The sequence below is a fragment of the Lithobates pipiens genome, unplaced genomic scaffold (assembly GCF_037356315.1).
Source record: "Lithobates pipiens isolate NorthernLeopardFrog02 unplaced genomic scaffold, aLitPip1_a1.2 Scaffold_16, whole genome shotgun sequence".
Classification (NCBI taxonomy): Eukaryota; Metazoa; Chordata; class Amphibia; order Anura; family Ranidae; genus Lithobates; species Lithobates pipiens.
This window is the reverse complement of record NW_027507748.1, coordinates 159,793,823-159,938,001: the sequence shown is the minus strand read 5'-3', so window position 1 is coordinate 159,938,001 and position 144,179 is coordinate 159,793,823.

The following is a 144,179-nucleotide window of genomic DNA, read 5'->3' as shown; positions in this document are numbered from 1 at the left end:
AATTGTCTCTAGTGGTAAGGAGGATGGAGGAAATTATGATAATGAGGTCACTGACTTGACTTGGGTGCCGGATAGAACAGAGGAGGAAAGTGAGGGTGAGACACAATCCCAATGAGGCAGCCATCATGGAAGAGTAGAGAGCAGCCATCCTATTCCATAACATTGTGGAGCTGTTATCTCCCGGCCCACTTCCCAAAGCTGGGCCTTTTTTAAGCACCTGTGCAGCCGATAGCACTGTTGCAATTTGTCTCAAGCACATCAAGCGTGACAAAAACACCAGCTATTTGAGTACCACATGCTTTGAAAGGCATTTAACCTCCCATCACTCCCAAGATTGGCAAGAGCACCTGAAAGCCACACAAAAGAGGCACAATTCTGTTCCTCCTCCTTACTCACCTCAGTCTGCCCCACTATACCTCATGACCTCTTAGAAGCCTCCCCTGACAGGGATTATGGTATAGGACAGGGTGTCCCAGGTCCTTGCAACACATCTGCCAATAGCACAGCACCAGCTGTAGACTATAGCCGGAAAATTTCTCTGCCCCATCTGCTGCAGCATCTAAATGCAAGCTTGTCAAAGCTGATGGCTCTACAACTTCTGCCTTTACATCTGTGGATTTTGCAGCTCTGCAGGGTTCAGGCCACGCTAGCTGGAGCCAGGAATGGTGGTGTGCGATAATTACACAAACCTCCTATCCGCCCTTAGACAAGGAAATTTGACATATGTGACATGCCTGGCACATGTCCTCAAGTTGGTGGTGCAGTGTTTCCTAAATAAGTACCAAAGGTTGGAATATCTGCTAAAGCAGGCCAGAAGAGTCTGTAGCCCTTTTATGCAGTCATACACAGCCAGTGCTTGGCTGGCTGAAATTCAGCGGGAATTCCACCTGCCCACAAACCGCCTGATTTGTGACATGCTTACCAGGTAGAACTTGACTTTAGCAATGCTGCAGTGGCTGCATATGTAGCAGAGGGCCGCCAATGAGTACCCGTGTGAGTATGGCACATGACAGGCTCAGGTAGGCATGTTTTTCTTTCCCACCCTAATAGCTGCTCATACTGTACTGTCACCATTTGAGCAGGCCATGAGGATGACGAGCCATGATAATGCATCAGTGACACAATTCCTGTTGTGTTCCTGCTGGAGCAGACTCTTCATGGCATTATGGACAGGGCACTCGAGTCAGAGCAGCAGGGGAGGAGGAGGACTTCCTTTCCTCTCAAGGCCCAATTTATTCAGACATAGGGATGAGCCCGATGTTCCAGTCGAACATAAGTTTGATTCAAACATCGGGTGTTCACCTGTTCATCGAATAGCTTACAATTTGGGGTGTTCGCGGCAAATTCGAAAGCCGTGGAACACCCTTTAAAAGTCTGTGGGAGAAATCAAAAATGCTAATTTTAAAGGCTTGCATGGTATTGTCATAAAAAGTGTTTGTGGGCCGAGTGGCCCCGCCCCCTCCCCTCTACGGGGAAGCCATAAGGATGTCCTTGTGCGTCGGGGGGTGGGGTCACCTGGTAACGTCATTGTGTGGCCCTGCCCTCAGTTATAAAAGAGCTGTCACCTGAGAGGCGGGTGCCTCCCATGGAGGCAGATCGTAGGCGGCGTGCGACTTTTTTTTCCTTTTCGGTCCATCGGAGCGAGAGAAGAAGAGGACTTTGTGGGACAGTTTTATTATTTTTTTAATTATTTTAATAAAGGGCTTGTCCAAAGGCATGTATTGTCAAATTTTTTGTGAAATGGAAAGGGTACATTACCCCAAAGCACCCTCCCAATGTTGAGGGCATTATTGATAAGGGCAGGGTGCCTTTGGCCAATCATGGCTCAGGGGGCTAAGTCCATGCCCCACACTATATAAGGCTAGTTACACGCTGGCCGTATATAGTGTAACAATAACGTGGACGTATATATATACATACAGTGCCGTCAGTGTACAGTATATAATATAGTGTATTGAAGTGATTAAGGGGAACCATATGACAGAATTAAGGGGTCTGGCTGGGTCTCCACACCAAAATCTAAAAAAAAAACAGTGTGGGGTCCCCCCACCAAAATCCATACCAGACTCTTTTCTGAGCAAGCAGCCTGGCAGGACAGGATAGGGGAGGGCAAGGTTCCCCTACGAGCGAGGTCCCCCCTGAACCATACCAGGCCGCTTGCCCTCAACATGGGGAGGGTTATTCGGGGTCCCCTAAAACACATTGTCCTCTTGGGTCTTTTTTGACAATTCCTTTATTAAAAAATAAAAAAAGTGCCCCGAGATGTCCATCCATCTTCAACCATGCAGTCCAATGGACCCGAAAAACAGAAATAAAAAAAGCTCTGCCTCGATAGGAGGCGTCCTGCCGACTGCTGTCTCTTGGCTGCAACAGCTGTTATATAGGCAAGGGCGAGGGCCACCCAGTGATTTAACCGAATGACCCCTCCTTTTATGATGTCATGAGCCATCAGAGGGGGCGGGGTCATCCGGGTCACATCAGCGGGTGGCCCCACCCACCCATCTAACAGCTGTCACAATGAAAAGACAGCAGTCACCGGGAGGCCTCCCAAGGAGACAGAATATTTTTGTTTCTTATTTTCTATTTTTCAGGTCCAGCAGGCGACGTGATTGACAATGGATGTACATCGCGGGACAGTTTTTTTTTGTTTTTAATAAAGGAATTGTCAAAAATTGTCAATTGTGAGTTTTACTTTTTTTGGTGAATGGGTAAGGGTACAATGTACCCGATACCCATTTACATAGGGGGGGCGGGATCTGGAGGCCATCTTGTTAAAGGGTGCTTCCAGATTCCAATAAGCCGCCCACCCACAGACCCTCACAACATCCAAGCCCTATCCTGGCCTGCCAGGCTGCTGGCTCGGATAAGGGTCTGGTATGGATTTTGGGGGGGGGCTATGACATTTTTTTGTGGAGTTCCCCTTAAAATCTATGCCAGACCCTAAGGGCCTGGTATGGATTTTGGGGGGACCCCATGCTGTTTTTTTTTAAATTTTGGCATGGGGCTCCCCTTAAAATTCATACCAGAACCAAAGGGACTGAGGGGGACCCAAGCCAACTTTTTTCTTGATTTTTATCTATATTGCCGGGAGTTGGCAATACAGTACAACCGCAAGCAATTTTAAATTACATTTTTTGCTTTAGAAATGTCCTTTTGCTGCGGCACTGTAAAACACATCACGCAGATGCGCCAATTTATAGGCAGATTGAGGAGATCCCACAGGCATGATATTTAAAGAAATATTTCATTTTTAATGTTTCATTATTAAAATCACTGCTCCTGAAAAAACAGTTGCTTTAAAAACTTTGCATTGATACATGTCCCCTGGGGCAGTACCCGGGTCCCCATGCACTTTTTATAGTAATAACTTGCATATAAGCCTTTAAAATGATGCACATTTGATTTTTCATGTTTGTGTCCCATAGACTTTAATAGGATTTGCATGTTCGCATACATTTTTTGCCTGTTTGCATGTTCTGGTGGGAACCGAACCGGGGGTTGTTCGGCCCATCCCTACTGCTAATAGAACACATCTGTCTGTGGACTGATGTCGCTGAATAAGTATTTTTGGGATATGGAATCTCTGCAGGACTTCTAGGCTGCCTAGCACTGTGGATGTTGATTTAATCTAGAAGATTTTTTTTTGGTGTAGGTTTAATGGGCACAATTAACACCCAGAGCCCAATCTTTCCACACTTGTTTGACAGGTGCATATAATAAAAATTTTGGACAGCAAGGCCAATTGTTGCTTTCATCAAGACTACCTCTATAGGATTACAGTGTGAAGGTGCCATGACACCCACCAATTTTTCCACAGCTGTTTGACAGGTGCATATTATTTTAATTTTTGACAGTAAGGCCAATTCTTGCTTTCATCAAGACTACCTCTATAGGGTTATGGTGTGAAAGTACCACTGACACACAAAGATTCATTTTTCCATCCCTTTTTGACAGGTGCATGGCATTGCAATTTTAGACAGCAAAGCCAATTCTTGCTTTCATCAAGAGTACCTCAATAGGGATACAGTGTGAAGGTGCAACCAACACCCAAAGACCAATTTTTCTGCACCTGTTACTTTTATGCAAAGTCTGTGAAAGAGGCACCAGAATTTTTCCAAAAAATCTCTAATCTTGTTCCAAGTGCACTAAATTATGGTCTCATCATACAGACTGGCTCCGCAAGCCATTTCTTACAAAATAAAGAAAGTTTGCAGGAAAAATGTCCTTTCATGGCTTTATAAATGCAATTATTGCTGCAGCAGCTTCTCTATATACAGTACAGAATTGCCACTTCACAGGTAGACACCCCAGGCACTATAATGAAATTCATTTTTCATTTTATGCTTTCACTTTAAGCATCAATAAATCACTGCTCATTTAAAAATTCAATTTTTTACAAACTTTTTTTTATTGATACATGTCCCCCAGGGCAGTACCCAGACCCCTATAATTCTCATACTTCAATGGGGTTAATTATTAGATTCCAAACTTTTGAGATGTTCTAAAGTTCTGGTGTGAACCAGGGATCATTCAGCCCATCCCTATTGGCAGATCATGATAACTTAGGAGATAAAAGTGCATTAAAGTCAGGCAAATGTATATTACCCTCTAACATAGGGGAATATAAGAGTGGTAGCAGTGGCAATAAACAGCAGACAATGAGCAGAATAGAATTTGACAAGAAGACTGAATTCCCCTTCGAGCCTCTGGAGAGGCAGATAATTTGCAACATAACATTTATTTTGAAGGAACATCAGTAAAACGGCATGCATTTACATCAGTTTTTCATATTCATTAGGCTGGTTCTAACTTCACTTGCCTATCAAACCAGCAATACAAGAAAAAAAAATATTGTTAGCATAACTTTGGTTACACTACATTTGTTTAAGAAGTGCCCTTTGCTACTGTGGCCCTTGGAAACCAGTCACTTTAAAAACTTTTTTGACCTCCTCTATTAAAATCAATAAAATAATGATTAATAATAATATTAATAATAGTGAATAATGAATAGTAAAAGTAATGATGGTGCTAATGAACACAAAATATTCTGATATCTGGCATTTCGCTCATTCAGGGCATATTAAAGTGGTTGTAAACCCTTACAAACCACTTTTGACCTACAGGTAAGCCTAGAGTAAGGCTTACCTGTAGGTCCAAGAAATATCTCCTAAACCTATACGGTTTAGGAGATATTTACCTGAAGACAGCCACCGCCGTAGACAGCGGCACGCAGGCGCACTGGGTAAGCCGCAGATCGCGGCGATATGCTGCGAGTGTCGGCTCCCGTGCGCATGCGGCTCCGGCAAATCACAGCGCCGGAGCAGCGAGACCCACGGAGACCCACCAAGAGGATGGATGCTTGGAACTACAGGGGACAGCAGTGACTTTGCTGGCTCCTGTGTCAGGTAAGTGGCACATTATGGACTACTGCATAGTAGTCCGTTATGCTTTACCTTTGCAGGGAATCAAAGAGGAAGTAAACCCATCAGGGTTTACTTCCTCTTTAACTGGTTCTCTTGAACTGCCAACCAACCAGTCATTTGCATTTAACTTTTCCAAATACCCATGTCTTCCCTGTTCTTCTCTATTCCATGGGGTTAATGACCTGCTCTCATACCCAGTGTGACAGAGTTTGCCCTTGGGGTTTTCCCACTCAGATGCTCCCATGTGCCAGGAGATATGGAATATATATGATGAAGAGAGCAGTGGGAGAACATGGCAAAGGAGATTATCAGCAGGAAGGGAATGTTATTAAGAGAACCTGTCACTTTGCCTTGAATATGAAATGTTTCTTTTAGCCATCAATCCATGGGTTGTAATCTGGCAAGACTGGCACTGGCCAGAAGGTGATTGTTATGCATTGATATGATCTTTTGTTGACTAATAAACATTGGCCAGTACCAGCTGATAACAACTTTATCCTTATAATCTCATTAAACGTCAATACACTAAGCAAAATCTTTGAGTATACTCAAATATAGACTGGTGCTTTAAACTCTGCTCATTAAAAAATATTTTAGCTATACAGAGACCTAAAGTAAATGTTTCTTGGAAAATATAAAATGTCAACCTGAGAATTCAAGCTTTAAAGGATTTTTTTTTTTTGTTTTAGATGCCTAGATACAATACATCTGCTTTAGCAGTTTCTCAGCTTACTGTATAAAAACATCTTCTGCCATTAGAACTCAGTTACTATAAAGTGACATTCAAAATAGCATTTATAGAGAATTTGCTTTTCATGCTACCCAAGAGGCTCATACATATTTATTGTGGTAAGCAGAAAAGGTTAAACTGCCATCATAAAAACATAAATCTACTTTGAAAGGGTCATCACAAAGCACAGAATCCCATAGGGCAAAATAAAATTATATGTGTACATGAAAAAAAAAACACAATTGAAAATGTTATGTGTTTAAACTTACAGCAGCTGGCTGCTATGTTGGTTGAATCTACTTGGATTCTACATTTCTATTGCCCATTACGAATTTCTTTTGCTACCTCTCATTCATTCGGTCACCAGTGGTTGATAAACAATTTCCTTTTGCAGGGGAGTATTGCCTCTTCATATTACAGTTATGCCGTTGGTTAAGCAAATCCTTAAATTAGACTTTTCCAAGGTTATGGACACTAAATTATGTGATATACTTACAGCATCTCACAAAAGTGAGTACACCCCTCACATTTTTGCAAAAATGTTGTCATATTTTGTCATGTGACAACACTGAAGAAATTACACTTTGCTACAATGTAAAGTAGTGAGTGTACAGCTTATATAATTCCCCTCAAAATAACTCAACACACAGCCATTATGTTTGAATTGCTGGCAACAAAAGTGGGTACACCCCTAAATGAAAATGTCCAAATTGGACCCAAAGTGTCAATATTTTGTGTGGCCACCATTATTTTCCAGCACTGCCTTAACCCTCTTGGGCATGGAGTTCACCAGAGCTTCACAGGTTGCCACTGAAGTCCTCTTCCACTCCTCCATGATGACATTTGTGAGATACTGTAACAAGCAGTAGAAAGCTTTAAAAGAAGTACTTGGTGAGCTCTAGACGTGTTATTAGTTTAGTTATTTTCTGACAAAATTTGGTATGTTCGTTCATTTGGAAGCATCCAAATGAAAGAAAGACTCTTTTGATAAATGCATACGAAAGCAAATTGTCAGACAGAATGAAAATCTGAAAGAATGAAAATACAGAAATACAAAAATCCGAAAGAACGAACAACTATTTAAACCACAAGTTTAACGATTACATTCAGATAATTTTGTTTTTCGTATTTTCAATTATAATTAAATTATTAGCTATTATTATAGTTTTTAATAGTATTATTATTATTACTTCTTATTTATTATTGTAAACTATTAAATTATAGGTAAAATAGCCGAAGTTCTATTCAGGTCTCTTCATCGTAATAGTTAATTTGGGATAGATTGGATTTACATTTTTATTGCAATTTCCTTTCAAATTTGGCTAAAATAACTGTTATTCAACCTGATGAATACAAATGCATCCAAAGTTATGAATCAACTGGAGTAACGAATGCCACACCTAAACGAATGGAATGGAACAAATACGCATGTATGCGAAGTTGTTAATTATCTGACATAACTAATGTCACATATAAACGAATGGAACGGCATGAATACGAATGCATCCAAAGCTACGAATGATCAGCGGCGGCCCGTCCATGCGGGGTGCACAGACGCCGCACCCCTATCAAAGCTAGTCACAAAAAAAATAAACAAACACAAAAGGGTCCTTTAAGTGTGTGTACGGGCGCGGAACAAAGCTGAGCAGTGTGACCTCTATGCAATCACATGATTGTAGGTGAGACGCTTCATCTGCTTGCTTTGGTGAGCCCTTGTGGTGCAGAGCAATGCGCCCGAACACTCCTGCTCTAAAATTAAATCCTTGTTGTGGGGTTTGTGATTGGGACTGCCATAGGATATGGGTGGTACTTTCCACAGAGCTGCAGCGTAATTTCCGATTTATGTGCCAGTGGGAAACCGGAAGTGACGCTACGGCTCCGTTGAATGCACGGCCTGAGCAGCATCTGAGTTAGGAATAAAATGAAAATTAAATGAGTAGATGATGGCAGAGTTTCATCTCCTTCTAGGAACATGTCCTTGCAAACTTAACAGCCTTTTTGGAATATCATCAACTCTGCTACTGATGTTACTGTATGTGTTGCCCCTGCTTGCATCACACTGAAAAGTCTTTTAAATAATAGATACTGTAATGTGCCAAAATTATTCTGCCATCAGCCCTTTCAACCAGCAAAATAAACCTAATAAAAACCTGCTTCTAATCTATCAGCATTAGCAGATACAACATAGTATACTGTATATACAGTTATGTGTCCTGACCACAGGAGATGCTGTACAAGTGGTGTAATTGGTAAATGGTGTACAACAAGGGTTTCTAAACTGTCTAAACAAAAGGCCAGTTTATCGTCCTTCAGACTTTAGGGGGGCAAAGCTGTGGCCAACGGGAGTGTAAATTTTCCTGCCATCGGTGGGAGTAAACATTGCCACATTCGGTATAAGGTGCAGGAATAGCGCCTCTTCATTGGTTATCATTAGGAGCAATAGTAGCCCATTGTTGGTGTCAATGGGAGAAATGGTGCCTAATTGTTGATGTCAGTTAGCAGAATAGTGTCTCGTATCAGTGGAAGGAATAGTGCCCCAAGGGCTGAATAAAAGCAAGCAAAGGGCTGCATCCGGCCCTCGGCCCACAGTTTGGAGACCACTGGTGTACAACTACCATTTACAATGAACAATTCATCAGCTGTTTCTGATTTGATTAAATTAAGTAATCACTTCATTATTATATCAGATTTTTATACTTATTTTAGTTTTAATATATTCATTTTGATTACCAAGCATGAAAATAACCCTATTATGTCTACCAGTCCCTGTGTGTTGCTGTTTCTGGCTGTGCTACATCACTGGGAACCCCCCATAATGGGCTTAGCAGGTCGTACAGACCTGGGAACTCAGCACAAGAATGATGTGAACCCCTCATAATGTGCACAGCAGGTGTACAGACCCGGGAACTCAGCACAGGGATGGTGGGGACCCCTCATAATGGACTCAGCAGGTGCACAGACTCAGGAACCCAGCACAGGGATGGTGAAAAAAGAAGGAGAAAATTCCCCAGGGACTATACAGGTGGGGGTATATATACGTGCATCAAGTACAGCAATAATATGAAAGTAATACATTTTATTAGAATAATATAAAAATAGACATATTAAAAACAATATGTTAAACAATTCATACAGATAAATCTTTAGATCATGATGTAAGGGACTCTAGAGTGAGACACCACAATCAAACATGATGTATGGAATACCCAACATGTTTTGGGAACTTTGTTTATTGGTATAGTTCCTTCTTCAGGGTTTTTTTTTTTGGAGATATACTGTATAATCTAATATGGAAATGCATAAATATCAATTAATCAACGTCAAATATATAGAATAAATGCATAGTGTGGGGACAGCACCATACATGGTGAACATTCGAAAGCAACAAGAAACACTTACAGTATAAACAAATTGTTGTACAATCTCTTTATCACAGACGGATCTTAGATGACCAAAATGCAATAAAAACTATTTTTTTTTATATATAAAGACCAGCCAAGCGTCATGGGTCAAGGAATCCTCAAGAAACAGTAAATGGGAGGAGCGGGAACCATAAAAAAAATAATATAGAGTATGGTATAAATCTCCCAGAGAAAAGTCAATAGAAAGTAAAACCTTTACCTTTTACTTTTTATTGACTTTTCTCTGGGAGATTTATACCATACTTTTTTTTTAGGGTTCCCGCTCCTCCCATTTACTGTTTCTTGAGGATTCCTTGACCCATGATGCGTGGTTGGTGTTTATATATATATATATATATATATATATATACAATTTTATTTTTATTTTTTTATTATGGGTTATAATGATCGATATTTATGTATATATATATATATATATATATATATATATATATATATATATATATATATGTGTTTTTATTTATTTTTTCTTCCCAGTCCTCAGTCTTTTGTATTGGAGTGACTTACAACCTACTATTTATTATTCATCTGCTTACAATAATGGAGACTGGACCGATGGAGTGACACCTATTGCATTTTGGTCATCTAAGATCCGTCTGTGATACAGAGATTGTAGAACAATTTGTTTATACTGTAAGGGTTTCTTGTCAGGGCCGGATTAACATAGGGGCTATTTGAGCTGCAGCTCCAGGCCCCTTTCTCAAGATAGGCCCATTTGCCAAAAAAAAAAAAAAAAAAAAGATCGACTTCGAGGATTATAGATCGGCGATCAGGAGTCACAGAGACCCCACATTTGGGGGGTAGGTAGCTAAAGACCCACTCCAGCACTGGTTAAAATATGGGGCTGCTATCATCTATGGTTGCGGAGATACGGGTCTCCTTGCGCAGCCTGTCAGAAGCTACATACAGAGCGGCCAGTTTAAATACAAGCTGGCACACTGCAGCAGACTGAGAGGATGAACTCACAGTGCTTATAATAATTATTTGTATATTACTTATGATAATTAACCCCTTGCCACCCTACATGTAAAAATCATCATTTTTTTATGCTAGAAAATTACTCAGAACCCTCAAGCATTATATATTGTTTTAGCAGACACTCGATGGAATAAAATGGTGGTCTTTGCAACTTTTTATGTTAAACGATATTTGCACAGCAATTGTTTAAACGTTTTTTTTGGAAATAAACTGTTTCATTCAGAAAAAAAAACACTAAAGTTAGCACAATTTTTTGTTGTGTACTAAGCGATGTTTTACATTTTTTTACAGGTTACATGCTTAGAGTTACAGAGGAGGTCTAGTGCTAGAAGTATTGCTCTCGCTCTAACGATCGTGGCGTATGTAACCTGTGTGTATCTGGCTTTGATACTAACCAGTGCCTACCCAGGGACTGACCAATATCTCTCCCCAGCCTGTCCCCACACACCCTCTCACCTGCTGACCTGTGAATGGGGAAATCACTCCCGCAGTGTTATTGTGTTCTGCCAGTGAATACAATGATTAGTGTTGCTAACTATAGCTGGCAGCACTGATTGTTTTGGGGAAAACCTGACAGGCTGGTTGTAATCTAGTCGGTTAATAGGTTGACTTGTGTAAAACCAGCTAGCCCATACATAGATTGACTATGGCTGGTCTCTGCTTAATTGGTGTAATTTCAATCCATGTCTGGCCCGCTTAACCACTACACAGTCCCTAAACATCCTTCCACAAACCTTTCCATTTTTCCTTCCCAGATTACTTCATCCTCTTCTCCTATACATATTGCTCACTGTCATACCCTCCACACTTCTCTCCTATACATAAGGCCCGCTGTCATATCCTACATACTCCTCTCTTCTATATAGTGCCCGCTGTCATACACTTCTCTCCTGTACATAGTGCCCACTGTCGTACCCTCCACACTCCTCTCCTATACATAGTGCCCACTGTCATACCCTCCACACTCCTCTCCTGTACATACCGCTCACTGTCATACCCTCCATACTCTTCTCCTATACATAGTGCCCACCGTCATACCCTCCCTCCACACTCCTCTCCTGTAATTACTTCTTACTGTCCTACTCTCCACACTTCTCTCCTGTACATAATGCCCACTGTCATACCCTCCACACTCCTGTACATATTGATCCCTGTCACACCCTCCACACTCTTCTCTTATACATAGTGCCCAATGTAAATATAGCACTTGTAAAAAAAAGTGTTCCTGAAATTATTTGACAACTATGCACTTAGGCACTGCCCAAGGGCCACAGGATCAGTAGGGGACCCCATGAGAGGCCCCTGTGATATTAAAGCGGTAGTAAACTTTTCTAACATTACTACTTTTTAGAGGCCCTGGGGTAGGTTATGCCATAATGTACAAGTATGCCCAGCATATTAGCACATTAGGGCACACTTAAATTGTCAGGCTGAGCCATCCAGTGCTGTGCTGTGATCAATCCGGCGGGGCCCGGGCACTTCCATCTTCACCCGGTCTTCCTTCTGGGTTCTGTGCCTTCGGTCACTTGCCTTGGTCAAGCTGCGTTGATGCCATTCCCACACATGCTCATGTGCATCCTCTTTCTCTCATCTGCCCCTTTCTCTCTCATCCTCCCTCCCTTACCCCTCACACCAATTTCATTCCCTTTCTCTCTCTCTCTTCCTCTCTCGCTTTAATTTAATTTGTTATAACAAAAAATAGTTTGCATTTTTATTTAGTTATTGTTTGTAAAAGGCCCCACCAAAATCCTCAGCACCAGGCCCATGATGTTCTTAATCTGGCCCTGTTTCTTGTTGCTTTTGAATGTTCGCCATGTATGGTACTGTCCCCACATTATGCATTTATTCTATATATTTGACGTTGATTAATTGATATTTATGCATTTCCATATTAGATTATACAGTATATCTCCAAAAAAAAACCCTGAAGAAGGAACTATACGAATAAACAATAAAAAGTTCCAAAACATGTTGGGTATTCCATACATCACGTTTCATTGTGGTCTCTCACTCTAGAGTCCCTTACATCATGATCTAAAGATTTATCTGTATTAATTGTTTAACATATTGTTTTTAATGTGTCTATTTTTATATTATTCTGATAAAATGTATTACTTTCATATTATTGCTGCACTTGATGCACGTATATAGACCCCCACCTGTATAGTCCCTGGGGAATTGTCTCTTTCTTTTTTCTTGATTTTATGGGATGATGTGGGGAGTCATGGGTGCTATATGTTATTGCTATATAGATTCTTTTCTCTTTCTAAATCAGCACAGGGATGGTGATAAAAACACAGCAAAAAATGCATTAGCATGAAATCAGTCTAAATTTGCCTCTTTTTTTTATAAATATTATATATATATTATATATATAGTAAATAATTTCTATATAACAAAACCAAAATCCCTTTAAACCCTATGGGACTCTTCATACGACAGCACTGCAGGCTCAGTGTGTTTTCAAAAGCCCTGCATTTTTAATGCAGTCTTCAAAACCACCCAATAAACACAGGTCCCATTGAAATGAATATCAAAAATATACAAAACCGGGGTGGGGGGGTCAGGTCCCGCACCGGGTGCCGTCTGTGACCCCCAAAAAAAAAAAAGAAAGAAACACCAGCCACCACTCGAATGATCTAAAGTAATAAATGCCAATGCACATGTCTAGTGAGCTCTGTAGCTGCAGGCACTGTGAGTAAATTCAACCTAATAATTGACAAGAGAAGTGCTGTTGTTCAAACTGGGTCTAAGAACTCTGTTCTCCCTTCTTCCTGTGTGCCTGTTCTGTTTTTGCATTAAAAATTTGAAGATTAAAAGACTGCAAAATTATTCCTGAGAGATGAGAACAGGGTGAGTTGAGCTGTTTTAATGAAGGTGTAAGTCATTACTGCCAGCAGACACAGAGGTCATTAAGGGTCTGCTTTAAAGCTTATATACTATTTTGTCTAAAATTAGCAAACATTAAAACTCAAATATAGCCCTACCATAGTTCTATTCGTAATTTTTACATACATTTTTCATGAGATGAATTTTTGTTTAGGGGGTACTTTTTGTCCCTAATGGGGAGATTCACTGCTTTATTGATCCTAATGACCACTGAGATAGAAAGGAAGAGGAAATTCTAATTAGATCTTTTATGAAAGTAAGAGGTGAGGAGAAACCTTCCAATGAGGACAAATGTTGTGATGATGACTGTCTGAGATGGGAGTTTTCCTCACTTTGGGGCGTTTCCTCTCCAAGACAGGACAGAAAATTGAGGAAAATCTCCCCAGCAGGACACAGACAAAAAATAACCTAGTTTGGCTATATATACCCTTTAGGGAAACTTTTACTGAAACAATATGGAAGCTACCATTGCTACTATTAGACCAGTTGTCTTAGTCATGGTCATCCTTTTTTTTATTTTTTCACAAGAAAAAGTGCTGATTTAGGAGTACTGCACTTGAAAGTTCTAAAGATAACTGATATAGCTATTTAAAGTGATTCTAAAAGTTGGCATTGTTAAACACAAATAACAAACATGTTATACTTACCTGCTTTGTGTAATGGTCTTACACAAAGCAGCCTCGGTCCTCTTCTTTTTGGGTCCCTAGCGGTAGTCCTAGCTCCCCCCCTGCCTAGTGCCCCCAGTAGCAGGCTCCCTCCCGAGCAGTGCTCCTGATTGGCAGAAGCCAATGGCTCCCACTGCTATGTGAGCCAATGGATAAAAAGAAACCGGGAGAGCCACTGTGCTTATGCACATCTCTGGATCAAGATATGGCTCAGGTAACTATAAGGAGGACTGGGGGGGGAGCCACACCCAAAAGGTTCTTTACCTTAGTGGCGAATGCCCCAGCTGAAGGTCCGGCAGCATTGCTGGGAAGAAAACTCCTGCATGCGTGCGCGAGAGTGACGTCATCGTGGCTCCGGCCACTCACAGCGCCAGAGCCGCGAACCCGGAAGACACACCGAGGGCAAGATGTTAGCTCCCTCGGCGTGGACCGGGCACAGATGCAGGGGCTTTGTTCTGCTTACTAGCTCATTATACCTTTGCCTTGCAGGGTTTTTTTTTTCCTTTTTTTTTTTAATGTTCGGGTTTACTACCGCTTTAAGGGAAACATAAAACAGATGGATGAATAGACATGTTCTAAATCAGTGGTTCTCAACCGGGGTTCCATGAAACCCTAGGGTTCCGCGAGAGGTCCCCAGGGGTTCTGCGGCGATCTGACTGTCAGTTGCAGGTAGCTGACAGAAGGATTGCAGACACAGGCAGAGATAGGCAGGAAAGCGGCTGTCATACTATTGGCTGTATCGTGCTGTTCCCCCTCGGTCCCTCCTCCTTCTCCCCTCCTGTCCTTTCTGAGTGCTTGTAAGTGACATCATCTGGAGTGGACAGGATAGGAGGAGGAGAAGGAGCCGAGGGCGAACAGCGTGCCACTGGAGAAGATATGAAGCCAGAAGAAGAAAGCAAGTAATGAAGTGTTCCCCCCCCACAATGTGCCCAACAGTCTGCCCCCTACCCCATATAATGTGCCATGTCCCCTGTCCCATGTAATGTCCTGTCGTGTGCCCTGTCCCATGTCATGTCCCCTGTCATGTGCTGTCATGTCCCCTGTCCCATGTCCTGTGCTCTGACCCATGTCATGTGACCTGTTCCATGTAATGTGACAAGTCATGTGCTCTGCCCCATGTAATGTCCCCTGTCATGTGCCCTGTCCCATGTCATGTCCTGTCATGTGCTCTGCCCCATGTAATGTGCCCTGTCCCAAGTTATGTCCCCTGTCCCATGTAATGTCCTGTCATGTGCACTGACCCATGTAATGTGCCCTGTCATGTGCTCTGCTCCATGTAATGTGCACTGTCCCATGTAATGTCCCCTGTCATGTCCTCTGTCCATGTCCCCTGTCATGTGCCCTGTCCCATGTAATGTCCCCTGTCATGTGCCCTACCCCCTCCCAATATGACTAACTAGGAACCTCTCCACCACCAGGCTAGGTACGCTTTCAGAAAAAATAAAACAAATATGCGGTGTTGCTGTCACTTGTCTTTTGGGCTATCAAGTAATGTCCCCTGTCATGTGCTCTACCCCAAGTATTGTGCTCTGCCCCATGTAAGGTCCCCTGTCATGTGCTCTGCCCCAAGTAATGCCCCTGTCATGTGCTCTGCCCCATGTAATGTCCCCTGTCCCATGTAATGTCCCCTGTAATGTGCTCTGCCCCATGCAATGCCCCCTGTCCAATGTAATGTCCCCTGTCCCATGTAATGTCCCCTGTAATGTGCTCTGCCCCATGTAATGTCCCCTGTCCCATGTAATGTCCCCTGTCCCATGCCCTGCCCCATGTAATGTCATCTGAATGGATCAGCTCTGCAGGAAAAGAAAGCACATGTTTCACATTAAATAGGTACATTTTAATATGTATTCTTTTATTTATTGCTATTTCTACAAATAATTTTTGTTCCTTGAGATCTCAAACTTTTTGCCAGGGGTTATTGTATTGTACAACTTATTGTAATGTAAATGGAAAATGCTGATACAATAGCTTTAGTTATTTTGGAGTTCCTCGGACATCCTTCTGATTTTTCTGATCTGTATGCTTGCTCCAGGTCAGTGACCTAAAGTAAACCAATAGTCATGAATGACAACCAGGCAATTATCTTTATCTTCAGGAAAGATCATCAATGGCAATCTCTGTATTTTTCTGTGTACAGGTTTCTTGTAAACAGTAAGCTCATATGAAGGCTATAGGCTATAGACACACAAATATGGACTTGTTTTCATTATAGGGCAAAATGGTCACAGAAATTCCAGGGGACATAGGTATTTTAAAATGTGCTGTATTTACCACTGAATGACTCTAAAGCACATTTGCTTGCCAAACATTTCCAAATGTTCATAAAGTAGCTGTAGTGAGAGCTACTGAACACCTACAATGTATTTAATGTACTGCATTTGTTTTTGTTTTTTAGCAGATATTGTTAGGGCTGTGTTGAAGGTCTTGTATTGATTTGTACCTGTTTCTCCCCCCCCCCCCCCCCCCCCCCCATACAAGTCTGTGGGATTGCAAAGGCAGCTGAATCAGGAGGGATGCAGGGCACTGCACCTGCAAAGGATTCTGAATCATCTCAAAGGCATTGCATACTTATGTCAAAAGTGTGCTTCATTTGCCTGTTTAAGCCTGATGACACAGGCCCCAAAGCTGCTGAAAGCAGCAGCTGGCGCTCTCCAGAGTGCTGAAGCTGTGTTTTGACACATATTTAGAGCATATAGGTTAACTACAGCTCTTTTAAAACAGAAGGTGTTCACATGTCTCATTTCATCATACCAAGGCAGTTGGCGGAGCCATGAAAATGATTGTTTTATGCCCCATTGGCCCAATGCACCTCCAGAACCGCTGGTGTATACAGTAAAGATAGCCTAATATTATATAGCCATGCAAACTTCATACAGCTGTTTCAAGTGTTTTAATCATTCATTAGTGCAGTGTCGCAGTGGAAAACACGGCTTCTATGGAGTACTGTTCCAATGTGGATCACCAAGTGCTCTCTCAGTTCCTCCACACATATGAGCTTACCAGGAACAGTGGGATTTTCAATATGTAGGAAGTCAAACAGTGCTAAACATATAAATCCATCTGTTAGCAGTATATGAGGAATCACTGCCACTTCTCTAGTCTAATTCCCTGTACACAAGGTCGGACATTCCGAACACAAAATCCATCAGATTTTTTTCGACGGATTTTGGCCCAAACTTGTCTTGCATACACACGGTCGCACTAAGGTGTTAGAAAATCCGATCATTCTGAATGCGGTGAAGTAGAACACGTACGATGAGACTATAAACGGGCCAGTAGCCAATAGCTTTTGTCTCGTAATTTATTCTGAGCATGCGTGCCACTTTGTCCGTCGGAATTGTCTACACACACAAATTTAAAATCCGATTTTGTTGTCGGAAAATTTTAGATCCTGCTTTCAAACTTTGTGTGTCCGAGGGAGCCCACACATGATCGGATTTTCCGACAACAAGATCCGATCGCACATTTTCTGTTGGAAAGTCCGACCGTGTGTACAGGGCATAAGAAGTCATCTTTGAACTGAGGCTCCAAAAAAAAAAAGGAAGGCGCACCAGGCTCACATAGTATATATTTCATCAATGTAAAGTTTATTGGAATGGTTAAAAGCACTTAGAAGTGTGTGGACAACCATTGTCATCCAGCAAACCACAATTTCCACAATGCTAATGGTGGGCATGCATGTGTGGGGATTTATGGCTCCGTTCTACGTACATTTCTGAAGTCTTTAGGGGCAGGGGTTTGAGTAGTTCCGTCCCCTTTGAGTAGATTTTTGAGTTTGATTTTAAATGTTTTGTCTTCATAGAGAAGATTGTTCTTCTTTTCCTGTAAAGCTTGACCCCTGTCATGTGAAGAGTACAACTTAAGTTGGGGCAAACTTCCAGCATTAGAATACAGACTACAATAAATTCAAACAAATATGTTCATTCTGGAATGCATCTTCATTCTAATACCTTTTCAATGCAATAGAAAGGAAGGGAGAAAATGTTCTACTCACTTTCTGTTCTCTCTGACATGTCAAATCGACAAAGAGTAATGAGGGGGCCCATTAGTAGTGTCACAGATAGAAAAAAAATAGGTTTTAATCCTTCTTAATTCCAAAATAAATTAAATTTTATCAGAAGTTGGGAATATTAGTTAGGGTATATCTAAATTGTAATGTTGAAAAGTGAAATATTTTTTCATACTTGCTTTCAGTTAAAATAATTCCTTGTAATCCTACCATGTATCCCCAGGCACTTTTTTCCTAGGGTATATTGGTTTCCTAGTAGACATGTCGAAAAATTTGTTTGTTTTCGTTTCAGTTTAATTAGTTTTTTGTTTTTTAATTTTTCACGTCATTCGTTATGATTGCAATTCATAAATTTGTAAATCTGAAAATAAGAAAGAAAATCCTAAAATCTGAAAGAAAGAAAATTCAAAAATGTGAAATAATGACTAACTAACTAATAATAACTATTAAATTATAGGAAACAAAAAAACTCTGGACATCCGCACTCCGGGAGGAAATCTTTTCTTGTGCCTTTTATTGCAAATTGAAGATCACATAATACAGTCCACAGCAAAAGTGATACAGAAAACAATACTGATGCGTTTCACACTATAATAAGTGCAAATAAAAGTCAAATATATACCCAAGAATATACATCATGTGACTAGGTAGTTAATCAAGAAAACTCCTAACAGCTGAAGAGCTGCTAATATGAGGTCTCCACACATGTTGCCGAGCAATCCACCTCAAAAAATTCTTTGATGGCATGATTATTGAGCAAAACCCCAAAAACACAAACACGAAAGTGAAAAAAAGTGAATAGGATAAAATGATGTTAAAATAATTGCACAAATAGAAATGTATATAATTGTGTAATCAAATAAGTATATGAAATGTGTAAAATATATGAATGTGAAACGAAAACACAAACAAACATCATGAATATACAAGTGTCTGGAGAATAAAAATCTATATGGCTGTCCAGAGTTTTTTCGTTTCCTTTCAACTGCATATGTATTTGCCAGCACCTGGGGCTCCTTATCTGAAAGATAAGCATTTGTCTTGGCGGATTGGCCTGGAGCGGTGGCCTTTAGTGAACGTAACGAATACAAATGTATCCAAAGTTCCAAATGATCCAAAATAACGAATGCCACATCTAAACAATAGGAATGGAACAAATTAATAATAAATAATAATAATAAAAAGTTTTTATTATTAGTATTGTTATTTATTATTATTAATGTGTTACATTCCATTTTTTTAGATACAGCATTTGTTATTTTAGATCATTCGGAACTTTGGATAAATTTGTATTTGTTACATTCACTACCAGCCAAATTTGAAAGGAAATTCCAGTACCTATAATTTATTAGTTAGTTATTATTTCAGATTTTCAGGTATTTGGATTTTCAAATTTTCAATTTACAAATTTTCTAATTTACGAATTTTTCTAATTCATGAATATTCTGACAAATGTGTTAAACAGGTTTTCGTTAATTTGGATGTTTCTGAATTAACAAATTTGTTAAAAAAAATTAATTACAAACAAAACAAATTGCACATGTCTATTTCCTAGTTCAGTTGAAACATTCTCAGCCTTTGCTGCATGAACCTAACTTGACAACAAGCAGTTAATGCTGGGATGTTTTGCTGTGATCTCTGTAGTAAAAGTGTAACGTTCCGCCATCACTGGAGCATACACATTTCCAAAGAAATTTCAAATATAAATAAGTCCTACAGTATGGGGTCTATTTATAAAACATCTGCTGGACGAATGCCACACACAATCATGGGAAGTTAGGAAAAATTTATTCTTGGGGTTTTGATATTTTTTCTCATATTTCCTGTAATATAATTTTTCCTTTAATAGTCAGCTCCAACTAGTGGCCAAAATGCAGTATATTTTCTCGTGACTACTAGATGGAGCTGGAAATCATATGTTAATCTGTTACAGAAAATATGAGGAAAATCCATTCACCCTGCAGAAATGTGTGTGACATTAATCCAACAAATATTATATAAATAGACTCCTTTGTGTGTAGCAGCAGGATGAGAAAAAATTAGCAAACTAAGGCAAAAACTGTAATGCAATCGTTTTTTTTTTTTTTTATTTCGATTGTTCTATAAAACTAAATATGCTTTGTGACAGCTTAGCTCTACTTGCCTCATAAATATGGTTAGGTGATGTCCATAGTGCTGAAGTTTTTTTATTCAACCTGAACTCTGTGTAAAATATAAAGTTGCTCTTGCAGTGAGTCTCCCCATATACTGCAAGGGTTAAATGCAAGGGCACTGCAGGGGTTACACTTTCACATTACCTTATCCTTCACTTTCTCAACAATTGGCACTCTTCTCCTCTCACTGATGGTCTGTGGGCAGGTCTTCAGAATCCTTACAATGCAGGAGCACTGGTGCCTGTGACTGATGGAGTTATGATGAGAAGCATCTTCAGGGGGACCTGTTGTGCAGCTGGGTGGAAGTCTGTTGGAGCGAGGCTTAGTCCATAGTACTCCTAGAAAAAAATTAGCATTTAACCTTTACAGTGTGTGTGTGGGGTGGGGGAGCCATGATACAAGAGCAAACTTTGTATTTTACCCCAAGTTAAGCTTTAAATGTAAAAGTGTCATAACTACAGTTGTATAATGTATAGTTTGATGTAGGGGGAAAGTTTACAAGCAAAGAAAAATAAGGCAGGTGCAACCTAATACTGTTACCAGATGGGAAAGCTAAAGAAGAAAAAAGACCACAGCTTTATCAACACATCAGCAACAGGAACTCCATGTCAGAAACCATGAAACCAGACCGAGACAGAAGTACAGTTAAATCACACTTGTTCAATAATAAAAGTAAAAAGAACAAAAGTAGTCAAAACGTAGCCAAAGCGGAGCAGATAGTCAGCCAAGCCAGAAGTCAGGGATCAAAGTAGTGGAACAGCAAGCCGGATCTGGAGCCAGAAGGGATGTCAGCAAAGCCAGTCTTTAAACAGGAAGCGTAGATAGTTTCTTCTTTTTTGTGATGTGACCAAGGCAAAGGCAGAGCTCCTCTGGACTGGACAGCTTAAGTAGGTAGGACTGATGAGCAGGATCATCAACGGCTGAGTAACTGTGGAGAGAGATGGGATCTGGCAATTAACCGACAGCTGAGTGGCCAGCTCAGAGAAGGAAGAGCTGAGCCCAGCCCTGACACTCCACACATGCTAAATAATGTTCTTAAAAAAAAAGTCATCAGGAACAAGTTCTATACTGACACATTTTGCACTAGGTAAAGTATTTTCCCAAAGAAAGTTCTAATCTTAATTCTTGCACATTAATATAGTTCAACCATGGAAACCGAAACTTCCCAGAAAATGTGCCCCATATTATAGTGCATAAAGAATACAAGTTGTCTCACATAGCATGCACGATTAATGTTATCTATAAAGGCTTCAAAAGATAGCATTATTTTACTACAGTTATCAGCAGTATCGATGGTCATGGTAACATGCTCTGTCTGTATATCAGTAAATTAATTATCAAGGGTTGGTCATAACATTAAGGGGTTCTTTGATATTACTCTACTAAATACTGTAGATAGTATGGTAACTAATTCTGACCATAACCATGATATTAATATAACCCTTCAATTTAATACCCTTTAAAATAGTACCACGTCCCATTAAGAGCGATAACCATAAAAATAAAGGAAACACGATAAACTTTACCACTCTCACTATATGACTTGATATGTGTGAGATGTTTGCGTCATAGCACACTTTTTGGTTTTTAGTAACATGTGGGAGTTGGTACATTGAGGCAATGATGTATATCTTGATATATTAATGTGATACTATGTAGTTGGTCTGTATTTTATGTTTGTTCAACATTTTATACTAATAAAAATCATAAACATTTTCATAACAAAGTTGTGAATATAAAAATGATGAACATTTTCATAACAAATTGAATTTAAATGTGAATTTATTAGAAAACTGTGATCAATGGCTGCAGCTGGCTAATAGACAAAAGTTTTCTTAGATTTCCATTTGAAGAAAAAGTCAATCTAAACATTGTCTTCTTTTGAACAGGGATGTCTACAAATGGATCGAAAATCTCTGTCTTTCTATGGCCAGATTGACAGTGTCATCAGATATAAGCACCCTCAGCTTCCCCACCCAAAAAGTTTGGGATATACAATGGGGTAGTAAGATGTAGACCACAAGGAACAATTTAGATCTTATTTAACTACTTTCTGGCTGCCCTATAGCAGTTTTACTGCTATAGGGTGGCAGCTGTGCACAGGATCATGTATATACACATGATCCCACACTTTTGGGTAGAGGCACCTGCCGGCAGTGACACAGAATGGAGATCTGCCTATGTAAACAAGGCAGATTGCCGTTCTGACAGGGGGCAAGGGATAGAGTTTGTGTCCCTGCAAAGCAGGGAATAAATTACATCTCTTCCCCTAGTGAAAGCATCTCACACAGTTCACATAAACACTGGCTAGGCACAGATAACCTTTTAATTGCCACCCTGATGTTAACTCTTTTCCAGCCAGTGTCATTAGTACTGTGCATATTTTTAGCACTGATCACTGTATTAGTGTCACTGGTTCCCAAAAAGTGTCAAAAGTGTCAGTTAGTGTCAGAATGTCTGTTGCAATATTGCAGTCCCACTATAAGTCACCAATCACCGCTGTTACTAGTAAAACATTTTAAACATAAATAAATTAAAATAAATAGAAATCTCATCGTTTTCAGACGCTATAACTTTTGTGCAAACCAATAAATCTATGCTTATTGGGATTTTCTTTACCAAAAAATATGTAGCAGAATACATATTGGCCTAAATGTTTGAAGAAATTAGATTTTTTCAATTTTTGTTATTGGATATGTTCTTCCAGGAGGTTTTTTATCATTGTAGTTTGAACAAATTCACGTTTTCCTATTCAGAGCATAGTAATTAATTGACCCTGCCATGCAAGCTGATCCTGTTTTTTTCTAAAACGAGGCCTGATGACAAATGTGATTCTGTGCAGCAGGTTTGGAAAACCATATATGGGGTAGGAAAGCAACAAGATAGCATGAGGAAGTTCTCTAGGTTTCACTCTAACACTACTCTAACAGGGCCTACGTCTTTGGGTGTTGAATGATTGGTCTTCCATCGGGATTCATGTCTATCCACAGGCTGTTACATTAATATTGGGCCCTGTGCTGACATAGCTGCTGGTGGAAGAAACCACAGCATAGAGATGAGAAGCAGACATCTGACATAGCTAGAAGTGTGTCAGATGATGAGAATTTTTTGGACTGCATAGCTCTTCAAGACAGGAAATATTTGTGGTATGGATTATGGAGAAGGAAAGTTATAACCGTTTTCTTTACAGGCTAGCCCTACTAAAAAAAAAAGTTATCCTAGTGAAAGAGTTGCTTGATATGTAACAAATCATTTGGAGGGGGGGATTTACTAAAACTGGAACACTCAGAATCTGGTGCAGTTGTGCATGGTAGCGTCTAACTTCAGCTGGTTCAGTTAAGCTTTGGCAATAAAACCTGGAAGATGATTGAATTATGTGCAAAGCTGCACCAGATTTTGCACTCTCCAATTTTAGTAAATCCCTCCCCATTGAGAGCCCACCGCCTGAAATCGATTCTTTGCTTTGGGTGATCTGCATTAGAACATGCCCTTTATTTCTTGCTGCCTAGGCTTGCCCTCTAATCAATACTTATGTTGTTAGCAAACATAAATTAAATATAATTTATGATAAATGTAAACGAATACAAAATGTATAATAATGTAAATGAATAAGGGAAGTCAGTATACTGTATGTTTAAAAGAGGAAAGTAGAACAAATTGCTTTTCAGCATAATAAAAATTCATGAATCCACTTATCATGGTTTTCCCTTTCTAAGTCTTTCCAATGTCATTAATACTGCATCAAGTACACAGCTAAAAATGCTGACTGGACGTTTGTCACCAGATAAGATTGATCATGTGGTAGGAATGAACTGTGTGATAGATTATATCACTTTATTTTTCTTCAGTCTGGTAATTAAAATAGACTTTTTAATACATGATATAGCTTTGGGACTTGTTTTAATTGTCATCAACATTATTTGGGTTACATTGATGTCCAGTTACTGTAGTAAATATACTGTACAGTTACATGACACATTATATTGTTGTAAATATTATAAATCTAAGACTTGCAGATGTACATGTTTTACAATATGTTGTCTAATTACTGTTGTTCATTGTTTGGTGGTAAAAATATATAGAGAGTGGTATGTAACCAATCTCACAAAAACAAATACTGATGAAAGACAGTCATTTCAGAATTAAAGGAGAAGTTTGGGGTACATAAAAAAAAATCTTATACTCACCTCTATGCTGTAGCATTGATTTAAGCTGTCCCATGCTGGCTTTAAACCAGAGAAATGAGGGATCACATGACCACTGAATGCTCAGTTCTTGGTCAGCTTGGAGTTGAGGGCAATGACTGTCAGAGCTGAAGCCAGCTGTCAATCAGGTAGCTGGGTGGATCCAGACAATATGGCATGGATCCTTCCAGAGCCTGATATGTGATGTTAGCTGACAGTGGGCAATAGCAGTAGACAAAAAGTAGGTGCACTCCCGTGACTTACAAGTGGCCCAAGTGCACTCCTGTGACCCAAAAAGCTTTGGTCATACTTCTATTTTGAGAAAGTAACATATACTGTGTTAACACTGAGGGATGGTATACACCAAAAAAACGCAGTCCAGATCCATTCTGGATGCGTTTCTGCATGCACATTTGTAACTTGATTTTGATGCATTCAGGTGTGTTTTTGTTGCATGTTTTCAGTGTTTTACAGCATTCCAATACAGTCCATGAATCTTCAGAAATAAAGTGGCAGCATTTGTGCAGCACAACTTTAAAATATAGGTATATACCTGAATTTTAAGAGGTAAAACATGAACTCAGTGTAAAAGAGATCTTAATCTTTGAATCAATATTAAGTTAGAACTCTATCAATAACATTTTTTTAGCCTAATGCCCCATACACACTGTCGGAAATTCCGATGGAAAAAGATCGATCGGATTATGTTGTTGGAAAATTCGATCGTGTGTGTGCTCTATCTACAGACTTTTTCTGTCTGAATTTCTGTCGGAGAGCTGGATCTAAAATTTTCTGCCAACAAAATCCAATCAAACTTTTTCCGATCATGTGTAGAGAATTCCGACGCACAAAGTCCCACGCATGCTCAGAAAAAAATTGGAGACGAAAGCTATTGGCTACTGGCCTCTACGTAGTCCCGTCGTACTTGTTTTACGTCACCTCATTCTGAATTATCAGGTTTTCCAACAACTTTGTGCGACCGTTTGTATGCAAGACAAGTTCCGGCCAAAATCCGTCGTAAAAATCCTGACGGATTTTGTGGTCGGAATGTCTGACCGTGTGCATGGGGCATTAGATGGAGTGTTCTTTATTGCTATCTTGCACTATAATTATGTGTAGGCTCTTTCATCTTTTATATTTCTCCCTTAAACAATTATGAACTTTAATCTCTTTAAAAGGAACTTTTAATTTAGCTAAATACAATCCAGTTTCATTAAAACAAAAGGTGTTCTATTTCTTACAATTTGCTTTCTGTTGAGGACATCTGCAGTCTAAGTAAAAAAGCATGGCCCAAGTCAACATGCTGTAGAGAAGGACCTGGCTCTCTGTTTGGAAGAAGTGGCCTTTCTGTAAATATCTGACATACCCTCTGCATTCTCTTCACCTGGAAAAATCTGAATACCCCACTCTGGGCCTGTGGTTCACTAAAGTTAATGCTATTAGGTGTCCTTTTATGAAACTGCGGTAAAATACAGATATTCAGTTCTCAGGCATTCTCAGAGGAGATCGCTCTCCTCTGAGTGCCTGTTTATGATGATCTATAGATCGCTTCTCATGTTGAGTTGAGAAGCGAGCTACAAACGCTGGGAACTCCTGAGAACGGCTCCTCTCATTGTAAACTCGCGTGATGTAGCGACATGTGTGATGTGTGACATGATCTAGGGGTGTCATCAACTTTACATTGACACCAGCAGTGGTGCGCAGGTGTCAATGCAGGTGCAATGTGGAAAACCACACCCACATACATATATATATATACACTATAGATTAGGGATGGCCGAACTGTTCGCCCGTCGGTCGGTTCACGGTGAATTTGACGTGTTCTCGATTTGCCCGATCGGCAGACTATTGCCGCTGTTTCGCCCGGCGGACATATGTGTTTACAGTGTGAAAGAACTTTGACCCATGATGACACATCCATCATGGGGTAAAGGACAGCCAATTGAGACATTTCAGCACATGGACAATTGGACATTCCCCCTACCTTATAAATAGACCTGATCCAGCGGCCATTTTACATTCTGTCTTATGTCAGTTTAGGGACAGGACACTGTGTGGAGCAGGGAGAGACTGTAGTGACACAAATCGCTAGCTATTAGGTCCACAAAAGTCCTTTTAAGGACTGGTATAGGTGTAGTACAGTATATAGGGTTCAGTGCACTGCTGTGCTAGTGATTGCAGCAGCCTGTCTTTTGTCAGTGTATGGACAGGACGCTGTGTGCAGCAGGGAGAGACTGCAGTGACACAAATCACTAGCTATTAGATCCACAAAAGTCCTTTTAAGGACTGGTATAGGTGTACAGTATATAGGGTTCTGGTGCACTGCTGTTCTGGTGATTGCTGAGTGCACTGCTGACTGATTGTGCAGCTGTCTTTTGTCAGTGTAGGGACAGGACGCTGTGTGGAGCAGGGACAGTCAGTTTAATCACTAGCTATTATTATTAGGTCCACAAAGATCCTTTTAAGGACTGGTATAGGTGTACAGTATATAGGGTTGTACACGTATAATATACTTTCTTCCAAATATAGAAAGAATATTATACTTGACTGCTGCCCGATTCTGCAGCTGTCTTTTATCAGTGTTGGGACTGAGGGACAGTCTACAAATCACTAGCTACTAGGTCCACAAAGGCCCTTGTAAGGACTGGTATAGGTGTACAATATATAGGGTGCTGGTGCAGGGTTGTGCTGCAGATTACTGCCCTATTCTGCAGCAGTCTTTTATCAGTGTAGTAACTGAGAGACAGTCTGCAAATCACTAGCTACTAGGTCCACAAAGGTCCTTGTAAGGACTAGTATAGGTGTACAATATATAGGGTTGTGGTGCACTGCTGCTGACTGCTGCCCTATTCTGCAGCAGTCTTTTATCAGTGTAGGGACTGAGGGACAGTCTGCAAATAACTAGCTACTAGGTCCACAAAGGTCCTTGTAAGGACTGGTATAGGTGTACAATATATAGGGTTGTGGTGCACTGCTGATGACTGCTGCCCTATTCTGCAGCAGTCTTTTATCAGTGTAGGGACTGAGGGATAGTCTGCAAATCACTAGCTACTAGGTCCACAAAGGTCCTTTTAAGGATTGGTATAGGTGTACAATATATAGGGTGCTGGTGCAGGGCTGTGCTGCAGATTACTGCCCTATTCTGCAGCAGTCCTTTATCAGTGTAGGGACTGAGGGACAGTCTGCAAATCACTAGCTACTAGGTCCACAAAGGTCCTTTTAAGGATTGGTATAGGTGTGCTATTTGGTGTGCAGTATATAGTTGTGTAATACACGTATAAAATACTTGCACATATTGAAAGCATAGTATAGTGCGTTTCCACTGTGCAGCATTAGGACTGCTGAGCGGTTCTGCAGCGATACTACAAAGAGTGACAACCACAATAAAATAAAAAGTATTATATACTGCCTACGATCATTCCCCCCCGACCAGACAGGTTTCACGAAGAATAGACAAGCCTCAGATGCGACCCGTAGACTTGTTAATTTAATACATCTGGCCGAGGCGAGGGGGAGGCCTTCTCTGCTTCTATCATTGGATGCAGAGAAGGCCTTTAACCGCATTCACTTGCAGTACCTCAGTGAGGTTCTGAGAGCATTTGGATTTGAGGGGGGCATTGACTCAGCAATTAAGGCGTTATATTCCGAATCCTCGGCCAGGGTATTTATCTCAGGGGTTATGTCCTCCCCGTTTCCTATTTAGAATGGTGCCCTCTATCACCCTTGATATTTAATCTACTGATGGAACCCCTAGCCATTCACATTCGAACTCATCCACGTATAACAGGATTCGGGGTGGAGACGGGGAGTCATAGTATCAGCCTGTTTGCTGATGATGTGATATTGATGTTGACTAATGTGGAGACTTCCCTGGCTGAGGCACATGAATCTCTATCACTGTTCAATCGTGTTTCTTACTACAAGGTAAACGAGGGTAAATCCCAGATATTAGGACTGGGGATAGATGGTGGAACGCAATCCAGGCTACAACGTATCTTCCCTTATGCTTGGAGCTCCACTGGTATCAAATATTTGGGCATAGTATTATCTGATACAATAAATAAATTGTGTAATGACAATTATGTGCCATTCTTGGAGGGACTAGAATCCAAACTGCTATCTATTTCTAAGAAAGAACTGTCATGGTCAGGAAGATTATTCCGCTTTTAAGATGATGGTCTTACCTCAATTCCTCTATCTATTTAGGACCCTCCCTATTCCAGTCACAAATGTTTTTTTTTCTAAGGCACAATCCATGATCAATACTTTTTTATGGCACGGAAAGAAAGCCAGGTGCGCTTTCAAGAAACTGATCCAGACAAAAAGAGCGGGAGGGGTGGGACATGTTCTTTTATGGGATTACTACCTGGCCGCTATCTTGGCCCAGGCGAGACATTGGTTTGTGCAGGGCAAGGGTCCTAGATGGATGGAACTAGAACAAGCACAATGTTCTCAGCATCATCTTGGAGATCTATTGTTGACGTGTTCACTCATCCCACGGGTAGTAGGTATTTTGTCTCCCCCTATGTGGGCCACGCTGGCAGCCTGGAAGACACTACTAGGTAGTGTTAGCCCGGACCAACCCACCAAGTCAATCCCTTTAACATTATTGAGCCTGCGGCTCCTCATTCCTCAACTGTCCGTTAGAAACTGGCTGAGGAGGGGGATTTCTTCAGTACAGGACATTATGATAGGTCCATCTATTAAAACATTTAGGGCGCCACAGTTGGAGTTTGGGCTGGAACCTAGGGACTAGGGATGAGCCGAACACCCCCCTGTTCGGTTCGCACCAGAACCCGCGAACAGACCTAAACTTCGTGTGAACTTTAGAACCCTATTAAAGTCTATGGGACTCGAACGCTCACAATCTAAAGTTCTCATTTTAAAGGGTAATATGCAGGTTACTGTCCTAAAAAGTGTTTGGGGACCCGGGTCCTGCCCCAGGGGACATGGATCAATGCAAAAAAAGTTTTAAAAACGGCCGTTTTTTCAGGAGCAGTGATTTTAATAATGATTAAAGTGAAACAATAAAAGTGTAATATTCCTTTAAATTTCGTAGCTGGGGGGTATCTATAGTATGCCTGTGAAGGGGCGCATGTTTCTGCTGCTTAGAACTGTCCCTGCACAAAGTGTCATTTGTGCAGGAAAAAAAGTCTTTTAAAATCACTTGCGGCTATTGTCGGCTCCCGTAATACAGAGAACGCTCAATGAGTGTTCTCTGCATTAGCCGACAATTCATTCATTCATTGATAAAAAAAAAAAGAAAATAAAAAAAAAAGCGTGGGGGTTCCCCTAAATTCAATTACCAGGCCCTTCAGGTCTGACATGGATATTAAGGGCAACCCCTTGTTAAATTTTTTAAAAAAATTGACGTGGGGGTCCCCCTAAAAATCCATATCAGACCCTTTATCCGAGCACACAACCTGGCAGGCCGCAGGAAAAGAGGGGGACGAGAGAGCGGCCCCCCCTCCCTCCTGAACTGTACCAGGCCACATACCCTCAACATTGGGAGGATGCTTTGGGGGTCTGTGACCCCTCAAAGCACCTTGTCCCCATGTTGATGAGGACAAGGGCCTCATCCTCACAACCCTGGCCGTTGGTTGTGAGGGTCTGCGGGCGGGGGGCTTATCAGAATCTGGAAGCCCCCTTTAACAAGGGGACCCCCAGATCCCGCCCCCCCCCTGTTTGAAATGGTAAGGGGGTACAAAAGTACCCCTACCATTTCACAAAGAAAGTGTCAAAATGGTTAAATAAGACAAACACACTTTTGAAAAATTCCTTTATTAAAAATAAAAAAAATAAAAAAAAGATTCCAGCGGTGCTAATCCACTCTTGCGATCCAGCGACAGGTCTCCGGGGTCCAGCGATGGATGATCATATCCAGCGACGGGGGATCTCTCAGTCCAGCGCTGTCCATACATCCTTCTTCTGTCTCCACTCCGGAGACACTGCAGAGATCCCAGCGCTGACGTTTCTTATATTAGGAGGGCGGGGCCACCCGTCACCTGACCCCGCCCCTCTGACGCTGGAGAGGGAAGCCAGGGGTTCCCCAGTGACGTGTGGGTGACCCCGCCCCCTCTGATGTAACGCTGGTTTCCGTTACATCAGAGGGGGCGGGGTCACCCACACGTCACTGGGGAACCCCTGGCTTCCCTCTCCAGCGTCAGAGGGGCGGGGTCAGGTGACGGGTGGCCCCGCCCTCCTAATATAAGAAACGTCAGCGCTGGGATCTCTGCAGTGTCTCCGGAGTGGAGACAGAAGAAGGATGTATGGACAGCGCTGGACTGAGAGATCCCCCATCGCTGGATATGATCATCCATCGCTGGACCCCGGAGACCCGTCGCTGGATAGCAAGAGTGGATTAGCACCGCTGGAATCTTTTTTTTATTTTTTTTATTTTTAATAAAGGAATTTTTCAAAAGTGTGTTTGTCTTATTTAACCATTTTGACACTTTCTTTGTGAAATGGTAGGGGTACTTTTGTACCCCCTTACCATTTCAAACAGGGGGGGGCGGGATCTGGGGGTCCCCTTGTTAAAGTGGGCTTCCAGATCCTGATAGGCCCCGCCCGCAGACCCTCACAACCAACGGCCAGGGTTGTGAGGATGAGGCCCTTGTCTTCATCAACATGGGGACAAGGTGCTTTGAGGGGTCACAGACCCCCAAAGCATCCTCCCAATGTTGAGGGTATGTGGCCTGGTACGGTTCAGGAGGGAGGGGGGGCCGCTCTCTCGTCCCCCCCTCTTTTCCTGCGGCCTGCCGGGTTGCGTGCTCGGATAAAGGGTCTGATATGGATTTTTAGGGGGACCCCCACATCAATTTTTTTTTAAATTTGATGCGGGGTTCCCCTTAATATCCATATCAGACCTGAAGGGCCTGGTAATTGAATTTAGGGGAACCCCCACGCTTTTTTTTTTTTTTATCAATGAATGAATGAATTGTCGGCTAATGCAGAGAACACTCATTGAGTGTTCTCTGTATTACGGGAGCCGACAATAGCCGCAAGTGATTTTAAAAGACTTTTTTTCCTGCACAAATGACACTTTGTGCAGGGACAGTTCTAAGCACCAGAAACATGCGCCCCTTCACAGGCATACTATAGATACCCCCCAGCTACGAAATTTAAAGGAATATTACACTTTTATTGTTTCACTTTAATCATTATTAAAATCACTGCTCCTGAAAAAACGTCCGTTTTTAAAACTTTTTTTTGCATTGATCCATGTCCCCTGGGGCAGGACCCGGGTCCCCAAACACTTTTTAGGACAGTAACCTGCATATTACCCTTTAAAATTAGCACTTTAGATTTCGCCCATAGACTTGTATAGGGTGTTCCGGCTTTTCGAATTTGCTGCAAACAGCCCAAATTGTTCACTGTTCGCTGAACAGGCGAACAGGCAATGTTCATCTGGTTCCTGATCCTGCTTGTTGTTCCACTATGCTGATTCTCCAGTCCTGATTTCCTGGCCTGTCCCCAAGTACGCTGATCTCTGACTCCCTGATGTCCTGGCTTGTCTGACTATCTGTTTCCAGGTGCCGAACTCTGGCTATGATTTGACTAAGTTGCTCTGTTTACCTTTTACTATTATTAAACAATTGTGATTTTAACTGCACTTCTGTTTCAGTCTGATCTATGGTTTCTGACAGTAGGCGAAGGCCATAAATTCAGAAGATGCAGTCAATCCACTTGTTGGTAATATTTTTTACAAGGTTGGATGAGCAGGATCACCATATGGATCAGTTTGCCATAGCTTTACAGACGCTCCTGAATCGCCAGGAATCTCCCTCTGGCTGGTCCTGTACAGCCTGTGTTGCAGGCCATCCGTGCTGCTGCTCCAGTCTCTGTGCAAGCACCTACCTTGAATATTACCTCTATAAGAGGTATGTCTGGTTCTGCTCCACTTCCCCAGTGATTTGGGGGTGATCCAGTTCAATGCAAAGGGTTTCTCAATCAGGTTGAGATATACTTTGAGATGCTGCCCCAGGCATTTCCCGCAGACACAGGCAAAGTAGGTTTCATGAGAGAGCCTTGGCCTGGACAAACCCTCTATGGGAGACGCAAAAACCCACTGTCCTGAGTTGCTCAGAGTTTGTGGCTTCCTTTAAAAGGGTATAAGACATTCCTGCACGCTCCACTTCTGCTGCCAGGTGCCTCATGTCCATCAAACAGAGTACGAGAACTGTTGCTGAATATGCAATTGAATTCCATACTTTGGCAGCAGAGGTTGCATGGAACAATGAAGCCTTTGTGGCTGCTTTTTCATCTTCTCTCAGATATCAAAGATGAGATAGCAGCCCAAGATATACCCACTGAGCTGGAGAAGTTGATCACATTTGCCATGCTCATTGACTCCAGACTCAGAGAAAGACTCTCTTTTAAGGAGCACTTGCAGAAGCCTCCTGAATGTTTTCCTCTCTCACCTCTCACTCCCCCTTGGACCGAGTCGGTCAGTGAAGGGGAACCCATGCACTTGGGCTTCACAGGCAGGTCACTTTTTGAAGTCTTGTCCTACCTGTCCAGGGAACGTCCGAACTTTGAGGTCCTGTAACAGACAGACCTTAGGTGGCATGTTTTTGTCCCCAGTTATCCAGAAGGATAAGCCCCTGGTTCCAGTTACCCTTTCATGGTCTGAGTCCGTTGAGATACATTCTCTAATTGACTCTGGGGCTGCAGGCCTGTTCATTGATGCTGCCTTTGTATCTAAGCACTCGATTCCGCTGCAGCTGCATGACTAAAGATGAGCCGAACACCCCCCTCTTCGGTTCGCACCAGAACCTGCGAACAGACCTAAACTTCGTGTGAACTTTAGAACCCTATTAAAGTTTATGGGACTCGAACGTTCACAATCTAAAGTGCTAATTTTAAAGGCTAATATGCAAGTTACTGTCCTAAAAAGTGTTTGGGGACTAGGGTCCTGCCCCAGGGGACATGGATCAATGCAAAAAAAGTTTTAAAAACGAACGTTTTTTTCAGGAGCAGTGATTTCAATAATGATTAAAGTAAAACAATAAAAGTGTAATATTCCTTTAAATTTCGTACCTGGGGGTGTCTATAGTAGGCCTGTGAAGGGGCGCATGTTTCCCGTGCTTAGAACTGTCCCTGCACAAAGTCTCATTTTGCAAGGAAAAAAAGTATTTTAAAATCACTTTCAATTGTCGGCTCCCGTAATACAGAGAACACTCAATGAGTGTTCTCTGTATTACGGAGCGGACAATTCATTCATTGATAAAAAAAAAGGGTGCTGTTCACCTAAATTCAATTACCAGGCCCTTCAGGTCTGGTATGGATATTAAGGGGAACCTCGTGTCAAATTTTTAAAAAAAATTGATGTGGGGGTCCCCCTAAATATCCATACCAGACCCTTTATCCGAGCACGCAACCTGGCAGGCCGCAGGAAAAGAGGGGGGGCAAGAGAACACCCCCCCTCCTGAACCGTACCAGGCCACATGCCCTCAACATTGGGAGGGTGCTTTGGGGGTCTGTGACCCCTCAAATCACCATATCCCCATGTTGATGGAGACAAGGGCCTCATCCGCACAACTCTGGCCAGTGTTTGTGGGGGTCTGCGGGCGGGGGGCTTATCAGAATCTGGAAGCCCCCTTTAACAAGGGGACCCCCAGATCCCAGCCCCCCCTGTTTGAAATGGTAAGGGGGTACAAAAGTACCCCTACCATTTCACAAAGAAAGTGTAAAAAATGGTTAAATAAGACAAACACACTTTTGAAAAATTCCTTTATTAAAAAAGAAAATAATAATAAAAAAAAGATTCCAGCAGTGGTAATCCACTCTTGCTATCCAGCAATGGATGATCATCCGGGGTCCAGTGATGGCTGATCTGATCCAGCGACGGGTGATTTTCAGTCCAACGCTGTCCATGTATGCATCCGTCTTCTGTGTCTACTGCGGAGACACTGCAGGGATCCCAGCGCTGACGTTTCTTATATTAGGAGGGCAGGGCCACCCGTCACCTGGCCCCGCCCCCTTTGACGCTGGTGAGGGGGCTTGTTAAAGGGGGCTTCCAGATTCTGATAAGCCCCCCACCCGCAGACCCCCACAACCACCGGCCAGGGTTGTGGGGATGAGGCCCTTGTCCCCATCAACATGGGCACATGGTGCTTTGAGGGGTCACAGACCCCCAAAGCATCCTCCCAATGTTGAGGGCATGTGGCCTGGTACGGTTCAGGAGGGGGGGCGCTCTCTCCCCCCCTCTTTTCTTGCAGCCTGCCAGGTTGCATGCTCGGATAAAGATTCTGGTATGGATATTTAGGGGGACCCCCACGTCAATTTTTTTTAAAAATTTGACGCAGGGTTCCCCTTAATATCCATACCAGACCTTAAGGACCTGGTAATTGAATTTAGACCACTCTGGAATATTCATTCGCTTTTCTAACACAGCTGAGGGACCTGTGAGCGCCCAGCATGGGCTCGCAGGTTACCTTTTTTGATGCTTATTAGAGCCTATGGCTCTAATCAGGGGCTTCAAAAATGCCCCCTGTAATTCAGGCGCCTGGAAGGCCCAAAAAGGCCCAAAAAGGGGCTGGGTGCCTGAATAGGGGGTGGCAGCGGCAGCCATAGATAGATTCATGCAATGCATTGGTGCTATTTTTGCTAGAGGGGGTGGCTGGAGAAAGGGGGTGGTGCCTGTGGGCCCTTATGGACGCACCGCCACTGGTATACATCCTCTGCAGCGTTTTCTTGGCTTTGCCAATTATTATCGAAAGTTGATTTATAACTTCTGGTCTCTGGTCAAGCCCCTGACTGATATGACCAGAAAGGACAGTAACACACAGAGTTGATCTCGGGAGTCCATTATGGCCTTTGAGGGTCTCAAGACTGCCTTTGCTTCTGCTCCTGTGTTGGCACATCCTGATCCTATGTTACCCTTTATCCTTGAGGTTGATGCTTCTGAGAGTTGGCCCCCTTCTGTCTCAACGTCCCCTACTCACCATCAGAATCTCACATTCTTGTCTGAGGCTAAATGCTTCTCTCCCAGAAGCGCATGATGGGCTTTTTTCTTGTCAAGTTTCAATTACATTCTTAGCCAGTACTAAGAATGTAAAGGGTGACACTTTGATCGCCTTGGACAGGGGTAGTCAGTTTGTGTCCTGGTTCTGGCGACCCTTTTGTGCACAGTTGGGAATTCAGCTTTCTTTCTCTATGTATCACCTGCAGTCTAATGGGGCTGCAGAACGAGCCAACCAGTCCTTGGAGAAATTACTACGCTGCTATATTTCTGACCATAATAACAACTGGTCAAACCTCTTACCTTGGGCGGAGTTTGCTCACAATAGTGCCTTGAATTCTGCTTCTCGATTGTCCCTGTTTATGGCGAACTATGGTTTCCAACCATCCATGCTGCCCGACTCATTTGTTCATCAGAGCATGCATTTGAGGAGCATCTCCGTGGTCTTCGTGCCACTTGGGTACAAGTCTAGGAGGCCTTTCAACATGCCAATGATAGGCACAGACTCCATGCTTACCACAGACGTCTGCCTGCGCCTTCCCACCAGGTTGGGGACAGGGTCTGGCTGTCATCTCGCAACCTCAGAATCTGTGTTCCCTCACTGATGTTGGCTCCTCGGTTCGTGCGGCCTTTCCGTATTCTCTGCAGGATTAACCCTGTGGCTTACACTTCAGACCTTCCTTCTCAATTTCTCTTTGGTCTGCAACCACTTCACCACCTCGGTGCCATGTCCTCAATCTAAATCTCAGTCGAAGTCATGTGCGTTGTGATGTAACGCGTAGGATACGAGAGGCATACTAGACACCGGAATAGACGCCCAGGTACGAGCTCGGCGCTCGTTTTTACATTGTTCAAATTGCATAAGGAAAATGTGAGTTTTATGATTATATTTAAATAAAACTGCATACCCTTTTTTCAAATATACTACACCATGGTGGGCCTCTTTTTATCTTTCTTTGATACATTGAGCACTTAAACGATCTGAGTGATCCAAGTATTTTAGATGCCCAGTGGAAAGAGAGAAAAGGAAAGGATTACCCCCCCTGGCTTTATTCCATACACAGTATGAACGCCTAGGAAAAGATTGATCGATCCGAAGGGATCCCTTCCCCCAAAAAACCTTGCTACATGCTGTTTACCTTACAGCAGTAAGGTAATCATTTATTACAACCACGGGTGTCAGTGACACTGAAGATCTTTGCACTTAAAGGCACAGTATCACTGAATGTCAGGATAGCAGCACACAGTGTTCTTGTGAAACACTTGCACACCTGCACTACTGTTGCACATTGGACCAAGGAATAACGTCCAATATTGCACTAGAGACTTGATACACTCAGTTTGTTAAAAGTATTTTATTTATTTAGGGTTTATTTGTTTTTATATATATATATATATATATATATATATATATATATATATATATATATAATTTGGTTTTCTCCTTGATTGACCAAAAAACTACATGAACTATTCACTTTTTGCGTATGTTGCACAATTTTGAAATCACATGTAGTCACACTGTTTACTTTTTTATGCAATATTGCACATGTTGGATATATGTTTTATATATATTTTTAAATATGTTTATTGCACAATAGAAATTTTCTTATGACTAATACTTATGTCCCTCTTAACGTATATGCCAATCAATTTACGATATTATTTTATTTGCACATTTGCACTTTATTGGTGATATTGATGAATGTTTGCTAGTCATAATCACAACTAAATATTTTTATAATTTATTATATATAAAAGAAAAATATATAATACTCTGTAAGGAGCGCAACACCACCCCCCACTTTCTGATTACACACATACTTGGACACGAGTTTGGTCCTTACGGTGTATGCAGCACCTATCGTTTTAATATACTATACTTATAGATTCCTTTTAGCGCAGGAGTACCTACCCTACAGTGGGGACAGATGGGCACTTTATTTTTTTTTTATTTTTTTTTTCAGTAACCGCTGCATCTCTGCAGCGGTTCATCTCTCCCTCCTCACACACTGTCTGTGTGAGGAGGGAGAGCCAGCGATGAGAGATGATCTCATATGTTTACATATGAGATCATCTCCCATTGGACATGACGATCGTGCTGTAAACGGCCGCTGTGATTGGCCGTTTACAGCGATCTGTGACTGGCTGTGTCCGAGGGACAAGGCCAGCACAGAACTTCCCCAATGCACGCCCGCGGCGGCGTGCAGAGGGGAAGTAAATAGGAGGACGTACAGGGACGCCCTCCCGGCAGATAGCGTCCGCGTTGTAGCCGTCTTTTGGCTATAGCACGGGCGCAAAGTGGTTAAGGTAGTGTACTGTTGGTTCACTTACCTTTTCCTTTATAAATGCTTTTTTTCTGTGTGTGAATTTTCAACTTCCTGTTTCTCCTCTAGAAGCTTGTCCCTATCATTAGTGTACTCGCCCCCTCCCTTAGGACTACATCCCTGCGGGGAGACGATGTGTGTGCTCACAGGAACGGGAGACAGTGGAGCCATGGGCATGTCTAAGATGCTGTAGCTCCGCCTCCCTGTCTTGCTATTGTAATCTGAATGACCATCTGAGCACAACCCCACCTTTACTTCGCCCTACTTTGTCCCCTTTTTTGCTGAAGTGGAAGTGTGGCTCAGGTTCATCGTCACACAGCGACAAAACAGCACTGTACATGCGCAATACCGCTAAGCATCAAGGTAATTGTAGTTCCTTTGAAGCCGTGACGTTGCTGCAGGGAGCATGCTCGAAAACCCTGAAGTTGAGAAGAACATACAGAAAGGAAAGGAGGAAGTGCTGATAAAACCTATTTATCTAACAGCTAAATAACTCTTTTTGGCAGAAATAAGCTAAATTCATGAGCATAGCATATAGCATATAGATCAGATATTACCAAAAAGTTTTTAGCTTTACGACCCCTTTAAGCTGTTCAGTTCAGATCATCTCTGCCTTCGTCAGCACATGCAGAGACTCTTCCCTGTGTACCTGTTGAAGACTCATTTGGTTGACGTCCTTTCTGGTTCCTGATCCTGCTTGCTGTTTAACTAAGCTGATTCTTTGGATTCCTGATTTTCTGGCCTGTCCGTTCTGGTTACCGAACTCTAGGCTATGGTTTGACTACGTTGCTGTTTACCTTTTACTACTACTATTATTAAGTGTGATTTTAACTGCACTTCTGCATCACAGGCCTCACAGGCTTCAACCCTGGACTCGCTTAGAAGCGGCCCTGATTCACAAATGGATGGCAACGGATCCTCGGATCAACCCCCGAGCCTGCTGGATCTGCAAAAAGTTGCTCTGGACATCAAACATACTCTGACATAAGCTATATCGGACCTAAAATTGGACTTTCATAATATGACCCTCCAACTCACAGATGTGGAGCAGACCTCCCAAATCCATGCGGAGGCAATCAGGCAAGTTCAAAGAACCTACGACTCCCAACTACCATATATTTTCGATATCCATCGTCAGATGGAAGATCTTGATAACAGGGGACGCAGACATAATATAAAGGTGAGGGGGTCCCTGAGGGAATCGAAACACCAGCACTACCACAGGCAATCTGCTCCCTCTTTAATAACCTGCTGGATCGTCCGGCAGACTCCACCATTGAAATGGATTGATTGCACCGGCCTCTGAGACCCCCTCCCTGGGACTCTGAACCACCAAGGGACGTTGTATGCTGCAGTGTTAACTTCCCTCTCAAAGAATAAATACTCCGTTAAGCTAAAGAAAGAGGCCGCATTTTATTTAATGGCATAGACATTACATTTTTCCAAGATTTTTCACAAATAACATTGCAGAACAGATGCACACTGCACCCCCTGCTGGAGGCTCTTCGCTTTCGCAACATTCAGTATAGATTTAAGTTCCCGTTCTGTTTCTCTGCCTCCGCTAGCGGCCACACTGCACTCCTCCGGACACAGGAAGAGCTGCTTTCTGTGAGCAACTCGATATACCTCAGATTGATCTTCCTGAATGGTATGCCTTTTACTTCCCCACAGAGCTGTGGAAAACGGTCTCCCACAACCCCTCACTGAAGGCTTAAAGACAATGATCCAGATGCCACAGATTAGACCACACATCTCCCGGAGATCAACTTTCACTCTTAGACCTATCCCTAAGCAGTCCAGGGTTGGTTGTGACTCCCCAGTGGGAGCGACATAATGCCTAACCCTGTTTGAATCAATTTGAATTAGGTTGCTTGTAAGTGCTACTAACGTTTGTTCCTAATACCGACTGTTTGTTTGCTCTCATAATTCTGATCTCACTGGACTTCTTATGCTTCACAAAGATTTCAACCACACATGATGCCGAATGGGACTGCTGACCTGAGCCTGATATATCTTACCCACAGGTAATGCTGACCCTTATTTAAACACCAAGCCTCAGATGGCCATCACCTATAACTGAGACATTAACCATCCATGTCACCTTCACACCACACGGTAATAAATCTTCCTCGAGACCACTCAATCATCCTCCATCCACATCAAAATGCTGAAACTAGTGGATGAACAAAAAGTGGGACTTTTAGTGGATGAACAATCTAAGTGGGGATCTAACTACACACAATGTAGGTCCCCCTCCCTATTTTTTTAGCTTTTTTTTCCCCCTCCTCTCATCCAACTAGACAAATTTGTATTGTTTGTACTGTACCCATGTACATTGGAATGCCTACGGGAGCGAACGGGGAGGGGCCTGAGCCTTAGCTGGCCAGAAGACTAATCTATATACCCAATGAATTACCTATATATGCTTACCACCAGATATATCCCATAATTACCATTGTATTAAACCAGATTCCTCCTAACAATATGACGGGTATGAGGTCTTCCTGGCATGGGCTGAGGTGGCTCCTATGCTCCTGCCATATGCCTTTTATATCGCTGTCCTAGATTAATGTGTTTTAAAACGCTTTTAAAATGGAGCACACATATAGTATAACCATGACAAACAGGGATAGCTAAAAGCTACTTAGAAAAGGCAAAAGGATCATCCCACTTTATTCCCCTCCTCGAGGACTTTACCAAGTCGACCTCACTTAACTTAGTAGTACTAATGATTTCCCCCCCAGTCTTCTGTCGCTATATCTCCAACTCCCAGCAGAACGAACATGTGTCTCCCAACTTCAGGAGTGCATGCATCTAATCCCTGTAATAAACATAAACCTTAGACAATAGACATAGTCATCAGCCCTTGCTCTCTGGTCCGTACTTCTAAAGTGGGGGTTATTGAGCAATTACAAGCTATGGGCTACACTCTGTTCTTGCCAAATCCTCCACAAGGGCTACTTATCAGCAGCATACCTACCCATGTGGTTAATGACATGACCCCAATGTATCATGGCAATCCTCTTAATAAACCAATAAGTCAGAAATTCTACTCAATGGAATATACCTAAGTATCTTCCTTCCACATATGAGGTTGCACAGAATTATGGGGCTATGTATATATTTGTTTCTTGTTATTACTCTATTTCTATACTATACTGTTTATACTTCTACAATATACTGTTTAAATACAGTTTAACCCGGTGGAACAATTACTAAGCAGCGGATTTAAAAGTTTACTGATTAACGTCTCTGTACCCAAGCCAATAACTAACTCTAATGCCCCGTACACACGATCAGATTTTCCGACAATAAAAGTCCGACCGTGCGTATGCTCCATCGAACAAATGTTGGCTAGCAGGTTCTCAAATTTTCTGTCAACAAATGTTTGTTGTCGGACTTTAAGATCGTGTGTACACAAGTCCGTCGGACAAAAGTCTATGCATGCTCAGAATCAAGTACGAGCTGGAGATATAGCTAGCGTTCGTAATGGAGATATCACATACGTCTTGATGTCACTATGTACGTAATTGTGTATGCAAGACAAATTGGCGCCAACATCCTTCGAACAAAATCCATGGTTTTGTTGTCGCAAAGTCCGATCATGTGTACGAGGCATTAGGGTAACCCAAGAACCAGAGATTCCCTCTTATATCCCATGCCTTATCTACTGTATATATCTCTCTTGTCCTCTTTAGTGCAAAGGCACTTGATTTATTTTCACACCCCTGTCCCCTCACATCAGTCCTTGTGGACACTAGCTAACACTCTGGATACTCTCCACTAAGTGGAATAGAGTGCCTATGTCCACCTCTAGTATCCTCCTATACACATAATTTGTGTACCCAAACATCATGCTACTTCCATGCCTTATCTCTGAAACCCCCTGTGATTCTATCACCTTAAAACTCACTCTCTCTTATGCCTTCCCCTATCCCTCACCTCTTTCCCCCCTGTCACGACCACTCGGGCACTCCGATCGTATTCAAGGGACTCACCTGTAGAGATCCGTCGTGGAGAACTCGTCGTTTTCCGTTGACGCGCGCTAAAGCCAACGAGCGCATCCGCGTCAACACGAACGCACGCGCACACGCACGTAGGTCACGAACGGGGGCACGTCTACGTGTGAGGGCGCGCTGACCCGTCGTACGTCCGCTTGGCGCCCTAAGGCCTATTTAAGTCACCAGTTCCCTTCCACCCGTGCTGTCCGGTCTACAGCGTGTCCGTGATCCATACTATTCGTAAACCTGAACCTGTTACCTGATTCCTGACTTCCGGCTTGTTCTCTGATTCTGATTGACTGCTGCCTGCCCACGACTCCTGCTTGTTCGACTACGCTTTTGCCTTATCCCTCTGTACCACGCTGATCGTATCCTGCTGACCCGGCCTGTATCTGACTACCGCAGTTCCTGCTACCTACCTGAGTTCCTGTTCTACGGGACGTCTATTCACCAGCCAGTCTCCGCACAAGTGCTTACCTGCTACTGTCAAGTGTCGTTCTCTGTTCCAGCCTGTTGTCTGTGCCAGCTGACCATCTGGACCTTTACCACCTGCCAGGCACTTGTGCCCCCTGAACTGTTGAAGTACCTGTTCCCATCTCCAGGGGTTCAATAGCCAGGGGATACGAGGGGCCGCTCCCTGCATTCCGGGCCCCATCACCAGGTACGTGACAGTACCGGACAGCCATGTCCGAGCCCGCGCAGGGAGCCTCCCCCATGGACGAGCTCTGCCATCATCTGGCCGGCCTTACGCAAGCAGTTAAGAGTTTGCAGGAGGGCTACGGAAGACTGGAGGAACAAGTCCAGGCACTATCTGCTTCAGCACCGGCCGCTCCAGGGGCCCATGCTTCGCCCTCGGTAATTATGTTACCACCGGAACCCAGGGTGCCAACTCCGGAACGATTTACGGGAGTCCGAAGCAAGTTTAGGGCCTTCCGCAATTCCTGCGAGCTGTATTTTGCTTTGCAACCCCGGACCTTTTCTCTGGAAGCGACAAAGGTGGGATTCATCATTTCCTTGCTGACAGATGAACCTCAGACCTGGGCACACCGTCTGTTAGAGCGTAAAGACCCTTCTCTTGACTCCATGGACACCTTCTTTCAGGCCATGTCTAAGCTCTATGAGGACCCCCAATTAGCTGCTACCGCAGAAGCAGCCCTACGTGCCCTGCAGCAGGGTCGTAGACCAGTAGAGGACTACGTCTCGGAATTCCGGCGTTGGAGTGCAGACACGGAATGGAACAACGCGGCCCTGCGTTTTCAGTTCCGCTTGGGCCTTTCCGAGGCCTTGAAAGACGAGTTGGCCCGTGTAGGCATCCCCGGGACATTGGAAGCCCTAATAGACACCTCTATCCAGATCGACAGACGCCTGAGAGAACGCCGCCAGGAACGCTCTTCTTCGGCTACCCGTCCAATCTGGATGCTACCACGGGTGCCTAGTCACCCTACTCCTCCCGTTCCATCTGCATCCACGTTGGACACCCCAGAGCCCATGCAACTGGGCCTCCTGCGCCCGTCTTTGACACCAGAAGAGCGCCAACGTCGCCGGACCAATAACCTGTGCCTGTATTGCGGAGAACCAGGACATTTTGTTCATGCCTGCCCAGCCAAGATACGTAAGTGTCTTCCTGTTCCTCCTGTTCCCGCACCCATGCTGCCTGATAACACTTCTCATCTAGCTGTTCCTGTCCTTTTGCAGCTCCCAGGAAGGACTATCCAAACCCACGCGGTTATTGATTCCGGTGCTTGCAGTGGCTTCCTCGACTCTTCTTTCGCCCGAAGACATAGGATTCCCCTCAGACCAAGGGAAAAGGGACTCTCCGTATACTTGGCTGACGGATCTACCTTAGGCTCAGGACCAGTGACTTTGGAAACTAGTCCTCTATCTGCTGTCATAGCCGGGACTCATCAAGAACTTCTGTGCCTGGATGTTATTCAGTCCCCGCTATTTCCAATCATCCTCGGCATGCCCTGGTTGAAGGCACACAATCCGCGGATTGATTGGACCACCGGGACCATCGAGTTCCTCTCGGACTACTGTCATCTGCATTGCTGCCAGAATCCTGTCGGGGACTCCTCAATTCTCCTCTGTTCCGAATCTGATGATGATGATATTCGACTAGCGGTACCCAAGGAATACCACGCCTTCCTAGATGTTTTCAGTAAAAAGGGTGCAGAGACCCTTCCTCCTCATAGGTCATATGATTGTCCTATAGAACTACTCCCGGGGGCAGAGATCCCCTTCGGAAGAATCTTCCCTCTGTCTGAGACTGAGCTGAGTGCCCTAAAATCTTACCTAGATGACAGTTTGGAGAAGGGGTTTATTCGGCCTTCCACCTCTCCGGCAGGCGCTGGCATCTTCTTTGTCGAAAAGAAAGACCACTCGCTACGCCCTTGTGTGGACTACCGGGCTCTGAATAAGATTACCATCAAAAACCGCTATCCCCTGCCATTGGTACCTGAACTCTTCCAAAGACTGGGATCCGCTAGGTTTTTCTCGAAGTTAGATCTTCGGGGGGCCTATAATCTTGTACGCATCCGGAAGGGTGACGAGTGGAAGACTGCCTTCCGTACCCGCTTTGGGCATTACGAATATTTGGTGATGCCTTTTGGTTTATGCAATGCCCCGGCCACCTTCCAACATTTCGTTAATGATATTTTTAGGGACTATCTAGATTTGTTTGTTATAATTTACTTGGATGATATTCTAATTTTCTCCTCCACTCTAGCCATCCATCGGGAACACGTGAAGAAGGTACTGACCCGTCTCCGTCTCCACGGTCTGTATGCCAAACCAGAAAAATGTACCTTTGAACAGCAGAGCATTCAGTTCCTTGGCTTGGTCATCTCAGTAAGAGGAGTAGAGATGGACTCCCAGAAGATCTCAGCCATCCAAGATTGGCCTGCCCCCTCAGATAAAAAGGGAGTCCAGCGTTTCATAGGCTTTGCTAATTTTTACCGCAAATTCATTAAGGATTTTTCTGCCATCATTGCTCCCATCACTGGACTGACTAAACAGAACCAAAGGTTCCAGTGGACCCCTGAGGCACAAAAAGCCTTCCAGTCACTGAAGGACCTATTCGTCTCTGCACCGGTCTTGAAACATCCCGATCCTGCTCTGCCATATACCCTTGAGGTGGACGCCTCGGAAATAGCAGTAGGAGCAATACTGTCCCAAAGGCAGGGACCCAAGTCCTTACTTCACCCAGTCGCCTTTTTCTCCCGCAAATTATCTGAGGCTGAGAGAAACTATGATGTTGGAGACCGTGAGCTCTTAGCTATCAAGTCCGCCCTTGAAGAGTGGCGTTATTTACTAGAAGGGGCTACTCATCCAATTTTGATCTACACTGATCATAAAAACCTGGAGTATCTGAAGTCAGCCAAGAGACTCAAGCCTCGTCAGGCCAGGTGGGCACTCTTCTTTTCCCGATTCGTATTCCACATAACGTACCGTCCAGGATCCAAAAACACTAAGCCGGACGCTTTGTCCCGTATGTTCAGTCAACCGGAGAACTCACCTTCTTCTGACACCATTCTCCCGGCGGGGAACTTCCTTCTTCTTCAAGGAGATGTGATCTCTCAGCTCAAGCAGGCGTCCCTAGGCACCATTCCTCCGGCTGGCATTCCGTTATCTTCCAGTGATGGCCTTCTTTGGCATGAAAGCAAGATTTTCGTCCCCCAGACAGCCCGAACTCTGGTTCTGGCCTCCTGTCATGACCACCCCTTGGCTGGCCACTTCGGATCATTCAAGACCCTGGAACTACTTAGACGCACCTTCTGGTGGCCGCGGATGAAGGACGACTGTAAAAAGTACGTACAAGCCTGCACCACTTGCATCCGAAGTAAGGGCGATAAACTAAAGACCTGGGGCCTTCTGAAACCACTACCCGTCCCCGACAGACCATGGAGAATGATCTCCATGGACTTCATTGTGGAACTCCCCCCTTCAGAGAACCATTCCACGATTTTCGTTGTGGTCGACCGACTCACCAAGATGGCGCACTTCTTGCCCATGAAGGGCACCCCTTCAGCCGCGGAGACAGCCAACATTTTTATAAAAGAAATTGTGAGGCTTCACGGCATTCCTGCCAACATCACTTCCGACAGGGGGGTGCAGTTTACCTCAAGATTTTGGAAGGCACTCTGCGAAGCTCTGAAGATTGACCTCCGCCTATCCTCAGCCTACCACCCACAGACCAACGGTCAGACTGAGCGAACAAACCAAACATTGGAACAATATCTTCGCTGCTTTTCGTCCTTCTCCCAAGACGACTGGGCTTCTCTATTACCAATGGCGGAGTTCGCATACAATAATACTGTTCATTCAGCTACCCAGCAATCCCCGTTCTACGCGAACTTTGGATTTCACCCGTTGTTCCTGTCTGGTGACCTTCCCGAGTGTTCCGTACCAGCGGTCCAGAGAAACCTGAACTTCTTCGAGGAGAACAATAAGCTTCTGCAGGAAACCCTGGCCAAGTCACAGGAACATAATAAGGTTGTATTTGATCGCAAAAGAAGAGGGGAGCTGGACCTTAAGGTTGGAGATCGGGTCTGGCTGTCTACCCGGAACCTTAAACTCTCCTGCCCTTCTAAAAAGCTGGGCCCCAAGTTCATAGGTCCTTTTCCAATCAAGAGGAAACTCAACGATGTGGCCTTCGAACTCAAACTCCCGGAGTCCTTCCGAATCCACCCAGTTTTCCACGCCTCTCTCCTCAAACCCACCGTCACGGACCTCTTCACCGACAGAATCTCTAACCCTCCGGAACCCGTACTGGTCAATGGGGAAATGGAGTTCGAGGTAGAGGCTATCCTGGATTGCAGGAAGAGGCAAAACCAGACGCAATTCTTAGTCAAATGGAAAGGGTATGGACCTGAGGAAAACTCCTGGGAGCCGGAGACCAATATCCACGCCAAAAGACTTATCCACGCCTTCAAGAGGTCCTATCCGAATAAGTGGGCTCGTTTAGGCATCCGGAGGCTGCCCCTTGGGGGGGGGCAATGTCACGACCACTCGGGCACTCCGATCGTATTCAAGGGACTCACCTGTAGAGATCCGTCGTGGAGAACTCGTCGTTTTCCGTTGACGCGCGCTAAAGCCAACGAGCGCATCCGCGTCAACACGAACGCACGCGCACACGCACGTAGGTCACGAACGGGGGCACGTCTACGTGTGAGGGCGCGCTGACCCGTCGTACGTCCGCTTGGCGCCCTAAGGCCTATTTAAGTCACCAGTTCCCTTCCACCCGTGCTGTCCGGTCTACAGCGTGTCCGTGATCCATACTATTCGTAAACCTGAACCTGTTACCTGATTCCTGACTTCCGGCTTGTTCTCTGATTCTGATTGACTGCTGCCTGCCCACGACTCCTGCTTGTTCGACTACGCTTTTGCCTTATCCCTCTGTACCACGCTGATCGTATCCTGCTGACCCGGCCTGTATCTGACTACCGCAGTTCCTGCTACCTACCTGAGTTCCTGTTCTACGGGACGTCTATTCACCAGCCAGTCTCCGCACAAGTGCTTACCTGCTACTGTCAAGTGTCGTTCTCTGTTCCAGCCTGTTGTCTGTGCCAGCTGACCATCTGGACCTTTACCACCTGCCAGGCACTTGTGCCCCCTGAACTGTTGAAGTACCTGTTCCCATCTCCAGGGGTTCAATAGCCAGGGGATACGAGGGGCCGCTCCCTGCATTCCGGGCCCCATCACCAGGTACGTGACACCCCCTCTCTCTTCCCTTACACCCCTGAACCATCACCTCTCTACTACCTGGGACCACCCTCCCTTTTGACCACTGAGAGGCGACCATAAAGAAACGACTATATCCAGATACAACTGCAGTGTTACTTAACATCATACGCTATGTAGAAAGAACTGATAATTAAAAAACTGTTGTCCTTGAGATGTGTCTCGCTCAATGTAAAAGGTTTAAACTTCCCATAAAAAAGGTCACAGGTACTGTCAGCACTGACTAAACAGAAGGCCCATTTTCTCCTCCTTCAAGAAACACATTTCCAATCGGACGCCTTACCAATCATGTCTACCGAACATTACATGCCACAAACCCAGGTTCTAAAACCAAAGGGGTATTCATTCTCATCTCCAAACACTCTGACTTCCATCTATCAGACTCCCTAGTGGACCCAGAAGGCAGATACATTTTTATCAAAGGTATCTTTGCACCCAAACCAATCACACTTGCAAATGTGTACTGCCCTAATGAACACCAAGTCTCCTTTAGGAAAACTTGTGATATTTTGTCCTCATTCCAAGAAGGTTTGGTCTTGTTAGGGGTGAATTCAATGTGCCACTAAAACTAGCCATTGATACCACTTCAGGTACAACCACAGTTTCGTCCCAAGCACTCCGTCAGATCTAATTACAATTACAAAGCCTATCACTGCATAACACCTGGCGTACCATGTTCCCAACTGACAAGGACTACACTTTTTACTCACCACCACACCAAAATACTCTAGAATAGATTATATATATTATATTTATAAACAGATCTATTGCTCTTCACACATGCCTCCATAGAATATTCTTACCCAACCATCACCCCCATTACGGTAACCCTTACACTTCCTGAATCAACACATACAACTAAATTTGACGACTAAATCCCTCTTTACTAAAAGACCCAGAAACAATAAAGTAGATACACTCCCGAATCCAATTATACTTCCAGGAGAACTCTACCTAAGACATTACATCCATCACGCTATGGGAAGCTCATAAGTGCGTCATAAGGGGAAAACGTATATCCTTAGCAACAAAAGAAAAAAAGAGACAGCAGGAACAGATCAAATCATTGATCAACAAAATGAACAGCTTAAAAATCTCCCATAAACAATCGTCCTCACAAGCAACACTTCAGGACTTAATGCACACATGTTCAACACTGCTAGATGAATTAGGGAAACACACCAGGAGACGCTATAGTCTCCATCAAAAAGTGTTCTAGGAACATGGTAACAAAAGCGGGAAGCTACTGGCGCACCCAATACAGACAGCTAAATCTTCAGCTACAATCCATCATATACGAGATAACAAAGGCACGCTTTTCTCCAAAAATCAAGATATTGCCAAACAATTTGAATCTTTCTACTCCAAGCTTTATAATCTAATGCATGACAACCCATGACCAAATTCCTCAGACCCCCGTTCCACTCAAATCAAGGATTTCCTAGCCCAATATTGTCCCAAACCAATCACCATCCAGCAGGCCGAAGTTATGGAAAGTCCTTTTCTGCGGAGGAACTATGTACTGCCATAAAACAAATGAAAGTAGGTAAAAGCCTCGGACCTGATGTCCTCCCACTTCAATATTACAAATGATTCCTGGATGTCTTATCACCTAAGATGTTAGTGACATTCAATACTCTTGCTAACCCCCAACCTTCCCCAAGCAGAATGCTAGAAGCCCATGTAGCAGTCATCCCGAAAGAGGGTAAGGACACTACACAAGTATCCAACTACAGACCCATTTCATTGCTCAATGTGGACATAAAACTATATGTCAAGATGTTATAGGTTACTTCTTCTCATACCAAATTGTATCTCCTCTGATCAAGTAGGTTTCATACCGAGTAGGGAGGCAAGAAACAATACCATATGTACATTAAACCTACATCACTGGCTTACCTCATCTGAGACCCAGGGATTCTTCCTCTCCCTTGGTGCAGAGAAGGCATTTGACAGAGTGGCTTGGGATTACATGCAAGAGGTGTTGAAAGGATTCGGACTCCTACCTCACATGTATGCACATATTAACGCATTATACTCAACTCCCTCAGTGAAGGTAAAAGTGAATGGCCACCTGTCGAACGCCTTTACCATAAGCAATGGGACACGGCAAGGATGCCCATTATCCCCTCTGATTTTCATTTTGTCATTAGAACCCCTCTTAAACAGACTGAGAGCCAACTCAGACATTAAAGTAATCACCATAGCGAACATAAACTTCATAGTAGCGACTTTAACTGATGATATTCTCCTCTCTTTACAATCACCTCGATTATCCTTACCCAACTTATTGAAACACATAAAACATTTCAGAGATCTGTCAAATCTCAAAATCAACTATTCCAAATCACATGCCCTGAATGTCTCACTCTCCCTACAAGAAGTAACCCATTGCCCAGAATCCTTCCCATTTTTATGGAAAAAGGAGGCCATTACCTACGTTGGCATCCAAATCACCAGGAAAATATCTGACCTTTACAACCATAATTTCCTATCAGCGCAAACCTCAATGTATCCTGGTTTGGATGCTCAGCCCTAATAAAAATTATTATTCTTCTCCGCCTCTAATGCAGATGGTCCCAATCCACCTTCGCCTCTCTTTTTTTGCACTATATAAGAAAACATGCATTACTTTCATATGGAAGAACACAGCCCCTCGCATCAAATATACACTCCTCACATGTACAAAAACGAAAGGTGGGATCGGACTACCAGTCTACAAATATTATCTATTCTGCCATCTGACTAGGATCATGGACAGGAAAGTCCACACGCTTTGGAAAGCTAGGGCCACTTTAGAAAATTCTTTCACACACACTCCAACACACATATTCCCCTGGCTGACACCCTCCCTCTGGCCGCAGACCCTAGGGACACACCCCCTCATTGGTAGCTTTCAAAAAGACAATGTGCTCTTTCAAACTTTCCTCACACTTAAGTCCGTTGACTTCCATGAGGGGAAATCCTTATTTCTCCCCTGGGGAATCAAACACATTCCTACAACAGGAGGAAGTACTAGCACACCAATTTTTCCATAAAGGATGTATAGATTCATATGAAGACTTAGTGTCTACATCATGTGCCAACTCATTCCCCTTTTGGACGTACAGACAGCTGAGACACTTCCTTACATCACAAGACCCTTCTAACACACGGAATAAGCAACTCACATCATTTGAATCCCTGTGCTCATGTAAATCGCCACAAAGACAGCTAATACCCTATATCTACATCTTACTCCAAGAAGACCCCTACCTCCCATAAAGGATGCTTCACGTATATCCTGGGAAAGGGACCTACAACTGACACTCACTGATGAAAACTGGGACGGCATCCACAAATACACACACAAAGGTTCACTGAATGTAGTGATTCTGGAAAACTACTACAAAATTGCAACCAAATGGTATAGAACCCCAGCTCGACTTCACAAATTCTCCTCTACAATTTCCCAATGTTTGCTGGAGGTGCAAGAAAGCAGAAGGCTCCATGCTCCACATTTGATGGGAGTGTACTTTACTCCAACCATTCTGGAGGGAAGTACATGCCCTAATGGCACAAGTCACATCACATTCACTCTGGACTACAACTCTGCACAATATCTTTTACACCACATGGCTTTACCTAAGAAGGACTATCACAAATCACTTGCTATGCACATGGTCAATTTGGCTAGACTCTGTATTCCTATTCACTGGTGATCCACGGATATACCATCAATCAGGGAATGGCTGATTAGGATTTCTAAGATAGCGGAAATTGAGGATAGTTCCTAAGAACATATACAAGCATTCACAAACATCTGGGCTTGCTGGACTCGTTTCAAGACTACCGAGAGCTGTAGCTCCTACTTTCCTTTATCTGACACAACTACCCATACTTCCTGACAGAAGACTCTGTCCATTTATCTCAGATGGGGGCAATGGATCAGAGAGCGGTCCCTACCCCTACCCCTTCCCTTTCCTTCCCCTATTCTATATTCTCATACCCCCTGTTCTCCCCCCTTTTTTTTCTCACCTTCTCTTTTCTTTTCCCTATCTACAATTCTGAAAAATCTATTCATCCCACCACATTTAATCAGTAACTCTTTTATGATAATACGGGTCGAGATTAGTCACACAATTACAACCATTGCTAGATCCGATGATACTGGTCTCAATGGTACTACTACCATTGTTATAGTTGTTTGCCTCAAAATAGATTCTGTTATCCAAAGGTTTCATTACGTGGACTGTTCATGCAATGTTTAAGATCTCTTACTAACCTTAACTTCGAACAGTATTTCTCTATTCTCCATGCCATGACTCATGCTTCACTAAAAACCTATATCATTTCATCATCCAAAGATGTCATGGATACCATTTCAATTGATATGCTGATTATATTGTAAACATAACTTCACTATTTTCAATAAAACTTTTTTGTGGAAAAAAAAAGAAAAAAGTTTAGGCTTCTGACATAAATAAATTGTCTAAAATTATTACTTAGGCTCTGCAAGTGCAAAGGAGTGCACGTGTTTTTGCGCATGTTCGTGTGTCACATTTAGAGTGCCTATTGATTTCAGTGCTACATACAAAAATGCACTGAAAAAGTGCATGACCCTTTTGCAAAATGGTGCCACATCAAACATGTGTTTGTTGTTAGTAGGGATGAGCTTTATGTTTGGGTCAAACATGAGTTTGACTCGAACATTGGGTGTTCACACGTTCGTCTAAAAACAAACATTATGGGGTGTTTGTGGCAAATTCGAGCACCATAAGCCCTTGTACACACGGTCGGACATTCCGACAACCAAATCCGTCGGATTTTGTCCGATTTTTTCCGAAACTGTTGCATACACACAGTCGACAAAGTTGTCAGAAAATCCGATCGTACTTAAAGTGATGACGTTATTTCGTTAGGACGGGACTACGTTCAGGCTAGTAGCCAGTAGCTTTGGTCTAGGAATTTGATCTGAGCATGCATGGCACTTTATCCGATCGGAATTCTCTACACATGATCGAACAAAGTCCGATCGGATCATGTTGCCGGAAAATTTTATAGCCCAGCTGGAAAACTTGGTCCGTTGGATACTCTGATGGAAACAGTCCGATGGAGCCCACACACTGTCAGATTATCCGGCAACACGGTCCTATCGGACATTGTCCATAGGAATGTTCGACCGTGTGTACAAGGGCTAATGCATCCAGTATAGCTATATCTGATTGCAGGCCATTCCTGGTGTACTTTTTCTAATATACTTCAGGCAGGCAGGTTATTCATGTTAGCTGCAGTGTATTTTATATATATATATATATATATATATATATATATATATATATACTGCATCCAGTGTAGCCAAGCCTATATCTGACTGCAGGCCATTCCTGGTGTATTTTTATATTATACTTCAGGCGGTGCACACAGTACACAGTACCAGACACCCATAGTGCAATTGCTACTACTTTTCTGGTGGTGTACACCGTATACAATACAGTGCACCCATAGTTGCTATTAGACTTCTGGTGGTGTCCACAATACCATTTACCCCTAGTGCAGTTGCTATTACTTTTCTGGTGCTGTACACAGTACACAATACAGTGCACTCATAGTTATTACACTTCTGGTGTTGTACACAATACCGTGCACCCTTGTGCAGTTGCTACTACTTTTATGGTGGTGTAAACAGTACACAATAGAGTGTAGTGTGATTTTGCTAAACAAAATTTACAGCATGTCTGGAAGGCCACCAAGGAGAGGCAGATGCTCACAGGCCACTAAAAGAAGGCAAGCAAGCTCTGTGTCTACAGTCAACAGTGCTGGTTATGGACATCCTCAGCACATGGCCGTGAGGCACGCTTGTCCTTTTTTTTGCAGCTGGCCGTGTTATAGAGCCACAACATGCAGAAGAGTTTGTGGGATGGATAACAAAGCCATCCTCATCCTCCTCATCCTCTGTCACCCAGGCTCAGAGTAGTTTGCCTGCCAATGCTGCTGCCAAAGCGGCTTTTTCCATTGACTCCATGTCAACAGTCACTCCTTCCCTAGTCCCACCATCATGCACTTAGGAATCCCCCGAACTAATCGACCACAGTGTTAGGTACATGCTGCAGGAGGAATGCACAGCGTTTTGAAGGCTCCGATGATGGTAACCGGGTTAAAGAAGGGAGTAACGTGAGCCTAGAGAGAGGGGTGCCCAAGAAGGACAAGAAACTGGCAGTCATTTTCCCTCAGCTGCAGCATACTTCCAAATTTTCTCCTGTGACGAGGAGGGAGGGTATGGTGAGGTCACTGACTCTACTTGGGGTCCTGATAGAAGAGAGGAGGAGGAGGAGGCACATCTCCAATGAGGCAGGATGCCCTCCAGGGAGCAGCTTAACCACTTTCAGACCGGACCAATTTGCTGGTCAAAGACCAGACCACTTTTTGCGATTCGGCACTGCGTCGCTTTAACTGACAATTGCGCGGTCGTGCGACGTGGCTCCCAAACAAAATTGACGTCCTTTTTTTCCCACAAATAGAGCTTTATTTTGGTGGTATTTGATCACCCCTGCGGTTTTTATTTTTTGCGCTATAAACAAAAATAGAGCGACAATTTTGAAAAAAACACATTATTTTTTACTTTTTGTTATAATAAATATCCCCCAAAAATATATAAAAAAACATTTTTTTCCCTCAATTTAGGCCGATACGTATTCTTCTACATATTTTTGGTAAAAAAATTGCAATAAGCGATTATTGATTGGTTTGCGCAAAAGTTATAGCGTTTACAAAATAGGGATAGTTTTATAGCATTTTTATTAATTTTTTTTATTATTTTTTTTTTACTAGTAATGGCAGCGATCTGCGATTTTTATTGTGACTGCGACATTGTCGGGGACCCATCGGACATTTTTGACACATTTTTGGGACCATTGTCATTTATACAGTAATCACTGCTATATAAATGCAGTGATTCCTGTGTAAATGACACTGGCAGTGAAAGGGTTAACCAGTGGGTGGCAGTGTAGGGGTTAAGTGTTCCTAGGGGTGTGTTACTAACTGTGGGGGGGTTGGGCTTTCATTTAGTGTACACTGATCTCTGCTCCAATCACATGGAGCAGAGATCAGCGTCACTAGTTGCTAGGCAGAATGGGAAAATGTTGTTTACACAGCATTTCCTCCATTCGGCCGCTCCGTGAGACGATCGCGGGGATGCCCGCGGCGATCGAGTCCGCGGGTCCCGCGACCAGACTCACAGGGGTCCCGACCAGCGCAGGAGCGCGCCGCCGGCGGCGCGCTCCCGATGGCAGGGCGGCATCGAATATTGGACGTACCTGTACGCCAATATGCCTGCCCGTGCCATTCTGTCGACGTACATCGTCGTGCGCTGGTCGGGAAGTGGTTAAGGGCAGCAATCCTATTGCATCACACCGCAGAGCTAAGCAGGTGCAGGGTGCTGCTAACTCGTACCAGTGCTGTTTGCAACATATGCCTGAAGAGTATCAAGCGTGGCCAAAACAGAAGCCGTTGGAGCACCACTTGCTTGACCAGACATATGTCGACCTTCCATGCAGTCCGTTGGCAACATCACTTAAAAGACCCACATCAAAGATCAAGGCAGACCTCTCCTGGCTTCTCATCAGCTGGGATCTCCAACCCCACTATAACTCCAGTCCTCTCAGAAACTTGCACTGAGAGGAATGAAGGTATAGAAATAGGTGTCTCAAGTACTTGTGGCAAATCTGCTAGCGGTACACCAACATCTGATTTTAGCAGACACATTTCCCTACACCAGTTGCTAAACCGTCGAAAGAAATTTGGTCCCAGCCATCCACAAACTCAGCATCTGAATGCTAGCTTGGCCAAATTGCTAGCACTACAACTGCTGCCTTTTCAGCTGGTAGACTTTGCCCCCTTTTGTGAATTTGTGGAGTGCGCAGTACCTCAGTGGCATTCCGGCTCTCCACCAGCATGTGGAAGGCAATTTCTTGGCCTCATTGGACAGGGCAGTCAGCAGTAAGGTGCATATTACCGCTGACTCATGGTCCAGCAGGCATGGACAGGGACGTTACTTTTCTTTCATGGCACACTCTGCTGGCAGCTATGAAGGATGCAGGACAAGGTTCAGTATTGTTGGAGCTTGTTCCGCCACCATGCCTCCAAAAAGCTAGTGGTGATTCTGCCACAGCTCTCTCCTCCACCCCCTCCTCTTCTTCTTCCTCTATAGCCTCCTCCTCTGCAGATTTGTACTCTGAACCAGCAGTGCTTGGTAGGCATTCAAGGGGCTATGTAAGTGCACTCAGGCAAAAAGTTACCATGCAGTGCTTGATTTGGTCTGCTTAGGGGACAGGAGCCACACTGGGGCAGAGATTCTGTGAGCTCTGCAGGGGAAGGCTCAGAGGTGGTTGACGCCATGCCAGCTTCAGCCAGGAATGGTTGTATGCAACAATGGCACCCTGCCCTCTGTTCCCTGTTTGGCTCACATCCTGCATTTGGTGGTGCAGTGGTTCTTGAGCAGGTACCCGGGCTTACAGGTTCTCCTGAGGCAGGCCAGGAAAGTCTGTGGGCATTTCCGCCAGTCATATAATGCCATTGCTCAGCTGGCTGACCTTCAAAGGGAATGCAAAGGGAAAGGGAACCGCCTCATTTGTGACATGCCTACTAGATGGAACTGAACTTTAGCAATGCTGTAGTGGCTGCACACACAGCAAAGGGCCAACAATGAGTACCTGTGCAAGTATGGCACCAGGACAGGGTCAGGAGAGCGTGGCTTTTTTTTGACACGCCAGTGGCTACTGATCAAGGATGCATGCCCTCTCCTGTCACCATTTGAGGAAGCCGCGAGGATGGTGAGCAGTGAGAGTGCATGCATCAGTGATACTGTCCCTCTTGTCTTCCGATTGGAGCACATGCATCATGGAATAATGTACAGAGCACTTGAAGCAGAACAGCGGGAGGAAGAGGAGGACTTCCTTACCTCTCAAAACCCCCTTTATTCAGATAGTATTCCTGTGGACCCGCTGAAGGAATCTGAAGAAGATGAGGAGGAAGATTGTGTCAACATGGAGGTGGAGAATAACTCTCAGCAACAGTAGCAATCTTCAAAGGATCATTTTCAGTCCCCAGAAACCCGTGGAGTTGTGCGTGGGTGGGAGGAGGTGGCTGCAGATCATGTGATCCTAATGCCGCGTACACACGTAGCCGACTATCCGACGGACTTAGTCTGGCGGACTTCCCGCCAGACTGTCCGTCTGACTTTCCGAACGAGCTACTTGCCCACACACGGCACTTTTTCAGCGGACTAATACTGCGTACTAAGTCCACCGTACTATCCGCCCTACTTTTGAAATGAACGGACTCGCCCACACACGCGGAGGAAAGTCCGCTCATTTCGAGCACGTCTCCGGGTAGGCGGGCCCGTGAAGGAGACGTCGCTGGCCCCGCCACCTGGTATGGACTTAAAGGGGAACCCCAACGTCGAAAAAAAACGGCGTGGGGTCCCCCCAGGTCCACATCAGACCCTTGTCCGAGCACGCTACCCGGCCGGCCAGGAAAGGGGGGACGAGCGAGCGCCCCCCCCTCCTGAGCCATACCAGGCTGCGTGCCCTCAACATGGGGGGTGCCTTGGGGAAGGGGGGCCACGTGGCCCCCCACCCCACAGCACCTTGTCTCCATGTCGATGAGGGCAAGGGCCTCTTCCCGACAACCCTGGCCGTTGGTTGTCGGGGTCTGCGGGCGGGGGGCTTTTTGGAATCCGGGAGCCCCCTTTAATAAGGGGGCCCCCGGATACCGGCCCCCCACCCTATGTGAATGAGTATGGGGTACAATGTACCCCTACCCATTCACCTGTAAAATAAAAATCAAAAAAAACACAACACACAAGATAACATAGTTTATTGCACAGCTCTGGGGGTCTTCCATCTTCGGGGGTCTTCTCGCCGGACTCCTCCGCTATCTTCTTCTAGCTCTTTTGCTAGCGGAGGAGCCCGGCTTTCTTCCTCGCCGTCGCCCTCTTCTTCCGAATTCGGGGGTCTTGTCCCCCCCTTCTTTGGTTCTTCTGCCGGGCCACCGCGTCTTCTTCTAGCTCTTTTACAGGCGGTGGCCGGGTCTTCTGTCACCGCCGCCGCAGCCTTCCATTCTTCTTCTTCTTCTCCTTCTTCTCCTGGAGATGTTGACTCGATGCTCTCTCCGGCCGCAATGCCAGGGACGCGCTGCGCGGTGACTTATATAGGGACAAGGGGTGGGGTCATCGGTTGATGTCACATGGGTTGATGTTACATGGTGACCCCGCCCCCGTACGATGTCACAGTCCCGGAGGATGCTGGGACTGTCGCCATGGGACATCAACCCATGTGACATCAACCGATGACCCCGCCCCTTGTCCTCCCTATATAAGTCGGCGTGCAGCGCGTCCCTGGCATTGCGGCCGGAGAGAGCGTCGAGTCAACATCTCCAGGAGAAGAAGGAGAAGAAGAAGAAGAAGAAGAACGGAAGGCGGCGGCGGCGACAGAAGACCGGCGACAGAAGACCGGGCCACCGCCTGTAAAAGAGCTAGAAGAAGGGGAAATATCATACTTGGAGACTTTTCCATCAGAACATCCACTGGGTTACAGGGTCTTGAGGATGGACCACTGGCCAGAGCTTGCACAATATGCAATTGAGCTACTGGCCTGTCCTGCATCCAGCATTCTTTATGAAAGCACATTGAGTGCTGCTGGAGGCTTTGTAACCGATCACATAGGGCGCCTGTCCACAGACTCTGTTGATTGGCTCACATTCATAAAAAAACAGTCTTGGATCACGAGCTACCAAGCACCTGATGCTGATGTAACTGATTGATTTTTCTATGGATGTGGGATTCCTTGAAGACTGTCTATGCTGACTGACTATCCTATTATGCTGAGTGACTATCCTATTCCTCCTCAATCTTCATGATGATAGCTTCTAAGAATATTTTTGGTTCAGGGCACCACTACCACTGCCTAAGGCCCAATTTTTCTGCCCCTGTTTAACAAAAAAATGTTGATCAAATATTTCACAGCAGGGCTCGTTCCTGTGCTCAACAAGATTATTTGTGAGGGGTTGCAGTGTTGTGGCACCACCACCACTGCCTAAGGCCCAATTTTTTTGCCCCTGTTGAACAGGGGCACAAAATCACTATTTTTGATCTAATATTTCACAGCAGGGCCCGTTCCTGCGCTCAACAAGAGTATCTTTGAGGCTTTACAGTGTTGACCATCACCACAGCCCGATGCCCAATATTTTTTGTTTAACAGGGCCATGTAATTACAATTGTTGCTCTAATATTTCACAGCAGTGCTCGTTCCTGAACTCAACAAGAGAATCTGTGAGGAGTCCCTATCTTGTTTGTAACCCAGGGACTGCCTGTATGCTGCTGTTCAGAGTATATAGGGCCTGGGGGTCCCATATCTTTTTTTTTTTTTAGTTGGGTGTGGGGTTCCCCTTAATATCCATACCAGACCCAACGGGCCTGGTAATGGGCTGGGGGGGGGGGGAGGGCCATGCCATTTTTCTCAATGATTTTCATCTATGTTGCCAGGACTCGAATATACATTACAGCCGCAAGCAGTTTTAAATTACTTTTATTCCTTTAGAAATGTTATTTTGCTGCAGGGACTGTTCTAAACATGGGGAAAATGCACCACATTACAGGCATACTATAGTCACTCCCCAGGCATGATATTTAAAGAAATATTTAATGTCTATTGTTTCACTTTAAGTATTATGAAAATCACTGCTCCCGAAAAATGGCTTTTTGAAACTCTTTTTTGCTTTGATACCCCCTGGGGCAGGACCCGGGTCCCCAAACACTTTTTATGACAATAATTTGCATATTAGCCGTTAAAATTAGCACTTTAGATTTTTCACGTTTCGGTCCCATAGACTTTAAAGGTGTTTGCATGTTCGCACAATCGTTTTGTCAGTTTGCATGTTCTGCCGTGAAATGAACCGGGGGGTGTTCAGCTAGTTGTTAGATGGTTGCCATTAAAGTGGTTGTAAACCACTGGCATGAAATATGAACAAAACAAATCCCTTTATCGTGTATACTTGTTTCAAGCCAGCACACTAAGTGTCAATTCTGTCTGCTGCATCATTCTTTTGCTATCTGCATAGTCACTTCTGACAGGTTTTCCTGACACCAAGAGGTACAAAGGCAGGTAAATATGCCACATTTTGCTGCCAGTTTCTGACAGAAAGATCCAGTATAAAGGAAAGTATTTTAATACGCTTGTGCGCATGATGTCTTAGGTGTTGGTAACCTTACAAGCAGAAGCCAGGCAGCTTGATGACATCAGAGCCAGTACAGGGCTTACTACAGAAAGCAGACTATTACTGACAAAAGGCATAATGAATTGCTATTGCAAGGACATTATCAGTAAGTATTACTTTGTCCAGAAATAATTCTGTAAGAAAACAAATAAACAATAGAAAGCATTTAGGAAGTTTGAAACAAGATTTCCATACAAACATATTTTTATTGCCTCAAAAATCAAATTGCTATTCAAAGTAAACTGTGTTATATGTGTTCTAGTCTTCCACTTCATCTCCAAAATGAAGAAAAACTTCAAATAAAAAATAAAATATAACACCCATTAAATTTGTAATAGCTTACCTGGCATTGCAGCAAATTATTGAACTGTTTATTTCATGTCATTAAGGATGCAAACACACCATCAACCGAAGCAAAATCATTTTTATATTTATCTCTTGCTATTAAATTGCTACAATTTTGGAACATTTAAATGTAAAATTGAACTTACCTGGTAGTGGTAAACACAATTTATTATCTTATTATCTGATTTACATCTAATAGTCTCTTATCCATTGCAAAGTTTGTAGCACATATTAACTTATTTTATTAACATAAAACATTTGTAATTCTTTAAAATGTACTCTAAAAATATTTTATGTAGAGGATGTAATTTTTCATGTTTTTATATTATCTTAAATGTGTTTTATTCAGTTTATTCGACACAGTATTCTTACATACAGTCATATTGAATTACAATGTATATATTGGTTATGATTGTGTGTTCACAACATATACAAGGAATATAAACACTATATCAATCATCCTAAGGATGTGAGGGTGTTTTTCTTGATGTCTTAATTTCTGAAGAAATGATGTCAGAGCTACAAAACATTATCATTTTGTAGCATCAAGCTGCTTTGTATATTATAAATGCTCTTTACAGGGATTGTCAATGATGTATGGATCCTCTATATGATGCCCGTGTAAATCAGTAATCCAATATGACTGCTGGGTATCTCATGGTCTATATATTTTGACAGGGTTTCCATTGGTTTATGCAATCATAGGATGTATAACTGTTAGGAACAAGAACAGATAAAAGAACATTAATAAATCAGTTTGAGGGAAGTTTTTATGGCATATACTGTATATGCTGCAGATGATATGATACAGTTTTCACTGACATTCTGTGTGGTTGCAACTTTCTCCTACATAAGCACAGGACTCTTTAAGTCAATGCAAGACCTCTTAGCCCACATACACACGGTCGGAGATTTTGGCAACCAAATCCGTCGGATTTTGCTCGTCGGATTTACTCCGACGGATTGTGTCCGAAACTGTTGCATACACACGGTCGGGCCAAGTTGGCGAAAAATCCGATCTTTCAGAACGTGATGACGTAATTTCATTACGATGGGACTACATTCAGGCTAGTAGCCAATAGCTTTGATGTAGGAATTTGATCTGAGCATGCGTGGCACTTGGTCCGATGAAAATGCTCTACACATGAACGGATTAGGTCCGTCTGGCCCAGTTGGTCGGGAAATATTTCCAACATGTTGGAAAATTGGGTCGGACAGAGATTCGGACGGAATCAGTCCGATGCATACCACACACAGTCGGATTACCTGACGACACGGTCTGATAAGACTCATTCCGACAGATTCTCCGACCGTGTGTACAAGGGCTTACTGAATAGAGCACTACATTTCTTATGTGATGACAGGCTGTGTAGGAACACTCCAGTGGTTTATCTGAAGGTCAATAAGCTGCTCAAACCACTTATACCAGTGGAAAGATCAGGTCCTCCTGTCTGTTTTTCAGGCAAATGCGATTGTACCACCCATTGTTCTGCATGGGCAGGCGAATGTAAACTTTTTTAGGGGAGAGTTAGTCACAGTTTTTTTGTGTATGCTATATGTCCTATGTATAATAAAGACTAATAGTAACCTTAGTAGGTGCCGTATTCTTTGTGGTTTGTTTTCTGTGTTGTATTTTTTGATGCACATCTCCTTAATATTTGGGTTTAGGCACCATAGCCATTTACACTCTTATAGATCACATTTTTGTGGGTTTTTGTAGGTAAACCCATGGTTTTACCTTCAAAAGGATTACCTTGTTACCTTCTAGCTAGTCTGGGACATCACTTTATTATTTCTGGATTTCACATATATTCTTCCTGGCAACCTGTAGCTGGCTGCAGAGTTGATGCTCTAGATGACTAACGACCATAGCTGCATAGTTATGCTGATGTGCCACGGTCATTAGTAGCTGCATTGGATAACATGAGCAGCTGGGGAATTCTGTAGCTAGCTCCAAATGGTACAAAAAGATAATCATTCAACAACTAAGCAACAAATGACTTGAAATGTCTGATTGACAGTCGGTCTATTGACTGATAATCATATTTATCTAGCAGCAAAAACAAGGAGAGCAAATTTTTAGCTGCTACAGATTTGTCATTTTCTGCAGAGAATTACATATAATTTATAAAGTAAAATAGTAAGACTTAGCATATCTTGAATTAAAGTGAACATACACTCAATGTAAATTGTTAAAAAAAAACACGTTCTTGAAAATATCACTTTAATGTAATTAAAATTGATGTGATATATTTTATTGCGGCATTGATATTGTGTCTTAATTACCGTACATTTTATTTATTATATTTTTTACAGTTTTTCTTTTACTAAACAGTAAATACAAAAACCAAGATATAATTATTATTTAATTCATATTTATGTTATGCGCTTACTAAGAGATTTGTCCATGATATAAATACATTTCTGAGGAAAAAAAGGGATTTATTTTATGATTACCCTGAGGTGTGTATGAGAACTTTATGTATAGAACCAACAAAATTAAGAAAGCAAAATTTTAATGAGATTCTGGGACCGTAAAGTGTATTGTGTATGCTATGGTATATGACCATATAAAGGTAGAAAGCATTTGGGAAAGATTATAGTTATTGATTCAAATCCCTTTCTAGTGGAGAAAACACACCTCTATATTTAGTTGATGAATTAGCCACTAAAATGCCAATAAAAATCATACTATGCAAAGATATTATTCTGACCGAAAAATCAATTAATAGTTCTAGCCATGTTATTTCTAGGCAATACAAATATCATCACAGCATCAACAAAAACAAATAAAAGTTAATATAATTGTTTTGTGTTAAAGATGCACTCCAAACTTACCTTCAGTTTTACACAATTTTACAGACTCCTCTCCTGTCCTACTCTGATTGCACTGCTTACTGTGAGCTTCTCACAGTGTGCATTTAAAGGCGCACTGTCAGATAGAGCCCATCTGATTTCCTGGCTGGAGTAGATTCATCACCATCTAGCCCTTACCATCCTAGCCTAAAGCCTCGTACACAGGATACGATTGTTGGCCAACTGAGCGTCTGATTTTTGTCAAAAGGGTGATTGCAAGCATCTTGTCTTGCATACTAATTGTACACAAATTGTCAGTCGACATCACAAATGTAGTGACGTACTAGACGTACTATGAGACTATAAAGAGGAAGTTTATTTCTCAACTGCCACCCTTTGGGCTCCTTCTGCTAATTTTATGCTAGCAGAAGTTTGGTAGGTGTTGATTTGCGCTTTTCAGTTCCTTTCTGAATGGCCTTTCATTAACCAGCCATGTTGTGTAATCGGTGGAGGGAGCATGTGATTATTGGGCTAGGAGTTATTGCTTTGACCCAAGTCCAGTCCAGGAACAGGAGGAGGAAGGGTTTTTGGACCCAAAATTGGTTGCTTAATAGTGACCAATTGTGTCATATGCCATTGCTGCGGGAGCTCCAGGAGAATAATTCAGATGATTTTCAGGATTATCTCTGGATGATGGACCCTTGCTTTCATCAACTCTTGGTATTGGTATCCCCCTATATTAAGAAGCAGGACACATGTATGAGGCTTTCCCTCACTTCAGAGAAAAGGCTCATAGCCACCTTGCGGTACTTGGCAATGGGGAGAAGTCTCCAGGACCACGAGTTTATGACTGGGATCCCCCCCCCCCCCCGGGAGTCTTTATTACAGAGACCTGCTCAGCCATCATACAAGTCCTGCAGAAGGACTGTATTAGAGTAAGTTTTTACCTTTAAGATCACATTCTATGTATTTATGTTTGCTAATGTATTGTATTAATTTGTTGATTACATAATTATCAATATTGTAATATGATGTGAATGTCCTCTTTGTCCTCATGCATGCTGTAAGCTGTTCCTGCTCCTTTTTTGGCCTACGTGCCTTTTTTCATTCACTAAACTCCCCAGCATGCTATCCTGGGCCCATACACACCTAGCCTCGTAACTTAACTAAAAATGTCAGCTACATTTTGGGGCTTACCCTAAACAACCCCTAAAATATATACAAATGTTATTGCTGTCCTCAAATTCAGGCAGAGTGCAAGAGGCCATTTTTTGGGGCCCAAACTCATTCTGAACTTTCGCACCCCCCCAAAAATGCTTAGTCAACAGATCCAAATACTCTATCTGCTGACTTTTTAAAACCTATACACACTATCCCTCTTTTGTGTTTACATTTCTGTATAAATTCACCAAACCATGTAGTATAAGGACCTGCCTAATCACCTAAATATTATTATACACAATTTATATAGCGCCAACAGTTTACGCAGCACTTTGTATCGATTGGTTAATCACTTCCCAACCACTGCACGCTGATGTACGTCCCTTTAAATTTTCCACTGTGCCATTGTGTGTGTGCTGCTCTCGGCACACACGCATGCCGGTCGGGACCTTCGTGAGTCTGATCGTGGGTCCCACAGACTCAATCGCTGAGGGGATACCCGCGATCAGTTCAAGGGGAGAAGAACGGGGAGATACTAAAGTAAACAAGCATCTCCCTGTTCTGTCTAGCAACAGTGACACTGATCTCTGCTCGCTGTGATTGGAGCAGAGATCAGTGATGTGTAAAACACAGCCACGCCCCCCACAGTTAACAGCATGCCCCTAGGACACACTTAACGCCTACACTGCCACCTAGTGGTTAACCCCTTCACTGCCAGTGTCATTTACACAGGAATCTGAGCATTTTTTTAGCACTGATCTCTGTATAAATGACAATGGTCCCAAAAATGTGTCAAAAATGTGTCCGCCGTAATGTTGCAGTCACAATAAAAATCGCTGTTCACCGCCATTACTAGTAAAAAAAATGATTAATAAAAATGCCATAAAACTATCCCCTATTTTGTAAATGCTATAACTTTTGCGCAAACCAATCAGCAATCACTTATTGCGATTGTTTTTTACCAAAAATATGTAGAAAAATACGTATCGGCCTAAACTGAGGAAAAAAATTTTTTTTATACATTTTTGAGGGATATTTATTATAGCAAAAAGTAAAAAATAAATGCTTTTTTTTCAAAATTGTCGCTCTTTTTTTGTTTATAGCGCAAAAAATAAAAACCACAGGGGTGATCAAATACCACCAAAATAAAGCTCTATTTGTGGGAAAAAAAGGACATCAATTTTGTTTGGAAGCCATGTCGCACGTGCAATTGTCAGTTAAACCGATGCAGTGCCGAATCACAAAAAGTGGTCTGGTCTTTGGCCAGCAAAATGGTCCGTGATTTAAGTGGTTAAATATATATTATATTATATTATATTATATTGATTGGTTAAATCATAATGTCAAAATGTGCTGCAATTTGGGCAGTGTGTATCCAGCTTAGATTATGGCACTTCTTACCTGTCCACTGGGCTGCCAATAGTGTAAGTAATGGCATGTACACATGACCGGTTTTCCCATCGGAATAAACTCAGAAGGTTTTTCTTTTTGGGCTCCTTCTGCTAATCTTGTGTTAGTAGAAGTTTGGAGATTATTTGCGCTTTTCAGACTCTGCTGTTCAGTTTGTGCTTGTGGGTTTGTATCTGTTCTTCAGTGCGTGCAGTCAGTTCATATCTGTTTTTCAGTGCGTTCTTGTCCGTTTGTTGCTGATTTTCAGTTCGCTGTTCACAAGCCTTGCTGTTCTTCAGTGTGTTTTGTTAAGTTCGTTCTGACCAGCCAACCGTCTTGAAACCATTTTGCGGTTACATACTCGTGTAACATGTAACATCCCTTGTCATAGGAATATGGCACGATCGGACATATTTACAGTGAGATATGGGGTCAATAAGACCCCATATCTCACCTCTAGGCTGGGAAGAATAAAAAAAAAAAAAAACGATCCTGGCTTCCTAGCCAGATCAGCGCCGTTAATTTGAATACAGAGGCCGGGCGTGACGTCATAACATCGCGCCCGGCCTCCGAACGACCATAGAGACTCCGGGGACGATCTGGTCTGCCAGAAATCTCTATGGTAACTTGCTGGGGCCGGCGGATCCTGTGACCGACTCACCGATGGAAACGGTGAGTCGGTACAAGCACCGGAGAGCGGTGGGAGGAGGGGCGTCCCCTCCCGCCGCCCATAAGAATGATCAAGCGGCGGAACAGCCGCTATGATCATTCTTATGGAGCAGGGAATTGCTGGCTGAAAACGGCAATATCTGAATGATGTCTGTGGCCTCAGGCAATCATTTAGATATAACCACTGAAAGCCCATTTGGTCAATAGACGTAGTATGGGCGCCAAGTGGTTAAAAGGGCAAACAGGGGCCAACAAGTGGAACAATAAACTTCAGACCAGGCAAGAGGAAATTACAATTTTGCAAGCATATCCACAAACTCTCTTATTCTTCGCTGTAGAGCAGTGGCAGCCTCCTTGATTTGCTCCAGGTGCTTCAAACATTGCAACATATCTGCACCCATTTTGCCAGTAGTACATTGTGCAAGATCATGACCTAGTAAGAAGAGTAAAAAAAGTATTAAGGGTAAGATGGTGAAGTGGCTGAGGTCCTACAGTGAGTTATGATCAAGTTACTAGTCAAATTCAGGAAATACTTACCTACCCAGTCTATTGTTGCTTGCAGCCTGCTTGCCCTTCAGACACCTACACTACTAGGAATGTACATACTGCAACTACTCTGTAAACTTGGCCCTGGTGCCTGGGTCTCCCAAATTCGGGTACCTAGCAACACTGCCAGCTCCTTCAATCTCTACCTTCTTCATGCTAATGTTAAAGTGGTTGTAAACCCATGGGAAAAAAAAAAAAGCAACCTGCAAGGCAAAGGCATAATGAGCTAGTATGTATAGCATACTAGCTCATTATGAATAGCTTACCTGAGAATGAAGCCCCCGAAGAGGTCCTCCGTCTTCATCTACGTGGCTGCGGTTTGGATCCTGGAGTGACTTCCGGGTCTCGCTGCTCCGTCGGTGTGATTCACCGGATGCAGCGATGACGTCACTCCCGCGCATGCGCACTGGAGCCGACACTCGCGGCATATCGCTGCGATCTGTGGCATATCGCCGCGATCTACGGCCTGCCCAGTGCGCCTGCGTGCCACTGTCTATGGCGCATGCGCCGTAGACAGCGGTGGCTGTCTTTTTGTTTATATCTCCTAAACCGTATAGGTTTAGGAGATATTTCTTGGACCTACAGGTAAGCCTTAATCTAGGATTACCTGTAGGTCAAAGTGGTTTGTAAGGGTTTACAACCACTTTAAGGCACTACATGCTTTGGTAATGTGTGGAGTGGATGTTTGGTTTGGACATCTAAACACTCGACTTTTATAAACATTTGAAGCAAGATTCCAAGAATACTTACTTGCGCAAACAAGAGGCTCCTGAATACTTACTTCTGGTTCGCTTTGGCTCCCACTGTGACTTGCGTCGGGGGATTTGACAACCACAATGACAATGTCTGTGCTGGATCTAGGAATCAGATCCCATGGCTCCAAAGAAACATCCTGGGTGAGCTGACCACACTCACTTTCCTCTAAAAAGAAACAATACACCATTCATTAAGCCACCCCAAGTAAAACTTGTTTCTAGCATTCATTTGGCTACATTAGTTGACCAACCTTGCCCTAAGTCTGATGTCAATTTTTGCTCTTGACTAGTGGACTCCACCATGCTTTACTGTGAAAAATGCATAAAAAAGTGAAGGTGATGGCATTTTTCCAGAAGGCAAACACTTAACAAGTGCCAACATTGAAAAAGTCCTGCAGTTACCCCCCCACCCCTCTTATCTTCTATGGGCTACGGGATATATGATGACCATCCTAGCAGGCATGACTCTGTGTGATTGGGAGCCCCGGGGCCTCTCCTCTACCCATGTCTACACTGGCAAGGCTGCATTAATGGGCACTGATGAGCCAGGCAGCAAATGTTCTTTACCCCTTAAATTCTGCCCTAAGCCCATGGCCTTTGGTCCACCTAGGAACACCCCTGTAAGCGGCTAAATTAGTGTGTTTGAAGTTGGCACTTACTTTTTTGGAGGGAAGATGGTCTTGTTGCCTCCCCTGTTGGAGACAAGCAAGGGAAGCCTCCCTTAATCTCTTTTGGTGGCTTGGCTGGAGCCTCCTCTTTTGGTGCCTCCTTGTTGAAAGAATAAAAAACATTTAGTTACAAAAAAAGGAATGTTCAAAAACATGACCAAATAAGAATGTTCATATATGCTTTATATTTAACTTAATATTTGGAATCCCAAGTCATGCAAAGATTTTAGAAAAGCTTATATAGAATTCTCTAGAGCTACTTGGAGAAAGAACAAATACAGACAGCTAATTTAAACATATACATATTAGTTAGATCCAAATATTGCTTACTTTTATTTATGATCTGATGTATGTACTCCATTTGGTCTTGTTCACGGTGTTTGAGATCAGATAATCGTTTTCGGATTTGGTCTTTTGATCATTCCACTGAAAATTCGCACTTCAAAACGGCGATGTCCTTTCGGCTGTTGAGCCTTTCATAATTGCTCAGTTTGCAGTTATAATCTTGCTTCTCTAGGATGTGCACAAACTTCACCATCTCTCCCTTGCTCATGGGGTTTGCTTTGTGCCTCCTATGAGCTCCAGCACCGCAGGGCTGGCTGTAATCCTCCAAATCCGCCATGTTGTCCATGCTGAATGTTCCGCTGTGTGTGTCGCATTCAGAAGAGAGATGGTCACGCCCCAGCGTCATGACTAGGGATGAGCTTTGAGTTCGAGTCAAACTCATGTTCAACTCGAACATTGCCTATTCGCCTGTTCAGCGAACAGTGAATAATTTGGGCTGTTCGCGGCAAATTCGAAAACACCCTGTACAAGTCTATGGGAGAAATCTAAAGTGCTAATTTTAAAGGCTAATATGCAAGTTACTGTCCTAAAAAGTGTTTGGGGACCCGGGTCTTGCCCCAGGGGACATGGATCAATGCAAAAAAAAGTTTTAAAAACTGACGTTTTTTCAGGAGCAGTGATTTTAATAATCATTAAAGTGAAACAAAAAAAGTGTAATATTCCTTTAAATTTCGTACCTGGGAGGTGTCTATAGTATGCCTGTGAAGGGGCACATGTTTCCTGTGCTTAGAACTGTCCCCGCACAAAGTTTAATTTCGCAAGGAAAAAAAGTCTTTTAAAATTACTTTCCATTGTCGGCTCCCGTAATACAGAGAACACTCAATGAGTGCTCTCTGTATTAGCCGACAATTCATTCATTGATAAAAAAAAAGCGTGGGGGTTCCCGTAAATTCAATTACCAGGCCCTTCAGGTCTGGTATGGATATTAAGGGGAACCCTGCATCAAATAAAAAAAAATTGACGTGGGGGTCCCCCTAAAAATCCATAGCAGACCCTTTATCCGAGCACGCAACCTGGCAGGCCGCAGGAAAAGAGGGGGGATGAGAGAGCGCCCCCCCTCCTGAACCATACGAGGCCACATGCCCTCAACATTGGGAGGATGCTTTGGGGGTCTGTGACCCCTCAAAGCACCATGTCCCCATGTTGATGGGGACAAGGGCCTCATCCCCACAACCCTGGCCAGTGGTTGTGGGGGTCTGCGGGTGGGGGGCTTATCAGAATCTGGAAGCCCCCTTTAACAAGGGGACCCCCAGATCCCCCCTGTTTGAAATGGTAAGGGGGTACAAAAGTACCCCTACCATTTCACAAAGAAAGTGTAAAAATGGTTAAATAAGACAAACACACTTTTGAAAAATTCCTTTATTAAAAAAAAAAATAAAAAAAAAAAAAAAGATTCCAGCGGTGCTAATCCACTCTTGCTATCCAGCGACGGATGATCATCTCTCTGGGGTCCAGCGATGGCTGATCTGATGGAAGTGCACAAAAAAGTATATAATGAAGAAAAAAGCTACTAACACACAAAGTCCAAGAAACAATAACAGATAAATAGTGGAGCGTGAAACAAATGTGACTAGGCGAAATGACAATTATGTCACCTCAAATAAGTGTGGATTAAACTAGAATAAGTATATGTGACATAAAAACATACACCAAAAAATAGGGTAATACTAGTGAACCACAATAGTCCAATAACCAAATGCCCACATATAAAGTGTCCAATAAATGGAAAACTTTCTCTTCAATGCGCTTATAGTACTGGATCTCCATTGATGAGATGGTGCCAAGAGCGATGGTGATGTCACGACTGTAACTCAAATCAGTAACTTCTTTTCTGAGAGTCTTCTAGGACAGCCCAGCCAGTCCAGGTTTTTATAAGAAGATAAATTGCCCGTCAGGTGTAAAAGAAAAACTGCCTTCACATTATTAGTTGAGCACCAGTACAGGACTGCAGCCACTGAAAAAAAGGAAAAGAGAGAACCCAGGTTTATGAAAACAAATAAACATTGGTGTAGGGGTCACAGGGTGTTAATGTAGCACAAGTATGCAAATCCTTTTTTGGTCAGTTATGTACATTACAAAACAGATTTTAGCAAATTTGATTGCACTGCTCTACTGGCGGATGCTGAGTGCTGAAGGTCTACCTGCTGCAATCACATTATCAATGCTAGTGTTGTAGATAGACAATGCAGGCAACAGAAATCTACCAAACACATAAGAACGTATTCACATTTCCCAGGCACTACAGCATATCAACCATGTGCAGTATGTTACCATATATACCTACAGTAAAAAGGAGCATTTCAGCTGTGATCATTTAACACTTTGTAAAATATTGTGGTAATGCTAGGAGATATATTTTAATTTGCCCATTAAAAATAATGATAGTTAGCACAGGAAATATATGTACACAGACGGAGCATGGAAGCAGTACTTGATAAGGCAACCTGCAGCAATGAAGCATTCATGTGCTACATTAAGATGGTTTATACATCATCCCTCTTGTGCTTTGCTGATATTGAATGTTTTAATGCGATTTCTTAGACACTAGTGACTTTTTTGTTCTGCTTCACCGATTTTATTCCCTAATCTGCATTCATGTCATTTCTTATATTATGCCTGACATGTAATGTTTTCCAAAAGCAGAAAGTTACTGGAGCAGTAGTTAGAGAAAGGTTAACTTATAGTGCTGCTTAAGTTGCGTGTAAATAATTGCTTTGTGAGTTTATTCTTGGGGACAAATGGTAATTAGTAAGTATTTTGCAAATTCAGTAAAAGAGGCCAGCAATAAATGAAGCATAATGGTAGTACTTCACATACAAATTAGTTCAGACTTCCATTTTAAGTAGAAAGTTTTTACAGGTTTAAATAGTAATCCTTGGGTGGCTTTCAAACATTACTCCTCCCAGACAATTCAGTTTCTTCCCTTTAGCCATTAGGAATCTAATATCCTCACTCAAATTATCTGTTCTTGTAAAAATTTTGTATGGAAGTGTGACTGTTTATTTTGCAATAACCACTGCCTGTAAAAGCTAATGCAAAAAAAAATAAATATCTGGAACCTCCACTGTATATGAAATTCCATCATATGTGTGTAAAAGCTATTTACTATTGCTTGCAGTGAAAAAAACAGAATGAACTCTACTTGCATACAAAATTACCAGATAGCAGCACAATCTTAGAATAGAAAGACCCTCTCATAGCTTCTGAAGGACAGCCTTCTTCTAAACTTAAATATTTCTAAGGGTATAGTTATAAAACAATTAATGTAAAACTCACCGAATATTCAATGCAGGTGTATTTTTCCAATGCATGTGTTGAAAATTGCAGTGATTTATTCACTTGCAGTGAATATTTGGAGAATGTCACATTAACTGTTCTATATGTAGTGTCTGGACTTCCTGAGGCAGAAGCTGAGAACTAGATTGTATTTTAGCAGGGCTCTGTTTGGCCAAATTGTGCAGCAGATTTCCACAATCCATCCACCTACGGCCGCGTACACACGAGAGGATTGTCCGTCCAACTTAGTCCGCTGAAACGTGTTTCAGTGGACAATCCGCTCGTGTGTGGGCTTCAGCGGACTTTTTCAGCGGACAGTCTGGCGGACTAAGTCTTTCGGAATTTCCGTAATATTGTCCGTCCAAACTTGGTTTCAGCGGACAGTCCGCTCGTGAGTAGGCTAGTTGGACGGACTAAGTATGGCGCATGCTCAGAAAGGATTTACACGGCCGAAGGTTGCATTGCAGTGTATTGGACGTCGAATTTCTAGTCCCGTCGTACGTGCCGTACACGTCATCGCGCAAGCTTTCAGCGGACTGTCTGTTCGTCGTGTGTGGTCAAGTCCGTTCATTCAAAAGTAGGACGGACTGTCTGTCGGATTGTCTGACGGACTTAGTTGGACGGATAGTCCGCCCGTGTGTACGCGGCCTACCAGCCACTGGTCGTAGGACAGTTTCCACTGCTCCACTTTCGAGCTGCCTCTCAGCTGTCATGCCATCAGGAAATTAAGCACTGGTATGCTGGAGTCAGCTACATACTGCAACCACACTTCCAAGATTGTGCCTGGCACTCTCAGCACTACCGAGCTCAGCAACACCTATACATGCTACCTGGTTCTGTATGCTTATGGCTTTTCTGGCTAAATATCAACCTGGGGAGGCTGGTAAGGGGTATATACTACCCACTGGTGCTTTGCCCTTTCTCTCTCACTGTATCAGAAGAATCTTGCTTGTCTCCTACCAGCAGCTTATACAAAGAAGAGTGTAAGCAACCTCTATAAACACTGATTCTAACATTGCAACAATTAACTGAACCCTTTCTTTTCTTTGCCGTCAACAGCATTTTCTATGTATTATTTCCTAAAGGAGATATAGATCTATATACATCTGGTTACCATGGTGACAGCCAGCAACAAGAAGGGATACCAGCATGAGGGAAGATGTTTGGAAGAAAGGCTGAGTGTGGATGACCACACTTTTGGAATCACAGTGGATTACCACACTTTTGGAATCACACTGTTTTTTGTTTTCTGCTACGGACTCAATTATAATTTTCACTGTTGTTGAAGAGTTTTCTCCATATGGACTTTTATACACAGATTCTGCACATTTAGTTCCCTCCGAATTTTGTTATTTATTTTTTTTGTAATTGTGCACCTTTGTGTTTTCTCATTTGTCACTTAGGACCACTTATGTTATAAGCACAACATATTCGTATACACTTTATACATCTTTGTAGGCTTTTATGCAGCCAGTCTACACTTCTGATCTCAGGGAGCAGCACTCTTTCTTCAATTATTTTGTCTCCCCCTTAACTGTTTAATCTCTAACTGCCTTATGACTACTGTTACTAATGCAAGGCCATTCTTGTGGCTTTGCAGCTAAATACATCACAAAAATACATATCCACCAGCTAACAGTGCCTACTTCATTACTGGTTAAAATATGTGAACTACTTGCCACCAGAAACTTATTGCTATACCTTTTAAAGGACATGTATCCATTAGCAATTATATACTTTATAATGGATAAATACATAGGCGAACACACATGGCTGTGGCTAAATGAGCTGCATCCAAAACAAAAAACAAACTTCAAAGGACTCCAATGATTCACTCTCACCTCCTCACTCAGCTCCACCTAGTCCACTTTTGGGGCATCATGAAAAGTCTTCTTGTGACAGTATTGCACCTCCTCCATCTACTATCCTCAAATCCATAGTGGAAGAGGTGTCAAAAATACTTCTGTCTTATTTTGATAAAAATGTTCATCCGTGTAGCACAATCTAGTTGTTTTTAATAAAAATGCCCTTACTATCATCGACAATGGTAGCCTTTTATTCCACTCAGACATAGGCTCCCCTGTACAGAGTCTAACGCACAGTATTTTTCCATGATCCTATATTGCTTTAGCATTGTGTGCAACAGTTTGATGTAAAAAGTATTGTGTGCTTTGGTCACTGGCACTGTTATGATGGCATTGTTCTATATTTTTTTCTTTGTTATAGCCAGATGGTTGTCTGACCTTCCAGTGTTCAGTGACTGCTCTATGGCTGCTTGCTGGGGATGTTCACAACTTTCAGGTATGAAACATTAAGTGCTCTTCTCTCCACCTCCCTGTTCTAATGGCTACTGGGACACCTAAGTACTGTCTTGCTTCTACCCCACATAACCCCCTTCTTGTAATAATTTTTTGATATGTTGCGGGACTGGATACCCCAGTTAGAAGAAAAAAAGTTTCTCTTTCACCTTAACCATTTAAAACCAGATATAGAGATGCATTGGAAAATCAGCTATTTACTATAATGGAGAGATAATTAGGTAGGGGAAACTATTTCCACTTCCTATAAAAACCAAGAAAAGTGGAGTAGCAATCCTTCCTCGTAAATATCTCCATAATAAAATTCTTAGCACTACTCTTGATCCAGAAAGCAGGTAAGGACTGCAACTTTCTGTCACAAAATTGTCCATAGGTGACAGTTTAAAAGTCTTTATAATTTAAAAGTTTAGATTTGCTCATAAATAATTACCCTATAATTACGTCTTCTATTTCAGTGTGCACAGTGGTGATTAATATGTATTGTGAAACTTATATTTTTGTATGTGTTTTTTTTTTTATGTGTTCCACAAGGAGTTTGAAAAGTTCCCTATATGATAGCAATAGTTCAGGTTCTCTTTATACATCGGGTCTGATCTGTTGCTTTGGGTTATCACAATTTTTTACTTGCCTTAATGAAAACTCTGAATATCAGAAGAAGGTATGGTTACAAAAAACTATATAGTACATGTTTACAATATTTAGGTAAATAAAAATGAATTTATTTAAATAAAAAAACAGAAACTAGGCTAAATAAAATTCAAATATACATCTTTCTTTTATGGCTCATCTCATCTCCCAAAATGTTTGCATTAATATGATAACGTTGAGATACTAAATACATTCTGAAAGAATCTTACAGGGTTTCTGTTCCCAGAAGCAGGTGTGATCACACTATGAAAGAAGCTGCCTTAAGGGCAATTAAATTTAACAAGTTACACCTGAATAATTAAACCATTATTTACTCCAAGGACTAAACATCAGAACGTGTAACAATATAATAGTAGTCATTTATAAAAAATAAAAAAAGTCTCATAGACACTATTCATTGTTACACATTTTGCAATTTGGAAAGTACAATATGCACATTGGACATCAAGGTGAAAAAAATGCAAAAATATTTTTCTAATTCAATACAATACATCTATAAAGTTTCACCATTTTATTCTAATATTGATGCTGAGCTTCGGGGAGAAAGAAAATAGACACAATAAGCCCCCATGCACATAGACCCGTTTACCTATAAAAAATGGGTGTGCCCAAGAGGCACAAGTGGTGCATGCAGCTTTTGACTCGGTTTCAACTCTTTGCAATCTTTTGTACAGCAGCACTTTGACTGTGAAAGAAGGAGCAGGATTGGTAGACAATCAGGTGAGTTACATGCAAATGTGCTGACAAGGAACATGCTGATAGGATGACAGAGAGTGGATAATGTTATTAGTCTTCTGCTGCTCTTAAACTTGAGTTGAGTGTAGGAATGTGTCAGCAATGTAACCCTTAATGTGGTTTTAAAGGCAGGCCATTTTTGTATGTTAATGCATTCCCTGTATTAAGGTAAAAAATGTCCCTAAAATTGCATCGCCCCTTCAGTCTTATCTTGATCAAACACTGTCCCCATCTGCAAAGGTGCTGGTATATTCTCCTTTTCTCACAGGACACAGAGGCAGCAGCAGGGGATGTGAGGAGGGAGCAGGGGCAGGGCTGAGCCAGGCTGTGTGTGCGTTCCAGCCTGCACAGCCGGGCTAGGGAGCAAGCTCACAGGTGTGTGTTCCTATAGTAAGGGGCTTGCTGTGGGGGCACACACAGAAAAAGAGGAGTTGAGAAGACTGGTGGTGGACCCCAGATAAAGAGGTTCGGAGATGTTCTGTGCAATACCATTGCACAGAGCAGGGAAGTACAAGAAGTTTTGTATTTTAGGGAAAAAATTACCTTTACTTTTATCATAACAGAGAAAGCGGTATATGTGTTTATACATATATGTAGGGTACACACACACACACACATTTTTTTTTTACCCATGTTTGCAAAAATTATTTACTTGGTCAAATTCATGCAAACATAAAATAGCAAAACTAAGGAAAATGGGAAACATAGAATCAAGGAAACAGGGAATTGGACTTAAGAGTTTTTAAAGCGATGTTTACTGGCATTTTTTTTCGGCAGTAAATACTGCATAATCGTTATTCTATTTTTATGAATTGGACTTAATTTACAGAGTGCGATCATTTTTTGCAAATGAGTCACGTGACTGCGTTATCACATGTGGTAAACATTGGTGAACTGACCCTATAATCTGTTTGCATTGCATAAAAGCAAAGAAAGCTAGTGGTGATGTCACCACTAAATGATGTTCAAAGTGATGTCTAAAATACGTTATGTAGCTACAATTGCAAAGTTTTATATATTTATATTAATGAGGAGGGAAATGAGGAACCAGGAAAAGCTAAATTTAAGCAGGTTAAACTTCAGCTTCAAGCAGACTCATGGAGACACATCAAGCAGACCTAAAAAAAAAAAAAAAATACGAACAAAAAACCTCCATATACAGAATCCAATAACCACAGTTATTTGAGAGATAGACAGAAAAAAACTATAATGCATGTCTCAATTTGCTCCTGCAGTGGAAAAATAAATTCCTTCCTGATTCCCTAGAAGGAAACTGGATAATAAAAATTATTGATATTCTATGATGCTACAAATAGTTATGTGTTTATTGTGTTTTACTGCTTTATTTCTTCACTTCAATGCTTGCCAAGACCAAGTAATAGTCAATTGTTCTACATGCATTGCAGTACACATGGTAATGCACATGTAGGTGTGGATGGGCTCAGAGTTTCCCTTTCCCTTACAGAATAAACTGCAATGCATTTGTGAGAACAGCTACATATAAAATAATTGGATTCCTTTTTGAAAAACAGTTTCAAAATGCATGAGTTTTGCTGCAATAAAGTGAACAAATATGAACAGGCTATTGATATAAATATAAGTTTATTTTAAAAGCATACAAATGTTATGATTGCTGATCAGCAGAGGAAGCTCAGCACTACTTTTTTGTTTAACGATTTGCCCAGGGATAACAATAGCATTTGGGGAATAAATAGAATTTATCAAAGGTGCATGCATTTCATGCATTTCTATTGGATTACTATGGCTGCTTTTAGGATGTTGTTTTGCCAGCTAAGTTTTTGAAATCCTGCGGATCTCATTAGTGTTTACTGTTTACGTACCTGTACACATATACGGTTGGAGAAAAAGGAGACCTTCAATAACTTTAGCATACTAAGGTACTCTTAGGCAAAAGCTTAGGATACATATAACAAAATGTAACAAGAAATTGGATGAAGTTAGAGATACTGGACATCAGTGGTGTACCTAGAATATCTGGCACCCAGGGTCGATCATTTTTCAACACCCTCCCATACAAAAAGAAAAATAACTAAAGGAATAAAATGGTGCACGCAGCATGATGTGCTAAATTGTGGGCATGGTCAAATTGTGGGAAGGGCTTAAAGAGCCCAAACAATGTGAGTCATGGTTAAATAAAACCGAAGCCTACTTACTGTTTACATAGCACACATATGCGACTGTACTTGTACCTGCACTCTCAGGAGCGCATAATGTACTGGCCATTGCACAGAATACAACCATAAATTTAAATTACTCTGTCTTGCTAGTACAAATCTACCCCCCAAACCATTATACTCTAAAGTGAAAATCTCAACAAACCGCCACACTCTCCCCCTCAGTACAGATCTTCGCCCACAGCCCTGAATCCCCCCTTCCAGCTCACTACTTCAGTACAGACCCCCTTCCCAGCCTAACTCTTCAGTACAGCCTGCCCAGTACAGTTCTCCGTCCCTGCCCCCCCCCCCCCCCCCCCACGCTGTGTTATAATAAAGAATTTAAGCAGTCAGCACAGCCAAAGACAAACAGCAAAAAAAATATATATATATATAAAAAATGCAGTGCTTAAATGTACTAAGACAAGGAGTATAATTTTTAACCAACAATACTAAAAAACAAATGTGATAAAATCCATCACATGAGTATGTAGTATAATAACAGGAACAAAGAAGTGAACCAAAAAAGGCCTGGTATTAATGGACAATGTCAATGGATTATTTTCAGAGACATTATTAGGGCAGATGACATCAATAGGGACATGTTGAAAGGGAAATCTTGTGAAGAGACTGCCACCAATTGCATGAAGGCTTACCGGAAATAATGGACTTAAGGGGCATATACCTCTTAAGTCAAACAGGCTTGTGGTGATTAGGGATGAGCTTCGTGTTCGAGTCGAATGTACGAACATTGGCTGTTCGTGCGTTCGGCGAATTCCGAACGTTTTCCGAAGCATTATGGGTGGAACTGCATTTAGATGGGTGTAGTTCAAAGTTAATCGTTGGAGTTTGTTATAGACCACCCAATGTGAATGAGGAGGTGGAGACTCAGCTCCTTGCACAGATGGAAAGGGCTGCAAGGGCTGGGACAGTGATAATAATGGGGGATTTTAACTACCCAGAAATTGACTGGAGTAATGGCACTGCTGGGACAGTTAAAGGGCAAAAAATGATAAACCTATTACAGGACAATTTTATGGTCCAGTTTATTGAGGCCCCAACTAGGAATGAAGCTCTGTTGGACCTGGTAATCTCAAACCATGCGGAGCTTATTACTAATGTCCAGATAAAGGAACACCTGGGTAGCAGTGATCATAACATGATTTCCTTTGATGTTAGCGCTAAACAAGAAATACATACGGGTAAGATAAAAACACTTAACTTCAAGAGAGCTAATTTTCCGAGGATGAGGGCTACTCTCCAGGACTTAGACTGGGAGAGAATATTCGCTTCAATGGGCACAGAACAGAAATGGGAATTCTTCAAAAAGACTGTTGGGGACCTCACTGCAAAGTATATTCCCATGGGCAATAAGTTTAAAAGGCTAAAAACAAAACCTATGTGGCTCACGGCCAAAGTTAAAAAAGCTATAAACTGTAAGAGAAGAGCTTTTAAAAAATATAAAAATGAAGGATCACTAGTGGCATTAAAATGTTACAAAGAAATTAACAGAATATGTAAAAAGGAAATCAAGGATGCAAAAATTCAACAGATTGCAAAAGATAGTAGGACAAACCCCAAAAAATTCTTCAAATATATTAATAGTAAAAAGGTCAAGTCTGAGCATGTAGGCCCTTTACAAAACAATCTAGAGTTGGTGACTGGGGACAAAGAGAAGGCTAATTTATTAAACACTTTCTTCAGCTCTGTGTACACAAAAGAGCATGGGGGAGCGCATGTCCATAATGGGGGTGATAGTGACACAGCCCCAAATGATCCACAATGGCTCAAAAGTGATATGGTCCAGAAATACTTAGACAGAATAAAGGTGGATAAAGCACCTGGCCCTGATGGCATCCACCCACGGATCCTAAAAGAATTGAGCTCTGTAATTTCAGAGCCATTGTATCTAATTTTTAGGGACTCATTAATGACGGGAATAGTCCCACTGGATTGGCGCAGGGCGAACGTGGTGCCTATATTTAAAAAGGGATCAAAGTCTTTACCAAGTAACTATAGACCTGTTAGCTTAACTTCTATAGCTGGGAAGATACTGGAGCGTTTAATAAAAGACCACATCGACGAGTTCTTGCTGAACAAAAACACTTTAAGCAACAGACAACATGGATTCATGAAAGACAGAAGTTGTCAGACAAATCTGATTTCTTTTTATGAGGAGGTAAGTAAAACCTTGGACAGAGGGGTGGCGGTGGACGTGGTATACTTGGATTTTGCAAAAGCATTCGATACAGTTCCCCACACACGGCTCATGTGTAAGGTAAAGTCTACTGGTTTGGAAATATCAGTTTGTAAATGGATAGAAAATTGGCTAGAAGACAGAATTCAGAGAGTCGTGGTTAATGACTCTTACTCTGAATGGTCTAAGGTTATCAGTGGTGTACCCCAAGGTTCAGTGTTGGGACCCTTACTTTTTAACATCTTTATAAATGATATTGGGTCTGGGATCAAAAGTAATATTTCTGTCTTTGCAGATGACACCAAGATATGCAGTGGAATAACGTCTTTACAGGATGTCTCCAATTTACAAGCCGACCTCAATACACTGTCTAATTGGGCGACTATGTGGCAGATGAGGTTTAATGTTGATAAATGTAAAGTTATGCACTTGGGGCCTAAGAATATGCATGCATCATACATGCTAGGGGGAGTACAACTGGGGGAATCCATAGTGGAGAAGGATCTGGGGGTTTTGGTAGACCATAAGCTCAATAACAACATGCAATGCCAAGCTGCTGTTTGCAAAGCGAGCAAAGTCCTTTCTTGTATTAAGAGAGGTATGGACTCCAGAGAAAGAGATATAATTTTGCCCCTGTTCAAATCATTAGTAAGACCTCACCTGGAATATGCCGTTCAGTTTTGGGCACCAGTTCTCAAAAAGGATATCGGGGAACTGGAGAAAGTGCAGAGAAGGGCAACCAAACTGATAAGAGGCATGGAGGAACTCAGCTATGAGGAGAGATTAGAGGAACTAAATTTATTCACTCTTGAGAAGAGGAGATTAAGGGGGGATATGATCAACATGTTCAAATACATTAGGGGTCCATATAGTGAACTTGGTGTTGAGTTGTTCTCTGTACGGTCAACCCAGAGGACACAGGGGCACTCTTTACGTCTAGAGGAAAAGAGATTTCATCTTCAAGTACGGAAAGGTTTCTTCACAGTTAGAGCTGTGAAAATGTGGAATAGACTCCCGCCAGAGGTGGTTCTGGCCAGTTCAGTAGATTGCTTTAAGAAAGGCTTGGATACTTTCCTGATGGTACATAATATAACTAGGTACTAACATAGGTAAAGTTGATCCAGGGAAAATCCGATCGCCTATTGGGGGATCAGGAAGGAATTTTTTTCCCCTGCTGTAGCAAATTGGAGTATGCTCTGCTGGGGTTTTTTTTCGCCTTCCTCTGGATCAATTATGGGCATAAAATTGGGTATCTGGATTGTACGATTATTTTTTATTTTATTTATTTGTTTTTAAGGTTGAACTGGATGGACTTGTGTCTTTTTTCAACCTGGCTAACTATGTAACTATGTAACTATGTAACTATGTTTTGGCCGATGATTGGCCAAGCATGCACTGTGACCCCGCATGCTTGGCCAATCGCAGCGCCGGCAGCGAGGAGAGCCATGATTGGCCACAGGCATCCTGCCTGTGGCCAATCATAGCTCAGGCTGTGTAGTGCACGCCCCACACTATATAAGGCCACCTTTGAGGCGGCCTCGTGTAGTGTGTTACTTAGCATCTGAAGCAGTGGGTGTTCTGTGTACCTTCAACACAGTACACACCAATCGTTTTTGGCTGATTTCCTATCTTGCTGCTGTGTAGTGGCTGTTGTCTGTGCCCTGACTGCAGTATACACCACTATATTCACCTCACCTATATAGCTAGTGATCTAGCTTTAACCACTTAACAACTGCCCATTGCCGATTAACAGCTTCAGGGCGGTTGTTTAACTCTGAGAGGCCGTTAATTAACGGCCTCCCAGAATTCTGCTCTCGCGTGCCCCGAGGTGTGCGCACTCGAGAGCATCCGTGACCGCCGGGTCCACAGGACCCGGCGCATCACGGATCACGGTAAACGGCCGCTCATAGCGGCCGTTTACCACGTGATTGCTCCGTCAAATGACGGAGTGATCACTTGGAAACAAACCGGCGTCATGTTATGACGCCGGTTCCTCCCTCCCCTCTCTGTACCGATCGGTACAGCGGAGGGGAAAGAGATCGGTGTCAGCAGCGATGTGGGCTGCATCTGCAGTGCCCACATCGCTGCTCACCGAATTTAACCCCTCAATTCCCTGCCAATTCTCTGCAATACCAGTGCATACTCTGCAGTACCCTGCCATTACTCTGCAGTACCCCGCCATTACTCTGCAGTACCCCGCCATTACTCTGCAGTGCAGTACCCTGCCATTACTCTGCAGTACCCTGCCATTACTCTGCAGTACCCCCCATTACTCTGCAGTAACCCCCAATACTCTGCAGTAACCCCCATTACTCTGCAGTACCCCCCAATACTCTGCAGTACCCTGCCATTACTCTGCAGTACCCCCCATTACTCTGCAGTAACCCCCATTACTCTGCAGTAACCCCCATTACTCTGCAGTACCCCCCAATACTCTGCAGTACCCGCCATTACTCTGCAGTACCCGCCATTACTCTGCAGTACCCTCAATACTCTGCAGTACCCTGCCATTACTCTGTAGTACCCGCCATTACTCTGCAGTACCCGCCATTACTCTGCAGTACCCCCAATACTCTGCAGTACCCTGCCATTACTCTGTAGTACCCCCCAATACTCTGCAGTACCCTGCTATTACTCTGTAGTACCCCGCCAATACCCCGCCAATACTCTGTAATACCCTGCCATAAATTGCCATACCCAGCCATACTCAGAGATACCCAGCCATACTCGGTGATACCCTGAAATACCCAGCCATAGACGCCCCCCACCCCTCACCGCCCTCCGGTGCTTCTACCAACTCGCCAGTACGATCAAAGCCAGAATCTTTTTTTTATTTTTTATTTCAGGCTTCCCAGCCTAGAGGTGAGATGTGGGGTCATATTGACCCCCCAGATTTCACTGTAAAGAGGACCTGTCACCCCATATTCCTATTACAAGGGATGTTTACATTTCTTGTAATAGGAATAAAAGTGATCAAAAATATATTTTTGGGGAAAAAAATGTCAAACTAAAATAAATAAAGTAAAATGAACAATAAAAAAATAAAATAAAAATTAAAGCGCCCATGTCCCCATGTGCTCGCATGTGCCACACATGTGAGGTATCGCCGAGAATGTTAGAGCGAGAGCAATAATTCTAGTCCTAGACCTCCTCTGCAACTCAAAACATGTAACCAGTAAAAAAAAAAATTAAAGTGTCGCCTATGGGGATTTTTTAAGTAGCGACGTTTGGCGCCATTCCACGGGCATGTGCAATTTTGAAGAGTGACATGTTTGATATCTATTTACTCAGCATAACTTCATCTTTCACTTTATGCAAACATTGGGCTAACAAGTGGTTAATAATAGAGCTTGCAGTCAGTAGTGTTAGGAGATAGTGCGTGCTGTCTGCGTGCTCTGTACCCAGTACATACCGCTATAATATAGGGCAGGCCCCTACTTTCAAACATCCAACTTACAAACATCTCCTACTTGCAAACGCAAGGAGACAGCAGCAAGTGAGATGAAAAAAGATGGACGACAAAACAAATTATACAGGGGTGATAACCCTTCCCTATGTTTTCCAAAAAGCTTAAAGATAGTTTTTTTGACTGGAGCTACACTTTAAAAATGTACCGGTTGAAAATGACAAACAGATTCAACTTAACACAACAAACCTACACAGTCCCTGTCTTGTTTGCACCGCCTGTATACTGCTGTTCTGAGTATATAGGGCCTGGGGGCCACACGCATTTCCTTTTTTTAATATGGGTACGGCGTTCCCCTTAATATGCGTACAAGACCCAAATAGGCTGGTAATGGGCAGGGAGGGCTACCCATGCCATGTTTCTCAATGATTTTCAACCATATTGCAGGAACCAGATATAAGATTAAAACCGCAAGCAGTTTTAAATGGTGTTATTTCCGTTTAATGTCATTTTGTGCAGGGACTGTTCTAAACACGGGAAACACGTGGCACTTCACAGGCATACTACAGACACCCCCCAGGCACCATATTTAAAGGAATGTTTCACTTTTTTTTTCACTTTAATCGTCATTAAAATCAGTGTTCCCGCCAAAACGGCAGTTTTTAAAACTTTTTTTTGCAGTGACCCATGTCCCCTGAGGCAGGAGGCAGGTCCCCAAACCCTTTTTAGGACACTATCTTACATATTAGCCGTTAAAATTAGCACTTTCCAATTCGAACGTTCGAGTCCCATAGACTTCAATGGGGTTCTAACGCTCATCCCTAGTGGTGATGAACACCATATGGGATATAAAACCATCAGGGATCCAGATAACCACGATCACATTAAGAACTTTGAACAATATCGGTCAGCAGTGTATTCCCAATGGAAGAGCAGATATGGTTCAGATGGAGATAAGGATGGCCAAAGGAGATTCACAAGCTAACACGGTAAAACCAAAAATTGAAAAAAGGTTCCACATAGTGTGATATCGCTTTCAAAAATGTTTTAATAAAAGAAGGATAAAAATTGAACACTCACATTTCAGATGTAATCAAAGGATCATAAAGGCCATGGAAAAGGTGCAGCGGTAATAGCAGACCCACTGTGTTTCATCTAAATAGACGTCATCTGGGGTATGAGTGACTGCCCTCGCCTCCACGCTCATATAGGTAGCGTGGCCCCAAACCGAATCACAAGCTAACTGGAAGTGCCGGTGTGAATGTGTATCACTTCCAGTCTGGATAAAAACTAAAATTAATGTGGCCCTAGAAAAGAGTCAAAAGATTGAAATTATAAGGACAGATTGAAAAGAGCCAAATAATTTCTAAATTATAAAAAGCCCTAATACATGGTGAAGAGGCGAGTGCAATCCACGCCTCAATGTGGGTATCACTGTCTCCAGCATCAGATCGTGGAAGACAAGCATACCCAAACCTCATTTTGAAATAAGGCAATGCGTCGTCACTTGTGGTCAATACCCAGAAGTGGTCGCATGTCAAGCCTCGCTATTGATAGCGGGAAAACAACTGCCAAACCACGTGAGCGGTGGTCACGCGGTGAGTGCAATGATGTCGTATGCTTCATACGTGCACAGTGGCATCCTGGTGACACTTTACAGGCAAACAATACCGGAAGTTCACTAAAATGATCGGTATATAATGTGAATCCAGCCAATCGTTGTTAAAATAAGATGGATAAAGTAGGAGCCACGCTAGCCATAATGTGAACAACGTGACGGTTAATGGATAAATTAAAAATTATACAAAATTGACAAAGATATAAAATAAAATAATCGCATCTAAGAAATTAGATTTATGAATATTGTTATAGTCAAATAAGCCCCATCAAAGGTTTCAAAAAAGGTTCATAAAATATCACCAACCATGCTAAAGATGGTATCCAAATGTTAAAAACATCGAGATATCCAATATCATGCTCTATTAATAAAAGCATTAATGTCCCACTCCACATTCATATCAAGTGGGGAGTGGGACTGTAAATCATAAATCCAAAACATTTCAAGTCTAGATACACCCCTAGTAGTGCCCCCTCCCCCTCCAGGGAGGAATAAATCTGTCAATAACCAGAAATTCAGTGACCCTAGGATCCTGATTAGGAAATTGAAGATAGTGTTGAGGGACAGTGTGTGTGATACTCCCATTCTTTATCTAATGCTCAGAAACACTGATGGCAAATGAACGTATGGTTAGATCAATGCAATGTTTGCCACAAGGGCATGTCAACAGTTAGGCCGCGTACACACGGGCGGACTGTATGGCCTACTTAGTCCGTCTAAACACATTTCAGCGGACAGTCCGCTCGTGTGTGGGCTTCAGCTGACTTTTTCAGCGTGCAGTCTGGCGTACTAAGTATTTCGGATTTTTCGAAATTCTGTCCGTCATACTTTGCTTTCAGCGGACAATCCGTTCGTGAGTAGGCTAGTTCGACGGACTAAGAATGGCGCATGCTCAGAAAGGATTTACACGGCGGAAGGGTGCATTGCTGTGTATTGGACTTCCTATTTCTAGTCCCGTCGTACGTGCTGTACACGTCATCGCGCAAGCTTTCGACGGATTGTTTGTGCATCCGTGTGTGGTCAAGTCCGTTCATTCGAAAGTATGACAGACTGTCCCTCGGATTGTATAACGGACTAAGTAGGCCATACAGTCCGCTCGTGTGTACGCGGCCTTACACAACGTTGGTGTTGGCACATGTACAAAATTGTTTAATAGAGTATGCCTTTAGTTATAGTGGATGTTTGATCGTACGTCCTCCTCGGGTATTATATTGGCACACTGTAGATTTTTTACATGGATAATAACCAATTAAATTATTTAAAAAAGATGTTCACACAGGTGGGTTGATAACATTGGGAGCATTTTTACTCCTCAGAGAAGGAGCTCCTTATAGATAACCTTTGCTCTCTCTGGAAGTAATGTACCCAGAATGCGATTGTTTTTTAGCACACTCCAATGACGCTCAACAATGGATTTAATCTGTCTGTGTTATAGAGAAAAAGATGTTAACATCGACCTTTTAAAGGATTAATTGGGGTCAGCAAGCAAAATGTGAAACACTACTTGCATTAAAAAAAATAATAATATAAATTTTATATATATATATATATATATATATATATATATATACAGTAAAGTATATTTAATGATGCAGCTGCATTTATTTGTGTCCTTTATATCTGCCTACAGTTCCACTTTCATAAGCATTTAATAATTGCATGGTGCAAATGTATACTCCATATGAAGTAAATGATGTAATTGAGTTTTGGTTTCAAATTGCAATATTTAATTACGTAACATAAATAAAACAAAATGTCTAATTTAAACATAATTTATCCCCTACTTCTATTGTGTGGACTGCCAGAGGAGGTAGCCTTCATCTTTGCATCCCTTACTACCCCTGGTGTTTCATTGGAAGACGTGCTTTTTGATCTGGTAGCAACTCAAAAATTTTGGATTCTAAAACAAACACCATTAACACCATCCTTAAATGTATTATAGATGTAACAAGGTTGTAGCTATTGCTCGGTCTGCAAGGGCTTGATGAGGCAAAACCAGCCATTATGGAAAGGAGATCTCACTCCAAGAATATAGCAAAAGGTGAGTGATTGAATCAGCCAAAAAAAAAGCAGAAGTGCTAGGGTTGAGTAGGTATACCAGTGAAAATTTGTATCTAAAATATAATTTTATATTGTATTGCTATATCTATTTGGCATAAAAATATAAGAATCCAGTAGTCATTTATATATGTATGCACATGTCTTGCTAAAATACATTTTCTTTGTGGCTTAAACAGTGATAGAAAAAAAGACAAGATAAGAACGCAATACAGGCAGAAAGAACTCATAATAACTAGCTTTTAGTGTGACTCCACTGCATTCTTCATGCAATTAGAGGTAAAAAAAACTATTCCATTGAGACATTTGAAAAGGGCATGCTGCTGTTAAAATGCGTTCTTGACTCAGTGTGCAGAAATGGAAAATTCTCCAACTAGTTATAGGCTAGGAATGTGCTTGAATTATTCACATGATGGTACTGTAGTTTCAAATAGTTATAAATATACAAATTACTCCACTGAAGGATGTTTTGTATTTTCAAATAACCTTATGTAACGTTCTCTTCTTGCTAAATAATTATTTAATGTATATTGAGCAATATATATTATGGCATAATAAAATTGCTATCCAATTTTGTGTTTCTTATTCATTCAATAGAAACCTAGTCAAAGTATTAAGTTTAGGTCCTAATGGGAAGAAAAAAATATATCTTAGAACTCACCTTTCTAACCAAATGCAATATGAAACATAGTCACAATCCGCAGCTCTCCGCCTTCATATTACCCCCCACCCCCTCTTCTTGCTGAATTGAGAGGTTCTCCAGCTCTGCTCACACAACCACATCACTCATTCACAGATATCTGTGAATAGAAAGACCACTAGATAGAAAGTCTTATCTGCCACCATGGCAGACAGAATCATGGATCTCCATGAAGCACAGGCATAGTGATGTCACCACACTTGTAGTCCACTGATACCGCCTCCAGCACCATAACAGAATGTCTATATCTCATAGACCAGCAGCTGAAAGATTAACCTGCAGGAACCTGTGCAATGCACCCATGATCCATTGAATGTGGTTGTAATGCTTTGCAGGCTCCAATGGAGAAAAATTATTTAAATGCATATTTTTTAATCAATGTGGCAAAAGGTATAATTAGTCTTTAATGCAAAGCCTTATAACTATAAATGTATATGGTATGCATGTACAATTATAGCAGCACACAATCCTAGGCAGATGCCTTGGTGCTCCACAAAAAAAAATAATCCAAAAACAGGTATAGTAGACACTATGAAAACACAGGAGTTTAACATAACTATAAAATGTATATTTTACCATCTAAATTATGCCTATGTGTTGAGCAATCTGGTATTGAAAATAGAAAAAGATATCAGCTGCACTCCAGTTAGCTCGTCTTGCAGTGCTTTTAATCACTTAAGGGCCAGGCCTTTTTTTCAGACTCTGTGTTTACATGTTTAAAACAGTTTTTTTTGCTTGCAAATTACTTAGAACCCCCAAACATTATAGATTTTTACTAACACACTAGAGAAGAAAATGGCGGTCATTGCAATACCTTTTTCCACACCGTATTTGCGCAGTGGTCTTACAAGCGCACTCATTTTTGGAAAAAACTCACTTTTTTTAATAAAAAAATAAGACAACAATAAAAGTAGCCCATTTTTTGGGGAAAGATAATGTTACGCCGAGTAAATTGATACCCAACATGTCATGCTTCAAAATTGAGCCCGCTCGTGGAATGGCGTCAAACTTTTACCCTCAAAAATCTCCATAAGCGACATTTAAAAAATTCTACAGGTTGCACTACAGAGGAGGTCTATGGCTAGAATCATTGTACTCGCTCTACCGATCGTGACGATACCTCACATGTGTGGTTTGGCTACTGTTTTCATATGCAGGCACTACTCGCGCGAGCTTGTCGGGACGGGTGTTTTAAAAAAAAAAAATCTTATTTATTTTACTTGATTTTATTTCTTTTTATACTGTTTTTAAAAAATGGTTCACTTTTATTCATATTACAAGGAATGTAAACATCCCTTGTAATAGAAAAAATCATGACAGGTCCTCTTAAATATGAGATCTGGGGTCAAAAAGTCCTCAGATCTCATATTTGGACTTAAATACGATAAAAAAAAAATGTAATTTGAAAAAATTACATTGAAAAAATGTTCCTTTAAGAAGTATGGGCGGAAGTGATGTGTGTGTGTGTGTGTGTGTGTGTATATATTATATATATATATATATATATATATGTATAATTATTTTTTTCAAGCCAAGCATCCCTGTAATCCTGAAGAGTTTGAGATTGATAGCAGTATACAAGGGTTTCTTAAAGAGACTGTTTAATGAATAAGTAATAAGTCTCTCTAAAACCCAGCACTGATATAATTGTGCTCCCCATTGCAGTTTCTCTGGGCCTCCATTGTAGAGGCAGTGAAATACCCTGGGTAAACCCTGTGTCAGATGTATGGAAGCTTAGGTTTGATGATGTCACCCCCCTCTGTCATGTGACATCTGTATAATGGGTCACACACCAGGTACAGATTCTGGTAATTGTTGAATGTTACAGTAGTGTAGTTTAGAGGTAGTTTCTAGTGAGGTTGCCCAATAGGACTGCTATTACTAGACAGAGCTAGCCAGGAAGCTGAAACGTTCTGTTGTATTTTTCTGTCTTTTTCAGCTAATAACTTACGCAGTACGGGCCTTTGCCAATTTCCTAGTCCAGAAGTTATTTGTTATGATAATTTTTTGGGCTACAAAGGAACATATATGTGGCTCTTGAATGATGGTTTCTTTTGTCACCGATATAATATGGGAGGTATGCAGCTGTCAGAACCACTAATATTTTTAGAGTAGTAGTAGCCTTAGTGGAAAGCAGTTAAGCAAAATTTAGGTAAGTATTTACTGTATGTTTAGGTAAGTATGAAGATCTTAAAACTGACATTTTGTGTGGACTTGCAGTGTTGTTCATGTCCCTGCTGTGGACATGCCTACTACAATACTTTGGCTGTGGACCTGTTTTTTTTTATCTTGCACAATATATGTGATATACAGTATAGGAAATATATACTTTTTGATAAATTGATAACCAGTGGCAAATGTTAATTTGAGTGTCTTAAAAAAAACAAAAAAAACAACACAGGACATCTAATTATATCTTTGCCCAATATGCTGGATGAGTGCACTGATATCTTTTGAGGATACTGTTGGCTCCATGACATAAAACTGATTGAGAACCCTTTGTAAAAATTACAAGCTTTTAGGTGGAACATTGGTATTTCACATTTTATAGATAGACAACTACATTTCTGTATTTTCATTTTTTTTTACTTTGTTCTTCATGGAAACGGAAATGTACAGTATGTTTAAAATGTGTTTCACCATATGTTAATGTGTCATATTGTCTGGTTAAAAAAACCACTGTTAAAATAAACCTTGAATTGTTTTTATTAGTATTAAAAATGGACTTTATAAAATAAGCGCAATCTGTGTTTCTTCATTTTAATGCATGCTATAATATTGCTTACCTGTATATAGTGCTATTTAAACATTTCACTTTTCACATAGAGGCAGCACTAGTAACATTAAGAGCTCTCTATAAACTCAAACATCATTATCAGACACTAAGTACATTTCTATGCCAGTGCTTTAGTTCTCAGTTCTGTTCTGTTAATGCATCATTTTGACATTAACTAATGTAAATGTAAAGACAAGATTTGCACAAAAAAAAAATCTCATGCACTAAAAAGAGAACTATGCAGTATGCACATGAAACACAATTTTTTTATTACAAAAATGTTTTGAGCAAATATGTTCTATATGTAGCTGAGAATATATTACTACAATTACACTGAACCTGAATTCTGCTATGACCGCATAAAATAAAAATGTAAATGTTGTGGTTACTTAATAAGGTATAACAATGTGCCATTTGCCAAATTCCACTAGATTTTATGGGGACAGCACTCATTGTTTTACAGGATGCATAAGTTTTTTCCTGATCAGTGGGTCCAATGATCATCATACAGGCTATCCATTAATTTGTCAGATGATACACATTTTTTTTTAGGTACAGTTGTACAACAATATCTCTTTGTATGATCTGCATTCACACATACCCAATGCTTACAAAATTAATGATTCAATGGATTAGAAATTTTTGTCCAGTTTTTAACCATTTCAGATAAATAGCGAATCATCATTTCCCTTTGGCTGTGTGATTCCATCCTTATGCGTACCGAAAGCTTACATGTATGACAACAACAACTAACAATAACTAGGTGACTAGTGAATACGGTGAAACTGTATTCACTTTAAATCGAATCATATGCTAGCAAAATAAAAAAATTTAAATTTTCCTCAAATGCAACTGGATATTCAAAGTGAACACAGGCTCTTATTTACTACAATGTGGCTGAATGCAGTGAGCCACAGAGCAAATAAACAGAGAAAATAAAAGTACAACTAAAAGATTTTTTATTTCTTTTTGCATACATTGGAAATGGATTAGAACAACTGTCAGATTTTTATTGCTGCCTGTGCCTGCATTCAGATTTGCTCTTTTTATTTTTTATGCTTACTGTTATCATCAAAAGTGAAAGAAAAATAAAATCCAAAACTTTTGGTTGGCACAAGAATAGAGGGGAAATCTTCTAAAGCGGACATTGGATCTGGTGACAACCAGGGATTCCCGCACTTTGGAGGGATTTCCAATCACCTTCTATTTTGGCTATGGGAAGGAAGCAAAGACAAATCTCCCCAATGTGATACAGATAGCAAAAAATATGGGCAGGGGTTATAACCCTCCTCTTCTCGATGCAAAATGGAGAAAAAAAAAAAAAACAGTTTAGCCTTTAGTTCTATTTTAGTGCAGGGATGATGCAATACTGTAAAATGTGATGTGCTCATTTGATAAGGGAAGATAACTGATAAAGATTACTTGTGATGATGATATTTTATCCAGGTGAGTCCATATCATTTACAGAGCTGTAGTCATTCTTTTCAGCTCATTAAGTACTTAATTCAAAATGAATCCCATATATATATATATATATATATATATATATATATATATATGAGCAATCATCCCAAACATAACTCTAGGTTCCACAGGAAGAGAAAGGTCTCCCTCCACCTGCCTCCTTATATCCCATCAGAAGGTGGACTCCACCCCTCCCAGAACCAAATGGACTGCAGGTGTAAAAAGACCCACAGCTCACCATCTAAGTCCCAAGGAATAAGGGAAAGATGACGCTTGGGTCAAAAACCAAGCCAAAACATGGAGATTGTGTGCACACGCATGGTGCCGGCATGCTGATGTCATGTGTGCCATAACGCAACAATGTCATCAGCTAAAAACATGGTGCTGATGTAAATGGATTCCACCACCACTGGAGCAGACAGTTGGTGGTGGTGAACATCACAACTCACAAAAAAATGCCAGACTCCATGCAGAAAGCTCACAGGGGATCACTCAAATGTTACCTTTCAAGACTCTGACTTAGTAAACAGATATCATCCAAAGTCATATATGTTAACACACCTCGGCTGATTCGGCAAAATACCAATCTCACTGTGGAGAACAATATAATAGATTCATCATACCGTTTTTATATCAATAATATCAGTACTAGTAAACTGTGCAACCCACAGAAAAAAGTGAAAGAGATTGCCAGAATGTAGTACTCCTTGTGAAATGGTATCCATGTGCATAAGCAAACGGAATATCTTGCTATAAATATAATTATATTAAATAAATAAATCTACCTACTGTAGAAATAGAAAGGAAAAAGTAAAAAAAAAAGAAAAAGAGAGAGTAAAGTTACAGGGTTTAGCACCAGTGATCCATAAAGAATTGTGTGTAGAATTCAAATTAAGACACCAACAGACCTCGCATGTAAACTACTACAGAAAGAATTGAAAGCAAGAGTCAGAAATTTGTAGGAAAAGCACCATATAAATGCTGCGACACGTAGGTTGTAAAACAAGTATCAAGAATAGGCAAAAAAGATCAGTAGTTACCAAGTGCTGACATGTGTGAGTGAGCAGTCATCCCAAACATAACTCCAGGTCCTACAGGGAGAGGAAGAGGAAGGAATCCCTCCATCTGCCTCATTAGTATATCCCATCAGAAAGGGATAATGTCTCTCCCAGCACCAAATAGGCTGCAGGTGTAAAAAGATCCACAGCACAGCATGTAAACCTCAAGGCATTAGGGGCAAGATGGAGCCTGGATCAAAAAGCATGCCAACACATTGAGATGACATGCATGCCTGTGTGCACATGCAATAGCGCACAAAAGTCATCAGTCAAAACATGGTGCCAATGTAGATGGATTCTGCCAGCACTGGAGCACAGTTAGTGGTGGGGAACATTGCAACACCAGGAAAAAATGCCAGACTCCACACAGCGACCCCACAAGGGATCACTCAAAGTTTGCCTTTCAAAACACTGACTTAGTAAACAGATATCATCCAATGTTATATATGTTAATGTACCTGGGTTGAATCGGCAAAATACAAATCTCCCTGTGGAGAACAATATAATAACTTTATCATATTGATTATATCAGTATTATCAGTGCTATATAACAATATAAATGCATCATATCAGTTATATCATAACCTAAAAATACTCCAATATGAATATATTAAAAGAGAAGTATGGGAAAAATTTTTTAGAATAACAGTTACCTAGGTGGATGCAGCATTGGTCCTCTGCTTATTCTAAGGCTAAGAACCGAGCGATCAAACATCATTGACTGCTCAGTTCTCAGTGCTCCCTGAGCAGAGAGCCAGTGACTGTAAGATTGTCATTCTCTGCTTTGGAGTGCTGGACTGGGATGGGAGTAGCTGGCTCAGGCTTTCAGGGCTTGCTGAGAGGCTGGGTGCTGGTCCGGGCATGTGGGCAGATCCTGAACAGTCACGATCTTTCCTGAGCTTGGACTGGCTCTGTGACATCAGTTGACAGCACGCTCCAGCCCACTGTGCTCTGAAAATGTATCACAGGAATGAACAATGATCTGCACTCCTGGGATCCACAGGATTAGTACAGCCAATTGAGCTTTGGCTGTACTTCTCCTTTAAGCAAAATGGCTCAGGTACGCATATTGAAATTGATACACAGCATTATAGTTAACAAAAGATACCAAGAGCATTAAAATACAGGAAGCACACACTGTATAATAATCAATACATATAGAAGAACAATACTATGCTCTTATTTTAATTCCTTTAATGAGAATGCTAATAAACTATCAAAAAATTCAAGGTCTTATGAAAAAAAATGGCCTCTTAAAATAATGTGATTATAAATATATTTGAATTGTTATGTTAAATCTGATAAGGGATTAGCTAATGAATTGTAGCAGTATCAAAAGAATGGAGGATCATCAGCAGGAAATTCAAAGAGCTATTATACAATTATATTACTGCCTGCATACTTGATTGAAATCCCTATAACATTACACAAAAAAAGCATGAAGCCTACTAATGCTCCCTGTGGAATACAGTTACATGATTTACACTTTAAAGTTCTAATTCTATATTACAGAAGAGAATGCAATTACGTGAATGGAAATTAGAGCTGGAATAAAGTTTCAATAAAGTTTATTTCAGTTACATACAGGTAAATGGAACAGTTTTCTGAATTCAAAAAGTTTTCCACAATTATTTTAATCATTTTATAACTGTTTGTTTGTGAAAAAAATTAACGATCCCAAGCATATAATAAATATTACACAAATAATAATAATAATAAGTACAAAGTACAAGTAGTTAAAACCCTAACCACAAGCTTAGGACTTTGTATTCCAGTACTACCTCCCCACCTTTTCCAGAGCTCACATAATACCCCAGGACCCCTGCCTTTTTGACTCTTATCCAGGTTTGGTGGTCCTTAATGATGCAAAGGGTGTAATATTGAACAGAGTGGCACTGACAAGATGATATCAGAGCCACTCTCTGCAGCATGATATAGTAAGTACAAGGTTGAATATCGTAGAAAATGTAGTAATTCCCGAAGGTGATGAGTGGTCAGTGCACTGGCTTATAGTGTCCTCTTAACACTTGAGAAAACATGTAGATAAAGGTGAGCCAGCAAGCAGCTCGATCTTCCGTAATGAATACATTTAAGAATCCAGGTGCGGTACAGAATAATACAGGCTTACACATTTTTTGGCATGTAGTCTTAGTCATGGCCATCAAAGTAAGTACAAGGTGCCTTGGTGATTCTATCCTGGTAGGCCCATGTTATCCTTCACTCACCATATGTACTCAATTCCCATGTTGAATGATGCTGGCCATATTTTAACTCAGAAGACCGAAGACATCCTATAATGAAAAGAGATTACTTAGTGGCACAACTCTTTAATGTAATGACTGCAAACACAGTTTATAATGTCAGACTGCAAAAAGAAAAAATAGTTGCATGCTTGTTTTAAGGTTCAGACAGAGTCAAAGACTGATAGTTCAAGCTTACCGTATATGTTTCTTCATTAAATTCATTAGCCAAAACCCCTTTCAAGTTTTTTTTTTTTTTTTTTTCAAAAGATTTTTATTGTGTTTCCATAAAACAAAGTACAGATACTAGACATCTCATATCAGTTACACATCACCAATAAAAAAAAATAAAAATAAACGGTGTAAGTGAACAGACAGTTTAAACATTAGCAAATAGTCTGAAGTACAATCTCACATTGGAAACATTGATCTAAATTACACATGTTCAACCGTTCACTATGAAAGAGGCTTTGGAGAAATTGGTAAATACCCTCAAAAAAAAAAAAAAAAACAGCATTCGTGTTTGCGTGTGTGGAGAGTATTGAGAGGGTCTAGGATCTGCTCATTGGAATAGTACCGTAGCAAACTGAACAAGGGAAACAGGAAAAAATTTAGGGGGAAGGAAGGAAGGGGTAAGGGGGACATTCTCGTTTGGCATACTCAGTGTGTATAAGATTCAGGAAAAAGAAGGGGGGGGAAGGAAAGAGAATAGAGGGGGATGGGGGGAGAAGGACTAATAGGAAAGACCTAAGGTGAAGATGAACTTCTTGGTTATACAGTTGGGTGAGGTAAGTCCCTAAGAAGGACTACAATAGGTCCGCCACTCGCCGCTCGCAGATTCTGGATTAAGAAAATATTCATTTGGAAAGGCCAATGGTATCGGGCATACGATAATGGGTGTGAGTAGGTAGTAAGTAAGCAAGGGAAAGGTTCCAGGAAGTACAGAGTCATCTGGAAATGTAGTAGTAAGTATTCAATTTAGAGTGGGTGTCGGGATAGTTTACGAAAGGTATCAGTGGTTCGGAAGTGTTGCCAGGGAGCCCACTTCGAACTAAATTTGGACGGGGTATCATTGTTAATGTGGATGAGTTCCTCCAGTTGTGCTATCTTATCCACTCTCCAAAGCCATGTAGTAGCGGAGGGGGTAGTAGAAGATTTCCAGTGGAGTGGGATGCATTGTTTGGCTGCACTGAGTAGGTGGAGTGTCAGAGATTTACGATAAGATGGATTATAGGGAACTTTGTGGTGTAAAAGAAAAAGGGCTGGGTTGAAGGGTAGATCTGTGCCTGTAATTTCGATAATCAGTGAATGTATTTTCTGCCAGAAAGGTTGTATGGCCGAGCAGAGCCACCATAAGTGTAGGAGAGTGCCACGGTGAGTTTGGCATCTCCAACAGGTGTCCGAAACCTGAGAATCCCAGGAATGGATCTGAGCAGGGGTTCTGTACCATCGGCATTGAAGCTTGAAGCCGTTTTCTTGAGTGGAAACATTAAGTGTGCCCTTATGAATATTAAGAAAGATATTTTCCCAATCCTCACTGGAGAGGGATAAGTCGAGGTCTTTCTCCCAAGCCTTGCAAGCCAATGAATCTCCCGGAGTGTACCTTTGATATAAGAGGGAGTGTGTTAGGGAGATGAGGTGAGTCAGAGGCGTTTTGGAGGCGCAAAGGTTCTCAAAGGGGGTCAGAGGTCGGTTGCAGTCCGTTTTTTTGTTAGTGTGAAGTAAGTAATGTCGAATCTGCTGATACGTCCACATGGGAATGGGAGGTTTCTTCAGGTCAGTGGCTATTTGCTGTGCTGTGAGTAGTCGGCCCCTCCTGTAGAAAGAGGATATCGATATCGGGGTTTGTGTCCAGTGTTTAATAAGGAAGGATTCGTGCATACCCGGGAGGAAGTCTGGGTTCATTTTAAGTGGAGTCAGAGGTCCGGGTGTAGATGAAATACCGTCTTGTGTACAAACGGTTCGAAAGCACGCTAGTGTCGGGGCAATAAGTGGGTGGGATTTGATCTTGGGGAAGACATGAGCATGTCGTATCCAAGGTATAGAGTGAAGTGGAGAGTCTATAAATGATGCTTCCAGGTCAACCCAGTCTTTATATGGAGAATGAACGTTCCAGTCAATTATTCGCGTCAGGTGGGTAGCTTTATAATAATTGGCAATATCTGGGAGGCCTATGCCACCTTTACTTTTAGGTAGAGAGAGTTGAGAGTAGCTGATTTATCGTGTTGTCCCGAGCCTCTCGGCCCGGGACAAACCCAACTTGGTCAGGGGAGATCAATGTGGGGATGATCGGTAGGAGTCTGTTAGCGATAATTTTAGAAAACAATTTTAGGTCCACATTGAGTAATGATATTGGTCGATAATTTCCAGTCTTAGTCGGGTCTTTGTCACCCTTCGGAATGACTACAATTTGGGCCTCCAGCATGTCATGATGAAGGGGTATGGTGTCAGAAATGGAATTAAAGGCTCTTATGAAGGGGTCCTGGAGAATATCTGAAAAGGTCTTGTAATAAACCGCTGGGAGCCCATCTGGGCCTGGGCTTTTGCCTTTTTTCGTCTGTTTGAGGGCTTTTGTCCATTCCAGTGAAGTGATGGGACCATCTAAGTCGGATATTATGTTTGGGTTTTGGATGGTCGGGCAGAATTTATTCAGGAATTGTTCCATCGTCTGTCGTCTGGTAAGAGCGGCCTCGGGGGATGAGTCAGGTAGTTTGATGTTGTATAGATCAGAATAAAATTTTTCGAATTCCCTAGCTATGTCCTTGTTGGATGTAAGTTTTGTACCAGAAGATGTATATAAAGAGTGCACTGTGTTCTTAGATTGTTTGGCTTTTAAGGCTCTGGCCAGAAAGTGGCCACTTTTATTACCGAACTCATAGAAGAGTTTCTGGGAGAGCCAGTATTTTTTCTTAACAGATTTTCCCAGCTCTTCTTGAATTGAGGAGCGAACTTGCTGTAATTCCTGGAGGGTCTGCTCGGCTAACGTACGTTTATGTGCAGTTTCAAGTGTCTTAAGTGACGAGTAAAGGTCGGATAGGTGACGTTTTCGTTCCCTGTTAATTTGGGCTGAGATCGATATCAGTTTCCCACGTATCACACTTTTGTGGGCGGCCCATTGGGTGATAAAGGACGTGTCCTGCGTATTATTTTCTATGAAGTAATCATTGAGGCATTGCTGAATTTGCGCCACTCGGGCGGCATCAGTTAAAATGTTTGGATCTAGTTTCCAGACACGTGTTCGTTCTTGAACAACCGGGAAGAGGAGAGTGATCGAAGTGGGGTGATGGTCTGAGAGAACCATAGGTTCAATCGTCGCTTGTGTGAGATACGGAAGATCGGTCTGTGTCAGGAATATATAATCTATTCTTGAGTACCTGTCATGAGGATTAGAATAGAATGTGAAATCCTTCTCTGTCGGGTGGAGAGTCCTCCATGTATCGTGTAAAAGAAGAGTTTGGAGAGACAACTTGATTTGTCTAAGGGCCCTAAAGGGGAGGTGGGAGGATCCTGTAGAAGTGTCCATGTGAGGATCTAGGGGGACATTAAAATCGCCCCCTAGTATCAATATGCCAGATTGAAACGTCGTCAAATGGTTCATAATCGTCCTAAAGAATGGAACCTGAGCCGTGTTAGGGCTATATATATTAGCTAGTGTAATGGGCCTGTTGTGTAGGGATCCTTTAATGAACACAAATCTACCTTGTTCGTCTATCTTTGATTCAGTGATTTGGAGAGGGGTGTTTTTAGATATTAGAATGGAGACACCTTTGGTTTTAGAGTTGGGAGTGGTGGAGTGGTAACCGGTCGGGAAATAGTAGTTGGCAAATTTAGGGGCAGACTGAGACTTAAAGTGTGTCTCTTGGATAAAAATAACATCTGCTTTCATGGATTTCATTTGAATTAAAAGTTGGGAGCGCTTTTCTGGGACGTTCAATCCTTTTGCGTTTAGGGATACTACTTTGAGGGAGCTAGAGCCCGGTGCCCGTGGGGATTTTGGTGGACTCATGACAAATCAGAGGGTATTGAATTTGTATAAAAGGGGGCGGCGAGTGGCGGATCTGCAGAAGTATAAGTGAAAGAAGGATAGGGTAATGGAGGGGGGTGAATTACACAAAGAGAAGGGGAGGAGAGAGGGGACGAGGGGGTGAGGTCACGTAGAGGTAACAAATAAAATCAGGTAAGTGGGGGGGAGGACAGGGGAAAACAATTACTGGGGTCAGAAGGTCTAAAAAGAACCTTCCTGACTAGAAACAACACCAGTACGGGTCAGGGAAGTCTCACGGAGATCCCTGTGGTGGAGGGTGGAAGGTGGTCGAGCAAAGATAGGTGTGTACTCTATATCCCTTGAGGTCAGAAGGGAGTGAGGAGGATACCAATATCAAACAGGACTGAGAACTGTATAATGGGGAGGAAGCGAGTAGAAAGCAGCACTAGACTGTGGGGGCAGGTTTGAATGTATGTTTATATCCGGGGAATGAGCATCTTAACCGTCAGCATCTTAAGGGGGACCTAGTTGACAGCCTGAACTGGGATGGGATGGGATGGGGGCCTGATATCGTGAAAGTGGAGACCCAGGGTTGCAAATGTAATAGAAATACAAAGTGCTATCACTTTCCGTGAAGTAGTGGGGATAATACACATCTGGGGACAAAGAGAAATATCAAACATGTAAAATAAACAAGTACAAGTATCCTAGAATAAGAGAAACAAGACATTTTACATACGTTGCATTAACAAGGCAATCACATATCATAAACATTGCAATGAATAAATTTGCAGAAAAAAAAAGATTACGTCACCTGAGTCCAGTCACCCCACTAAATAATGAGTATAGGGGGATCTTAATGACAGAACCAACTTGGAATCGGTAAATAAAGAACAACCGAAAACTTGTATGGGGCTCAGCAGCTGGGCTAAGCAAAGTTAGTATAGTAGGAAAAAAGGCAATCTGGAGTAACAAGACAGTACCTGTTCTCTTGATAAACGTCTAGCTGGTCCATCGGACTAAAGATAGGACAATGAGTGGGATCGTGTTATTCCAGTCCTCGGAGGTTAGCTGAAGGGTTATGAAGAAAACCAAAAATAAAATGAATGCTAGAGAGTGAACCAATGTAAGAGTCAATGGAGAAGTTTGTCATATCTCTTAGCGTAGGTTAAACATCCAGAGCAATGTCTGTGGAAAATCGTGGCGGGGAGGGAGTAGGGAGGGTGTGCAACAGCCACGGGGAAAAAGAGGGAAAAAAAAAAAAACAGAAACAACATGGCTGACGGGTTAACAGCAAAACATGAACAACTGTGAGAACCTTCTTTCACCAATAGATTCTGGAAAGGTAGATGTTGGCGGAAAGACTTGTAACCGCAGCGACGCTGAGTAAGAGAAAAAACCAGTATGCCTCACAAGGCTAAGATAACTTGGTAGTAAGTTTAATGAACTGTGATCCAAAGCGTCATGCCATGAAGAAAAGGATCTTTATGATCTCCTTGGTTTCCTATGATCAGGAGAGGCAGTGGGGCTGAGGTTACGTACGTTGCCATGGGCCCTTGAAGAGGAGGCGGGTGGGTGAGCTCTCCTGCGTCTGCCTATGTTAAAGTTACCTGCCTCAGCTATGCCTTCCATGGAGTCCACTCTGCGTAGCAAAGGAAGACGGAAGTCACTGTACCAATCGGGAACCTCCACGGGTGGCAAATTAAGGGTGCTGCAGAAGTGTTCTAAATCTTCAGGGACCCTGAGATTGACAGTGTGCCCATTATAGGTGACAGAGAGACAGAGAGGGAATTTCCATCTATAGGGGATTGCACGCGCCCTTAGCAGATCAATAATGGGTTTGAGCTCCCTTCTTCTCTGTAAAGTGATAGCCGACAAGTCCTGAAATAGTTTAATCTCAGCTCCTTGGTGGTGTATTCGGCCCCCATTCCTGGCTTTTCTCATAATTTCCTCTTTCAGTAGATAATCAGCTACACAGCAAATAACATCCCTAGGGGGGTCAGCCTCTCTCCCTCTGGGTCTCAGGGCCCTGTGGATGCGCTCCATAATAATAGGAGTGTCAGGGGGCCTTTCTAGGAGGCCATTAAAGATGGATGTGACTGCTTGTGTAATCTGTGTGGGCTCTATGGATTCTGGAAGGCCTCTTACCCGTACATTGTGTCTTCTTCCCCGATTATCGAGGTCTTCCAGATGGCGGTTGATGTCTCTGAGGTGGATAGCGTGGGATTCGGAGACTTGTTGAACGTGGCAAAGGGAGGCGTCATGGCGGGCCTGCGTCTCCTCAATGTCCTCAACCCTCAGGGCCATCGACTGGAAGTCGGCGCGCAGTTCCGCAACTGCAGCTGCAAGGGCTCCCTTGATGTCCGCCGTCATGGCCCGTAGATCCGCAAGGCTAAGTGCCTGCGAAGGCGGCGGGTCGGGAGAGTGCACCTGCGGGCTCCGGCTCCTTGATCTGTGAGCTCCCCTGCCATGCGGAGAAGATTCGCGTCGTGCGGCGAGCGGTTCGGGCGTCGGGCCTCTAGGCCGCGCCCGAAAGATCTCCGGTATTTGTTGGCCGGCGAGGATGTCTTGGCCCCTGGAAGAGCGGGCGGGTAGTCCCGAGGAGTTTTGTGGCGTGCTCCCCATATTTTCTGTGGGTTAGGTAGCCGCTGGAATGATCGCTGGACCTCCGGGAGAGAGAGCTTCAGCAGCGTGCGTCCATCTTCCTCGGACACCAAGCCACGCCCCCTCAAGTTTAACAGAATAGGTAATCAGCCAAACAATCAGACAGAGAGTTATTCATGGTTTTCTAAACAGGTGCAGAATTATGAAAGCTGCACAAACATATAAAAGTCACACAAACTCAGGACTATTCATACAGTAGCAATGTCCCCAAGACTCAATCAGGGTCTCTATAAGACTCTATAACAACAGAGATTCAAGCTGAAAATAACTACTTCATTAAAACAGTTCAGGACATACACATGAGCTTATAATTATCCTTGTAAAAAGAATCCTTCACATTGAAGTCCAAGGTAGCTCTGGTAAAAAAGGTGAACAGTTGGAGAGTACCGAAGGGCCCAAAGACAAAGGGTTACCCAAATAAGATTGGAGTACTTTAGTAACAATTTGGGTGGGGCTTCCCACAGTAAAAAGAGAAATAGAAGTTACTTCCACAAACTATGGGGCTTTGTCACAGATATTTAAACAGTGCAATAAATCCTTTATTTTAATTCATATAACATCAAGAAATAATCCAAAGAGAATGTTGTCTCATACTGCAAAAGTTGTCTAGCAGACATCAAACTGACCATAATAACAAAGCAAAATAAAACAGCGCTAATTTAATAATACACAGTTTATTATTCTTCAGTGTGAAAATTCATGCACAATAAATCATTCAATAAATGTTATGATCAAATAAAATCCTCCAAACAATACATGAAAATATTTTTAACCAAAAATAATTTCAAACAAATCAAGTTCAAATAAAGCAATTCCACGGTCTAACAACTAAAAAGTTCCCATCACCAATATTATTCCACCCAAGTGTAGAATAATCTTTGATTCAAGGTGACCACCACTACTAATACAGGAAAGCGCACTTACAGAAAGCGTGGTTTTAATTACTGACTCTTCTTTGGTTTTATAAGTAGAAGAAAAAAAAAAGAGATTCATTCTGTAAGAGATGGAAAATTAATGATGCTCACTTTTCTGTACATTTTAGTGCCTGCTTTACAATCCATTAGTTATTTGTTTTTAAAGCATCAAAAATGCAGTAAAGTATGCTAGTTAACTAATGCTCCCAGGAACCAACATTCTAACATTAGATACTATAGTTCCACTTGAAAGGATATTTAGAGCAAATTAAGGATATACTGATGCACTTTAGTCAGTCTAAATAATATAAAGTGGCATTTACTTTACAGTTTTCTGGTACTCGTTCTTTATTGTTTGATCTAAACAAACCTGTTATTTAAACACGTTAACTTAAATTTCAGTCATTTTAACCATGTTCACCGTGTTCCAACCAAACACATTGAGGATAGAAGCAGACATTATATGCAGGAATTTCTTTCCAAAAATGTTCACTCTGTGATCACTTATTAATTTATGTTTATGATTACAGTGACTAAAGGGGTATCCCATTTTGGTGCTTGCTTATCTAGGCGTTTGTTTAATTTATTCTTTTCAGATGGTCCTGATACCCATGCTCTGATTATGACAATCTGACTATGACATCTAGCTCAGATTATGATCATCTTAAAGTGGAGTTCCACCCAAAAGTGGAAGCTCCGCTTATTTGCCTCCTTCCCCTCCACTGCCACATTTGGTACCTTTCGGGGGGGGGGGGGGGGGTGGAAACCTAGCCTTGACAGGTACCCGCTCCCACTTTTGGCTGACTTCACCATGGCAAACTCATCCAGAAGATCTGCTCCCCTCCCCTCCCCACAGCACGCTTTGTACATGCACAGTCGGGACCCCGCTGTGAAGGCACAAGGCTTCACTGATGGTTTTCCTCAAGCGGCACCCTAGAGCCAATTGAAAAGTTGGCTCAGGTGAAACACCACTGGATTCATAAACAGGTAAGTGTCCTAATATTAAAAGTCAGCAGCTACAGTATATGTAGCTGCTGACTTTAATTTTTTTCTGAAGGAGCCTGGAGCTCCTCTATAAAGTGGTTGTAAGCCTCAGGCATGAAATATATACAAAGCATACCCCTCTATAGTGTGTACTTTTCTCAATCCAGAGTACCATTCAAAGTATCATTTCTGTCTGCTACCTCATTCCTCTGCTATCAACAGAAGTCCTTTCTGAAGTTTTTCTAACACCAAGAGAAAAAAGGTATTGGGGAAAAAAAAGTTTATTGAAAACAGTATAGGGTTTGATTTATTAAAATGAAGAGTGCAAAATATGTTGCAGCTTTGTATAGAAACCAGGTTCAAGTTTTTTGTCAAAGATTATTTGAGCAAGCTGAAGTTAGAAACCGATTGGCTACCATGCACAGCTGCAACAGATTTTGCACTCTCCAGTTTTAGTAAATCAACCCTATAGTGTCACCCAGAGCATACATTCACATTGGAAACATGACTGGGGACATCCTGTGTACAGCACATAAATAAAAAACAGCACAAAGATGAAAGGATAACATCAGTTGGGCACACCCATGAAAATTATACACACCATCAGGAAAGTAAAAAAATTATAGGAGTCTGTCCATTACAAGGTAAAGAGGAGACAAGCCCAGTATGCCCAACCAGTTTTCCCATACTTGAATTTATTGTAATAAAAGTTACCTATTTTACTTATCTACTAGGTCTGTCTTTGAAATTCCTGAGGGGATAGACCATGCTAATTTGGCACTAGGTCTAATTTTTTTCTTTTTTTGTATCTGGATTGGATAGACCAGGTATATTATATACCTACCTTTACCTCAAATTTTCTATTAATCTACTTGCTGGTGATATCACCACTGAGGTGGAAGCTAGGCACTATTTTCTACAAATTGTAAATTGAAGACGTGAGGTCTGATAGGTACCTATTTACATGCAACTATGTATTACACATATATTCATATATGTGTTATCATGTGTATGAACTATTGTGTAATATATTTTTATTTTTTGCATTATTTCCATATGTTTTTTATCTCCGAATACTTTCCGGTGCCTCTCCTGAAGAAGTGAAGTCTGCCTCACCAAATGTGCTGAAACTATTAGCACAGAATTTTCAGATTGACGGTGGCTATTAACATGAACCTTCGGGTTCTTTATTTGAATGATATTTAGTATCTTATATATATTTTTGAATATCCATGTATTAAATGTATGTTAATACATTTTTCTCATATTTTTTATACATGTTTGAGGTGTGACTCATTAAATGTTCAGTGGGCAGAAGACGTCCAGCAGGATACGCTGCTAACACCCCCAGGGTGTGCACCATGGCGATTGGGGATGACATGTGTTCCTTGGACACAGCCAATCCCTGATCAGGGTAAAAAACAGTTACTAGAGCAGAGATCCATGAGTAATATATCTTTTACTATTACTATTAGACATTATTGTGCACCACATGCCACTCCCCAATAAGGAGAACCTGTCACCAGGGATCTGTCATACAACCCATCAGTACAGCCATAAGAGAATTGTCACACAGGCCATCACACACCACCATCAGTACCACCATCAGAAACCTGTCACACAGGTCATCAGTACCACACATGTGTCTCAAACTCAGGAGTAGGGATGAGCCGAACACCCCCCGGTTCGGTTCGCACCAGAACTTTCGAACGGACCCCAAATTCGTACGAACGTTAGAACCCCATTGAAGTCTATGGGACTCGAACGTTCGAAATTAAAAGTGCTAATTTTAACGGCTAATATGCAAGATACTGTCCTAAAAAGGGTTTGGGGACCGGGCTCCTGCCCCGGGGGACATGGGTCAATGCCTAAAATGTTTTTAAAAATGGCCGTTTTGGCGGGAGCACTGATTTTAACCACTTTCAGACCGGACCATTTTGCTGGTAAATGACCAGAGGTCTTTTTACACTTTGGCACTGCGCTGCTTTAACTGGTAATTGCGCGGTCATGCAATGTTGTACCCAAACAAAATTTGCGTCCTTTTCTTCCCACAAATAGAGCTTTCTTTTGATGGTATTTGATTGCCTCTGCGATTTTTATTTTTTGCGATATAAACGTAAAAAGACCGCAAATTTTGAAAAAAAATGATATTTTCTACTTTTTGTTATTAGAAAAATCCAATAAACTCAATTTTAGTCATACATTTAGGCCAAAATGTATTCAGCCACATGTCTTTGGTAAAAAAAAAGTCAATAATTGTATATTTATTGGTTTGCGCAAAAGTTGTCACATCTACAAACTAAGGTACGTTTTCTGGAATTTACGCAGCTTTTAGTTTACGACTGCCTATCTCATTTCTTGAGGTGCTAAAATGGCAGGGCAGTACAAAACCCCCCCAAATGACCCCATTTTGGAAAGTAGACCCCCTAAGGAAATTGATAAGAGGCATGTTGAGCCCATTGAATATTTTATTTTTTTGCCTCAAGCGATTGAATAATGACAAAAAAAAAATTTATTTTTTTTTTTTACACAAAGTTGTCACTAAATGATATATTGCTCACACATGCTATGGGCGTATGTGAAATGACACCCCAAAATAAATTCTGCTGCTTCTCCTGAGTACGGGGATACCACATATGTGGGACTTTTTGGGAGCCTAGCCGCGTACGGGGCCCCGAAAACCAAGCACCGCCTTCAGGCTTTCTAAGGGCGTAAATTTTTGAGTTCACTTCTCACTACCTATTACAGTTTTGAAGGCCATAAAATGCCAAGATGGCACAAAACCCCCACAAATGACCCCATTTTAGAAAGTAGACACCCCAAGCTATTTGCTGAGAGGCATGTTGAGTTCATGGAATATTTTATATTTTGCCACAAGTTGCGGGAAAATTACAAACTTTTTTTTTTTTTTTTTTTTTTTCACAAAGTTGTCACTAAATGATATATTGCTCACACATGCCATGGGCATATGTGAAATGACACCCCAAAATAAATTCTGCTGCTTCTCCTGAGTACGGGGATACCACATATGTGGGACTTTTTGGGAGCCTAGCCGCGTACGGGGCCCCGAAAACCAAGCACCGCCTTCAGGCTTTCTAAGGGCGTAAATATTTGACTTCACTCCTCACTACCTATTACAGTTTTGAAGGCCATAAAATGCCAAGATGGCACAAAACCCCCACAAATGACCCCATTTTAGAAAGTAGACACCCCAAGCTATTTGCTGAGAGGCATGTTGAGTCCATGGAATATTTTATATTTTGCCACAAGTTGCGGGAAAATTACAAACTTTTTTTTTTTTTTTTTCACAAAGTTGTCACTAAATGATATATTGCTCACGCATGCCATGGGCATATGTGAAATGACACCCCAAAATAAATTCTGCTGCTTCTCCTGAGTACGGGGATACCACATATGTGGGACTTTTTGGGAGCCTAGCCGCGTACGGGGCCCCGAAAACCAAGCACCGCCTTCAGGCTTTCTAAGGGCGTTACAGTTTTGAAGGCCATAAAATGCCAAGATGGCACAAACCCCCCCCAAATGACCCCATTTTGGAAAGTAGACACCCCTAAATTTAGGGGTACACTAGTGAGACTAGGTAATAAATGGCGGGTGCCCTGAAACTATAAAAAAATAACTAACCAACCAGCGTCACCTGTAACAGTTATATGGTGATCACTGGTGAAAGGGTTAACTAGGGGGCAATCAGGGGGCTTTATGCGGTAGTATATGGGGGTCCCTGGCGCTATAAAAAGCTGCGGCGAACCTAAATACCTACTTGCCTAACTAGCGTCACCTGTGACACTAATACAGCGATCAGAAAAACGATCGCTTATTAGGCTGGGTTCACACTGGAGCGATGCGGGAACGCCACGAATGCGCGGCGGGTTCCCGCATCGCATGCCTCCCGGCGGCAGTTCACACTGCCCTATGCGAACTGCTGGGAGTGTCAGTGAAATGTTACTGACACCCCCAGATCAGTTCGCATATCGCAGTGCGATCTGCAAACTCGGATCGCATGGTGTGAACACCCATGCGATCCGATTCTGCTGCGGGCCAAAAAAAGGGTCCCGTGCGAATTTGCGGCGGGTGCGGCGGGTGTGGCGGGTGCGGCGAATGGCTGAACTCGAATCGCACAGAGATCGGATGTGATTTGCACTGCAGTGCGAATCACATCCGTTCTCAAACCGCTGCAATCTGAACCCAGCCTTAGTGACACTGGCGACGGGGGGTGATCACGGGGTTAAACCTTTATTGGGGGGGTTAGGGGGGTACCTTAGAACTAAAGGGGGCTAACCCTAACTGCCCTAACAGTTATTAGTCACAAATGACACCCGCCGGGTGATCAGGGGGTTAAACCTTTATTAGGTAATAAATGGCGGGTGCCCTGAAACTATAAAAAAATAACTAACCAACCAGCGTCACCTGTAACAGTTATATGGTGATCACTGGTGAAAGGGTTAACTAGGGGGCAATCAGGGGGCTTTATGCGGTAGTATATGGGGGTCCCTGGCGCTATAAAAAGCTGCGGCGAACCTAAATACCTACCTGCCTAACTAGCGTCACCTGGGACACTAATACGGCGATCAGAAAAATGATCGCTTATTAGGCTGGGTTCACACTGGAGCGATGCGGAAACGCCGCGAATCCGCGGCGGGTTCCCGCATCGCATGCCTCCCGGCGGCAGTTCACACTGCCCTATGCGAACTGCTGGGAGTGTCAGTGAAATGTTACTGACACCCCCAGATCAGTTCGCATATCGCAGTGCGATCTGCAAACTCGGATCGCATGGTGTGAACACCCATGCGATCCGATTCTGCTGCGGGCCAAAAAAAGGGTCCCGTGCGAATTTGCGGCGGGTGCGGCGGGTGTGGCGGGTGCGGCGGGTGCGGCGAATGGCTGAACTCGAATCGCACAGAGATCGGATGTGATTTGCACTGCAGTGCGGTGCGAATCACATTCGTTCTCATAAACCGCTGCAATGTGAACCCAGCCTTAGTGACACTGGCGACGGGGGGTGATCACGGGGTTAAACCTTTATTGGGGGGGTTAGGGGGGTACATTAGAACTAAAGGGGGCTAACTCTAACTGCCCTAACAGTTATTACAGTCACAAATGACACCAATGCAAAAAAAAAAAAAAAAAAAAAAAAAATGACATTGGTGTCACTGTGACTGGGGGGCAGGGGTAATTGGGGGGGTGATCGGGGGGTAAAGGGGGGGTGTGAGTGTGCCTGGCATGTTCTACTGTGTGTGGGATGTGTTGGTGCAACTCACTGATCCGCTCTCCTCCGTGTCGGAACGAAAAATACCGACACGGAGGAGAGAATACATCACTTCCTCTCCTGTGTTTACATTACAGGAGAGGAAGTGATGTCACCGGGGATTTCTATTCGTCGGGAGCGATCGCGAGGGGGTGGCCATGAATGAATGGCCGTCCCCTCGTCCGGGATCGCTCCCGAACGAAAACCGACCGCCGCAGGCACCGGGCGGGGGCCCGATCGGGCCCCCGACCCGCGGGAGGCAAATCACGTACATGTACGTGCTTATGCCTGCCCGTGCCATTCTGCCGACGTACATCGGCGTTAGGCGGTCGGCAAGTGGTTAATGACGATTAAAGTGAAAAAAAAAGTGAAATATTCCTTTAAATATGGTGCCTGGGGGGTGTCTGTAGTATGCCTGTGAAGTGCCACGTGTTTCCCGTGTTTAGAACAGTCCCTGCACAAAATGACATTAAACGGAAATAACACCAATTAAAACTGCTTGCGGTTTTAATGTTATATCTGGTTCCTGCAATATGGTTGAAAATCATTAAGAAAAATGGCATGGGTAGCCCTCCCTGCCCATTACCAGCCTATTTGGGTCTTGTACGCATATTAAGGGGAACCCTGTACCCATATTTAAAAAAGGAAATGCGTGTGGCCCCCAGGCCCTATATACTCAGAACAGCAGTATACAGGCGGTGCAAACAAGACAGGGACTGTGTAGGTTTGTTGTGTTGAGTTGAATCTGTTTGTAATTTTCAACTGGTACATTTTTAAAGTGTAGCTCCAGTTAAAAAAACTATTTTTAAGCTTTTTGGAAAACATAGGGTTATCACCCCTGTATAATTTGTTTTGTCGTCCATCTTTTTTCATCTCACTTGCTGTTGTCTCCCTCCGTTTGCAAGTAGGAGATGTTTGTAAGTTGGATGTTTGAAAGTAGGGGCCTGCCCTATATGCTCTGCAGAAAAGGCGGAACAAGCTGTTGGTTTTGCCACAACTTTGTAAGCCCTCAAAGTGACTCTTGGTGGGCGCTGGAGCGCCCTGCTGTGAACGATTATATCAAGAATTGTAATTACATGCCATTGTTGAACAGTGGTAGAAAAATTGACCTTTGGTGGTTGTGGTGCTGGTGCCACAACACTATAAGTCCTCACCGTTACTCTGGGTGGGCACAGGAAGGGGCCCTCCTGTGAAATATTATATCAAGAATTGTAATTACATGTCCCTATTAAACAGGGGCAGAAAAATTGGGCCTTAGGCACTGGTGCTGGTGCCACCACACTGCAACCTCTTCCATATACTCTAGTTTTATTGCAGGAATTAGCCCTGCTGCAAAGCATTGCATCAAAAATTGTAATTAAACGCCCCTGTTAAACAGGGGCAGAAAAATTGGGCCTTAGGCACTGGTGCTGGTGCCACCACACTGCAACCTCTGCCATATACTCTTGTTTTATTGCAGGAATTAGCCCTGCTGCAAAGCATTGCATCAAAAATTGTACTTAAACGCCCCTGTTAAACAGGGGCAGAAAAATTGGGCCTTAGGCACTGGTGCTGGTGCCACGACACTGCAACCTCTCCCATATACTCTTGTTTGATTGCAGGAATTAGCCCTGCTGCAAAGCATTGCATCAAAAATTGTACTTAAACACCCCTGTTAAACAGGGGCAGAAAAATTGGGCTGATGGCATCACCCAGAACCAGAAATGTTCTTCCAACATATCAGCGGAGGAGGAAGAGGATAGACAATCAACATAACAGGACAGTCACTCAGCATCAGCATAGGCAGTCTTGAAGGGATGTGATATTTCAAAACAAATTATTCTGTTACATCAGCTTCAGGTGCTTGGTAGCTGTGGGTAATCCAAGACTGATTCATCTTGATGAAGGTCAGTCGATCAACTGATTCGGTGGACAGGCGCACCCTGTGATCGCTGACAAAGCCACCAGCAGCACTGAAGGTGCGTTCCGAAAGAACGCTGGATGCAGGACAGGCCAGTAGCTCAATTGCATACTGTGCAAGCTCTGGCCAGTGATCCATCCTCAAGACCCAGTAAGCCAGAGGATTTTCGGTGGGAAAGATGTCCAAGTCTGACCTTGCCCCTAGGTATTCCTGCACCATGTAAATCAGACGCTGGCGATGGGTGCTGGAACCGATCATACCTTGGGGCTGCGGACTAAAAAATTGTCTGAAAGCATCAGTCAGACGGCCACCTTCTCCACCGCTCCTTCTGACCGATGCCTCAGCAACACGTTGTCCAGAACCAGGAGTTTGTAACCTCCCAGTCTCTAGGAACGCGTTGCACAGACCTTTCTGCAAGGCCTCCCAGAGATGTCTCATCCTCTGCTCCCTCTGCGATGGCAAGATAAGGTCGGCAACCTTACCCTTGTACCGTGGATCAAGGAGAGTGGCCAGCCAGTAATGGTCCCTCTCCTTGATCCGAAGAATACGAGGATCCTTCCGCAGGCTTTGTAGGATCAGGGAGGCCATGCAGCGTAGGTTAGCTGAGGCATTTGGTCCAGAGTCCTCTGGGTCACTAAGGACAACATGATCCGCAGCTACCTCCTCCCAGCCACGTACAAGTCCACGTGTTTCTTGGGACTGTAAATCATCCCTACAAGACTACTGCTGCTGCTGATGCTGAGTGCCAGCCTCCACCTCCATGCTGACACAATCATCCTCCTCCTCCTCTTCCTCCTCCTCATCCTCTTCCTGTGTGATGGGTGGCACAGCAGGAACACTGTCTGGATAAAGGGGGCCTTGAGAGGCAAGGAAGTCCTCCTCTTCCTGCCTCTGTTCTGCCTCAAGTGCCCTGTCCATTATTCCACGCAGCGTATGCTCCAAGAGATGGACAAGAGGTACAGTGTCACTGATGCATGCACTGTCACTGCTCACCATCCTTGTGGCCTCCTCAAATGGTGACAGGACAGTGCATGCATCCCTGATCATGCCCCACTGGCGTGGTGAGAAAAAACCGAGCTCCCCTGACCCTGTCCTGGTGCCGTAGTTGCACAGGTACTCATTGATGGCCCTCTGCTGCGTGTGCAGCCGCTGCAGCATGGCCAACGTTGAGTTCCATCTGGTGGGCATGTCACATATAAGGCGGTTCTTGGGCAGGTTCAACTCCTTTTGGAGCTCAGCCAGCCGAGCACCTGCATTAAATGATCGGCGGAAATGCACACAGACTTTCCTGGCCTGCTTCAGGACATCCTGTAAGCCGGGGTACCTGCCCAAGAACCGCTGCACCACCAGGTTAAGGACGTGAGCTACACAGGACACATGGGTCAGTTGTCCCTGTCGGAGGGCGGAGAGGAGGTTGGTGCCATTGTCACAAACCACCATTCCTGGCTTAAGCTGGCGTGACGTCAACCACCTTTCGGCCTGCCCCTGCAGAGCTGACAAAACATCCACCCCAGTGTGGCTCCTGTCCCCCAAACAAACCAGCGCAAGCACGGCATGGCATCGTTTTGTATGCGTACTTGCGTAGCCCCTGGAACGCCTACGAAGCACCGCTGGTTCTGAGGACAGAGCACTGGAAGAGGCCATGGAGGAAGAAGAAGAGGAGGGGGTGGAGGAGAGAGGTGTGTCACAACCAATAGTAGCATTTTGGAGGCGTGGTGGCGGAACAACCTCCAACACTACTGCACCTTGTCCTGCATCCTTCCCAGCTGAAAGAAGAGTGACCCAATGGGCCGTGAAAGACAGGTAACGTCCCTGTCCATGCCTGCTGGACCATGAGTCAGCGGTAATATGCACCTTACCGCTGACCGCCCTGTCCAGCGAGGCAAGGACATTGCCTTCCACATGCCGGTAGAGAGCCGGAATCGCCTTCCGTGAGAAAAAGTGGCGTTTGGGGACCTGCCACTGAGGAACCGCACATTGTACAAACTCACGGAAGGGGGCCGAGTCTACCAACTGAAAAGGCAGCAGTTGAAGTGCTAGCAATTTAGCCAAGCTAGCATTCAACCGCTGGGCATGTGGATGGCTGGGAGTGAACTTCTTTCGCCGGTCCAGCAGCTGGGGCAGGGACATTTGCCTGCTATAATCGGACGTGGGTGTACCGCTAGCAGAGTTCCCGGAAGCACTTGGCTGTGACACACCTAATTCTACACCTTCATTCCTCTCAGAGCAGGTTTCAGAGAGGACTGAAGGTCTAGTGGGGTTGGAGATGCCAGCTGATGAGGAGCAAGTAGAGGTCCACTTTGCTCTTTGGTGTGGGTCTTTGAGGTACGCTTGCCAACGAGCTGCATGGCAGGTCAACATATGTCTGGTCAAGCATGTGGTGCCCAAGCGGCTGATGTTTTGGCCACGCGAGATACGCTTGAGACATATGTTGCAAATAGCAGTGGTGCGATCTGATGCACTCGTCTCAAAAAAGGCCCACACCAAAGAACTTTTAGAATAACGCGCAGAGGCAGCTCCCTGCACAGGCGGAGCTCTGCGGTGTGATTCAGTAGGTGTGCTGCCCCTAAGCTGGCCCCCGGAGGGCATCCCGCCTCGTTGGACATGTGCCTCCTCCTCCTCCTCTCTCCTTCCAGGCACCCATGTGGAGTCAGTGCCCTCATCATCCCCTCCCTCTTCATCGCTGTAGCAAACCTGGCAGTATGCTGCAGCTTGTGGAACATGACTGCCAGATTGCTGTCCTTCTTGAGCATCCCCTCTCTCTGCACTCACGCTACTGCCTTCCTCTAGCTGAGTGTCATCATCAGAGCCCACAAAACACTGGGCATTCTCCTGGAGCATGTACCCAACACTGTGCTCAAAGAGTTCAGGAGACTCCTCAGGAGGACGTGGTGGGTCTAGGGAAGGAGTCACTGATGATGACATTGAGAGGAGGGAAGACGATGCGTTTGCAGCTGCTTTGCTAGTACCCTGAGACTGGGTGAGAGAGGATGAGGAGGATGAAGAGGGCTTGGTCATCCACTCTACCAAGTCGTTGGCATGTTGCAGCTCAACATGTCCAGCTGCCGAAAAGAAGGACAAGCGTGTCCCATGGCCACGTGCTGATGACAATGCACCGCATCCACGACCAGCACTGTTGTCTCTAGACACAGAGCCTGCTTGCCCTCTTTTATCGGCTCGCGCCTGTCTGCCTCCCCTTGCTGGCCTTCCAGACATGGTAATGGTCTGAAGGGAGTTGGGTAAAAAAGCAGTTGGGTAGTGTATATTGTGCTAGAGGCACACAACACCCACTAACTCCTGCAGATGCCTTTATTATAGAACACCAGAGATAAAGGGGTATATACAGATGTATACTGTGCTGTGCTGGAGGCACACACAACTTCCAATAACTCCTGCAGATGGCAAGTGGTCTCAAATAGAGAAGAGCTATGTAGGTGGATATAGCAGTATGTACTGGGTACAGAGCACGCAGACAGCACGCACAAGCTCCTAACACTACTGACTGCAAGCTCTATTATAAAAGATAGATCACTAGCTATATAGGTGAGGTGAATATAGTGGTGTATACTACGGTCAGGGCACGCAGACAACAACCACTACACAACAGCAAGATCGAAAATCGGCCGAAAACGATCGGTGTGTACTGTGTTGAAGGTACACAGAACACCCACCGCTTCAGACGCCAACACACTACACAAGGCCGCCGCGCTGGCGGCCTTATATAGTGTGGGGCGTGCACTACACAGCCTGAGCTATGATTGGCCACAGGCATCCTGCCTGTGGCCAATCATGGCTCTCCTCACTGCTGGCGCTGCAATTGGCCAAGCATGCGGGGTCACAGTGCATGCTTGGCCAATCATGAGCCAGCAATGCACTGCGCCATCGCAGTGCATTGTGAGCCGTGAGCGCTACACGAATTTGGTGCGAACGGAGCAAAATGTTCGGACTTCGCCGAACGGACGAATAGCCGATGTTCGAGTCGAACGTATGTTCGACTCGAACACGAAGCTCATCCCTACTCAGGACGAGTAACAGAATGTATTTTGGGTTGTAATTTTTGCTATGTGCTAGAAATATTGTATAAATTGACAACTTTGTATAAAAAGAAATTAAGTTTTAATTTTCTTTCCCTGTTTTCCAAAACCTTGTGGAAAAAAATTACATGTTCAAAAGACTAATAATGCCTCAAAGAATATATTTTGGGATGTTTGCTTTCCAAAATGGCCAAATTTTATGGGCATTTCCATTGCCCTAGTGCCCTAGTCCAGGGCCTTTAAAATTTTGGTAGGTAGGAATGAAATTAGAGGTGCAATTTATGCTCCTAGAACGCCTGGGGGTGCTACTTTGATGTTGGGCCTCTGTATGTGGCCGGGCTGTGTAAAAGTTTCACAAATGTGGTATTGTCATACTCAGAAAAAGTAGCAGAATGTATTTTGGGGTGTAATTTTTTGTGTAAAAAAATAAATATAATTCCAATAATTGTGAGAAAAAAGTACAACTTCAAAAAACTCACCATGCCTCTTACTAAATACCCTGGATTGTCTACTTTACAAAAAGGGGTCATTTGGGGGCTATTTGTACTGTCCTGGCTTGTTAGTGTCTCAAGAATTCAGTGTCATCAGTACATCACTTGTGATCAATTTTAAATGATTATCACCATAGCTTGTAGACTCTATAACATTCAGCCAAGGTTCACACTGAATCTGAGTTCAGCTGAACTCACACAATTTCAAACTGTCAGTGCAGTCCGACTTCGGGGGCGATTTTACAGACATCTGTGTGGGCTCATGCACAGATGTCTATATAAATCATCTGTGAAGTTGCCAAAAGTAGTACAGGAACTACCTATGGGAATCAGTGCAGCGCTGCAAAGTCGGGGTCGCACAGATTCGGACGGTGGCATTGCCGGCAATAGTCACCGATTTGGTATGCGATTTGACATGTCATGTTGCATGCCAAATCAGCCCAATATGAATGTTGGCTCACACAGACTAAATAATATACACTCATTTGGGCTATTTTACCAAATGTGTGTAGCAGTATACATTTTGGCCCAAATTTATGAATAAAAATTACTTATTTGAAAAATTTTATAATAGAAACTAAAAAAAGGTGTTTCAAAATGTTTGTTCTTTTATCGCTTATATCGCAAAAAATAAAAAAACCCAGTGGTGATTAAATACCACCAAAAGAAAGTTCTATTTGTGTGGGTACGGTGTTGCATGACTGAGTAATTGTCATTCAAATTGTGAGAGTACTGCAAAGCTGAAAATTGTTCTGGGCAGGAAGGAGGTATATAGTGCTTTAAAAAAGTATTCATACCCATTGAAATTTTCCACATTGTCATGTTACAACCAAAAACTTAAATGTATCTTATTGGGATTGTATATGATAGACCAACACAAAGTGGCATGTAGTTGTAAAGTGAAAGGAAAATGATAAACGGTTTCCAAATTTTTTTCCCCTGTAAATACCTGAAAAGTGTGGCATGCATTTATATTCAGCCCCTTTACACTGATACCCCTAATTGAAATCTAGTGGAACCAATTGCCTTCAGAAGGCACCTAATTAGTAAATAGAGTCTACTTGTATGTAATTTAATCTCAGTATAAATACAGCTGATCAGGGATAACATTGTGGAGACGTTTAAAGCAGGGACATGAACATCTCACGAAGCACTGTTCGATACATCATCCGAAAATGTAAAGAGTATGGCAAAACTGCAAACCTACCATGACATGGCCATCTACCTAAAGTGACAGGCCAACAAGGAGAGCATTAATCAGGGAAGCAGCCAAAAGGCCCATGATAACTCTGGAGGATCTGCAGAGATCCAAAGCTCAGGTGGGAGAATCTGTCCACAGGACAACTATTATTTGTGAACTCCATGCATCTGCCCTTTATGGAAGAGTGGCAAAAAGAAAGCCATTGTTGAAAGAAAGCCATAAGAAGTCCTGTTTGCAGTTTTCAAGAAGCCATGTGGGGGACACAGCAAACATGTGGAAGAAGGTGCTCAGGTCAGATGAGACCAAAATTATTATTTTTTGGCCTAAAAGCAGAACGCTATGTGTGGGGAAAAAGTAACACTGCACATCACATGAACACACTGTCCCCACTAGGGATGAGCTTCGGCGAACAGTGAACAATTTGGGCTGTTCGTGGCAAATTCGAAAAGCCGATACAGTAGTATGCCTGTGAAAGGGCGCATGTTTCCCGTGCTTAGAACTGTCCCTGCATAAAGTGTCATTTCGCAAGGAAAAAAAGTCTTTTAAAATCACTTTGAATTGTCAGCTCTTGTAATACAGAGAACACTCAATGAGTGTTCTCTGTATTACGGAGCTGACAATTTATTCATTGATAAAAAAAAAAAGCGTGGGGTTCCCCTAAATTCAATTACCAGGCCCTCCAGGTCTGGTATGGATATTAAGGGGACCCCCGCGTCAATTTTTATAAAAAAATTACCATGGGGGTCCCCCTAAATATCCATACCAGACCCTTCAGGTCTGGTATGGCTATTAAGGGGAACCCCGCGTCAAAAATTTTTTTTATGTGAGGGTCCCCCTAAAAATCCATACGAGACCCTTTATCCGAGCACGCAACCGGCAGGCCGCAGGAAAAGAGGGGGGACGAGAGAGTGCCCCCCCTCCTGAACCGTACCAGGCCACATGCCCTCAACATTGGGAGGATGCTTTGGGGGTCTGTGACCCCTCAAAGCACCATGTCCCCATGTTGATGGGGACAAGGGCCTCATCCCCACAACCCTGGCCGGTAGTTGTGGGGGTCTGCGGGCGGGGGGCTTATCAGAATCTGGAAGCCCCCTTTAACAAGGGGACCCCCAGATCCCGGCACCCCCTGTTTGCAAAGGTAAGGGGGTACAAAGGTACCCCTACCATTTCACAAAGAAAGTGTAAAAAATTGTTAAATAAGACAAACACACTTTTTAAAAATTCCTTTATTAAAAAATTTAAATAAAAAAAAGATTCCAGCAGTGCTAATCCACTCTTGCTATCCAGCGATGGATGATCATCTCTCCGGGGTCCAGTGATGGCTGATCTGATCCAGCGACGGGTGATTTTCAGTCCAGTGAAGTCCATACATGCATCCATCTTCTGTCTCCACTGAGGAGACACTGCAGGGATCCCAGCGCTGACGTTTCTTATATTAGGAGGGCGGGGCCACCCATCACCTGACCCCACCCTCTCTGACACTGGTGAGGGAAGCCAGGGGTTCCCCAATGACGTATGGGTGACCCCGCCCCCTCTGATGTAACGGAAACCTGCATTACATCAGAGGGGGGCGGGGTCACCCATACATCATGGGGAACCCCTGGCTTCCCTCATCAGCGTCAGAGGGGGCGGGGTCAGGTGACGGGTGGCCCCACCCTCCTAATATAAGAAACGTCAGCGCTGGGATCCCCGCAGTGTGTCCTTAGTGGAGACAGAAGACGGATGCATGGATGGACTGTGCTGGACTGAAAATCACCCATCGCTGGATCAGGTCAGCCATCGCTGGACCCCGGAGAGATGATCATCCATCGCTGGATAGCAAGAGTGGATTAGCACCGCTGGAATCTTTTTTCTATTTTTTTATTTTTAATAAAGGAATTTTTCAAAAGTGTGTTTGTCTTATTTAACCATTGTTTACACTTTCTTTGTGAAATGGTAGGGGTACCTTTGTACCCCCTTACCATTTCAAACAGGGGGGCCAGGATCTGGGGGTCCCCTTGTTAAAGGGGGCTTCCAGATTCTGATAAGCCCCCCGCCCGCAGACCCCCACAACCACCAGCCAGGGTTGTGGGGATGAGGCCCTTGTCCCCATCAACATGGGGACATGGTGCTTTGAGGGGTCACAGACCCCCAAAGCATCCTCCCAATGTTGAGGGCATGTGGCCTGGTATGGTTCAGGAGGGGGGCACTCTCTCGTCCCCCCTCTTTTCCTGCGGCCTGCCAGGTTGCGTGCTCGGATAAAGGGTCTGGTATGGATATTTAGGGGGACCCCCACATCAATTTTTTTTTACATTTGACGCGGGAATCCCCTTAATATCCATACCAGACCTGAAGGGCCTGGTAATTGAATTTAGGGGAACCCCACGCTTTTTATTTTTTATCAATGAATGAATTGTCGGCACTCATTGAGTGTTCTCTGTATTACGGGAGCCGACAATTCAAAGTGATTTTAAAAGACTTTTTTTCCTTGCGAAATGACACTTTGTGCAGGGACAGTTCTAAGCACAGGAAAAATGCACCCCTTCACAGGCATACTATAGACACCCCCCAGGTACGAAATTTAAAGGAATATTACACTTTTAGCCCTTGTACACACGGTCGGAGAATCCGTCGGAATGTGTCCTATCAGACCGTGTCATCGGATAATCCGACTGTGTGTGGTATGCATCAGACTGATTCCGTCGGAATATCCGTCAGACCCAATTTTCCAACATGTTGGAAATATTTCCCAACCAACTGGGCCGATCGGACATACTCCGATCATGTGTAGAGAATTTTGTTCGGACCAAGTGCCACGCATGCTCAGATCAAATTCCTACATCAAAGCGTCATCGTAACGAAATTACGTCATCACGTTCTGAATGACCCTAAACATACAGCCAGAGCTACAATGGAATGGTTTAGATAAAAGCATATTCAGAATTTAGAATGGCCCAGTCAAAGTCCAGACCTAAATCCAATTGAGAATCTGTGGCAAGACTTGAAAATTGCTGTTCACAGACACTTTTCATCCAATCTGACAGAGCTTGAGCTACTTTGCAAAGAAGTATGGGCAAAAATGTCACTCTCTAGATGTACAAAGCTGGTAGAGACATCCCAAAAAAAAGACTTGCAGCTGTAATTCCAGGGAAAGGAGGCTCTACAATGTGTTGACCCAGGGGGGCTGAATACAAATGCACACCATTCTTTTCAGATATTTATTTGTAAAAAAATTTGAAAACAATTATTTTCCTTACACTTTACAATTATGTGCCACTTTTGTGTTGATCTATCACATAAAATCCCCAAAAAATACATTTATGTTTTTGGTTGTAACACGACAAAATGTGGAAAATTTCAAGAGGTACAGTATGAATCATTTTTCAAGACACTGTAAGTGTGCTGTATTGACGTGGTTAATGAGACATGTATTATTTACACCAGCTATCCGGCTAGCAGCTGCTCATACTGCCAAATAGTGTCGCAAATGCTTTATTGAATTCCCACACTTTGTTCTCAAACTGAAGACCAAACTAAATCTGATGTAGTAAATGCAGGGAAAACCATTTTTTTTGCATGTATTAACCAGGGTGGCAGAGATTGTAACAGACACTGAGAAAATCAACAGACCTCTCCTTTATTGGTACAATCAGCAACTACTTTAGAGGGAAACTGTTATACTTACTTCAGTATCACCTGTAAAGTTTCTTTGCCCTTTTTTTTTTCTCTTTCTGTAGCCTTTTGTGTCAAAGTCATTACTATTGTGCTATCTTATACTTACCCTCTTACCTGGCATAATTCAATCTGCATCCCCTCTGTTATGAAATTCAAAAGCTGCACTCCAAACACTTGGTTTCTTCATTTCTTTAAATGGCTATCAATAGAACAAAAGAGCCTGAAGAGGAGCTACTTTTCCCACCATACATTGCCTTATTAATCATTATCATTATCATGATTATCATTATAATCATTAATCATCTATCCCCTTGCACAGGGATGTAATAATATATTGATGTTTATATGTAGGATTATGCTGGCAGAAATATCCCAAGCAAAGCTTATGTTAGGTTCCATAAACACTTCTCATATACATACGTATAGGCATGTAAACATGTGTATGCATATGCAAGTAAAAAAACTCTAAACTCTATAATGTCACAACTATTGCATTTTATCTTTGCTTTTATGAAATAGCTATATTCTGATCCCAGCAACTGTTACAGGAAAAATGTATTAAGTCAATTTATACACTGGAGTGCTGCTACAATGGGCTATATTAAGATTTCTGTATAGCGACGCAACAGTCCAGGTTACCCTATATAACCAGACAGTGGGGCATATGCATTTTACAACATTTCATCTGCATTACCTGAGCACCAAAAAAAGAGTATGTCACTAATCTGATAGGAGTTAGGATAAGCCCTTTCCAAAAACTATAAACAAAATAGAAGCAAGCACTTCACTTGCCATTCCAGAAGCTCTGGCTGTGATGCCATACATTTAAAGTTCTCCTTATCAAGAAGAACTGAAAGCTCCTTGCAACGCAAAACAATAAACTGTAATCTTCTGTTTCTGGCTTGTTGTAGCGCCCAGGCTTTCCCCAAGCAATAATGATTCCCAAAATGTTCATGGTGGATTTTGCAATTAGAAATGTAAAAAGCTTTAAATAATCTGAAATGTATGTACTCAGTAAATCTCTTTCAATAATATGGAATGAGGGCCCTCACCGCCCTTACCGCCCGCCTGTCGTCATCTGCTTGTCTGCCCGAAGCAGAGCGGAGGATCAGATGAGAACCCCGGGATGGAGACGCGTTCGGGACCACGCAGAGAGCGCATGAGAGGGGGAGAGAAGCAGCGGCGCAGCGGTAGAACGGTGACCCAGCGCGGACCCCTCTCCCTCCCTCCCTCCTCCCCCTGGCCGGTCAAGCAGTACGGAGGAAGATGAAGAGAGGATCAGTATGAATCCCTCTCCAACCCCCCCCTCTAAGCCGGTAAGGTCCGTGAATGTGGAGCAGTAGCTGTGTGGAGGAAAGGAGCTGGGACTGTCAGCAGTGTATTTAATACTGAGGAGGCTTTATCTCATGCTAGTCGGGCTGGGGATGGTAAAGTATAGCACAAGTATATTACTAGACTGTTACTAAGCTGCTTGGTCACCTGAAAAAAAGTGAATTGAGCTTTGGCGCTAAAACCTTTTTGTGTACTATGAATATAAATGCTAATACTCTGAAGAGTTAAACGTGACCTAATGTGGAAATCTCCCAAACTCCACTATATTTTATCAAATTACGTGAAAAAAAATATATGAATAAAATAATGAGATGTGTGTCTATTGTCTTGCAACTCAAACATGCACATGTGTAGTGAAAAACATGGTCAATCAATCACAATTACAAATATTTATGTGCTTAGTAAAAAAATCATATGCGAACCGATAATTATGCTCTATATTCAAAATCCTCAAAAGTGACAATCAAAAAAGCATTTGTGAAAATACCAAGAAAAACCAACAAAAAATCATATAATGTCCAACTAAAAATATTTTTCAAAATCGCATCATCTAGTTGCTGGAAAAACGCATGGAACTTTTGTCAGATGAGGAAGGTGAAGCAAGGTGACTAGTGCAAAAGGGTTGAATGCATTCCTCTCCGGTGCGCCACTCTGTGTTAGAAAAGAGATATATATATGCGCTCACCAGACACCAAACCCTCAGTGGGTTAACCGAACAGTCACAGTATAAGCCACTGTGCGGCTTTCTTTGGGCTCTGCCTCTGCTGTGCTGTGGGGATGTTTTACACTCTTCCTTCCGTAAATAGTCCGTTTAGCGTTTATACATACAAGGAAACAGAAGTACAGCCATAGTGCAATACTGTTGTATGAACGTTTTAGTTTATTTAAAATCAGGTTACTCACAATGTCCAAAAAGACAAATCGCTATGAAATTGGTTGCGCCGGCATTGCTGCTTGTATAACAGTGTAAGGTGCACGTCCTAGGCCACGCCCTACGCGTTTCGTCAGAGCGACGTCATCTGGAGATGACGTCGCTCTGACGAAACGCGTAGGGCGTGGCCTAGGACGTGCACCTTACACTGTTATACAAGCAGCAACGCCGGCGCAACCAATTTCATAGCGATTTGTCTTTTTGGACATTGTGAGTAACCTGATTTTAAATAAACTAAAACGTTCATACAACAGTATTGCACTGTGGCTGTACTTCTGTTTCCTTGTATGTATAAACGCTAAACGGACTATTTACGGAAGGAAGAGTGTAAAACATCCCCACAGCACAGCAGAGGCAGAGCCCAAAGAAAGCCGCACAGTGGCTTATACTGTGACTGTTCGGTTAACCCACTGAGGGTTTGGTGTCTGGTGAGCGCATATATATATCTCTTTTCTAACACAGAGTGGCGCACCGGAGAGGAATGCATTCAACCCTTTTGCACTAGTCACCTTGCTTCACCTTCCTCATCTGACAAAAGTTCCATGCGTTTTTCCAGCAACTAGATGATGCGATTTTGAAAAATATTTTTAGTTGGACATTATATGATTTTTTGTTGGTTTTTCTTGGTATTTTCACAAATGCTTTTTTGATTGTCACTTTTGAGGATTTTGAATATAGAGCATAATTATCGGTTCGCATATGATTTTTTTACTAAGCACATAAATATTTGTAATTGTGATTGATTGACCATGTTTTTCACTACACATGTGCATGTTTGAGTTGCAAGACAATAGACACACATCTCATTATTTTATTCATATATTTTTTTTCACGTAATTTGATAAAATATAGTGGAGTTTGGGAGATTTCCACATTAGGTCACGTTTAACTCTTCAGAGTATTAGCATTTATATTCATAGTACACAAAAAGGTTTTAGCGCCAAAGCTCAATTCACTTTTTAGATTTCTAGCCTATTCCTATTTATAGGGATAGGTTTCAAGCACAGGCAGCTTTAACCTCTTTTAGTTTATTTTCATCTTAGTTTTTTCTTAACCTGTCTAGTGAACAGGTAAAATTTGTCCATAGCGCAATCTTATTTTCTCTTATTGCTTGGTCACCTGGATGAAAATCTTGCAAGGTAACACTGTGTGGTATGACGAAATGAAATGAAATGATATGTTAGGGGTGACACAGCTTAAAGACTCTCACATGTATGTTACAAAGTAGTGGTCTGAGTTTGTGCATACTGTTTGCCAACAGCATTTTGCAAGAAGGTACCCGTGGTTAAGCTTCATACACTTTTTTTTTTCTTTTTTTTTACCACTCAGTAAGGTTTTTTTTTTTTTTTTTTTCCAAGTGAAAAGGTTTATTGGAAACAAACAATCAGCATACAGTATACGTAAAACAAGGCCTTTACATTGTAATACAGAGGGCGTAGTCACAGTGCGATGGACGAAAGCACTTAACATATAAACATTCTTTTACCAACATCATCACAGGTGAAGAAGTTGTGAAGCAATAATGCTTAGTCGGTCTGAAATCTGATTAAGTCTAACAGTAAACTACTAACAAAGGCAGGGTATAGTAAATATAGGCATGCGCCATGTCTGTGGACATATTATAGCTTCTGCCTGTAACATAAACGAACAAAAGCGTCTAAAAACATAACTAACGGAACTGAAGAAGTAAAAGGAACTCGAAGTCACTTAGTCACTTCAGTAACAACAAGAAAGATGGAGGGATGCGGTCACGGACCTCTAGCGATCCCTCTTTAAGAGACCTCTAGAAAGAAAACAGTAATGCCCCGTACACACGAGCGGACTTTTCGACATCCAAACTCCGACGGACCGAGTCCGTCAGACTATCCGATCGTGTGTGGGCTGCAACGGACTTTAGCTTCACTAAAGTCTGACGGACTTTAGAAATGAAGCATGCTTTAAATTTTCCCGTCGGAACTCCGCCGGACCCAGGTCCGATGTAGAAGTCCGCTCGTCTGTATGCTGTTCCGACAGTCCTAAAACGACGCATGCTCTGAAGCAAGTACGAGACGGAAGTGCTCGGTCTTGTAAAACTCCAGTTCGTATTGGAAGTAGCACATTCGTCATGCTGCAAATTCTGTGCTCGTTTAAATGTATAGCGCATCTTCTTTATAATGCTAGAAGAACGAAGCCTTTTTATTTATAATGTTGTCCTTGTCCGCTGAACAGTGTTTGGGCGGACAGTCCGCTCGTGTGTGGACAGTTCAGCGGACAGTTTGGACGGACAAAGTTTTTCGGAAAGTGAAGTAGCTTTGCTGCTTATATTCACACAGAATTAATACTACATGTTTTTATTCATCCTCATCCTATGATTAATCTTCCAATTATAGCAAAAATATCTTCCCAATTTATATAACAAAAAAAAAAAAAAAAAGAATATATATATATATATAAATATATATATATAAATATATAAATATATATATATATATATATATATATATATATATATATATATATATATATATATATATATATATATATATATATATATATATATATTTATTTATATATATATATATATATATATATATATATATATATTTATATTTATTTATATTTATTTATTTCTTTAAAAAAAAAAAAATCTATTACTATATATTTTTGGAACTACTATTTTTTTTTTTTTTTTTTTCGGGTGGGGGGGGGGGACGGGGGTTTGAAACAAGATGGATTTTCATTTTTTTGGGCCAAGCAGGACTATGCAAGTAGAGATAGATAGATAGATAGATAGATAGATAGATAGATAGAGAGATAGATAGATACCCAAACCATCATTTTGGCCTACACATGATTGCATGTTCAAAATCAGCAGAGCTTCCCCTCATTTCAAATGTTAAGCCTCAAATTTACAGCGACTGCACTTCCAAGTGCACTTGCAGTGCTTTAAAACTTGCACTTGAAGTTAGCATATTTCCATGAACATGTGTTTTGTAACATCAATAAGAATAAAATTCAATATGTACATCCCTAACGCAGGCTTTAAATTAACCGAAAATAAAATGATAACTATCTTCCCGTCGCATGTAGCAGTCGCTGCTCCCGTTCGGACAAGCGTACGGGCTCGCGGTACAGCTTTATACGCGGCGCATGCGCTCAGGCTCCGCCTGCGTCGCCCGCCCCTGACGTTCCTTGCGACCGTGTTTCCCCGCCCCTTTTACCCTCCTTCCGCTGTGGGTGTATGAGAGTGGAAAATGGCGGATGCAAGCTCAATTAGCAGCGTGAGCACCGCGGAGGAAAGGCGTGGGCCCCAAGCAAGGAGGAGATATAAGGCCACCAATATGGCATTCGAAGAGATGGTGGAGATGGTAGCTATCCTTCAAAGGGAGGATTATGATGGGGAACATGGTCCTTACCCAAAGCCAAACATTCGTAAAAGTGCCATCTTGGACGAGGTGGTCACAGTCCTGGAGTCAAAATTCGGGGTACGGAGAGGAAAGGACCAGCTGCGGAAAAGATGGTCGGACATCAAGTCCAGGGAGCCGGACCAATATGACCGCATCAAAAAGGTCCTTAAAAAAAGTGAGTAAACTCCGCGTTTTCCGTGACTGTCGGACATAATCCTTTGATGAGATCGTAATCGTTCGTGTAGATAGTATGTAAAACTGGCGGATTTGACCGTAATCGTTCGTGTAGATCGTATATGTCAAACTGGCGATTTGAATCATAATCTTTCGTATAGATAGTGCTGTAAATAGTGACTGAACCTCTGGTGGATCGTAATCGTTCGTGTAGGTTGTCAATGAAAATATGGCGCATATGGTTGTTCGTATATGTGGGCGTAAATAGCATGAATTTGTGTATGGTGTAAACTTTATCTGGTGTTGGATTAGATTTTAAATAGTTAGTATTTTTATTTTTTTTTTGTTTCATGATAAACTGAATTGTCACGCTCAGTTTATCGGAAATAAATTTTTACTAAAGTTTCATAAATTTATTCAGTGCAATGTAGACTCAATAAAAAAAATGAGATAGATAGATAGATAGATAGATAGATAGATAGATAGATAGATAGATAGATAGATAGATAGCTAAAATGCTGGTTCAACATCTGGACTAGGGAACTTTTATAAGTGGATTTTGGGACATCATAGAACATTTTTGACATAATCACACACAGGTACTCCAGGCGATGATTCAAGTGTGTCCGTCTGTGAAACTTGGACAAAAGATATAAAGTATCACAGTTTGGTTAAAGGCTAGGTTCACATTGCTGCAATGTACGAGATCAAATGTGATTTGCACCGCACTGCAGTGCAAATCACATGTGATCTCTGTGTGATGCGATTTCAGCCATGCATATAGTATGGCTGAATTTGCATTGCATCCGGACCAAACTTGTACATGGCCCTTTTTTTAGTCCACAGCCGAATCGGATCACATGGGTGTTCACACCATGTGGTCCGATTCCTGTCCGAGTTTAAAGATTGCACTGTGATATGAGAACTAATTTTGAGGTGTCAATAAAACTTTACACTGATACTCCCAGCAGGTCACATAGGGCAGTGCGAACTGCGCATGCGATGCGTGAAACCACAGTAGATTTGCATCGTTCACACATCGCAGCAGTCTGAACACAGCCTAAACTGAAAAAAAGTAATTTAAAGGATGTATTAAACTAGGAGCTTGTAATAAGCAGCTAATAATTTTACACCACTTCAAACCAATGTTTCATATTCCAATTTCTGAACTCAAATATCACTATGCTTCAATTTTTTTTTTTTTTTTTTTTTTTGTGTTTTTTTTTTTTTTTTTGTCATTCTCATAGGGAAACAACGACTCAGACAAGAGGCGGAGCAGCCCAGGACCCCCCGACCTCGCCAGCCTGATTGGGCAATTAGCCCCAGCCCCAGCCCCAACCCCAGCCCTGCATCGGTATTGGAGCTGCCCAGTCCTGTCTCTGCGAGTGAGCTACGGAGCTCGGTATCCTCCGCTGGACCAAGCTCCGTAGCTCCACTGGATGAGCCGAGCCCAGGGCTAGATGTGGAGGAGAGTGAAAGTGAGTGTCTGACAACCCAGCTTAAGCTAAACAATTAATGGCTGTATATGTTAACCAATTTTTTTTTTTCTACACATGTTTTTAGGTGATGATCTGGTTGTGGTAGCCGAGCCATTTACATCGGAGAGTGCCCAGAGGCTGATAGGGCAGATTATGGCCTGGAATGCAAGGATGGATTTCATGGAGACCAATATCCAGGCCATACAACAGCAGATGGTCACTATGAGGCAGGAAATGAAGGACATGATTGATGTTTTAGGGAGAATATAAGCCCCTTTTCCCCTAAACCAGAATCGATCATGTCCTTCATTTCCTTGCCCAAAAGTTTATTAATGTTTTTACTCGATTTTTAGAGGCCAAATTTTGAAGATGCACACGGTGTGTCAACATGTGCTATGTGCCATCAGAGGATCGCAATGGACGCATTTGGTGTTTGCAAACCCTTCCTCCTTCTAGTATGAGAGAGGAAGGGATTGCACACACCATACACGTCCATTGATCACTCATGATGGCACATAGCACATGTTGACATTACCAATTTTTGGTGTGCATCTTCAAAATTTGGCTTTACCCCTTGTTTGATGATTATAGTTCAAAATCTGATTTTATTATTTTAAATTTTAATGTTAATTGTATTTTTGATATATTTATATTTTTCTATGTTTACCAAAAAAAAAAAAAAAAAAAAAATTAAAAACAAAAAAACAAAAAAAAAAAAAATAAAATTTTAAAAACCAATTTCCCAAAAAAAAATAAAAAAATAAAAATAAAAACGAATTAAAAAAAAAAAAAAACACAAAACAAAAAAGATCTAAATAAGACTTTAAATAATAATTAGCACTGGTTTTAATGTGCACTATTAAAAAATAAAAAATAATAAAAAAAAAAAAAAAAGGTGTGTGTCTACTTCTTTCAATACTCAATACCAGTTTGTAAAGTCATTTTGTGTTTTCTGTCACAAAGGGCCTTATTTCCTATTGTCAAAAACCACTTTGCTATACAAATGCACTAGGACAAGAATATGCAATTAGTGGAAATCCAGCTGTTGCAGAACTACAAGTCCCCTGAAGCATAGCAAGACTGGCAGCCACAAGCATGAGACCCAGAGGCATGATTGACTTGTAGTTTTGCACCAGCCGGAGGTTGGCCAATTGCATATCCCTGAATTAGGACAATGTAGGAGACAAGCATCATGAAAAGCAAACAAGAACCAAACTTCAAAATGTGAACAGACAAGACATATTTCCCGAAAAAATATTTTTTTAACTTGACCGAATAATTAAATATGGAGATCCCAAGAAAAAAAAAATGTTCATGATTTCACCCCAAAATATTGATGAAAAAATTACTCCAAAAAAGTAAAAAAAAAATATGAAAAAATGTTGGTGACTAATTTTTTGCCTACATATTTTTGGTACAATTCTTTAGCATTTTTTTTAAATTGTGATCTCCATATTTAATTTTTCCGTCAAGTTAAAACCAAAAACTTTTTTGAATTCTCTTTTTTTTTTCATTACCACAATAACCTTTTGATTTTTATTCTGGTGACAAGTTACCACAATAACATTTTTATTTTGTTTATAACCTCAAGGAGGTTAGTGTCCCTTGTTAATTTCACATTGTCTTTTATAGAAAGGTATTTGACCAAAAAACACATAGGCAATTATATTTTCAAACAAAAAATACCATTTATTCTGGTTTAACAAACAAAAAAATGAAGGCAACACTGGAGAAACTTGTGACATTTGTGTAGCCTTTTGGCCCCAGGGCAAACATGAAACTTTGTGGACAAGAAAATTCAAATATTACAAAATCAAATATGGTCCCAGAATCCAAGACATCAAGAGCAGCATCAGATGGTATATATGTCCCCAGGCTGTGGTTGGTCGGACCAGAGTGAAGCCAGGTCATCACCTTCTTCTCTTCGCTCCACCCTTCGCTGCACCCTTCCCTGCAGACTTCCCTGTAGCCTTCCTGGGAGGCTGTGTCTCCGGTGGTGGACTCGTGGCAGGAGGAGGAGGAGGAGGAGGAGGAACAGGAGGAACCTGCTCCACAATATTACTGTGGGCAGATAATTCCCCACTGAACCCCTTCTGTAATGCCAGGAAAATGATCCTTTCGCAGTGGAGGCGTTGGCCCATCTCTAGTTGCTGGAGCCGGCTGGCAATGTAGCAGCCATATGCCTCTTCTGCGTCAGGGGGGCTGTTTAAAACATTAGTCGCCTCTCTAATGAGTCGCAGGGATTCCTCCTGTGCCTGTGCATTTTTTTTGGCCCTTCTGGATGGAAGACGGAGGGGAGGCACTTGAGAAGTCGTCATGCTTCTGCTAGGCCCGGCCACCTCCTGCCTGACAGAGGGCATGGACTCCTCCTGGCTGAGAGTGGGCATAGCCTCCTCCTGCCTGCCACTTTCCCCACCTTCCTCCTGGCTGAGCTCCTCCTGTGTATAAAAAAGGGACATTGTTTTAGTTTTTTGTTCATCAATCCTAAACATTTTTCAGCTCCTGACTTCAAAATTCTGTTAATACATATAAAAGAGTATCATTATGACACCACTATTTCTTGTTTCTGCTGGTGACAAACATTTCTGGCCACTACTGTAAATTGATATGTCCAAATTTTAACTATTTTTTAACATCAATAATAGCGTACAAATTCGAATAACATCTAGTTAACATCATTTATATTCTGAATATCACTATTTTTGTGCAAAAAATACCTGGCTCCAGCTGGGTGCATCCGCTTCCTCCAGGATGGAAGGCTCATCAGCCTCTGCTGAGGTGGAGGGAATGCTGCAGGGAAGGGTGGAGGGAAGGGTGGAGGGAAGAGTTGAAAGCGACTCCCTGGGTCTACACCGGTCGTCCAGGAACCGTAGCTTTTCAAAGTACCACAGCCTGGGTACATACACATCACCTGGTGCTGCTCCTGATGTCTTGGAATTTTCGATTTTCTTCTTTTCCTTTCTGTACATATTTTGCAATATTTGAATTTTCTTCTCCACAAAGTCCACGTTTGCCTCTGGGATCCAAGTCTGCACAAATGTCAAAAGTCTCCCCAGTGTTGCCCTCCTTACGGGTTTATTAAAATAATCCCTGTGCTTGGCTTGCCACAGATTTGACATCTCTCTATACTTGTCAATAAACAGAGTTAAAAATTCTGGATCTTTGAATTTTTGATTCATTTTTCTGAAAGACAATACACAAGCCAAAAAACATAATGTTAGCTCAGACTCTCCTAATCTCAGCCCAAGATAGACTCCAGGATCTGCCACTTATTTGGGGAAATGGTTTAAACTTACCTTCGTTTTTCTTGCTCCCAACTTCTGCTCCTACTTTCGCGAACGAACATACGACATGTGAGGTTTTGTCGTAAGATCCAGTGCGTACGCGTAGAACTACGCCTGCGTTGCCCGCCCCTGACGTTCTTTTAGTCAAGTTCATGGCTTCCCGCCCTTTCTGCGCACTTAACGTACGTACGACGTGTGAAATTTGTCGTAAGATCCAGTGCGTACGCGTAGAACTACGCCTGCGTTGCCCGCCCCTGACGTTCTTTTAGTCAAGTTCATGGCTTCCCGCCCTTTCTGCGCACTTAACGTACGTACGACATGTGCATTTTGGCGTAAGACCCAGTGCGTTCGCGTAGAACTACGCCTGCTTTGCCCGCCCATGACGTTCTTTTACAAGAATATTTCCCGCCCCCTTTTCTCTACGGTGCGCAGTAGGAGAAACATGGCGGAAACACAACAGGTGCTTGATCTTAATGACTCCAGTAATCATGAATCCCCGGAGCCACAAACGTCCCGATCCGGAAAGCTGAGATTTAAGGCCTCAAATATGGCATTTCAAGAGATGGTGGAGATGGTGGCAATCTTGCGAAGTAAGGATTATGATGGCAACCATGGACCATACACCCATCCGAACTTGCGCAAGGCCAGAATCATGGCCAAAGTAGTAAAGACCCTGCATACTCGTTTTGGGGTACGACGGTCAAAAGACCAATTAAGGAAGCGGTGGTCCGACCTGAAATTGAGGGAGCCGGATCAATACAGAAGGATCAAGAAACTTCTGAAAAAAAGTAAGTACTAGTCGTGTGTTCCTATTTTAGGATTATTGCATACAATACAGATCCATATGCTTTACCTTTGTACAATGTCAAAAATTGCTGCTTTAATGTTGTATACAGTTAAAAGAATCGTATCGTTTTCAACCGCTCGTAAAGTGTTCGTTGCAAACCTCGTTTTTGATACAGGGTTTGAACAGCATTTTTTGGCTGTGTAATTTATAAAGACACAACAAATGATTAGGACATTGTGGTTTAGATGTGTTTCAAAATACAATGACTAGAAAAGAACATTCAGTGTAATTGAAGGAGACGACACTTGGCAGCTGGGTAAAAACACATCTGCACTCACGAGCAAAGGTGTGGGACACCAGAGAACATTTATTAGGGTAAACCACACGCCACACGGGGTTCCCTGGTATACTTGGGGGGGGGGGGGGGGGGTGGGGCATGTGTGAACCTTGGCACAAAAAGCTAATTATTTGCTTTTTTGGGCAAAGTGAATTGATTTCTGATGTCTTCACATTGTGCATCTCTTCATAAACCGACAATTGTACAACACTTTTAATCAAGGTTTCATCTTCCTAGTTCTGGCCTTAAATATCTGTGTGCTAAAGTATACCTTTTTGTTTGTTAATTTCTCATAGGGGAGAAAAGCCTCACAAAGCAGGATCCCAGGGACCGCCACCCTTGCCAGCAGGAATGTGAGGTTAGCCCCATCCCCCCCGTGGATGTGCATGTGGAGGAAGGAGAGGTGGAAGAAGGAGAGGAGATGGGCACCCCACCAGGTGAGTGTCTGACATCACAGCTTCAGGTAATCGATGTATACCTGCATATTTCCCAACACATTTTTTTACATCTATTTTAGGTGATGTTGTGGTTTTGGAAAGCGACACATTTCCAAGCACCAGTGCCCCCCCCGAGGATGTCGAGGAAGGAGAGGTGGAGGAAGGAGAGGTGGAGGAAGTAGGGGAGCTGGGCACCCCACCAGGTGAGTGTCTGACACCCCAGCTTGTTGAAATCCATGTATGACTGCATAATTTGTGACCCAATTTTTACCATCTATTGTAGGTGATGTTCTGTTTGTGGAAAGGGCCCCATTTTCCAGTGACAGCGCACAAAGGCTGATTGGCCAGATAATGGGCTGGAATGGGGAACTAGATGACATGCGGACTAGCCTGGATCTCATGAAGACTCAGATTGACAATATGCAGCTGGAAATGAAGAACATGATCGATATTTTGGGGAGAATATAATCCGTTTCTCCAGAATATCGATCATGTTCTTCATTTCCCTTGTTTTAGTTCAAATATTGTTATTACTTCACCAATTTTTACGATTGTGGCTGATTGTTGTTATACATTTTTCATATTTTTTAGCGAAAAATAAAAACCCCAAAAAAAAAATAAAAAAAAAAAAATTGACAAAATTAAAAAAAAGGAAACCAAAAAATGTTTGCCAAAGAAAGTTAAATAAACCCAAAAAAAAACATTTAAGATCACTAAATATTCCATGGCACATGTGAATGTGGCCAAATTAAAATTTTGAATCATCAAGAATGTGTGGCGTATTCTTTCAATGCTTAATACCAGTTTGGGAAAGGGGATTTTGTGTATCCAGTGACAATGGGCCTTATTGAATTTAATGAAAATACACTTGGCACTACAAGTGCACTAGGATAACATAGGAGACAGCACAAACCAAAAGCAAGCAAGAAAACACATTTCAGATTTGAGGTTATTTTATTTTTTTCCTCTTTTTAAAATTTAAAGATTGGGTGGCATTGCAATGGCCCCCCTACCATTAAAATAAGTGACATATCTTTCACGCACTTCACGTGCACTTAGGGGGGCCAAGCCAGTACGGCCAGTATCCAGGCCTGTCATGGATTCTGTCCAAACTCCAGCCTCCGGCATTATTCCCGATAAATACGTATTGGAGTATTGTTTTAAAAAATTATGCAGAATGCAGCATGTGAGGATGACAGAGTTCAGTTTGTATTCGGCTAGGTTTAGAGCCGTCAGAAATACACGGAACCGGCTGGCCATTATTCCAAAAGCATTCTCCACCACTCTTCTCGCTCTGGCCAGCCGGTAGTTAAAAACCCTCCTCTCCGGGGTGAGGGCTCTTTGGGGGAATGGCCGCATTATGTGGTTGTCCAGAGCAAAAGCCTCATCCGCGATGAAGACGAATGGTAGTTCCTCCACATTCTCCGAATCAGGTGGCAAGCCCAGGCCACCTGTCTGTAGACGTCGGTAGAACTCCGTCGTCGCGAAGACTCCTCCGTCCGACATGCGGCCATTCTTCCCCACGTCCACATATAGAAATTCGTACTGTGCCGACACCACCGCCATTAACACAATACTGTGAAACCCCTTGTAATTAAAGAAGTATGACCCCGAATGGGGTGGTGGCACAATGTGTACGTGCTTCCCATCTATGGCACCACCGCAGTTAGGAAAGTCCCACCGGGTGGCAAAATGGGATGCCACAGTCTGCCATTCCTGTGGCGATGAAGGAAACTGGGGAGGCAAAAAGCAGAAAAAAAACAAAATCAGTACTTTTGCACATTAAACATTGTACATTACAACACAAACTTTAGTTCACGCTTCTGCCTAGTCACATGACACCGATCGTCTGCTCCCTGTCATTGGGAGCAGTGATCAGGGTCATGTCACTGCTAGCCCATCCCCCAGACAGTTAAGAAAAACACTCACCCAGAACACACTTTAAACCATTCCTTGGCCCCCTTGTGCTTAATAAAACACATTCACTGCATGTGACATTTTTACAGTAATCAAGACAATTTTTGACAGCATTGATCACTGTATTAATGACAATGGTCACAAAAATGTATGGAAATTGGCCAATGTGTCCGCCATAATGTGGCAGTCACCAGAAAAACCAAAAACCACAAAAATAATAAAAAACGGTTAGGCAACGCCATTACTATTTTCAAAAATGGCAAGATTTTACAAATGCCAGCAAAATAGACCATATTTCCGAAACGATTGAACTTTTAACCAAAACAATCAAGAAACGCTTAAATTGTGATTCATTTTAACACATTTTTGTTTACTAAAAGAATACGTATCAGCATCAAATGATGTCCAAAAAAATCATGGTGATATATTTTTGTGCCTATCTTTCTTTAGAGTGAAAAGAGAGAAAAAAAAGCATATTTTGAAAAATGCATTTTGGGTTTGTTGGTGGTTAATCACCAAAACTAAAAAAGCAGAGGTGATCAAAGAGAACCAAATACAAAATCGCTTTGTGCTAATAAAATAAAGATATTTTACTAGGAGGAGCCATGTTACAAGGACGCACAATTGTCAATTCAAACAACGCACTGCCAAATCACCCTAAACGCACTGCCAAATCACCCTAAAAAGTGATGAAGGTCAGGAAGGGGGGAAAATCATTCCAGGGTTGAAGTGTGTTAAAAACTACAATATATAATTCAACATTAATTTAAGGACACACAGACTCGTTGGAATTATATTAAGTGTGTGTGGGGGGGGGGGGGGGGGGTCCAGTTAAAGGACACACAGACCATTTGGGATACTATTAAGGGGGGGGGGGGGGGGGATTCAGTTAAGGGGACACAGACCATTTGGAATAATATTAAATGTTTGGTTTGAGGATAAAGCTATAGAATGGAGCTGACAAAAGACATTTTAAGTGACTAGACTAGGTGGATATGGGCCTACCATAGCATGTTGGTGAGGTTTAATGAAGGCAAATATGCATGAAAAACAAAAAAGGAGCATTAAAAGATTGCAGCATGCATGAGGAAAAAAAGGGGACATTCACAGCATATTGCAATCATGGTAATTCGAGATTGAGGAAAGAAATACAAGGCATTAGCAAACATTAAAGACAATAAAATGTGATGTTAAATGCTAAATCTTACCTTAATATAGTCCTCCTGCAGGACCTGTATAATGGCAGAACAGGTCTCTGGGATAATGATCCCCAGAGCCTGGGGGGAGATGCCTGTCGAGAACTTCAGGTCCTGAAGGCTTCTCCCTGTCGCCAAGTAGCGCAACGTGGCGACGAGCCTCTGCTCCGGAGTGATGGCTTGCCGCATGCAGGTATCCTGCCTGCTGATATAAGGGGTCAGCAAAGCCAGCAGACGGTGAAAAACGGGGTCCGTCATCCGGAGATAATTCCTGAAATCATCAGGATTATTCTCCCTGATCTCACGAAGCAAAGGCATGTGCGAGAACTGGTCACGCTGGAGCAACCAATTCTTCGTCCATGAACGCCTCAACACCCCGTCCAAGGACTGCTCTTGGGTTGCAGAATGAACTACAACACCAAGCGCAAGCAAAGCACGAACTCGACGACGAGTACGTACACGCAACATGGCTTCAAAACGGTCGGATTGTCAAAAACGAACTTAACAGACGTCACTGAAGAACAGCAAGGCCTGTGAAGAGCGAGCTGAAAGTCAGCGAGCGCAGTTAGATCGCACTGCAAAATACAGACACGAACTGACTACACGCACTAAAAAACAGATACAAACCTCACAAGCACAAACTGAAAAGCAGTGAAAAACGTTCTGAAAAATACGAATCTGAAAAACGCGAATCGTCTCTCACCAAACTTCTACTAACACGAGATAAACACGAAATTAGCAGAAGGAGCCCAAAGGGTGGCGCACTTGGTATTGAACTTCCGTTTTATAGTCTCGTCGGACCTGGTGTACGTCACCGCGTACCAGACGAGCGGACTTTAGTAGGATCGTGTGTAGGCGAGTCCGTTGCGTCGGAACTCTGTCGGAACTCCGGCGGAACCCCGGCGGAATTCCGTTGGGAACTCCTTCGTATTTAAGTCCGCTCGTGTGTACGGGGCATAACTCAGCCCATAAAGGGTAGAGGGGGTGCAGGAAAAACCGGGGAAAAATAAATAAAAATAAAAAATAAATAAATAATAAAAAAGAAAAACAAAGTCCCATAAATGGGAAGAGAGGGGAGTGAGAAGTGAGAAGGGTATAAGAAATACCTACGATGGGGCGGTATGCTCCTCACACACACATCTGAGTAATGTTTGGGTCAATAAGCATGGAGGGGTTAAAAGGATTTAATCCTGCCTAAAGAGGGTAAGAGGAGTAGGGCTCACCCATAATTTAGATCTGGAAACTACACCTCGCCATCTGTGAGTAAAAGTTTATATTCATTGGACAGTTTAAAATGAGTCCAACAGGACCAAACATTCCTATATTTGTTAGCTGTATCTTTAGATTGATGAATGAGCTCCTCCATCTCAGCAATTCTGGAAATGCGCCAAAACCAATCTGCTGTCGTGGGAGTTTTCGTAGATTTCCAGAATGCAGGGATGCACATCTTTGCCGCATTAATTAGGTGTAAAGCAAGTGAGCGGTGGTAATGTCGGAAGGGAATGGAAGAATAATGTAGTAGCATTTGGGCTGGAGAAAAGTCAATATGATAAGTCGTGACATCAGAAGTAATTTTGTGTACTGTTTTCCAGAAGGGTTGGATTCTAGGGCAGGACCACCAAATGTGTAACATTGAACCAATACCCTCACAACATCTCCAACAAGTGGGAGGGATGGATGGGGAGATCTTGTTCAACTTAGTTGGGGTTTTGTACCATTTAGAGAAAATTTTGAAACCATTTTCTTGGGCTGTCACATTGATGGATCCCTTGTGGATAAGAGTATAAATGTTTTCCCAATCTGCAGAGGAAAGATTGATGGAGAGGTCTCTTTCCCAACTTTGGGTGGCTATGTTGGATTTAGGGTCATGAGTCGAGAATAGCAGGGGGTACACGCTAGAGACTAGGTGTCTTTGCTGTTCCGTTTGCGAGCATAAGGTCTCAAATGGGGAAAGTGGTCTAGAGAAGTCAGCACGTTTGTGGGGATCATTAAGAAAGTGTCTCAGTTGGAAGTACGTCCAGAGAGGACAATGTAGTTCCGGATTTCTCGAGGGTACATCTGAGAGATTCAGAAACTTCCCATTAGCAAAAAAGTGTCGAGCCTGAAACTCGGTAAAAGGCCAAAATTCGTTCATAAAGAGAGCAGATAAACCTATCGGAAAGTCCGGATTTTGTCTGATTGGGGTCAGGGGGCTCTGCATCGAGGAGAGACGATGAAGTCTGCATGCCTTCTGAAATGCTTTTAGAGTACTTCCTATGAGCGGGTGTTGCGTACAAAGTTGGGGGGTATGAGTCAGGGCCAACCAAGGTAGTGAACCTAGTGGGAGTCGAGCAAATACCTGTTCTATGTTAGTCCAAGCTTTCGAACGCCTGTGTACATTCCAATCAATGATACGTATTAGTTGGCAAGCCCAATGGTATTTGGCTACGTCTGGCAATCCTATACCCCCTTTCAATTTGGGTAGGGAGAGTCTCTCAAGGCTGAGTCTAGGACGTTGTTTACCCCACAGGAATTGACTGATGGCAGCCCTATATGAGGCAAAAAATGTCGGGGGTACGTGAATGGGGATAGTCTGAAAAATATAAAGCAAGCGTGGGAGGACGTTCATCTGCAGTATGGCCGCCCTGCCAAACCAGGAAAACATTCCAGACGACCAAGCTTTAAGATCCTTCTGAATGTTTTGGAGCAGGGGGATGTAATTGGATGAGTATAGGTTGGACAGGCGAGTCGGGAGTTTGATTCCTAAATAAGTGATGGCGTCATTTACCCATCTAAAAGGGGAATTTGCTTTGCACCGTGAGAGATCAGCTGGGTGCAGAGAGACATTCAGGGCTTCTGACTTAGTAAAGTTAATCTGGAGGTTAGACATGGTCTTAAAGGTGGCAAAATCTGCGAGTAGGTTAGGAAGTGACATGTGGGGCTCTGTCAGGAAAAGGAGGATGTCGTCCGCAAAGGCGGCAAGTTTATATGTGGTGTCAGCTATTGTGACTCCTTTAATGTCAGGATTGGCTCGAAGTCGTTGAAGCATCGGTTCAAGAGTCAATACGAATATCAGGGGGGAGAGGGGACATCCTTGGCGCGTTCCATTTGATACGGAGAAGGCGTTCGACAGGGTGCCATTAACACGCACCTTCGCGGTCGAGACTGAGTAAAGGGCTAAGATATATTGAAGCATGCGATCACGTAAACCTATCTTTTTGAGAACTGCCGACATATAGTCCCAGGCTACCCTGTCAAACGCCTTCTCCGCATCAAGGGACAGAAAGAAGCCTTGTTGTTGGGAACATGAGAGCCAATGGTGAATGTTGATAGCTTTGGTTGTATTGTCTCTTGCCTCTCTGCCAGGGATAAATCCTACCTGATCTAAGGAGACCAGGTCGGGCAGGAGAGGCAAGAGACGGTTAGCAAGTATTTTTGCGTAGATTTTTAGGTCCACATTTAGTAAGGAAATGGGCCTATAATTAGTCACTAGGGAAGGATCTTTATTCGGTTTGAGGATTACGGAGATGTGGGCTGTTAGTAGATCTCTAGGAGGGAGAGAACCAGAAGCTAGAGAGTTGAATGCTTTCAAAAAGTGTGATTTAAGGGAATCTATAAAAGTCTTGTAATACCCCGTCGTCAGCCCGTCCGGGCCCGGACTTTTTCCAGGTTTCAATTGTTTGAGAACTGTATCCAGTTCCATTGATGATAAGGGTCGTTCCAGGTCTAGAGCGGCGTCCTCTGAAAGAGAGTCGGGAGCGTAAGAAGCAAGGAAGTCTTCAATCAAATGAAGACGAGAAGTAACATGTGCGGGGGGTGCATTAGGGCATATATTGTATAGTTGGGAATAATAATGAACAAATTGGTTTGCAATTTGATCATTAGCCGATAGTTTCTTACCTTGAGGGTCAACTATGGAATGAATGGTCATATCTGCTTTTTTCTTTCTGAGTGCCCTGGCTAGGTATTTACCAGCCTTGTTGCCATACTCGTAAAAGGTTTTATGTGCGAGGGCATAGTTTCGTCTTATCTGAACATTTAGTGTCTCTAGAAGCTCCTTGCGGGCCTGAAGTAACTCTGGAAGGGCTGCTAATGCTAGAGAATTTTTATGGGCAGTTTCCAAAACGTGTATCCGCTTTGATAGATTAGAGATGTGTGCAATCCTATCTCTTTTCCTTTTGGCTGAGATTGCCATGAGTTCTCCCCTTATAGTGCTTTTATGTGCTTCCCAAAGCACCATAGGGGAGATCTCTGGTGAGGAATTTTCTTGAAAGTATAGATTCAGTCGTTGAGTTATGTTAGTGGTGACAGTTTTGTCCGTAAGAAGTGATGGGTCCAGTCTCCATATAGAGGATCTGTTGGGGATAGAATGTGCTACGTCTACAGTCAATGAGATCGGATTATGATCTGAAAAATACATGGGGTGGATCGAAGTGGCGCGTATTGAGGGCAGGTCAGCTTGTGAAATAAACATGTAATCTATTCTGGATTAATTATTACGAGGAGATGAATAAAATGTGAAGTCTTTGACATTGGGGTTTAATGTTCTCCAAGAATCATGCACTGCTAGTTCACGCAATCGCTTCTTAATTGTCTTAAGTGCAATGTAAGGTACAGAGGAAGCCCCATTAGACGTATCGAGGGAAGGGTTCAGAGGGACATTGAAATCCCCTCCCAAGATTAACATGCCCTCCTGGAATTCGGCTAGTTCTCGAAGAGTCGCACTGAAAAACGGGACTTGACCAGCATTGGGTGCATAGATATTGGCAAAGGTGACAGGTTTGCCGTAAAGCGTGCCTTTAACAAAAAGGAATCGCGCTTCCTTGTCAATACAAGTATCCTTAAGGCGGAATGGACAGTGTTTCGCTATCAAGATGGACACCCCTTTGGTTTTCGCCGTGTGGTTAGTGGCATGGAATGAGGTAGGAAAGCGGGCATTGGAAAATTTCGGTGTAGACCCCGTCTTAAAGTGCGTCTCCTGGAGAAAGGCCACATCTGCTTTGTATCTGTGGAGCCCGAGTAAAACTTGGGATCGCTTCTCAGGCAAATTCAACCCTCTAACATTGATAGACACTATAGTAGTGAGTAATTTGTTAGAACTACAGTGCGGTTTTGCCATTGTGAACGGATCAGAGTAAGATACCTACTATCCTGATGACGTTTTAGTAATAATGGTGAGGAGCAAGTGTAATTTGTGAGAGGTGTAGGCCCAGAACCAGAGTCCGGAAACTGGACTGGTGCGAGAGAGAGAGAAAAAAGAAAAAAAAAAAAAAATTATTAAAAATAAAAACAGAAAGGAAAAACAATAGCTGCAGAAAGGGAAAGGGAGAAAAAAAGAACGGAAGGGTTATGGGATTTAATGAAAAATGGAGACCAATAAGCAGAACCAGTAAACACAGTTTGCAAAAACTTCCACTAAAGGTCAATGGTAAAGTATGTGGCTATTAGCAAGAGCCTGCTTGCTAATCAGTTGGGAACAGAGAGACTGATCCCTAACAATTATACCAAAATGAGGCAGTGGGGAGAATTAATACAATAGTTGTAATAACCCAAATAATAGGTCCACTGAGCGGGGTTGGCTAGAGACAGCGGGGAGTGGTGCAGCGACGACTAAGGACCAGCATTAGCCGACTGGAGAGAGATTAGAAAGTAGATTAATGGAGGAAAGCTAATCCCGATAAGGGGCAGGTAATTGTGGGCTCGCCTACACCCCAGGGCTTAAGTACGGTGTATAATAATGAGCAGCAGTGATTCGGCCATGTCAACGCTAACGGTGGGGCAGTGTGTATGCTTAGTGAGCAAGAACGTGGACCGAAAGAGAGCCAAAAGAAGAGGAAAAGGTAAAAGAAAAAGAGGGGAGGTCCCCCAACCTTCCCCCTCCTCTCCTCTTTTTTTTTTTTTTTTGGTGTTGGAAAACCTCTGAAAGCTTAGGGATGAACCTTTAGTCAACAAGGGGGAGCCCAAGGGGGTCAGGACAGATATAGCATCCTATCTCTGTGGAAGATAAAACAGGGCGTTCGTTGTCATGCCAGAGATAAAACGCCTTATATAATAACCTGCTGGTAGGGATTGAAGAGGGAAAGAGGGTGGGGCAGAAATAATTAGGGACCCTGTGGGCCCAACCAGTTATGTTGCCAAACATAGGACCACCAGTATTGCCATGTATAGATGAACCTCTATTGCCTGAGACCTGAGAACATTAGGAGATCAGGCAGACTGTCCCGGGGCATCAGGTGCGGGCGGAAGCCCTCCCATGTTGTATCTGTTAGGAAATTACAGGAACATGCGGTAAAATGGAAGACGCTGGGAGATAGAACTCTATCAATTACATATGCTTACCAGTTTGCTATAGATACAATCTGGTGAGAACACACAGGTCTAGAGTTTTAGGGAGAAACATTGCAAAAACGTCCTCAGGTGGAACAAATAAAATATGTGCAAGAACGCATGGAGGGTGCCCTGACCCTAACCGATACCCCAAGATAGCAGTGTTCTAAAACAAAAGTATCTAAAATTCTACTATGAAAGAGTAGTTTAACAACAAATCAAAAGGGACCTAGAGCAACTCCAAGTTAAATAATGAATTATAGAATGTTTCACTTAGTTGACATTGAGAGGAGGGGGAAGGAGAGATAGAACTAGGAAAGAGAGGTGAAACAAAATCCAGTAGTCGTTACCCAGTTAAAATGCAACGTTAGGGAGGCCAAGGTAATGGGTCACAAATCCGGGTTAAAACAGCTCAGAGCAAAGACAGGCTCTAGTGATCACTTAACCGGGTCAGCATGGCCAGTCAGCAATGCAGGTAACTTAGCAGGCCGAAGAAATTTTTCAGCGTCGCTCCTCAGCGGTCTCGACGTGCTCTCCTGGGATGAGGAGCCTTGGTCGGGCTTAGACCATGTTGCGAACCAGCAGCAGCGGGATGTTCTCTTGGATCCGAGGGGGATCTTCTCCTCCTGGAGCGTGAATCTTGAGTATCCATTCCCTCGTCGGTCGGAGCGGATCTTCTGAAAGCCGCCGGTCTGAAATCTGCATACCAGTCCGGAACCGCGGTGAACGGTATGTCAAGTGTCTCGCAAAAGTAGCGTAAATCTTCCGGGACCCTGAGGAGAGCAGAGCGGCCGTGTGCAGATGCAGATAGGCCGAACGGGAACCTCCAACGATAGGGGATTCCCTTGGCCCGCAATACTTCCAGGAGTGGGTGCAGTTCCCTACGACGCTGCAAGGTGATGTTTGACAAGTCCTGAAACATTTGTACAGTGGCACCATTATGAGTAAGCGGGTTTGCATCACGAGCCCTCCTCAAAATTTCCTCTTTCAGCTGATAATCAATCACACAGCAAATTACATCTCGAGGAGGGTCGGATTCTTTACCCCTCAGGCGTAGAGCGCGGTGGATACGCTCCATACCAATCGGGGTAGATGAAGGCCTGCCCAATAAGTCATTGAAGAGGGATGTTACCTCCACTTGCAAATGTTCTGCATCAATGGTTTCAGGCATGCCACGTATGCGGAGGTTGTGCCTCCTACCGCGGTTATCCAAATCCTCGATATGACGGTTGAGGTCCCTCAGCTGCAAGGTATGCGTATCAATTGCTTGACAGGAACGGCGAAGCACTGTGGAATGAGTCGCCATTACAGTCTCCACTTCCTGCACTCTTCCTGTAATGGCTTGAATGTCTATTCTGAGGTCAGAGATTGCCGCCGTGAGGGCTGCGGTGAGAGTCTCTTTAATATCGGTAGCCACCGATCTAAGGTCGTGTAGGCTCGGTTGTTGCTGTGGCGTGAGTACAATGCCCTCATCCTCCGGGGGGTTTCGCTGGCGCGCAGCATGAGATCTGCCTGAGGCTTGTGAAGCGCCTCGTGGCGCCGCCATGTTGCTGGCCTGGCTCCGGAACATTTCAGGGATGTTCTGACTCGTGCGCCCGGTATGCTCTCTAGGAGATCTGGAGCGGGATGCCGACGAGCTGCGGGAAGACGTTCCCATGGTTTTTGAGGTGAATCGGGTATAGGAATCCTCCGTTAGAGGCTGAAGAATCTCTCAGTCGGCCGGAGCTAAAGGATTAGGCAGCCATTCTCCACCGAGGTCAAGCCACGCCCCCAAGGTTTGTTATTTATGGATTCTAATCAGATTAACTGTCTGAGTCTTATCCTGTATTCTTAACATCATTGTGGCAAAAATTTTGTTTTCTTTTCCCAATCTCTTCTTTTTTTTTTTTTTTTCCCTTTATAAGCTTAATTCAATTTAATATTTTCCATTAAAAAGAGAAAACCATACATATTTAGAGAAAAGGAAAAAAAACCCACAATAAACTTGACCTCTACTTGGTTATCATTGCCATCTTATTCTTACTACCTTATCTATTTATTTGACTCCTTATTTAGTTAGATTTTCCCACACCCACCCTTCCATCTTCTCTCCCGTCTGTTGACCTTCCCCATACCCGCTACTCTTTATTCCGTTAATGCTTGAGTATAATGCTTCGTCTTTTTAAATATTCTCCACTTTTCCCACGTTCTGCAGTATTTTATCATTTTATTTTCCTCCATTTTTCTTAGGTATTCCATATTATTGATATATTCTATTCTTTGGATCCAATCTCTGATCAGGGGTTGTTTCACCTGTAACCAATTTTTTGGTATTAAAGCTTTTGTGGCGTTGAGTAAAACGGGTATTAATGAGTTTTGTATACTTCTTTTGAAATGCTTACTCGTTTTTACATCAACCCCTAAAAACAAACATTCCCCTGGGGTTAAATGTATTTTTTGCCCTGTTA